The sequence below is a fragment of the Benincasa hispida genome, chromosome 5, assembly GCF_027475165.1.
Source record: "Benincasa hispida cultivar pf3 chromosome 5, pf3_genome.v1.1, whole genome shotgun sequence".
NCBI lineage: Eukaryota > Viridiplantae > Streptophyta > Magnoliopsida > Cucurbitales > Cucurbitaceae > Benincasa > Benincasa hispida.
Genome location: NC_143482.1, coordinates 36,181,346 through 36,325,524, shown reverse-complemented (window position 1 = coordinate 36,325,524; position 144,179 = coordinate 36,181,346). Strand labels below are relative to the sequence as shown.

Genomic DNA, 144,179 nt, shown 5'->3' with positions numbered 1-144,179 from the left:
TATACTAATTAATAGGTATATCAGTCAACTGATTACTAACGGATTACTATAAAATTGATCAATAACGTACCAAAATAAATGATAATGAAAATAAACCTAGATTCATTTCTTTTAACTTCAAAAAGAACTTGGGAAACCAAGGCATAAGAATCACCGACATCTCCTTTCAATATCTTCATAATGGATTCTTTGGCCCTCCAAGCTTTATAATAACTAACAACACCCCCATAATTCATTCGCATATGATGCATTATATCTTCTAGTGTTGAATGATCATAGCTATATATAAAATTTTCAACCATACAATGACTAATAAATTGTGAAGATGTCTGCCTGTGAGAAGCACGAACCAGCAAAAAGCAATTATGTTCACTAATATACTTTTGAATCATCCACAATTTACTACTTTTATAACGTGATGCTCTAACAAATCCCTGGCAACCATCTTGAGTACATTCCAACTCAATAGATTTTGAATTTGACCTCAAAGTTCTAAACTCAAAATTATTCTTTACAATTATGAAAGTGAGATGACTTCAACAAAATTTCCTTACTAGCAAACAAGTCTTTCTTCTTCAAAGACAATAATTGTTAATATGAAGATCTCTAAAAACTTCTATTTCACCATCAAAATCAACCTCAATTACAAAAGAAGGAGAAACAACTGGAACCTTTAAAAGTGTATTAACAACATGAGCAACTAAAAGATATTTTGTAAATTCATCCTTAACCACAGTAAAAAAAACTAACATACATCTTTATCTTCAAGAATCTTAACAACATGTTAAACTCCAATACTACCTAAATTCAATAAAACTGAAAGTTCAATAGATGAATGAAATTGAAGTTTCTTCCATATGAAATTAACAAAAGCCTAAAAAAGAATCGTTTTTTCAACTAAAACACCAATAGTTTTGTAACCTACATAACATTGTCGATCATCCCATTGACAACTATGGAAAACGACTATTGAAAGTTTAGCCATAACTATAAAATGCTGCAAAAATATAAAAAATAAATAAAATAAGATATATCTCAAAATGGTAATATGAGAGAAATAAGATATCATCTCATTGTATTATTTGATTGCCATCAGAAAGTAATCACATGGAAACCAAATAGAAATCAAATAACGAACATAATGATATAACTTACGTTTATATATTAGTAAATAATATAAAATATAGTCATCACATGACAACCAAATAGAAATCACTAACTACTAACTAGAAAATAGAAATAAGATAGAAATCAGATGCAAATGAGATACCAATCAGATAAATAACATAAACTATGTATCACAGATAGAAATCATATGACAATCATATGACAATCATAGAGTAAGATATAGTATTATTCTTTCTCTGTTTGTGAAAAAAAACATCACAAACAAAGAAGACAGAATAAATTTCCGATGTTTCAAGAAATCATAAAAAACTATTTAAAAAAACTAAAACGGACTTATAAAACAAAAATGACTAAGAATTAATCAAATTAAGGTTAGAGTTTATCGAACGAACTTGAGAATTCCACAAAAAAGAATAGCAACTAATAGAATAGTGATCGATATAGATAAAAATAAGAGAATAAAGAATCTACAAATTTGAGTTACTGAGAAATTCGGCAACAAACATACACAAATTTGAATATCTCACGTTTGTTTCGAAAACATATCATCCACAAATTCGAATTTCTCAAGTTTGTTTGAAAAAAAAATCTCTACAGATCGGTTGAGTAATTAGAAATCAAAACTCTGAGAGTCGAAATCAAAACGTAATATAAACCTAAGAAATTCGAAAACAAACCTCAGAAATTTGAAATCAAATTGTAAACGAAACCAATTGAGTGTAATTTTTAGGTGTAGAAATCATCCACAAATTCGAATTTCTGATTTTGGAAAAAACCTTCACAGAACGGCGGAGAAATTTGAAAACACGAGAGAAAGTTGAATGTGACATCTGAAAAAGGGAACTGCAATTTTTAATGGGTCGTTGCAGAAAGTTCAATCATGAAGAAGAAAGGAAAACGTGGGAGGAGAAAATATCATACGATTAAGATTTGTGTGAGGGTAACTTTGGAATAAAGGAAAAAAAGTCCCTTAAAAAAAGCAATCTGAATATTGCTTTATATTCTTTTATATACTTTTACCATATTTGCAATTAAAAAGAAAAAAGCATGATATGGATGCTAAGGTATAGGTAAAAAAAAGCTACCTGATGCAATTTCCCAAGATTTATTATTTTTCTGCTTTTGAGTTTAACCACAACGTGAGTGAGAAGTTCGAACGAAGGAAAAAAATGGGATATTCAACATATTAATATCAGTAAAATGTTTTAGTAAATTTAAGAAACATATAACCATCATTAAAAGAACTAAATTAAACTTCAATTTATTATGAATATTATAATAATAAATAGATGTTCATTGCTTAGTGTCCCAAAAGCCATGTGTCACCTTCATGTTGTCCATGTAAGTTCACATCGTACTTGTCATTTTGCCTATAAATAGTGTTATTTTATGGATCTTAAAATCACGCATACATCGATGAGAATTCTACTTCAAAATTCTACTATTTTCATATTATCGAATTTTATAATTTTAGTTATTTTATGTTATATTATATTTTATATATTTAATATTATTATATAAATATATTATTATATTATATTTTCTCTATATCTGTGTTCCCGTTTTGCTCCTCAAATTCACAATATGTTATCAACACGAGCTCCCGTCGTTTTTCCCGCTAAAGGTAGGTTCTAAAGGTATGTCGATTTTTCCCTTTTCGATATAATTAATAAATTTAATGTTATTTTGCATATTCAATATCTATTGAATTTCTAACATAACTACAATATTTTATGATAGTGCTTCCATAAAAAACTCACAAAATTAGAATTTGTCGCTCTTAATATTAACGAAAATAATTATTTTTCATGGGTACTTGATGCCGAAATCCACTTGGATGCTATGAATCTTGGGGAGACTAGAAGAAATACGATATCCAGTCAGGACAAAGCAAAAGCTATGATTTTCCTTTGTCATCATCTCCACGAGAAATTGAAAATGAAGTATCTTACAATAAAAGATCTTTGTATCTTGTAGAAAAATTTAAAAGAGAGGTATGATCATCAAAAAACCGTTATTCTTCCTAAAGTTCATTTTGAGTTGATGCACTTGAGTCTACAAGATTTCAAATCAGTAAGTGATAATAACTCTGCATTATTTAAAATCAGTTCGAAATTATTATTATGCGGAGAGAAAATTATTGATGTCGATATGTTAGAAAAACATTTTCTACATTTCATGTCTCGAATATGCTCCTACAACAGCAATATCGAGAGAAATATTTTAAACAGTATTCTGAATTAATTTCATGTCTTCTCATGGTTGAACAAAATAACGAGTTATTGATGAAAATTCATAAATCTTGATCAACCGGAACGACACCATTCCCTGAAGTGAATGCTGTGAATTTTAATAATAATCATGGTCAAGGTTGTGGTCAAGGTCGTGGTCACAGTCGAGGTCGCGGTCACAGTCAAGGTCGTGACTGTGGCAGAGGAAGAAACACTTAGTTAACCTCTATCAAGCCTTTCTGAAGGAAAAAGAGAAAAATGTGGAAGCAAATTTTGTATACTAGGATAATGACATATTTGACCCATTCCACAAGACAAATTTGAATTTGGCGGATTTCTTTAAATCTCCTAAAGAGAAGATTGGTGCAGTTGATGGAACATCAAGTATTTCTTTTGATTTTGATAATATTTCGACTTAATGTTATTGTTTTCTTCTATCTATCTTCATTTTTTTTTAGTAACTTTTGTAGATTTTAATTGTTGTTTTTCTTATTGTAATTATTTTATTTTAATGAAGAAACATGGATCATTTTCATATGTTGGGTATTTAAAAAATGAGCAAAGAAGATCTATGTCTGACAGACAGTGCAACTACACACACAATACTTACAAATAAAAAATGCTTTTTCAAATTGACAATACTGAAAGCAAAAGTAAATACAATATCAGGTTCTGCAAACTTGGTCAAAGGTTTTGGAGGAACAAAATTTACAATTGACAATGCATTGTTATCTAGTCAATCAGAGAGAAATTTTCTAAGTTTTAATGATATACGTTGCAATGGTTATCATGTTGAGACCGTTAGTAAGAATAATGTGGAATATCAATATATCATATCCACTGTCTCAAATAAAAAACGTATATTGGAAGAGTTGTCTACTTTATCTTCTAGATTATATTATACTCATATACGAGTAATTGAAACATATGCAACAATAAACCTGAAGTTCATGAATCTATACATATTTACAATTTGGCATGACCGATTGGGTTATCCAGGATCTATAATGATGAGGAGAATTATTGAGAATTCAAATAGTGGAATTATTGATTATATGAATTTGAATCATATTGGTGGAATTGATATTTTATTAATTTAATATTAAGATATTAAATTAATTAAATTAGTTTTATTTAAATTAATTTTGAATTAAATATTATAAAACTAAAATTTAAATAAAATAATTTTATTTAAAAAGAAAAATCAATTTCATTGAAATTGAGTTGAGTTAGTGGATTTTTCCCAAAAATTGGAAAAATCCACTAACATCTCTTATGGTGTTTTATCACCAAATTCCACATAAGTTCTTCAATCAATACCAAGTAGAAGTTGCCCTACATGCAGCCATGTTCTAATGCACGAAATGAGTCTATATAATGAAGCTTCGTGTATGAAATTTAGGGAGATCTCTAATATTTTTATCCAAGTTGCTGCAAAAACTAAAAACCCTAACACCCTCTCTCAAGTTCATCTTCAATTCAGCTTGTTTAGAGTGTTTCCACCACACATTTCTTCTTGAGCATGGTGGAGAAAATCTTGTTGGTGGTATATTTGAAGAATCCATCTCAAACTTGTGGAGATTCTATTGAAATCGTGAAAAGAACTACAAAGATATTGTCTTGTTCCAACCCTCTTATGAAAATCTCATGAGTAGCATATTTAAAACTCAAATTAAGTGTAATTTAAGTGCTTATTGATTCTGAATTATGAACAAGAAATGACTTTCAAGGTGGGAACGGGAGAAGTCATTTCGGCTCATGCAGTGGGAGATGTCAAGTTATTTTTTAGAGAATTTTTCATCTTACTTAAAAATGTATATTATGTACCTAAGATGAAAAGAAACTTAATCTCTATTTCCTGTCGGCTAGAAAATATGTACATAATATTTTTTGAATCTAATGAAGTGTTTATTTTTTCAAGAGGTGTTCGTATTTGTTCTGCAAGACTCGAAAATAACTTGTACATATTAAAACCAACTGAAGCAGAGGTCATTCTAAATATAGAGATGTTTAAAATGGCTAAGACTCAAAATAAAAGACAGAAAATTTCTCCTAACACCTATATTAGCACCTCATACTTGGTCACATTAATCTCAATAGGATTGAGAGATTGGTTAAAAATGGTCATCTAAGTAAGTTAGAAGATAGTTCTTAATCTCCATGTGAATCATGTCTTGAGGAAAAAATGACAAAAAGATCTTTTTCTGTAAAAGGTCTTCGTGCCAAAGAGCCTCTCAAACTTATACATTCAGATCTATGTGGTCCATGGGTAACTCTTGCCCACAGAAGCATCATCGGGATAGCCATTATATCCAGATGGCGAAAATGAGCCATCGGGATAAGCTACCTTATCTCGACGGTCATAATTTATAAGGACCGTAGAGAGATAAAAATTATCCCGACAGCACGAAGACACTGTCGGCTTAAACAAATATCTCGACGGTCCTTATAAATTACAACTGTCGGGTCACCATCGGGAGATATTTGTTTAGGCCGATAGTGTCTTCGCGCCGTCAGGATAATGTTTATCTCCCAACTAATCCTTATAAATTACAATCGTCAGGATAAGGCTTATCTTGACGGTTGTCTTAGGGTCGGCAAAAAAACCCCATCTTCCATCCGTCGAGATAACTTTTTTTCCCTATGACACGACTTTTATGAGTCGGGAAAGGTTCTGCCAACGAAGTTGTCTCGACGACTGAAGGACTGCGGGAAAATTTTGGCTGGTAGTTTTCTGGACTTTTGCCTACAGTTTCCATCGTCAGGAAAGGCCCAAACTATTGTAGTGAAAATAAAAACATTTGATAGATACAAATTATGATTAGATAATTTAGGTCTCGTTTGATAACCATTTTATTTTTAATTTTGAAAATTAAGCTTATTTCATCCACCTTTCTTAATATAATGATTGAATTATTAGTCAAATTCGAAAAATAAAAATAACTTTTGAGAGCGTATTTTTTCTAATTCTCAAAATTTGACTTATTTTTTAAATTAGGAGTGATTAATAGATAACAAATGAATAGATTTAAAAATAGAAATAGTATTCATATACTTAATTTTAAAAAATTTTAAAAAAATGGTTAATAAAGATAAGTGTTCTCGGACGTAGAAGAAGAATTTTCAATAATTCAGGCACAGCACACATGCAATCTGAGGTGTCGTATGGTGATAGCGATACAGCTTAATCGCATATTAGCCTTACTTTAATTTATCTGAGAAAGGACAAATCATATAATCAATCATTATCGAGTTGTATATTGGATTTAATCACGCCTCTTTATCTTTCTCCAATTCAACAAGATCGGAGAAGAGACAACAATGGAGAAGACCCCAAACACTCACGCTACAGATGGAGAGCTCAACGATGGAAAAGACGCCATTAACAATGGCTCCGTCTGTGGTTACGATTCTCTTCATCGACTCCTTGCTGCAAATCTCAAGCCTCAGATATTTCAGGTCGCTTTTTCTCTCTCTTTTTTAATCGAATTTCTCTATGAAGCGATTATCGAAAAATTGTTGATGATCTGTTTGTGGATATCGATTATTTTTGCTCATTTCTTTGAGTTCTGTTTGATTCCGTACTGTTGGGCGGTGGATTAGATTCTGTGAATCTGAGAATCTTTTCCTACTTTTTGTGAGAGATGGCCCAGTTTTTTGATTTATTAGGTTTGATCAGCCGCTTAAACGTTTCGATTCCGAAATTTAGTGGTTAATGTAATTACTTTGTTTTTGGTTGGAGATTGGTGTGTTTTTTTTCTTTCTGAGGAGCCCTTGTTTTGTTGAAACGTACTAATTGTAGTCGTATATGATCAGCAGTGCCCGAGTGTTTTTCCTTTGCAGCTACTGGACTAGCTATTCTGCACCAAATTTTGTACACGATCTATTGGTTTCGATGTTAACGGATTAAATTCAAACAGACATTTCTGTTTATTTTTTTGGTTATTTAATTTCGTACTTATTTACTGACATCTTTTATTTATCTTCTAGTTTACTTCCAAGCCAAAATTTGGAAACTACAAAAAGAAAAAGTACTTTCTGAAAATATGCTCTGTTTTTAGAATTTGACTAAGATTTCAAAAGTTGAAAAATTAAACAAACTGATCACGGGTATAAATAGTTTTCATAAGCTTCGGTTTTTAAGGAATAGAAAAACCATTAACAAAATCATTATTAAATGGGGCCATGAAGAATTATTGGTCAACGATGTGATAGAGTGCTAAGATTGTTAGACCTGCGTACGAAGTAACTGAAAAACAAATAAAAATCATGGTGTGTACTTGTTAACTATGACTTTTATTTGACCAATGTGTCATGCTATAGCTTTTTTTTTATCTTTGTTTCAATTATTATACTATTTCATAGCATAACAAGTACAATTGTTTTTTATTCATACAATTTTCTTAAGTTTATTTGTTAACTTAAATTTAGATTTTTGTTCTGTTAGCATGCTTCTAGTACTTTATTTGTTTGCTTTGACCTTTGGAAATATTTGATGAACTTCAACATTGTGTTGCTAATCCCAGGAAGTTAGCCGGTTGCTATTAGGGCTTAACTGTGGAAAGCCGCTTCAAACTATTTCTCTTGCAGAGCCTGTAAATAGTCTTTCTCTAGAGCACGATTTTGACCTCCAGGTAATCACTGGTAGGAGTCTCTTCTTAAGTTTATTTGTTAACTTTGATCACATGTTATTTACAATGCAGAAACCATATTAGTAATTGTGTCTCCTTTAGTAAGAATTTGATTGGGTTCCAGAGCTCTGTTTTACCGGAAGCAGTTAGCGATCTCTGTCTTTTATTTTTATTGTTTGGTCATGATGTAGTCAAATGTTGGTAATCCATTATTGTAAAATCTTAACTTGATGAGTTATGCTAAATTTAATATTATATCAGTACTTGAACCTTTCCCTTCATTTATGGGCAAGAAATTTTGTTGGAAACTTCAACAAGTGCATACCAATATTAATTAGAGAGAAAATGACATTATGGAAGTTTGAACGTAGGTTCTCTTACTCAAGTACCATTTTAAATGACCACTGAATTCAAAATTTAAAATCATTTAAAATTCTTTCATTTTTCTCAATAAAAGCTGGTGTTCTTATCAAAATAAAATAAATCACCATTGAATTAAATTTCAAAAATTTAAGTTGATGGGTTACGTAACCTTTAATCTTATATCACTACTTTAACATGTTGAATTACACCGAAAGTAATGAATTTATAATTTGGTTTTTGTGAAGCACATTGAAGAAGTAATGGAATGGGGATGAATAAAGGAAAATAAAGAGGTCCTTAGCTGATGTAGTTTTTACATAATTTTTATTCATATTTATCCTAGAGAAATCAGAGATCAGTGCGGGTTTAGTCTTTTATAATTCACATTCATTGCTTTCTTGCCCTCTCTTTTACGAAAACAAAAAAAGGAAAGATAAAAATAATTCAGATATATGGTAGTAAGTCAGAGCCCCTTATGGTCATTCTAACACATTAATTATCCAACAATGGGGAGATGATGCCTGTAATATTAGGATACAATTGAATTTATATGGCATTTGAAAGCCTCAACTCTGCAAATTTTACAGAAAAAAAGTCTCCTCTCTGCAAAAAATTATTGTGACCTACAAACTTCTATTCTAATCTATGTCATTGAAACATTACAACCTTACTTGAACAGGATTTGTTCTATAGGTTGTACAACTTTGGCCTTGAGTTCTAAAAATCTGTCATAGAAACATTATATTCACCATGCAACGATTATGTGATGAATGGCTCTTGCGGGATTTAATTTTCCTTTCAAATTCTTTGGCATTTTATTGATGTTTATATCTAATGTTTTTTCGAATCATTTCAGGCTTTCCGCTTTCATGCTGATAAGGAATCAGTGAGAGAACCTCGAATAGTACGAGTGGGTCTTATTCAAAATTCAATTGCTCTTCCAACAACTGCCCCCTTTTTAGACCAAAACAGGGCTATTCTTGAGAAAGTAAAGCCAATTATTGATGCAGCAGGTGCTTCTGGAGTCAACATATTATGCTTGCAAGTAGGTTACCTGGCTAGCTTTCTATCTGTGTATTTATACTTATATTTCCTTTTGGGGGGTTTTATATCCATAGACATATATGTAGGAAGCATGGATGATGCCATTTGCTTTTTGTACCCGTGAAAAGCGGTGGTGTGAATTTGCAGAGCCAATCGATGGGGAATCAACACGGTTTCTTCAGGATCTTGCATTAAAATACAACATGGTCATTGTAAGTTCCATTCTCGAGAGAGATGTTAGTCATGGGGATACTCTATGGAATACTGCTGTTGTTATTGGTAATCATGGAAACATAATTGGCAAGCATCGCAAGGTAAGTGTTATTTATGGAGTTAGTTTTCATATCACACTTTCTCGGCTGTCGAAACTATTTTGGTTAATGGCATTTTGTAGAACCATATACCAAGAGTTGGCGACTTTAACGAGAGCACATATTACATGGAAGGGAACACCGGGCATCCTGTGTTCGAGACAGCCTACGGGAAGATTGGAATAAATATATGTTACGGGAGGCACCACCCTTTAAACTGGTTAGCTTTTGGCTTAAATGGTGCCGAGATCGTTTTCAACCCTTCTGCAACTGTTGGTGAACTCAGTGAACCAATGTGGCCTATTGAGGTTAGTCCAAATCACAATGTTCGACTTTTTCACAGATTTGTTTTATAAGTTGTGCAACTATGTCCTTGAGTTCTAAGGAGATAAATGTTGGTGTTGCAAATTACAGAACTAATCCCCACCGTGATTCTTGTTTGACCAGCCTGTTACTATACACACTAGTAGTACCAACTTCTCTAGAAAACTCATATACTTTATCTGCACTGCAGCCATTTAAGATTTGGATCGACATCTTCCATGTTTGCAGGCTCGAAATGCGGCAATAGCAAATAGTTATTTTGTCGGATCGATCAATCGTGTTGGGACTGAGATTTTCCCAAACCCATTCACTTCAGGCGATGGGAAACCACAACATACAGATTTTGGTCACTTCTACGGGTCCAGCCATTTCTCTGCACCAGATGCATCTTGCACTCCCTCACTCTCCCGTTACCGGGATGGTTTATTAATCTCCGACATGGATCTTAACTTGTGTAGGCAGCTGAAAGATAAATGGGGATTCCGAATGACTGCTCGGTACGAGGTGTATGCCGAAATACTTGCTCGGTATCTAAAACCTGACTTTGAGCCTCAGGTCATTTCTGATCCTTTGTTACACAAGAAGGCTTCTTGAAGTATAGTCAATTGGAAAGTTTAGAAAAGAAGTCATTATGTAAGTTAAACTTGTTGAATAATTTATAATCCAATGTGAAAAGTAAGCTCACTTCCCTTTTGTTTGTAATCTTTGCCCATAATTTTACCTGTTTGTAGACAAACTTACTGGGAAAAAAAGAAATAAGAAAGGCATGCTGCTGATGGATGGAAAATGATATTGGTCTTGAGTTGTTTGATGGCTTTACCTCTTCAATTCATTTGTCGTTCATTTTTTTTTCCAGTGGACTTTATTAGATTTTATTTTTACTTTTCTTTAGGAGTTAGAAACAGGTTTTTGTTGGAATAATTTTTAAAACAATAAATAATAAAGAAATACTATCTGGTTGTTTTCATGTGTTTCGTTTATTTAAATGCAATGTGGTGATTAATCACTTATCTGTTTCATGTAATTTAATTTTAATTTCAAAAGAATTGTTTATTTGAATAGAGAAAGGTAACTATTCTCCATTTTGTAGAAGAGATTATAATGTTTATGGAATGTTATAAAAAATTTTCTCTCGATGTCATTCGTTATTTTGAAATTATTAAAATTATTTGTATTCAAAATTACTTTAGAAGTGTCTAGTTTATCAACGATATGCTTTTAGTTACGTTGGTTATTTAAAATTTTTAACCAACTCATCCTTCCTCTAATGTTTTTCAATTGATTCCACCCATTACCATTGCTATCATCATACTCTAATGACAAACTTTAATGATTACCTTCGCAATCACCTCAGATGATAACTACTGCCACATTTTGGTGATCAACTATGAGATCCAACAACGACAATTTCAACCAAGACTACCTTTAATGATTAACTCCGGTGACAATCACGTTTGATGACCAACATCGATGTTCATCCCATATGACCAAATCTAGCGAAGATTACCTTTGATGATTAGTTTCAACAATGATCACTTCTAGTGCCCAATTCTGACGATCATCTCAGGCGATCAACTCCAATCACTAATTCCTATGTTCATCTCCAACGAATAACTCGAATGAGTAATGACCAACTAGATCGATCATGTACTAAAAGACAAACAAAAAAAAATATAACTGGCAAAAGTATTTTTAAACAAAAATTTGTAATTATTACTTTATAGTGTTTGATAGTCATCTTTTATAGTAATTTAATATTGAGGGATTGCTTGAAGATGATGGGATCATCTTTATAAACTTACTTATTACAGACATCTAGAAGACTGAATGCTTTTTAATAGCCTCATCACAGTCTAGGAAGAGGTATTGTTTGTATATACTTGGTAGGATTGACTAGCTTAACTCTTTTAATGAACAAACTTTTTTTTTTGTATGCATAAAATCAACACATTGTTAGTCACATTTATTATTATTATTCCCTTTTGTAAACATGTAAATTGACCATTAATGACAACCCTATTTTTTTTGTGCAAGTTTAACACATACGTTCTGCGACCGTTAAAGTTTGTTGTGGAGTTATTTATGATATAAACAATAGTATTATGTCTACAATAAGTACAATATTTATATGTAGAAAATTGTAAAATATATTTTTATTTATTGAGTTCACATCTCAAATAAGTGTTAAAATTTTTGGAAAATATGTGTGTCGTTGAATGGTGGGAAGAAAAAGTTAAGCAAAATTTTTTTTTAAAAAAAAAAAACATAAAAAAGTTTGATGTTTTAGGTTGCAAAAAATTATATCAATTACTAATAACTCAATCCAACCCAATTTTGCACTCCAATCACGGACAATTATTACTAACCCAACTCAACTTTACACCCAAAATCGAGGCAAACAATTATTAGCTACATATAATTATTGCCAACTCAACTTAATTCAACTCAAACACTCTATTTGAAATTACGCCTTTAATCACTCAAGATTAATTTAATATTTAATTTTACACTTTTAAATGCAATTTTCATTTCAGCATAATTGACTTTGAATAATTATAAGCATTATTCCAAGTGATTTTGAAAAATGTCAAAAGTGATTTTAACCATTTCAAAATCACTTCCTTATATGCACTTAGTTAAATTATGCTTGACCCTAACTTTCTCATAATAAATCTGGCTCGTTTATCATTGTAGCTTTTAGAGTTTTTTTTCTTTTCTTTTTTTTGCTCTCCACCTTCTCTCCCATTTTCCACCTAAACGAGAATTCTCATTCTATTAGGACGGGTCCATACATGTCACATCAAACATTTGATATCATATGTCTCGCACAAACAAAGTCATTTTTTTAAAATATATATTTTTTTAGTTTATCAATTACGAGGTAGAAAATGAACCTTTGACCTAAACTAAAAGGTATCTATTGAATGAATTTGGTGCCCTCTTATAAGTGCAAGCACACATTTCAAATTATAATATGTTAACTGATTCGAGTTTAAGTATTATCCACAGAAGATTGGTTTCACAATTTCACTTAGTTATTGCAATGACTCGACAATTTTATCTAGGTGACACAAATTTCATGCAAGTTTCTAAGCTTAATCTAACAGTTTAAATTAAACGGATTTCAATAGATTAACAATTCCAGGGCATTGATTCCATTGTTGGACTAATAATATTAGTTACTCAAACCAAGGGACCGAATTACTATCAATTGTGTGAACCTAGAAGCCAACATTTGGGATTTCCTCTTTCAAGGTCAACCCTTTCTCCCACCAAGCATTGACTCCAATCGCTCTCTAAATAAAATATTAGCATGACGTTACTTACTCTTCATGATCGGTTTATTTCATTTTCTTATCATTATCATGCATAATCAAACGATAGGACGACAATCCAATTTTCAGATTTACCTAATTTCTTGTCTCTCAAGCAATGAAATTAGCACATAAACAAGAAGAAATAACCAACTGATTGAAGCTAATTAATATAGAAAAAAGGGAACACATTCAATAGCAATTCAATCCAAAACACATGCAATAAACACTACATCAATCCCAAAGTGAATTTTAATACCCTAGAAGTAACGAGTTTAGTTACTCATGTCTCAATACCTTTAATGTTTTTGTTTATATTAGTATTTATTTCTTCTTCCACAAACTAGATAAAAACCTGAAAAATAATCATTTTCCTACATTTTTATCTATTATTTCCTATAGTTCATACACCAGTTTTGAAGTCCAGCTTAACAATTATCGTTTATAAGTTTGAGGATTTATTTAATTTCATTGATTTCACTTTTTTAAGAACTAAACTGCAAAAGAAGAAAAAGGAAAAATAGTTTGAAAAAGAAAGAAAAAAAACTTCTTTGTTTAATTTTTATTTAGTTTCAAAATATTACACAAGTTGGTCTCAAAAGTATTTTCATAAACAAGTTTATTTAATTTGTTATATTGAACGTGCTTTTATTAATATCGAATAACTATAAAAGAAGGTTATTAAGCACTATGAACTTGTTGTCAAATGTGATAGTTGTCGTAGCTAGTCATCAGAGGTGGCCGGCGCCGAAATTGGGGTCAAAAGTGGTTTTCGTTGGTGTTAGCCATTGAAGTTGGTCGTCGAAGGTGATTGTCAAAGCTAGTCACTAAAGGTGGTATTTGTCAAAATTGAGTTATCCACTTAGTTCATCGTCAGAGTGATCATCGGAGTTAGTCACATAAATAGTCAATGAAGGTGATTGTTGGAGTTGGTCATGGTCTTCATAGGAATTGGTCATCAAAGGTGGTTATCAATGGATAAAGTTATTGAAAATATTGAAGAAAGAGAGTTTGATTATTTTAATCACTAAATACGTATAATTGATAAGTATACACATTAATAGAACATGAAAGCTAAATATGGCTTTGATGAGATGAGTCAAACAATTCTCATAGAAGGAAAAGAAATCTCCTATTTTGTCAAGAATTGCATCAGCACATACAAAAAGGAAGAATTTATATGGAATTTCATTCCCCAAAACCATCCTTATCCTCTCTCTTTCATACAAATACACAGATGAACCACAAAGTTACAAAATGGGTATTACCAGTTTCGATTTTTCCACTCACCCATCTCATAGTTTCTAGCCTTTCACTCCCTCTCATCTCAAATTCTTCTCTGTGAAAAAGCTACATACAAACCACCACAAAATACTGTCTCATCCATCCATGGCTTCCATTTCTCCACCCACCCCTCATCAGCTCTTCTTCTCCACCCCCAAATTCCATTCCCCAACTCCGTTTCTGAAACCATATTCTTCTACTGCACCTCCTCCGCCATCCCAATCCCATACCATCTGCCACTCCCACAACTCTGATTCTCCCTCTCCATCTGAACCTTCCCTTCCATGGGGTTGGGGCTCTGCACTTCAGGACCTCTTTCAAACCGCCCTCAGACAATTCGATTCTCTGGTGAACCACCGTAGCGATGGCTCTAAGGACACGCGTCCCGACGGTGGGGTTCTGCAGGGACGGGGTGTAGGTGGAGCCGACGAGAAAGATGTGGACGATGATCGGAGCTGGGATTGGGATCGGTGGCGCAAGCATTTTGATGAGGTCGACGAGCAGGAGCGACTCGTTTCTTTTCTTAAGGTATTTCTATTTCGATTTCCCTGTAATTTGTTCGAGTTTGATGTGTTCTAGTTTGTGAGTTTTCTCGGATCGTTCTAATTTAGCTTCTGAAATGATTAGAGTTAGGAAAAGAAGAAAGAGTTTAGTGCAATTTAATAGGAAGAAAAGGATGGAGCAATGAGTGAAATTGCTAGGGAGAAGGCTGAAACAGAATAAGGCAAGAAGAACAAAGAAGAATTCCTTTGAAGGGTTATCGTAGAAAAACTGATTTCATTTCGTTTTTTCTTTTCCTGCGCAGTCGCGCTTAAGTCATGCGGTATATGCAGAGGATTATCAGGATGCTGCTAGGCTCAAGGTGGCGATTGCGGCTTTGGCTACAAACGATACTGTTGGCAGAGCGATGTCTTATCTTCATGTTAGAAAATTTCTTACTTTCCTCTGGAACATAATTCCATTATTTGAAATTTTGAATATCCTTCTCGTTACCTATTTTTCATTAGTTTACCGTACCCAGAAGTATTCGTCAGCTGAAATTTGATTTGTAATTGAACTTGATTGGACCACCTAGAACTAGAAGTATACTATTTGTTGCTTCATTGATATAGTTGTCTTTTTCTTACACGTCCTCTTTCTTCTGTCATAGAGAGCTATAGCGGAGGAGCGATACCGCGATGCAGCCTTCATCCGGGACAATGCTGGTGCCGGGTTGGTGAGATATTCAAAGATTTTCAAAATAAAGTGCTTGCTGTAATATGTTCATCCCCATCCCCTCTACTCAGTCGTTTGGTCCTTGCAATTTGCATATGCCTTAAAAGATTTTTGGTCAATCGATTTTAAAAGTTCATGTATCTCAAGCTGGTTGTACTTCTTGTTTGTTCATGTCTTTTTTCTCTGGAACTGGTTGTTACTTCTTTATTTTATGGTCTTTAAAGTAACTCATGAACCCTCTTACAGGAGTCACTGAGTTCTGTAATTAAGATATAAGAGCGAGAAGTTTGATTTTTCTGGTGATCTTTTTCCAATTTTGTTTATGCGTGATGCTTTCATGATTGAGTAATTACATCTAGATGCTCTTCTTAACAAACTTAAACAAGTTTTGCATCACTGCGTACATTTTTGATTTTCTCCGTTTGGTTTCTTTCTCTCAGGTTGGCTGGTGGTCCGGCACTTCAAAAGACAATCACAATCCTCGTGGTCTAATTATTCGAATAACTGCTGAACATGGAAGATATGTTGCAAGAAGTTACAGTCCTCGGTATGATTTTGTCCTTTGATTGTATTGCAGAACACTCAGCTCCTTTTTTTGGCAATTATACATTTGTTTTTTGTTAACTTTTATCTAGAGGAGGTCATCTCCTTTATAAAACCACACCTGCTCGCCTAAATATTTTTTATTTGCTTTTATGTTTCAAACTTTTGGTCAGGGTGTGTATTAATTCTTTTGTTTGATTGTTCTTTGATTGATAGAACCCTTTAATCTTGTTATTGGGCATCGAACTTTATTTCCTGAATGCTATTTTGCAGCAAGAAAAACTAATGCTTTATGCAAAGTCTCTATGACCCTTGTTCTTAAAGACATTCTATTAATTTACTGCTGCAGCAAAGAAAATATTGATTTTTGTTTCTCAACTTCCTCAGACAGCTTGCTACGGCTGCAGATGGTGTCCCCTTGTTTGAGGTTTTTTTTAGAGTAAACAAAACGGGTGAATACAAACAGCAGGTACCTATCTTAAAGCATCTAATATTATGTACCGTAGAAATAAAAATTTTCTTTGATAAGATTACTAACACAGCATGTTTATTTAAAATGTGACTGATTTACATGGTGGACCAGCACTAGAAAGGGGCTTAGTGTGTTGGTCCAATGATTTTGAGATGATCTCAGGCCCCAGGATTAACAGACGCCAATTCCAACTTTTGGGCATTAATTTAACTCCTTCAAGCTTGAGAGTTGTGCTAATCTTATGGGTTGTGAGTTTGGGGCCTTCCCCTCTTACTATTTGGGAATTGGGACTCACTCTTCTCTGATTCAATCGGTCCTGAGTAGCATCCTGTTTACTTTTTGTCTCATTTTAGAGTCTTGTCTTCAATTGGAAAGGAAATGGAGAAGCTTATGAGAGATTTCTTATGGTAGGGGGTGGATGAGGGGAAGGGTTCGCACTTCGTGCATTGGAAGTTGTCTCTAGGCCTTTAGATTTGTGGGGTTTATGTATTGGGCATGTTAGGAAGAGAAATGTTGCCTTGTTGGCTAAACGGCCATGGTGATTCTATCATGAAGTTGGTACCCTTTGGCACATCGTTATTGTTAGCAAGTATGGGCTTCATCCCATTGAGTGGAATGATGATGGATTAAAAGGCTCTGCCAGAACCCGTAGAATCGATTGTGTCTATTTTCCCTCTCATTTACGAGTTTATTCAGGTTGACGTTAGGGGCGGGAGGGATATCTATTTTTTTTTCTTAGATTAGAAACATTTGATGAAATAAGGGAATACCCCAAACACCTAAAGGTGATTACAAAAAGATTTCCAATTGGAAACTAAATAAGAAAGACTAAAGTTCTTAAAAGGATGCCCAATTTTGCACTAATAAAAAACAGTAGATAGAACTAGATCAATAAAAGAATCAAAAGAAAAGAAAAAGTCTCTAAAGAGAAGCTTATTATGCTCGCCCCACAAAGTCCAAAAGAAAGCTCGAGGAATGGCCAACCAAGCCATTTTCTTTGTGCCAATGAAAGGGTGCCCTGCCAAAAGAGAGTCAAGGATGTCAAATATATTATTAGAATAGGCGATGGACAACCCAAAAGCATCCCAAATATTATGCCAGAAATGGGATGCAAAAGAACAATGCATAAATAGATGAGCTGGGGACTCAACATGAGCTCGACACATAATACACCACGATGGAGAGAGAGACATATATGGCATACGACGTTGTAGACGATCAATAGTATTGATGGCACCATGGCTAAGCTCCCAAAAGAAAATTTTAATTTCTTTAGGGTAGTGATTCAACCAAATGACAGAATAAAGATCCCTCGCAAGAGGCTTGATAGAACCTATTAAATCATCCATGAGAGATTTCATAGAGAACGTAGAAGAGGAATCAATAATCCAGCTCCAAGAATCAAAATGTGGCAGAGAACAACAATAGAGATAAATAAGCCCACTCATGTATTTCAGACTCATTAAGATTATGATGAAGATGCAAGTCCCAAGCCTCGGATTCTGCAAGCCACACCTCAACCACTTTAATATCGGGAAAATGAGCAAGCCGAAACAAACAAGGAAAAGCCACATAGAGAACACCACAACTAAGCCAATGATCCTTCCAAAAAAAAAAATTGTGGAACCCGTACCAAGGCAACACTAAGTACGAGAAGCAACCAGATCAATAGTATGACAGATAAGCCTCCACAGGGATTTAGCATAACTACGAATAATAGACAGCCACATACATGAAGGAGAGTAATATTTAGCCACAATAACCTTCCTCCACAAAGCATCCTGTTCATGTAAAAACCATCAAATCCATTTGGCCAATAGGGCAGAATTAGAACATCAGAAATTACCTAATCCAAGGCCACCCAATAATTTAGGATGCTGGGTAGTTTCCTAGTTCACATTATGCATTCCATCAACAACATGAGAACCCTCCCAAAAAAAGTCACGAATCAACATCAGCAGGAGCACAAAAAGAGAGATAATATGTAGGCAAGCTAGAAAGAGTGGCCTGTATGAGAGTGTGCCTCCTGCCCTTAGAGATATATGTATACTTCTAGTTATGGAGCTTCTGCTGTATCCTCAACAACAGGTTGCCAAAACCTCAACGAATGAGAATTGCCTCCCAGGGGAAGACTGAGATAAGTAGCAGGCCAGTGACCCCTTTTGCAACCAAAAGTATTCACATCTATTCCAATTTGTCTTCAGATAGATTAATCCCCAACAACTCACTCTTAGAGAAGTTAATAGAAAAGCCCTGGTTTGTTAAAATACATGAATAACCTCAAACAGATGTGTCAAAGTAGGTCGATCAGCAGTAGAGAAAAGCAATGTATCATCAGCAAATTGTAAGTGGCTTAGAGCAAAAGAGGAATCACTAATAGGGTGTGTTGCAATGAGTTCCTTTGACAAACTATGGTCTAACAGACGACTCAGACAGTCAGCCACTGTGATGGATAGGAAAGGAGAGAGGGGATCGGCTTGCCTTATTCCACGAGAAGGGATAATCTTACCTCGAGGTCTGCCATTGATAATGATAAAGAAATTGGCACTAGAGATGCAACTCTGTATCCATGATTGCCAAACTATCAGAAACCTTTGGTCTGAAGAACAACATCCAAAAAATCCCAATCCACTGTATCAAAAGCTTTTTCTAGATCAAGCTTAATAACCACACCACATCATCTTTCCTATTATGAAACCAATCATCAACCAACTCATTTGCCATAAGAGAAGCATCCAGAATTTGTGGATTTTCCATAAATGCAAGTTGATTCAAAGCAATTGTAGAAGGAAGAACCTGTTTCAAATGATTTGATGGAACACGTGCAATAATCTTGTATGCACAAGGAATAAAGCTAATAGGCCAATAATCAGAAACCAATTTGGAATCAATTTTCTTGGGGATGAGACAAAAATAAGTTTCATTTAAAGAGACATTTATAACTCCTGCATCAAAAAAATCTTGAACCATATTCATAATATCTCCCTTCATAGCAGGCCAAAAAAATTTAAAGAATTCAGCTATAAAACCATGAGGACGAAGTGATTTTTTCATCCCAAGTGAAGAGCCAGCCCTGAAGACCTCAACTTCAGAAAAAGGACATTCAAGATCTGTTGCTTGGACAGTTGAAATAGGGCTCCAGTCCACATTAATAGAAAGGAAACAGTTACCAGATTTTTTTAGTGAATAGCTTACAGTAGAAGTCACAAAATTCAGATACAATATTATCACTTGTCAAAAGACTCTGTCCGTTTCTGGAGAGGATTTCTGTAATCGAACTCTTTCTTTTGGGAAGATAAATGGTGGGGGGTAGACCCCTCTGCTTTTTATTTCCTTGTTTATATCATTTATCCTTCTTTAGGAACTACTCAGATATTATTTTGATTCTTGCTCTCTTCACAGTATCTTATGCCTTCGGTTTGCTCTCTTTATTGAGCAAATGGAGATTATCTCCGTCATATTTTCTTGTTCATATTCTCGATGGTGCTGGCTCAAATTATTTTTATCTTTGGTATTCATGGAGTTTTTACGTATGAAGTGCGTGAGATAATGTTTTGCAGCTTCTGTGTGGTCCATGTTTGAACTTAAATGCTTATTTTTGTTGGACTAATGCAGTCAAAGCTATTCTTTCAAAGTTATGAAGAATCCGTGTATTTTTCCGGGGAAAATGTTGTCTGTGTGTTGCAATTTTTGAATCAGCTTGTTTAAAGACTTCCTCTTGGTGCTCTCTTACCAAAAGACTTAAAAGGTTTTCCATTCAAGACGTTAACCGTAGTTGGGAGAGTTTTATTGTTCCTCATTAATTAATTTTATTTTTTCCTTATATATTTGTCTTACTTCTGTGTTAACAGCTACTTTTCTTACCCTTGTATCTTGGAGCATTAAGTTTCTTTTCATTCTCTTAACGAAAAGTGTGGTATCCTTTTCTCCTAAAAAGAAAAAAAAGGAAAAAAGAAAAAACAAGATCTCTCAAAAAAGGGAAAAGAAAAGGAGAGTCGGGGATAAGAAAATGACATGCTTTTTCTTAAGTGAAACACCCTAAAGAAAGTTGCACTTTCTAGAGAGAAATACTTAGAGCTACACTCATGGCCTGCCTTAATATTGCTTATTTAGTGTTCGGAAAGTATTTTCTTTTAATTCTGCTTCTACTTTGCTAGGATGATTTGATATGAACAAACAGATCCAATCACATGCATCTATGTGCGTACAAATGTAAAACATAACTCAGAAATGTTGGTTGAGTCTTATGACTTCTTTCTGATGCTATTGTGTTTGTTTTTCCATAACTGACTTAATAATAAGCTTGATGCAAGTATTTCTCAATTGTGTGTTTTTGTGGCTGGTTGAGGTTTGTGCGATTTCGTGGGGTTTTTGGATTGTGACGAACAATAGATTATTGTTAGGCTTAAGGGTTTAGAGGTCTAATGGGGATGTGTGGGTTGTTAGGTTCTATGTTTCTTTTTGGTCTTATTTTGCTTGATTGGATTTTTTTTTTTTTTTTTCAATGAAAGCTTGGAATTGCATAAAAAAGTTATTTCTTAAATGCTTCTTTGCAAATGATTGATAATTGTCTATGCCATATATTCTTTATCATCATATGATTAGGTTAGTTTTAAGTTGAATATTTAGAATCTGTTTTCAAATGTTATAGTGGCTACAATTGGCTACTCAAGGTATTTTTTTGGGGTGTTTCAGGCTGTCTACTTGAAGCGGAAAGGAGTTTTATCCGATCATTCAAATGGTTCATCTAAAGGATTAGATTCACCTAGTGTATTAAATCCCTTGGACCCCATTGAAGAAAAAGACGATCTTTTCATTATAGGCGGTGAAGAAGCTGAAGATGGTGAAATCAGGAATGAAGATTCTGATATAGCTGTTGGATTTCCAGTCTTCCAGAATATCTTGAGAGATATGATTCCTGGAGTGAAGGTCAAGGTTTTGAAGCTGTCAACTCCAGAAAAGGTTGACAAAGACGTGATATCTAAGGTGATTGAGCAAATAATCGAGGAGGAAGAAGATGAAGAAGAGGAAGATGAGGAGGATGGAGAAAGTGAGAAAGATAGTGACTTTGAAGATTTGGAAGTGGAAGATAAGATTAAGGATGACCACCAAGAGAGAGATGCTGAATTGGATGCTGATGACGGTTTCCTTGAAAATCAGGGACGAAATGAAGTTGCTGTCAAAATCATTGTTGGTGGTTTAGTGCAGAAGCTTTCTGGCGGTTTTTCTTCTAAAAATATACTAAGAGTGCCTGCAAAGTTAGAAAAGAAGGGACGTTCTTCATTTTCTTTCTCAGTTGAGAATGATGTGAACGAACAGGACTCCCTTGGAAAGGAACTAAATTCAAAGTCCAAGCCTCGAGGTCAAAGTAGTATTGACCATGTTATGCTCGATTTAGCCAAATTCGTTGGCAAAGAGAAGATACCGTTAAAGGTTGGTTTGAAATTTTTGCATGTTATAAAAAAAAGAAAAAAGGTCTTGCATGATAATGTTGTAGTTGTTGGTCAGTTTAGCAATTCTTAGGTGCCAAACTTTTTTGTCTTGCTTAGTCACGCCTTGACCCTCTTTTTTCTTGTGCGTTATGAACTTGTTTTTTCAGGTACTCAAAGATTTGAGTGAGTTAATAAAGCTATCCATCAGCCAGGCACAGAACTATCAACCTCTTTCTGGATCCACAAGTTTCAATCGCATTGAAATTCCCACTTCTTCAGATCCTCTAAATGGTAATGTACTATTATTTTTCTATGATTCTTATTCCATTCAAGTATCAAGAGAAGCTGACGTCGAGGCATTATGGAGAATTCATTCTTTTTCAGGACTGTACATAGGGGCACATGGAATATATACATCAGAAATTATTCATCTAAGACGCAGATTTGGTCGATGGCAAGAGGATGGAGGAGGGGATAAGGAGGCTTCAAAGCTTGAATTTTATGAATATGTAGAAGCCTGGAAAGTTATTGGGGATCCATATGTGCCAGCTGGAAAGGCAATTGCTCACTTCCCAGCTCTGACATTTTTGTAAACAAAAGCCATTTAGTTTGCCTCCAAATATTTGAATACCTGTTTAGAAATTTGTTTACTTTGACTTTCCATCCAAAATCCTGTGGAGTGTATTGATGGGATGGTCGTGGTTTTCCAGGTGGCATTTCGGGCAAAGGTTGGAAAAAGATACCAGCTTCCTCATAAAGGGATCATTCCTGAAGAATTTGGAGTGGTAAATTTTATTCTTTATCAACTATTACTAAAATCGCTATCCTTATCTGCTCCAATTTTATCCTCCTCTGACTCCTCTCAATACTGAATGGTTTTGTGGCATCTTTGGTTTAGGTTGCTAGATATAAAGGACAAGGGAGGCTAGCTGAGCCAGGTTTTCGCAATCCTCGATGGGTTGATGGTGAACTTGTTATTCTTGATGGGAAGGTTTGGAGTTCTCTGTTTATTTTAACTTTGTGATTGCTCAATCAACCCCTGTGATATATATTTGGGTGATGTTGTTCCATCTGTTACCGAGCTTTTATCTCTAATCTATATGCCTTTCTGCAGTACATCAAAGGGGGACCTGTCGTTGGATTTGTTTATTGGGCTCCTGAATTTCATTTCCTGGTGTTTTTTAATCGGTTGAGGCTGCAAGAGTAGATTTCACTTTACTTTAAGCTGAAATCTCGTGCTTGTCCATCATTTGTGCTTCCATCGATTCTTTAAGGGTAAGATCATCCTTCTAATTTTATAACATCTACATTTTTTTGACGGTTTTGGTTCCTTTCCTAACTAATAATGATGAGATTCCTAATTTGTGTTAGTTTCAACTTTTTGCCGGTTGGCTTAGGACAAACACGAACCAACACAATGACACATCATCTTAAAAACTTTAGGACGTGCTTATTAAAAAATGTATTCATTTAAATATATATAATGCAATGGTTTTTGCTCTTATAATTTTTTAAGGTTTTCCAAATATTAATAATTACGTCTATTTCTTATACCTTACAAGTGTTAGAGCAGATGTATCATTGTACCCGTGTCGTATTTGTGTTTTGTGTTTATGTTTGTGCTTCTTAGATGTGTGAAAAGTGTCTCTCTAGGTAGGTGCAGCTCCCAGGATAGTGATGGGTTGAAGTGAGGCACCCTCGCCAACGCACACAGAGGTGCCTTGGTGCAAGTGCACACACAAATCAATCTGCGTTGAAGCCGTCTTTTTATTTTATATTATTTTGTTTTATGAAAAAACTCTTAAATACTAGTTGGAAATTTCCTTTTTTCCTTCATTACCACAAATATTCCATATTCTTGTTGTGTTCTGTAGCGTGCCTTGAACTTAAAAAAAAAAAAAAAAAAAAAAAAAAACAAACAACTAACAGAACTAGAGTCAACAAATCAATTGAAAATAAAAAAAATCTAAATGAAATAAAAGATCAGTCCTCCTAAAAGCAACAAACGGTCAGAAAACCCGATTTCTTTCAAAATTTTTGCCCGTAAAAGCTTAGCGAGGTGTCTTATTGGATACCATTACGTTAGTTAGGAATAGTTTAAATCCACAGTGTTTACTATTTCCTAATCATCCCTTCTCTCTTTCTCTGTTATAGTGTTTAGTATTTCTTACCCTGGCTAAAATAGTCTGAACCCAAAATCTAAACTATTATAAACTAGATTAAAATAGTCTGCAACCCCATACACAAATTATTATAACCTATAAACTACAATAATCCCGGATTATGATAACCAATTAATGCTCCAAACACCCCCTAAAAGACTCTTTCCTAGAACAAAAGAAAATAGTGCCTAGGAGCTGCATTGAGTAGAATGAACGCCATTTCTTCCTATCCTATCTTGTGACACCCTTGATATCCATTAAGAACATCAATCACAACATGAAAAAGGCCATAATCTCCTTTTAGTGTGGATTTTCTCAATCTTAGTTGGCGTTCAAGTTCTTCTACTAAAGCTTTGGTTTGAAAGAGTTCAATGGTTTTTGCATGATAAGTCTTTTCCTTGGTTTGCTTGTTTTATTTCAGCTTGGTTTCAAGCCTCTTCACGTTCTATCTGCTGGATTGTTTTTAGTTCTCCTGCTTAGTCATTTTCTTCTCTTTGTATTCGTTTCTTGTACTTTGAGCATTAGTCTCTTTTCATTTTATCAACGAAAAAGTTTGCTTTCTTTTTTTAAAATAATATCTATCAAAGAAGTCATGTTATATAGCTTTATCCATGTTTATCAATGAATCGCTTCTTATATCAAAGAAGAAACAATCATTGAAAACTTGTCATTCATATAAACCTTAGTTGAATTCTTGCAGTAATCTGATACTTACCAATTTTTTTCCATTTTTTTTGTGATGTACTTATAGCAGTTTCAGAGGATTTAAAGCCCTCGTTTAAAGATGAGCAGTTTAGCAAGCAAAGCAAGCCATTTGTTGCCAACTGACAAACTTGATCACCAAAGCTTGGTCCACGCTGACACTTGGGTCTCGTAATTTCTTCCTTCTCTGGGCAATTCTTAGCATGCTTGTATATATTAATCTGTTCTTTTGCTTAATCATTCTTAACCATCAAGTTTTGTGGTTTGAGATATCATTTGCTTTAGTTATACCTTATTTATAGCTGTAGTAGATTGAGCTATCATTTGTAAAACAGGTTTTCTGGAGGTTACCTAATAAAAAAACGTATGTAGCCTTATACAATTTGGAGTCTGGAACAAGAACCGTTGGATTCATCTGTTAATATTATTACTAATGTAGTATTATTATGAATCTTGTTACCACTTATGTAATCTTCTCCCATTGTTTATATTCATCTTTGGCCTTTGCTTGCTTTTGGTTCCCTACCAGGCATGCTGGTTTCTGTACAGATATATCATATTCATGACCAATGTGGATATCAATGGATAGTTAAGAAAAATAATAAAAACAAATAAATCAAATAAATTATTTAAATTGGTAAATAATCATTTTATGCTTTTTAAATCTGTTAAAATGTGTATTATCTATGACATTAATATTAGAGGCATTTTGTTCCTTTTTTTAATGTAATACGATAGAAATGTCGATTCACCTTCATGACGATGTTTAATCCATAAAAATATAGAAATATAGATATGTCTGATGGAAATTTAATATCATGATTATCTTGCTAAAATAAGTAGGTTAAAGTTCTGGTGGTAGTTCAATTTTTCAAATTATTTCATTTTTGCTTCTGAACTCTCGAAAGGTGTATTATAGTTTTTAAATCTTAAGGTAGATTTCATTTTTGCTCAACTTTTAAAGCATATGTTTTAGTTTCTAAACTTCTTTGTTATATTGTAATCTCTAAACTTAGAAAACTATGGTAAGTCTTGGGAAAGAAAGGCTATCATTTTAGTTCTTTGTCGGTTAATTTTAACAAATCGATAAAATGACATACAAATGTGTATTGATTAAAATGTTAGGTGGTGTTTGGAGACTAGGGCATTGTGTAGAGTTATTAAGTCAGTTCTTTAGTCTGTGGAGTTAAAAATCTATATTTCACCAAAGGATAAACTTTAGAGGGTCTACTTGGGAGTGCCTAAATCCCATTTTGTTTCTCTATCTTGCTCAACAAAGTGTCTACTTGGGAGGTAGAAGTAGCTAGCTCTCTTGTTATGAAGGTGCAATTCATGTTAAATCAAGTTTGACTAGATGATATATGACATATATATCATTTTGGTAGCAATGATAACTTGCCATGTAATTAAGGAAAAATTGCACAACAATCATGCCTATAAACTTTCATGTGGTCTATTAGAAAAGGGTAATCATGTCCTTGTCAATTAGAAAAGGGTAAACTTGTCCATCCATTCAATCTTCCTCTCTTTCCTTTGCCATGACTCGTTTTTGCGACCAATCGCCTTCACCTCCATTTTTCATCTCATCCAATAATACCCAGGTCCCCAAATTTCAAACCCATTTCCTCTTTTCACTGCAGCTCCTCATCATCTTCCACTTCTTCCCCATTTATCAAGAAACACTCTGTCAAGAGATACCAAAGAGACGATTGGTTGTACAAGAAGCAATCAGACCAAACTTTTGTTACTTCATCGTGTTCGATCTATTTCGTATGATTTTGAGTCGGCAGAATGACACTGCCTTGAGGATTGTTTATGATTATCTATCTTGGTTTACTTTTTTTAGCATTCTTGTGAAAAGAGGTTTCTTCTTAAAATCGACGACAATCCTCCACAGCGACTCACCCGCAAAGGAAAAACATAAATGGGGAAGCGGAAGACTGGACAAATGAAGAATGCTAGAATTAGGCAAATGGATAATGAAATGGTTTTAGGGAAAGGGAGAGAATTATGCAAATGGGAGATGTTCATAACGTGAAAATCGACCCCTCTTCAACCAACATGGCCTATATAAAGGTATTGAGGCTTCACCTGATATGCATCTTCGAAATTCAGCCATCCTTGGATGAGATCTCACCTTCCTAGCTAGAAAACTTCAAGAACGAAAGTTCATCTGAAGAATATTAGCTCTAGATCATCCCTACCTCGTGAGAATATGAGAGAGGATTCATCCTTAACAGAGGTGAATACACATGGAGAGATTAGGAGAGAGAGAGAATTACTTCAAGGAGTTTTTCTGTTGTATTTTCCAACATTTTTTCTTGAGTTTATCTTTGCACTTTCCATTTTCATAATCTATTCTTTTGAACATTTATCTTGTAATCATAGTTTATAATCAAATGAGATCTATTCATTTGTTTTTCAACATAAACTAAATTCTGTAAGGAGTTCAGTTACGTGAATACCCTAAGGTTTTATGGTTTGAGCAATGACTTTTATATCTATATGACTTGTGCATTTTCTTTGTTGAGTTTATGGATAAAAATTATTAAGTTAAATTGACCATTTAATTTAGCAATCTAGAGGAGCCTTAACGTCGGGAAGGCTGTGATATTGAGGAATTTCACAAAAGAATACGAGTCACTAGCCTTAAAAGTAAGGTATACTATAGGAAAACCTGATAAAGATTTAAAAATTTATAATATTTTAAAATATATTTTAGTTTTTAAGATTCTATTTATCTTGTAGTGTTTGTTCAATGAAAGGATAAAATAATATTAATATTTATTTATTTATTTATTTTTATTTTTTTTTAAAAAAAGAAAGACCTTTAGGTTTTAACTAGGTTCAAACACCTATAATCTGGGATGGAGAGCGCACCCAAATTTTATTTGGCTTGGCAAAATGGTGGTAGTAATACAACTACACAAGGTACATGACAAACACCACCGGGGTTTCCTCCAGTACCTTGATAATAGCCGGAGCACAACCATCAACACCACCACCAATCCTGAATTCGAATATGGAGAGCCTCTTGAAAGAATACATGGCGAGGAACAATGTAGCCTTACGTGATCTAGGCAACTGGCCAAGGAAATAAAGAGCATGCCACCAGGAACTTTACCTAGCAATATGGAGGCGCCAAAACGGAGTGGTAAGGCGAAATACAAGGCCGTTACGCTCCAGAGTGGATTAGAGTATGAGGGATCAAAGTTGCCCAATAGTTAAGGACAAGATCAAGAAATGAAGTTGAGAGATACCAATCACAGGTCTTGACTAGAAGCACCACAAGAAGTTGCAGAGAAGAAGAAAATTGAGGAAAAATCTAAAAAAAAGACAGAGAAGATACACCACTAATCTTAAAAGAGAAAGACACAATGTACGTGTATAGGCTACCAATACCATTCCCCCAAAGATTTAAGAAGGCCAACTAGGACACATAATTCAAGAAATTTTTAGATATTTTGAAATAGTTACACATAAAAATCTTGTTGGTTGAGGCATTAAAACGTAAAGTTTTTGAAGGATATACTATCTAAGAAGAGAAAATTACTTGAATACAAAACCGTTGCACTAATTGGGTGTTATAGTGCCTTAGTCACTAGAAAGACCCCACCGAAGCTGAAAGACCTGGGAAGTTTCATAATCCCATGTTCTATCAGAGGGCAAAGCTTGGGAAGAGTACTATGCGTGGGAGCCAACATAAATCTGATGCCGTACTCAGTGTTTGCTCAATTGGGAATTGGGGAAGTTAGGCCAACCACTATAACACTACAACTAGCTGTTTATTCAACCACCAAGCCAATTGAAAAGATTGCAAATGTGCTAGTTAAAGTAGACAAATTTGTATTCCCTACAGACTTCATCATTCTGGATTGTGAAGCTGATAAGGAAGTATCTATCATTCTAGAAAGACCCTTTTTAGCAACTGATAGAACACTATCGACGTTCAGAAAGGAGAACTCACTATGAGGGTTAACGATCAAAAGATCACATTCAATGTCTTGAATGCCCTAAAATCAGTCACCTGGGAATTTTAGAGCATTCAAGACATTGAATGTGATCTTTTGATCATTAACCCTCATGGTGAGTTCTACTATTTGAACGCTGATAAGCATTCTACCGGTTGCTAAAAAGGGTCTCCCTAGAATGATTGACACTTCATTGTAAGCTTCATAATCCAGAATGATGAAGTCTGCAAGGAATACAAATTTGTCTACTTTTACTAGCACATCTTCAATCTTTCCAATTGGTTTGGTGGTTGAACAATCAACTAGTTGAGTGTCAAAATAGTTGGTATAACTTCCTCACTTCCCAGCTAAGCAAACACTGAGTACCATCATATTTATTCTGGCCCTTAGATCGCATAGTGCTGTTTCCAAGCTTTGTCCTCCAATAGAACATGAGATTGTGAAACTTTCCTGACTAAGGCACTACAACACTCAGTTAGTGCCACCGTTTCGTATTTAGGCAAATTTCTCTTCTTAGATAGTATATCTTTCAAAAACCTTACATACTTAGACCTTTCTTCTATCAACCAATAGGATGTTAATGTGCAACTGTTTTAAAATATCCACAAATTTCTTGAATTACTATTCTGATTGACCTTCTTAAATATCTGAGGGAATGGTATTGGTGGTCTATACAGTTGCACCGCGTCTTTCACTTTTAAGATTACTGTTGTATCTTCTCTATCTTTCTTTTAAAAATGTCCTCAATTTTCTTCTTCCTTGCAGCTTCTTGTGGTGCTTCTAATTTCGACTTCATTAGTATCTCCCAACTCCACTTCTTAATCTTGTCCTTAACTAATGGGCAACTTTGGTCTTCATATACTAATCAACTTCAAAGAGAAATGACCTTGCATTGCTTCTTATGGCTTCGTTGCGACACTTTCGTATTGCTAGGTAAAGTTGCTGGTTGTCTGCTATTTATTTCCTTGGCTAGTAGACCCACTTGCACCTTTAGGTTACGTAAGGCTGTATCGTTCTCACCATATATTCTTTCAAGAGGCTCTCCATATATAGATTCTGGACTAGTGGGGGTACTAGTATTATGCTCTCGGCTGTTGTCGAGGTATTGAAGGAAGCCCTAGTGGTGTTTGTTGTGTACCTTGTAGAGTTGTACTGGTGCCACCATTTGTCCGAGCCCAAGAAAATTTTGGGTGTGCTCTCCATCTTAGATTATTGATATTTGAATATGGAGCCTATTGTTCGAGCTTTTTGATATCCTACATAGCAAATAGATTGCAGATTATACATGTAGTTATTTGTTAAATGATTGTCAGTACAGAAATCACAAGTAAGAGTCGGAGGTTCTGTTTGAACAACACAACTGCTTGTGGACCAAGTATAAGATTTTGCAATATTGTCCCAATAGAAGCAAGCTACTAATTTACATGAGCGTGGACATTGATGTCTTGTACTCTAACTGTTGTTTTGTGGTGGTTGTTTTTGCCTCACCCCAGTTTTGGTTGTTGTTAGCTATTGTATCCATGATTTCATCTGCTTTGTTCAAATATTTCTTCAATAAAGATCCTCCAGCTGATGCGTTCACCAACAAATTTGAAGCTTGATTTAGTCCATTGTAGAACTACTCCATAAAAGATACATGTTGGGAGTCTATGGCGAGGACATTTCCTTACCAACTTCGTGAATCGAATCCATCAGGCTCTGTTGGAGCTTGTTTGAAAGCTATGATTTTACATCTAAATTTAGCATTTCTATCTGGTGAAAAGTTCAAGAATTTTTTTACAAGAGTCTGCCATGTGGTGATTGAGTTGGGCGAAAGTGAGTCTAGCCATGCATTTGCATCTCCCTACAAAGAGTAGGAAAACAATTTTAGCTTTAGAGCGTCGTCAGTAACTCATTTACTTTAAAACAACGACAAGCCCTTGTGAAAAGCTTAAAATCTTTATGGGGATCTTCGTGTGGCAATCTCAGAAACTGGCGAAATGAGTTTAGTATTTGAAACATGAGAGGCTTCATTTTAAACGATGAGGCCTCTATAGGTAGGTCAAGGATTCTAGTGTCCAACGACTGAAACATTAGAGCTGCATGATCACTTATTGCTCTGTCTCTATCATCTGCTCCAAAGAGAGGATTTTTGGTTGTGAACTACTTGTGGTTATGGGTTATGATCTCAATACTGCTACACTTCAATTCTGGAAGGAATAAGAGGATCCATTTTGCTGAACGAATGCAACTTCTTCAAGATTATCTTGGGCACTCAACTCTTTATGCTCCTGACACTTTCACCTCTGTTCTTGCCTTCTACGAGGAAAGATCATTTCTATCTCAAGATAAGGCTAAAAAAGTGAAGGCCTTCTTCTAATGCACCAACTTCCTCTTGCGAAACAAACAATAAACAAAAAATTAGAATTTTCCTTTAGATAGAGTCAAAACGATCACATTGATTAACACCGCCAAACACAAAATAAAATTTTCCATAAAACCTAGCAACAATGCCTAGACCAATTGCGTATGAGTGATAAGAGTAGGAATAGATATGGTCTAGGTGCAAGCATACACTATCAATGACGTAATAAAACCTGGAGTATTTCAAGTATTGAATACCATAGGACTTGTTCCTATTTAATTTTTTTGGACAACACAATCAATGTAACTAAAAGTAACCAAATGCAAATGAAAAGTGATTTTTTTAGACAACACAATCAATGTAACTAAAAGTAACCAAGACAGCTTAATGTTGATTAAAATAGTATACATAAAGTGATGAACATGGATACAATTATGTTCAACCAGAAGGGTAGTATGCCTTGGGCAATGCAGCCACATCAAACCTGGACAATGACTTAGTCATTGATAGAAAACTCCTCTTATTCAGTCTTGTGACAAGTTTCGTTAGGAGTGTAAATAGGTATGCCTATATTTCTATGGTTAGCAGGATCTTAGATTAATTTTATGCAATTCCTTTATCCTATAGTGTACCTTATTTCTTAGACTATGTGACAATCTTATTTCTAAATTTTTAGTCTCATATTCCTTTGTGAAATTAGTTTATATCCTAACATTCTCAACGTTAGGATCCCACTAGATTGCTAAATTAAATAACCAATTTAACTTAACAATTTTTAACTATAATCTCAACAAAAATACACAAGTTGAAGAGGTATGGAACATAGGCATTGCTTAAGCCATAAAACCCTTGGATATTCACATAATTGAACCTCTTAAAGAATCTAACTCATGCTTAAGAACAAATGAATGAATTTCATTAGATCATCAACCATGATTACAAGATAAATGTCCAAAAGAATGGAAAATGAAAATAAATAAAATCAAAGAGATGAATGTTGGAAAATACAGAAAATTATCTCATTGGGACAATCTTTCACTCTCTTGAGTTCCCTAGGTCAGATTCTTCTTTTGAAGGATGAACCCTTTCTCTCTACACACGCTGTCATGGTGTGGGGAGGCTCTAACTCCAAAGTTCTTTAGATGAACTTTTGTTCTTGAAATTTTTTGGGTATTTGGGTGAGATCTCTCCTTATGGGTCTGAATTTCTTAAGATGAATATCAAGTGAAGCCTTAATGCCTTTATATAGGCCATGTTGGTTGAAGTAGGGTCAATTTCGGCATTGAAGAACGACTGAGGACCGAGCAAATAGAAAATGTGGATGACCGAATATGATTATGAAAATTAGGGTTTTGATGCGGACACATCATGTTTTGGTGATGTGGGTGTATTAACAAAAATATCTATAAAACTGTCAGAAATCCTTGTAAAAACTCATAAAATCAGCCTAAACTAGTAAAAAGCATACTTTTGATAGCTAACCGACATTTACTTGAAAATTCTATCCATTGAAGACCACATATTGGGGTAAATGACATGCAATTAACTATTTTCACTAAGGAAAAGTGTCTAAATAAAGATAAAAAAATATGCATTTCATGACATGTATCAAGTCAATGCGAGTGCATCATTCAAGCCAATGTAGGTGCATGAAGATAGATTTCTACAAAACAGTAAAAAATCTCAAACCTATAAAATCAGTCCATAATATTAAATGTTAACTTTATATAGTTCAAAGACATGTGATTGTCCATTTTACTTAATTTAGGTCATTTCAGGATAAAAATATCACATAAAGTGTCTATTTAATAGAAAAAAGTAATAAAATAGATGGTAAAAACATACACTTTTTGACATCTATCACAACCTCAAATTTGAATCTTTGCTTGTTCTCAAGCAAACAAATTATAAATAGATACTGAAGGTGAATTAACATGCTTAGTCATAAGTAAATACGAAGTAGAAGTCTCAAACCTTGGTGCTTTACTTGTTCAATTCCCAAATGGCCCTCACAAAAATTTTATTTGAAAATTGGCTCAACTTTCCCAACTATCTAACCAACATGCAAAACTAACGTAACTACTAAAATTTATGCTTTTGCTAGGCCTAAAGTATCTCATTTTATAGGTCTTTATAATTTTCTTTTCTTTTCTTACTCTTGCCTGGGTAATAAAAAAATTCATGTTTGTACCATTTATTTTATTAATTTTTTTTAATAGTAAAAAGGCACTTTATGTGATATTTTGTCCCGAGGATGACCTAAATTGGACAAAATGGGTAAGCACATGCCCTTGATCTGTCGAAAATGTGCTATTTTAGGTTGATTTTATGAGCTTTTGCTGAGGTTTTTGATAGTTTTGCAGAAATCTGCCTTGATGCGTCCACATCGTCCAGGACGATATGACCACATTAAAAACCCCAATTTTTTAGATTCGTGCCCAATTATTTTGGTTGTTATTTTCTTGGTCAAATTGTTATTTAATGCCTAGAATATTGGGTAAACGTTTAGAACATGATTTTAGGCCATCCCTCAACCACTTTGGCCTAAATAAAAGGTTGGAAGGCTCTTAGATCATCGTCAACCACTCCTTTAAAGAGAACACACAAAATTATTCTTTAATCTCTTTAAGAAAGCCTCTAAAGAAATGGTTTCATTAGGTCAACCCTACCTGTGAGAATGTGTTGTAGAGCGGGTGGTTTCATTAGGTCAACCCTACCTGTGAGAATGTGTTGTAGAGTGGGATTCACCTTGAGAAAGGATCAAATCACCCTAGAGAGTGCCTTAGTTTGTTGCACCTTAGTTCGTTGGCTTCATTCAAAGGCCTCATTTATCATTTTTCCAGATTTCTTCTTCTAGTTTTTTTGTTGTCTTTCTTTTATTTTTCTTATCATTTCTTGATTTTTTAAAATGCGCAAGTGCACACGTCGATTAATAATATAGTTCAAACAACATAAGAGGTCGGGTATTGTCCTCAAGTAATTGGATTGATATTCTTTTAGCTATTCAGAGATCCTTTCAATTTTATTTAAGGGACCAACTTGGATGGAAAAGAAATTGACTAATCTAAGAAAGTAATAGAAGGGTCCGAATATGAAGACTATCAACAAAGAGACGATTTGGAAATAGATTTCACCAAAGATCATTGAACACACTTGCTTTGACTCTTGAAGTAATTAACACAACATCTAGATCTAGAAGTCTTTCTATCCAGGTTGAATCTTTTTTTAAAAAAATATTTTCTCATGCAAACATAATTGATTACTAATTTCTTGAAACCAAATTAAGAAGCATGACATTAAGACTTTTCATCAACAATCTCTACCATTATCCAACTACTTTTTATGTTTTCAAATGATAGTCTAGTATGCATGATTTAATTTAAAGCCTATTTGTCAAAGCAAGATTTAAATCATAAAATTATTTAAACATTGATCAAATATTCAAAAGCGTAAATGTAAATTAGCATTTATTAAAGAAGCAAAGTGTTCAACCATTAAACCTAGGAATTCATCTACCCCTAAAACTATGAGAATTTAGGCTACATGGTTTCCAAAGATTCAAGAAAATAAAAGGGAAAGAAGGGTTATCTAGCTTTCGGTCATTCTTTGGGATGAATTTGGCTCTCGAACGATCTTTGATCTCTCTGGCATCAAGAACACTTCATACTCTATTCTAAATCCTCTCTCTAGGCCTCAAATACTCCAAAATTTGATGTGGTGGTTAGCCAAAAACTCTGGATTAAATAGGCAAACTTTTCCAGAAATGCAATTTCCCTCTTTTTTTTTGTAGCACTGGCATTGCGGTGTGAGGATAGCGCCACAATGCTCTTGCCTTCAATCACAATGTCAATCACAATGTCGCATAGTGCTTCACACAAAAGCACGACGTTTTCGACCAACGACGTTTTCGACCAACGCTGCAATGCTTCTTGATAGTGCCACAACGCTTTTTGTTTTCAGGCAACTTGTGGTTTTTCTCCACTTTTCTTCCCTCTTTTCAATGTTTGGCTCAGGTTTGACTTCATTGGGCTCATTTAGGTCCTTTTTGGCTCATCTTGACATTGAATCTCTATCCTAAACATAACTCTAAAAATCACCAGCAAACAACATCAACTCCACTAAAATCATATCAAAACTACCCTAAATCAAGGACAAATAACACATATTTTAGGTGTATTTCATCACCCCAAACTTAGAACTTTTCTAGTCTCGAGCAAAAATAGAATAAGACTGGAGGGAAGTTTTTTAATATACATGCAATTAATTCATGCCTCAATAGTAAGAATAACATGCTAGATCCATAAGTACAAATATTCAAGCACATCTTTTGTTATGAAGTTTTAAGGCTAGATCTTTTCATCCCCATATGTGTGTGTGTGTACAGATCACATTTAATTCAAAACTTAAAAACTTACTTTAGATTTAATTTAGCTTTTCTAGTTTTTCTCCCTATTCTAGCTCATGCATCAATCATCAAGCATCTAGAAAACTCGAGAAGGTAATATAACAACCAAGTTGCCTGAAATTCACACTCAAGGATGTCCTAAATTTGCATTCTTTTACCTAGGGGCACTAGCTTTCACACATTCACCACAGGGGCTCATACCTAGTCAATTCCCACTTTTTTTACCCCTATCCATACACATTACAAGTTTATATTTTTTCTCAATTCTTTCTTTTAATGATATTCTATTATTCCACTCAATCTTTTGTGTACAATTTTTCCAGGAGGCAGATAGAACTAGTTTTCTTCCCTTTAATATAACATTACCAACTACCATAAAAGACACTCTCTAACCGGTGGGGTCTTTCGAGGTGACAACCAAATTGAATCAAATTAACTCTTTATTCAGTTAAAGGTTCTAAACTAAAGTGACTACGTGCTCAAAATATGGGAGACTTCAAGAGAGACTTAAACAAATCATAACTTAAGAGTATGCTATTATATTTCCACAACAGATCATCTAACATTCATGTTCAAAGTACATTATAGACAATCATCATCAAAAGCATGCATATAAACTTTCTCAACATCATATCCACTCAAAAAATTGAAAAAATTACTCTAACTTTTACTCATTAAGTTAACATGCATAACATCAATAATTTCCTAATTAACATGCATTGTATGATAAAAGCAACTCAAACATAAAAGTATGCAGTAGTCCTTCCACCCTAAAATTAGAATGATTCATTGTCCCCAATACATGATAAAGAATTGAACAGTAACTCAAAGTAAATGATACAAGTCTGGGAGTATGCAGTAGTCCACTAAACAGGTTGGCAGAATGAGTACTTTGTGTTGCTAATGGGTTCTGTAAGAGAGAATAGAAAAATATTAGGAATGTCATGGAAGCTAACCTAAAAAAATAAAAGAAAGGAAATAATGGAAATAAAAATAAGTAAATAAAACTTGGGTTGCCTCTTAAGAAGTGCTAGAGATGGAAAGTCAATCTTTTTGGGCTTAACTTCCATTACATGAATGTCTTCCTCAATATTAGACAATTCCTCCTCAACCTCACAAAATTCTTCCTTGGTTAACTCTAATTGACAAGATTCATAATGAAAAAAAGGATCAACAATAGAAAGACTCACTAGGGATGACATATTAGGCTTCTCAACCTCAACCCTAATCTCCTGGGCTTCTTTACATAATTTAGGCACAATTTCCCTTTAAATCTCACAAACCACATCTTGATTGACTCAAAATCTTCCAAGTCATCCTCACCATCAAAGTATACAAATTTAGATCTCCTTACCTCAGTGGCATCAGAAGTATTCTCCTCAGTGAAGGCACTAAATATTGAGGTTGATGCCCTAAATCTTGTAGGGTCTTATAGTTTGTAAACACTTATATGAACAAACATTCTGTGATTTATAATATATGATATTTTATTCACTTTTGTCTATGAAATATTCGATATTTTAGTTGCATTAACCACAAACCAATAAACTAAGATCCATGGTTATCGTTGTAACTTAAACATATATGTGGAGACATACAAGTGGATCGTGTTTTAAGCGATAATCTAAATGGTCTGTAGTATATGGATAAGACTGGATAACTTATCTTGGTGACACTACGAGCATGGCCCACTTTGTAGGTGTTACAAATGTTATCAAGTGCTACAAATGATCTGATCCTAATCATTCATGTATTAGACATGCGAGCGGGGATATTCTATACAAAGGAGTTTGTATAATATTGGACACGAAATGTTTAGTCTCGTTATATAACACCATTCATAATTGAAACTTTCATTTCACTAGGATGACCATGGGTAACATGACCTTAATCCTGAGTGAGTTATAAACTCCTGCCTATGAGGGCGGTTCTTTGATTTGCATGGGTGAGAGTGGCCAGATCGCCGGCTTAACAAACCTACCATTTTAGGGATTCGTTTGATTGGGGAGCTAGGAACTCAGCTACACAAGATGGAATTCACTCCTTCCCCAAAGCAGGAGTAAGTAGATAAATTGCTCTCTTAAGGGTTGATTCCGGGACTTGAACAATGTGGCGTCACACCCTCTCTTGGCTAAAGAGGGGTTTAATCTTAGTGAAACCATGATCTATTGTTCATTAGAGCTTCAAGTTACAGGTTGATAAGGTCCCCTTGGTAGCTCAATGGATTTATGTTGAGAATCAGTTTTTGATTTAAGTTGAAATGTTCAAATTAATAAGAGGGATTTTGATTATATATGATATAATTAAATTAATTCAATTATATATGATATAATTTATATAATATATTCAATACATTATTGTTTGATATGAGGAACTAATATTTGAAAATGATTCAAATATATTTTCTATGAATTAGATTCATAGTTATTAAATTTAATATAAATATGATTTATATTAAATGTCATAAAATAGAGAAAAAGAACTATGGTTTATATATTGTATATGATGCAATATTAAAACTATAGGTTATAAATATAATATGATAAGTTAGTTATCATATTTATTTATATTTATCAATTATTAGATAATTAACTTTTTTTTTCCATAACCACCCTTAGTGGGTAGTTATTTGGTTTTATGGATAAAATGAAAATTGTTTTCTAATTATTCCATGAGATATCAGATAGACCATTGGGTACACAATCGAATATCTACATGATAGCTTGAGAGACTATACGATAGCCTTGTTATCTAAACGATCGAGTAACTTGTCTATGCGATAAACTTTCTCATCTACACAATAGTAGTGTTCGTTTACTCGATTGTCTTCCTCCTCCACACCAAACCTTCCCTCTAACCAAAATTAGCCAGAGTCTACCACTCCTTGATTCTCACACTGAGAATACCAAGGTCACTAAGTGGTAGTGTCTAGTTAGTTCGAGGATCAAGTTGCTGCTTGCTATTTGTTCGAGGAGTGTTCAAGTTATTCGCTGTGTTCGCGAACAATTTTAATCAATAGATTACTTGAAGAAAGGTTCTTCAAAGATATAGTCTCTTGATCCTTTGTTTTTTTTTTTTAAATTTTATTTCAAAGCATGTTGTATTTTATGTTTTAATGCATAATCTGTTTTTTTATGACTGTAAACGTATGTGTTCATTCACAATGGGATTTGGACGATCCACTTCCGCTCAAAGTTTCTCTGTAAACGGAGATCCTTCACTAAAGGCATCAATTATCAGACTAAGTTGATTAATAATATGATTGAGGATAATCTCATTCTCTACCACTTGGGCTCCTATCCTATTCACATGATCTTGTAATTTATCCAACCTCTCTCTTTCTCCCCTCTCTAATAAACGTCTTCACCTTTAGCTCCAAGGTATACTCTCTTAGCACATATTCTAGGGAAAGTTTCTTCTCTAATGGGGTTGGATTGTAAGTCTCATATTCATAGGGAGGATAACTTAACGGGTAAGGGTTAGGATTGAAGGGTGGTGGTGGCACTGCTAGACCTAAGTTGAGTAGAAACCCCCATAAGACCATTCAAAATTATAATAAGACATGATATGTAAACACCACAATCAATCGACCAAGGAAAAACTCAAAAACAGAAAATCAAACAAAAATAAAAGTAAAAAAAAAAAAAATATATTGTACACCCTAAACTAAGTTTATTCAAATCTCATAAATATTAGAAGAAACTCAAAAGCCAATTTCTCGACAATGATGCCAAAAACTTGATAACGCACAAGCATACTCGTCGAGTAATAATATAACTAAAACGGTATAAGAGGTCGAGTATCGTCCTTAGGGAATCAGATTGATATTCTTTTAGCTATCCAGAGATTGTTCCAATTTTATTTAAGGAATCGACTTGGATGGAGAACCATTTAAACTAATCTAAGAAAGCAATAAAAGTGATCAAATATGAAGATTATCAACAAAGAGATGTTTTAGGGAATAGATTTCATCATAGACATCATTGAACACACTTGCTTTGACTCTTAAAGTAATTAACATAACACCTAGATCTAGAAGTATTTTATTCAGATTGAATCTTTCAAAAACATTCTTTTCTCATGCAAACATAATTGATTACTAATTTCTTGGAACCAAATTAAGAAGCAAGACATTAAGACTCTTCATTAACAATATCTACCGTTATCCGATACTTTTTGTGTTTTTAAACGATAGTTTAGCATGCATGATCTAATCTAAAGCCTACTCATTAAAGCAAGATTTAAATCATAAAATCATTCAAATATTGATCAACCATTCAAAAGCATTAAGAACAGTCATACTATAAAGTGTAAATGCAAATTAACATGCAAGAAGTAAAGTGTTCAACAATTAAACCTAGGAATTCATCTACCCCTAAAACTATGAGAAGTTTAGCCTAATATGGTTTCCATAGACAGAACCATATCAAGAATACCAAAATACAGAAATAAATTTAAGAAAATAAAAATGAAAGAAGAGTTATCCAGCTTCTGATCACGTCTTTGAGATAGATTTAGCTCTCAAACGATCTTTGATCTCTCCAACATCAAGAACACTTCATTCTCTACTCTAAACCCTCTCCTTAGGGCTTAAAAACTCCCAAATTTGATGTGGTGGTTGCACAAAATGTTGGGTTGTATGTCCTAGAACTCGCAGTTTGTAAGATTAAATATATTCTATTTTCAATAAATATGTTATTGAGGTTTTGTTCAATAAAATTGTTATTGAATATGTAAATTGCACGAAATTCAATAAACTAAGATCCATGACTATTACATGAGTACTTAAACTTTATGTGGAGACCTAAAAGTGGATCAAGTTCGAGTACATAGCCAAAATGGTCTATAATATATGGATAAGGCTAAGTAACTTATTCTAGTAACACTATTGGATGCGACCCACTTTGTACTTTGTACAAATGATGTGATCCTGAATCGTTAATGTGGAGACATGCGAGTAGGGGCATCCTATGAAAAGAGTTTGTATAAGACCAGACCAAGAAATAAGTCACTCTTACTTTATAACGTTGTTTATTGTTTAAAACTTACTATTTCAAAGCGATGACCTATGTAACTCGGTCTTAATCCTGAGCTAACCATGAACTCCTGTTTATTCGGGACTATTCTTAGATTTACATGGGTAAGGGTTGACTCAATAACGTCAACTCAATAAGCCTCCCATTTCAGAGATAAGACCGGGTAGATAGTTGGGGACATAGGGTGCAAGATGGAATTCACTTCTACCTACTTTTAGGGATAGTAGATAAGTTGTTCCCTTAAGTATTGACTCTAGGTCTTGAACAAGGGGCACCATCCTCTCGTTGACCCGAGAGAGACTCGATTTGGTGACTGGATTACAAACTAATTGTTCATTAGAGGATTAGTGGGACTTAAAGAGAAAGATGTAATCTTAGGGGTAAGACAACTTTTGACCCAGCTATTATTACGAACAACCTGTGAAGGGTTGACTTACTGATTATGGGTAAATCAAGTGGACAAAAACATATATACAGTGAGGAGAGTGCAACTACTAGGCTTTAGTGGAGTGATCTGTAGTTAACGAATGTTGATTAATTCAGTTTAAAGAGTTTAGCCAATTATTCTCAAATCGTTGGAGCCTATGATTTTTAGGTCCATCAGGTCCCCCTACTAGCTCGGATTAAATCTTAGAATAGCGTGATGAGTAAATTTGAAATGTTCAAATACAAATTAAGGGAATTAGTAATTACACGTTTAATTATTAAATTTTATGAAATTGGGGAATTTGATAGTATTTAAATTTAATTAAATATTACTTACATGAATCGAGATTCATGTATGAAGAATCGGTGTTTAATTAATTTAATATTTGATATTATATTAATTTAACTTAATTAAATAGTTTAATTAATCATTTGGAATTAATTTTATAAAAATTAATTGTTGGAATTAATTTTGATTAAAATTAATTTTTTTTCCAAATTTTGAAATTTGATTTCAAATTATTTTTTTGGTTTAAAATCAATTAAATTGAAAATTAGATCTCAATTTTAAAAATTGATTTTAAATTTAATAAAATGAAAAAGTGGATAAATGGGTTTATCCTACTTTAAACACTCAAATTTCCACTAATTGATTGATCTTACTTGGTGTCAATCTATCATATGCAATCAAGTTGCATGAGAATGGAAAAGAAAATCTCACTCCAATTTGCTGAGAGAAGGACATGCAAAATGAACTTTTTTTTGGAATTTTGGTTGAAGAAGTGTTCTTCAACCTTAAAGCCAAGAACCAGTCTTTCTTTTAAAAAATTCTCTCAATTCAAACTCATTTGGATCCCAATATCCAATCTAATGTCCTAGAGAATAGTACAGAAGATCAAATGGTGGTCTACAAGGGATTGTTGAGGAAATTCAAGCTGAAATTTGAAGATTTGAAGAGTTCAACAAAGGTATATCTTCAAAACCCTATTTTAGTTTATGTACTTGCATGTTTCTATGCTAAAATTGATGAAATTAGAGTGCTTAAGATCCTAATTGCTTCTGCTAATTTCATGCTAAATCCAACAGTTGGTATCAGAGCATGATTTAAGCATTCAATTCGTGTTAATTTTGGTTTGATGGGTGATTTTTGTAGGTTGTATGAAAATGGGAGCTGATATGGATGATTTCAGTTTTGACATTTAATTTTTCTTCAATTAAGTGTTAATTATTATAATTGGCTCTTCGTTTATGGGCCTTAATGTGTGATTAAGTCTCTGTAAATTTGATAGAGTCAATAGAGTTGCAATTAGGTTGTAATTGAAGAAATAAGCAACAAAGGTTAGCTGTAGAAGACTTGGTTTGAAGCTACTGTCATGCAGCATTGCAACACTGCTCTTAGAGCGTTGCAACACTACTCTTCAATTAGCCCAGATCGAAAAAGATATCCCGCGGCATTGCAATGCTGGGATGAGTGTTACAATGTTGTTCATCCCAACCCAGAACGTGCGTGCGTGACTAGACCGATGGTTCAAGTGGACTGGTTCAGCCAGTTCGGGTTAAGAAGGGTTGGTTCAGCCCGGTTTTTGTTGGTTCAACCCTTTCTAGAGCCTTGGAGGTATGATTCGAGTGGTACGGGTTCGGTCCAGGTTGGTTCGTGAAGTTCAGAGACAGTTTGAAGAAGTTTTTAATTATTATTGTAATAATTTAGGTTGATTGCTTGCTTAGGATGCCAAAATTGGTCCATATCAGTGTGTTTAATTATTTATGTGTTATGAATGTATGTTATAATTAAATAAATCTTATATGTGCATATAGTATATCATGTAGATTTAAAATCCCACCACAGGAAGCATGTAGCATGCATTAAAAGTATGTTATAAAGAGTTATAATATATATTATGCATGTTTAGGGTTTCAAGTGTTTAATATAAAAAGTTATATTAAATGTTGAAATGCTTAGTGTATGTTATGGATGAAAAGTCTGTCTACAGCTTTATAAGTTGTTATAAAAATAGATTAGACATTTAAAATCCATAACAAAGATAAGATGCATGCTCACCTAGGGTAAACAAATAACAACCTGTTTTCATAGTTAAAATAGGTTGTTATCTTGTAAAATCCTAGTTACAAACTCAACCAGTCGGTAATTCTGTCTAAGGCTGGAGATATTTAAGTTGATGGTATACAGAACACCTCCTACCTGGGGATTATAGCCGAATAATTGAGCGTTGTTAACTCGATTTTATGAGCATGTGTGAGCGATGTGAGATTTTAAAACTAGTTTATCACCTAGACATCGTAGGTTAAATCAAATATAAAAGTTATACTTGGAAAAATTATCTAGTCTTAGGTTATTTATTAGCCGAAATATATCTAAGTAAATATTTACCCAAAACAAATAGAACACTTCAGTGGGAGATTAATAACATATATGATATGTTGTTCTTAGCTCTCACGTCCCTAAGAATTTACATCGTGAGATTCATGCTCGACTTCGTGTCACCCTGAGAGTGACCTCCAATCGAAAAATGTTTGCATGGATCAATAACAAGGTGAATAAGGAAGTAGTTCATAGTACGCGGGTGAAGGATATGTGTCAACATGTCCTGTAGTCTCTTCCATTAGTTTGGATCTTGAGATTTCTATGTTGCGTATGCTTGTCATTTTTAGGCGACATAAGCTAGTCGTTTTTCGGTGGCTATCCCCTCAAAGGGTTGTAACATGGGATTCAGAACAACTCAAACTCCAGAAATGGATAGAATTTCTTAGGTCTATTCCTAACCTTGACTTTCCAATTCGGTATCATCGTTGGGGCCGACCTTTAAGGTCTGAAAATGGAGGGTTACACTTACAAGAGTTACTAAGTGTTAGTAAGTTCTTGACCAAAAACGATAACTAAATGACTATAGGAATAAGGGTTATTCTAGAGTTAGTATTTAGTCAAGAATATCTTGCTTCAGTGAAGGAGTATTTAACTGCCTCTTGGTAGTATCTATCCTAACTCAATAAAGTATCATTGCAAATAAAATAATGAAATTGGGATACATTATTACTTTACTAAAACTTGATTGGATATGAAAGCAATTTATTAATTAGAATTTGTTTATAATTTTCGCATGTCAAATTCTTCTAAATCACTCGCTTTTGATAAATATGATGGTCTTAATCTTTCAATATTAAATATAAATGCAATACTAGCAGATGATGATTTAAAATTTGTTTTAACAAAGGAATGTCCTCTATGTTTTAGCTCATCTGCAAACTAAAAAGTTTTGGATGTTATAGATGAGGGAACAAAAGAAGCACAACAAAGTAAATATGATTTACTTGTCATTAAAACATGTTTAGTAGAAATGATAAATTAACTTGGATATTAGATTCAGATACCGCTAATCATATTTGTACTTTCGCTCAGGAAACTAGTTCTTGGAGACAACTTACAGAAGACGAAACAACCTTTAAGGTATGGACCAAGGATGTTGTCTCAGCTAAAGTATTGGGAGATGTAAAGTTATTTATTGAAGATAGATTCATCTTACTTGAAAATATTTATTACATTCCTGTCATGAGGAGGAATTTAATATCTATCTCATGTTTCCTAGAACAAAAATACAAAGTCTCTTTTGAAGATAATGAAGTGTTTATTTCAAAAGTTATTTTCTTTCCATGTTGAGTCACTGTCCAGGTTGTTGGAATGTATGCCCTAAAGCCTCGCCGTTAATATGTTATTTAAAATAATGGTTGATTATTTTATATAATAATCCATTAAAGAAAGATCCAAGGTTATTTATGTAACTTAAACATGTATGTGGTTGACATACATGTAGATCATGTTTAAGTAATAACCTAAATGGTCTGTAGTATATGGATAAGTTTGAGTGCCTTATCCAGTGACACTACGGATACGAATCACTTTGTAATTATTACAATAGTTGTGAAATGTTACAAATGATTTGATCCTAACCGTTCATGTGAAGACATGTGAGTGGGGATATCCTATACAAAAAGTTTGTATAAGACTAGACTGCGAAATGATTAGTTTCTCTTTATAATATCGTTAATTGAAAAGATTAACATTTCATAGGATGACCATAGGTGACTCGACCTTCATCCTGAGTGAGTTGTGAACTCATGTTTATGAGGGCGATCCTTTTATCTATACGAGTGATAGTGGCCAGATTCACCGTCTCAATAAACCTACCATTTTGGGAATTTATCCAAGTAGGGAGCTAAGAACACAACTACACAAGATGGAATCCACTCCTTTCCGTCTTTAGGGTAAGTAGATGAATTGCACCCTTAATAGCTGATTCCAGGTCTATAGCAATGAGGCCTCAGCCTTTCACTAGCTCAAGAGGGATTAGTTTATAGTTTGACTATAAACTGTTTGTTCATTAGAGGGATCAATGGTACTTAAGGAGTAGATGTAACTACAGGGATAAAATGGTAATTTGACCCAACTATAGTTACGAATAATTTGTGAAGGGTCAACTTACAGTCGATAGGTTATATCCATGGACATAGAAATATATCTAAGTGCAAAAAGTGCAGCTATGGGTTTTTAATGGAGTGACCTGCAGTTAATGAATGCTGACCAATTTAATTAAAGAGTTAATAATTAATCTTCTATCATTAGAGTTTTTAATCTGTAGGTCTACTAAGTCCCCTTACTGCTCACTAAGGGTAAAAATAAGAATAAATTAATTTTGTATTAATTTGAATTGTTCAAATTAAATAAAAAATTATTAAAATTAATATAATGTCATAGATACATTATTCAAAAATATACTTTATTATATAAGAGAGAGAAATATTTGAATAAGATTCAAATATTATTTATATGAATGAGATTCATATAAAACTATAGGTTAATATTAATGTGGATGAGATTCATATTAATTCTATAAGTATGAGAGAACAATGTATTTGAATAAGATTTAAATATTAAATAATATGAACGAGATTCATATTATAACTGTAGGTTAAGTTTTCTTTAGAATAGTGTGAGAAGATGAAGAATAAGTGTTGTTCTTGAGTGAAAACTCTCTCTACAAAATTCTCTCTTCTAATCCCTCTCTCAATTACTCTTTCCCTTACCAAAATTATGAAACCCACACATCCTTGATTCTTATCCAGGAGAATAGCAAGGAAGGCTCGGTGATAGCATTCTTGTACATTGAGTTCGAGGGAGAAGTTAGTATAGAGGAGTTTGTGGCTATTCATGAGTTACAAAGAAGAATTGCTTGAGGACGGTCTTCAAGGGTTAGTTCTTTTAATATCTTCTCTTTGTAAAAGCATGCTTATAGATAAATGTATGTTTATCCTATACTATTGTGTATTTTTTCTCTGTTTTTCTTAATATTCAAAACGAATTTCGAAAGCATAAGCATTCACGCGCTTCCGCTGAGGAACTCAATTCATTCAATTCCCTTTTGGTTGTTTCTTGATTGTAAATCCTTGCTTCCATCTTCTATTTATTTTTATAGTCTGCACATTGCCTAAAATCACTAATTGATTACCAATTGGTTTGTGTTGAAAAATAGTCTTGTGGGATTCAACTCTTGGAATATGTCAAGATTTATTGCGTCATCGATAGTGTATGCACTTAAACCATATTTATTCTCATTTTTATCACTCATACACATTTGGTTAATCACTAGGAAAGATCCTTAGTGTCACCCCCACCTTCTTTCCAACTTGCCCACACGAGGTCATACAAGACATCTGACTACGAGCAAGGTTCATACTTAAGGCAAACACTCATGATTGACCAAATATGTATGAGTGATAAAAATAAAAATAAATGAGGTTTAAGCGCAAGCATACACTATCGATAAAGTAATAAATTATTCAGTATTCCAAGATCAATCCCACGAGACTAGGATCAACTTTAATTCTACTAAGACTATGAAGCAATGTATACGAGGGTAACCAAGTTTGTGATAAGATAGTGGATAGGCAGAGATAGGGTTAAGAACTGTGAATAAGAGTGTATGAACAAAGGTGCAACAATGTTTCCATTGGTCAGGCAGTGTGTGTAAACCCCTAAACTTGTTTTATTAGTTAATTAAGTTTAGGTCCTCTTAATTGTGAGTTAAAGATGTGTATTAACATCAATGGAAAGAGTAAGTTAAGTGTGTATAATGAATAATGCGTCTGAAATGTAAGAGAAGGACAGTTTTCTAAGTGTTCTGACTATATGTGTTCAGGTTGTGAACATAGTTGACACATAGAGAGTTGGAGGTGTCTATTAATGGTAAACCGAAAAAAAGGGCAAGAAAATATGTTAAGTATGGAACGCTGAGTTCTCAGGTGAAATAGAAACAAGTTAACACTTAGAGAAGGTAGAAAGGGTTCCATGCATTAGAACTATGAGGCACCATGCTGCCAGTCCGATTGAACTATGCAGCCAGAGGTCCAAGAAAGAGGGTGTTATGGATAAGTACAATAAAGGGGTAGAGAGAAGGCTTGGGGGGTCGCAAGACCATGTGATAAAGTTAAGCTAAGGAATTAAGCTTAATTAACGAGTAAGTAAGCCAGATGGCAACCTTGTAAACGTCAATGAACGGATAAGCATGCCAGGTGGCAATAATTAAGCAAAGTCTTCATGCATGCTCAAGTATAAATAGGCTTAACACCGAAGGAGACTGTTTTGCTAAATGTTTTCTAACGTCTAATTGAGGAGTGTTGCTACCATCTGAAGATTTTGAAAGTTGAAGAATTTTTGGCAAGCTAAAGGAAAACTTGAGGAATTTCTAATTGATTTTGGAAGAAATAATGCTCAAATTCTAAGGTAAGTAAAAGTTAGGATGTTTTTGAGAAATTTCCTAAAAGGGAGTTTAGTTTTTATGATGATGGAATTAAGTTAAGAAATCTGGAAGATTGAATCTGAAAATGATGTTGTGGATGAATAAGCAGGCAGCTACATGTGAAGAATAAGCAAGCAGCTGACCCAGTGATATGCATTGACACATACAACATAGTCAATCCACAACGAAGGCGCTTTGAGTACGTCGCATAGACTGAGAAGGCATTTCAATGCTTACTCGAGCACCTTGAGGAAGGATTTTGAATTATCAGCCAAGTTGTAAGGTAAAATGGCTAAGGATAGCCGATGCAGTGAAGATAGTTTGATGCGTCGAACTTAGTTGTGATACGATGACTATTAATATGCGGTGAAGTTAAGTTATACGTTAAGCTCAAAAGGGATCTAAGTACATTGACCAATGAACCTTTCCTTTTCAGGAAAAACGCAAATAGGAGAGGCGTACAACCCCCTGGATAAGGAGCTTAAGACAGTGAATGACAAGTTTTAGTAAATGTTTTTTCGATGTTAGTTTTATGAATGGTTTTAATGCATAGGCATTTTATATGAGGTTTTTATACCATGATTTTCTTCAACACATGCCTTAAAATGAATGTTGGCCGCATGATCCATGCTTTTAAATGATAAAGTTATTTATGAGTTCAACATGCGTTTTGCAGAAAGCCTATGCCATGTTTTACCGCATGATGAAATTTATCAAAGAAATAACGTAAGTATACTCCGTGTTTTATAAGGCACTATGCGTTGATATGAAACCATGAAGTATGATTGTTTCAAATATGTATTCTTATATGTTTTCATATTTTTAAATGTTGGTGCATAGTACAAACCCTACTCCAATGTTGGTATCGAAGGTATGGTAAGGTATCCAGATTTCAGTGATGTTAGGGATCCTTGACACCGAAGATATGGTAAGGTGATCAGGACCCAATTCAGCTTTGTGTGCACGTATTGTTGGGTTGTTTGTCCTAAAACTCGTAGTTTGTAGTGTTAAACATTTTCTATTATCAATAAGATGTTATTGACATTTATTCAATAGAACTGTTGTTGAATATGTAAATTGCACTTACAAAGACTAAATTCAGTATACTATAAACTGTTTTGGTTATTAACTTGAACTTGATCCATCTTTATGTCTCCACATAAAATCCAAGTATTCATGTAGTCATGGATTTTATTGGATTTAGTCTTTATAAGTATAATTTACATATTCAACAATAGTTTTATTGAATAAACATCAATAACATCTTTATTGATAATAGAAAATGTTTAACATTACAAACTACGAGTTTTAGGACAAACAACCTAACAAACTCCCACTTGGACTAAAATGCTAGTGAATATATACAAATATATATACAATATTGAGTAATGAGAGAATAAATACAATAAACTAGGGCTTCAGATACCCATATTTCTCCCACTTTCCCTAGATCTATCTATGTTAAATTCTTAGTCCCACTAGGTGACCCTCGAACACTTTAGCTGAGAGGGCCTTTGTAAATGGATCAGCCAAGTTGTCTCTAAAGGCAATTTGCATGACAATCGTGTCTCCTCGGTATATGATCTCCCTGATGAAATGGTACTTACACTCGATGTGTTTTTCGTGCTTATGGCTTCTAGGTTCCTTTGAGTTAGCAACTACTTCATTTTTATCACAATACAGGGTGATCGAAAGATGCATATTTGGAACTACTTCCAAATCAGTCAGGAACTTTCTGAGCCACACTGCTTCTTTGGCTGGTTCACATGCAGCTACATACTCAGCTTCCATGGTGGAGTCAGCAATATAAATTTGCTTTATACTCCTCTACACTATAGCTTCTTTGTTCAGAGTGAATACTGACCCCAAAGTAGATTTCCTAGAATCTGTATCGGTTTGAAAGTCAGAATCAATGTATCTCGTAAGGATCAGATCCTTAGCACCATACATGAGCATAAAATCCCTCATTCTTTGAAGATACTTGAGGATTTTTTTAACTACAGTTCAATGATCATATCCAGGATTGAATTGATATTTGCTGACGATTCCAACTGCATAGCATATATCGGGACGAGTACACAACATGGCATACATTAAACTCTCTACGACTGATACATATGGAATTCGTTTCATTGCCTTAACCTCTTGAGGTGTCTTAGGACACTATTCCTTAGACAAATGAATTCCGTGCCTAAAAGGTAACAGAAATTTTGCATTTTATATCTAGATAACATCTTGTCTATATAAGATACTTGAGATAATGCTAAAGTTATGTTTTTGTGATTCTGAACGATTTGGATCCCAATAACATATTGTGCTTCTCCCAAATCCTTCATTTGGAATTGCGTAGCAAGCCATCTCTTAACGTTAGCAAGAAAATCTACTTCATTTCCTATGAGCAGAATATCATGGACATACAGAACCAAAAAAGCTACAGTTTTGTTGACAATCTTCTTGTAAACACAAGGTTCATCAACATTCTGTTCAAAGCCATAATATTTGATCACAGTATCAAATCTCATGTTTCAGGATCGAGATGCTTGTTTTAGCCCATAAATGGATCTATTAAGCTTGCAAACCTTTTGCTCTTGACCATGTTCAATAAACCTCTTTAGTTGAGACATATAAATGTTGGGGTTGATGCCCTAAAATCTCGTGTCCTACAGTTTGTAAATAGTTTGTACGAACACTTGTGATGTATAATATATGATATTTTACTTCACTTCTTGATTTTGCTCAGTTGAATGTTTTATTTTCTTTACCACAAACCAATAAACCTAAAATCCCTGGTTATCTGGATATAACTTAAGCATGTATGTGGTGACATACAAGTGGATCATGTCTTAAGTGATAACCAAAATGGTCTGTAGTATATGGATATAGGAGGGAAACCTTATCCTGGTAACACTATGGAAGCGGTCACAAGTGTTGTGACTTGTCACAGATGGTCTGATCTTGATCATTCTTGTAGGGGACATGCGAGCAAGCGGGTGTGTGGAGGGGAGGGGGGTCCTATACAAAGAGTTTATATAAGACCTTACCACGAAGTGTTAACGTCTCGTTATATAACACTATTCATGATTAAGACTTCACTTCATTAGGATGACCATAGGTAACATGACCTCAATCCTGAGTGAGTTGGGAACTCTTGCTATTGAGGGCGATCCTTTGATTTGCATGGGTACGAGTGGTCAGGCCACCGATTCAAACTTACCACTTTGGGGATTCGTGTGATTTGGGAGCTGGGAACTCAGCTACACAAGATAGAATTCACTCTTTCCCCGAAGCAAGGGCAAGTAGATAGATAGCTCCCTTAAGGGTTGATTCCAGGGCTTGAACGATGTGGCGCCACACATCTTCTCTTGGTCCGAGAGGTGTTCACACATAGTTGGACTATGTTGTATTGTTCATTAGAGGGATCAATGGTACTTAAGAAGTGAGATGTAACTATAGGGGCAAAACGGTAAATTGGCCCAACTGTACTTACGAGCATCTATGAAGGGTCATCGTACTCATGATTGGTTATATCCGATGGACACAAAAATATATCTATGGTAAGGAGAGTTCAACTGTTAGTCTTTAGTGGAATGCCTAACAGTTAACGGATGATGGATCTCGTGGCTAAAGAGTTTAGTCAGCTATTCACGTACCGTTGAAGCTTCGAGCCACAAGTCCATAAGGTTCCCTTGGTAGCTTGCATAAAGTTGAGTATCAGTTTTTGGGTTAGTTTGAAATATTCAAATTGACAAGCGGGAGTTCGATTATATATGATATAATTGACTAAATGTATGATATACGTTATTTTGGAAGAAATTGGATATAAATATAATTTATATGAAGTAGAGGAGTAATTACTATAGTAGATATATGATATCAAACTATAGGTTAAGAATATAATATAATTATATCCATTATTTAATTAATTAGACGGTTATGAGATAATTGGCCGAGAATTTCTCCGGAATCCTGCGAAAGTAGGAAGATTGAATTCGGTTCTTGTAATTGAAGAATAAAATGAAATTTGGCTTCATTTTGTAAGACACGCAGAAATTCGCTCACTGTGTGAATCCATACGATTGCTTAATGTTGAGAGCCTATATGATAGTGCTGATCGTCTTAAACGATCTCACATCCATGCACCAAACGATCGCACGCGATTTCTAAACGATCGCTAAGTAAAACCTACACAATCGTGTACCTTTCTCTAAACGACAAGCACCCGACTATACGATAGTCTTCTACTATCTCCCACCTGCTTGTTCGTACTACACGATCTTGTACCTTTCGTGCGCTGTCGTTCGTATAGACGATTGTGGTGTTGTTAGGTGACTGTTTGCTGGGCGATAAGAAGTGTAGAGGAGTTTGCTTCCGCTAGACTGAGTTCGATTGAAGATTGTCTTCAACTGGTACGTTTACTGAGTCTTTTGTATTTTAATTGTTAAAGCATGCCTATAATTAGTGTTACAATGCATATCTGTTTGTTAGAATGTTTGTGTGGTAATTTTGTCACAATGAAATTGGAAAGATCCACATCCGCTCATGGATACTCTTGTTTAAGAATTCCTTCAATAGATACTCTCTTCAAGATAGCCATTCAAAAAAGTTATCTTGACATCCATTTGCCAGATTTCATAATCATAAAAAGCGGTAATGGAAAAAAGTATCCTAATAGACTTGATCATGGCAACTGGAGAGAAGGATTCTTCATAGTCTACCTTCTCTTTTTCGGTAAACTCTTTTGCCACAAGTCTACCAACTTGGTCTCATTTTCTCTTGTAGATCCACTTGCAACTAATGGATTTTACCCCTTCTGGTTGATTTACAAGATCCTAAACTGAATTGAAGTACATTGACTCCATTTCGAGGTCCATGGCTTTTATCCACTAGTTCTAATCCACATCACCCATTGCTTGTTTAAAAGTCAATGGATCCTTTAATCCATCAACAAGTATGATGATCTGAGTTTCTATTAAACCCATGTACCGGTTAGGCTGTTGCACAACCCTCCTACTACATTGAGGCATTCTCAACTCTTGAGAATGATGTGAAGTACTAGTTTCATCAACAACTTTTGTTGAAGGACCTGATCGATCAATAACTCTTGTTGATCTATTTGTAATTTCTCTAGACATCTCACTTAATACTAGCTTACTGCAAGGTTGATGATTTTTAATGTGGTCTTCCTCTAGGAATGTCGCATTTGTCGATACAAATACTTTATCTTCCTGAGGATCATAAAAGTAACCACCTCTTATCCTTTAGGATAGCCTATAAATAGGCATACATTTGAACGAAGTTCTAGCTTCTTAGGATTTTGCACTAACACATGTGTTGGGCATCCCCAGATCTTGAAGTGACGTAAACGACATTTACATCCCCTCCATAACCCGTAAGGTATTTCTGAAACACTTTTCGAGGGAATCATGTTTAATACATACACCGCAGTCTCTATTGCATAACCCCAAAAAGAACTTGGCAACTGAGCATAACTCATCATAGAACGAACCATGTCCAACAAGGTTTTATTTCTCCTTTCTACTACACAATTCTGTTGAGGTGTGCCAGATGCTATGAGTTATGATTGAATTCTGTATTCTATCAAATAGTCCTGAAATTTTAAGTCCATATACTCACCACCTCGATCTGATCAAAGCGTTTTAATATTTTTACCTAATTGGTTCTCAACCTCTGCCTTATATTCCTTGAACTTTTCAAGTGTTTTGGACTTATGATGCATTAGGTAAATGAAGCCATATCTTAAATAGTCATCGATGAAGCTAATAAAATATTCATACCTTCCTCTCGCTTTAACATTCATCGGACGATAAAGGTCTGAATGTACTAGCTTTAAGGGTTCTTTGGCTGTAAGACCTTTTCCAATAAAAGATCTTTTGGTCATCTTACCCTCAAGACAAGATTCACATGGCGGTAGAGAGCTATTTTCTAACTGGTTTATAAGTCCACTCTTAACCAATCTTCCAATCCTATTGAGATTAATGTGACCTAGTCTTAAATGCAAAGATAGGCATTTGGAGAAATTTTTCTTTACTTATTATAAGTTTCAGTTGTTTTAAATATCTCTATATTCAAAACAGATTTTACCTCAGTCAGTTTTAACACGTATAAGTTATTTTCCAAATTTGTTGAACATATCTTCAGACCTTTCGAAATAATGAACAATTCATTATTTTCAAAAGAAATTTTATAATTACGTTCTAGCAAACATGAGACAGAAATTAAATTCCTTTTCATAGAAGGAATATAATAAACATTTTCAAGTAAAATGTATCTATATCTAATAAACAATTTCATATCTCTACTGCTTTAGCTGAAACAACCTCCCTAATCCTTACCTTAAAGGTTGCTTCGCCTTTTGTTAGTTGTTTCCAAGAACTAGTTTCCTGAGTGAAAGCACAAATATGATTAGCGACACCTGAATGTATTATCCAGGTCTTTTTGTCATTTTCCACTGAGCACTTCTCAATGACAAGCAAATCATATTTACTTTGTCGTGTTATTTTCGTATCCTCATCTATGAAGTTCAAAATGTTTTTATTTGAAGATGAGTTGGGAGATAGAGGACATTCCTCTGTTAAAACAAAATTCAAATCATTGTTTGCTAGTATATTTGATTTCCATGTTGAATTACTGTTAATTAAACCAGAAGCATGTAATTTTGAAGAATTCAACATGCTAAAAATTTAAACCAATTCTAATTAGTAAATTAATTTTAAACCCAATTCAATTTTAACAAAAGTAATAATGTACCCAAAATTTCATTATTTGTTTGCAACGATACTATAGTGAGTCAGATTAAGTGCTATCAAGAGACAGTCAAATACTCGTTCACTAAAGCAAGACATTCTTGAGTAAACACTATCTCTAGAATAAATCTTATTCCTATAGTTTTTTAGTTACCATTTTTGGTCAAGAACTTACTAACACTTAGTAATTCTGTAAGTGTAACCCTCTATTTTTAGACTTCAAAGGCCAGGCCCAATGATGCTACCGAATTGGAGAGTTAAGGTTGGGAATGGACCTAAGAAATCTTACCCAATTTTGGAGTTTCGAATCCTATGTTACAACCCTCCGAGGGGATAGCCATGGTTAGCGACTAACTAATGCCGCCTAAAAACGATAGCAGGCGCAACATAGAAATCTCATGGGCCAAAATAATGGAAAAGACCGTAGGATACATTGGCACATATCCTTCACCCACTTACTATGAACAACTTCCCCCATTCACCTTGTTATAGACTCGTACAAACACTTAACGAATGGAGGTCACTCCCAGGGTGACATGAAACCAAGCATGAATCTCACGGTGTGAACTCTTAGGGACGTGAGAGCTAAGATTAATATATCGTGTATATTCGATCGTTCCAAGAACTACTTCCCCTATCCACCTTGCTATTGACTCATGCAAACACTTTCCGAATGGAGGTCACTACCAAGGTGACATGAAACCAAACATAAATCTCACGGTATGAACTCTTAGGGACGTAAGAGCTAAGATCAATATATCATATATATCTAACTGTTCCATGAACTACTTCCCCTATTCACCTTACTATTGACCCATGCAAACACTTTCCGAATGGAGGTCACTCCTAGGGTGATACGAAGCCAAGCATGAATCTCACGGTGTGAACTCTTAGGGGCGTGAAAACTAAGAACAACATATCGTATATATTATTTAATCTCCCACTGAAGTGTTCTAACATATCATATATGTTATTTATCTCCCACGAAAGTGTTCTAACAACATATCATATATGTTCATAATCTTCCACTATTTGGGTATACTTTTACTTAGGTTTATTCCAGCTAATTAAACAACCTAAGTCTATGTTGTTTATCCAAGTATAACGTTTATAATTGGAAATTAACCTACGATGTCTAGGTGATAAACCAATTTTAACACCTCACACCGCTCATGCATGCTCATAAAACCAATTAACAATACTCAATTATTCTACTATAATCCTGAGGTAGGAGGTGTTTCGTAGGCCGTCAACTTAAGTACCCATAGCCTTAGATAGGATTATATACCGGCTGAGTTTGTAACCATAGTTTTATAAGATAACGACCTATTTTAACTATTAAAACAAGTGGTTAACCTACATGAGCATGCAACTCATCTTTGTTATGGATTTTAATGTATAATCCACTTTTATAACAACTTATAAAATAATAGATATGCTTTGCATCCATGACATACATCAAAGGTATTCATATTTTAATATAACACTTATATTAAACTATAGAAACCCTTAATATGCATACTATTTATTATAACACTTTTGTAATATATTTTCAATGCATGTAACATGCTTCTTATGATAGGATTTTAAATCTATATGGCATACATTATGCATATACATGTTTCAATTTAAATATAACATACATCACATGCATAAATATTTGAATAACACTAATATAGTTCAAATTTGGCATCCTAAGCAAGCAAATTTAACTAATTACTACAAAATAAAAAATAAAAAATAGCTTCAAAACAATTCTAGACTGCCCGTCCCGACTCAAACCAGACCCGAACTGCTCGAATCGGCTCTCCAAGGCTCCAAATAAGGCTGAATAGGACCAAAGGGGCTGAACCGGACCAGAAACCAAAAAAACCGGTCGAACCGACTTCACCTATGCAAATTGGCTCATGAACACACGCCTTTCTAAGCTGGGATGAATAGCTTCACGATGCTACATTCCAACGTTGCAACGCTTGGGCCTTTCTGTAGATCAGCGTCGTGACGTTCTATGAATAGCACTTAGGCTCCTAAAAAAACTTGATACAAGATCGAATAGGAGGAGTTTTCTGTCAATGATAAGTCACGGTCAACGTGATGCAGTTGCATAGCTCAAAGCATAAAGCCTATTGGTTGAAACTTGACTTGAATTTTTTGCTCTCTATTATAACAACCCCAAAATCACTTTATTTATTGGTTACCCTTGGTTTGCATAGAAAAGCTCTTTCTTAGAAAGATTGAATGGAATAAATAATCTCTTGGAATACGATACTTAGAATAGTCCAAAGTGACCATTCTTATCCATATTTTTATCATATATATACATTTGATTGATCAATGTCACTATTAGGGGTTTATACGAATTAGGTTGAGCTAGGTTAGGGTGGTTTTTTGGACCAACCCAAAAAAATCTTCAACCCTGTCGGTTCCTTGCAAAGGGCCAACCCAACCCAAATATTTTCGGGTTGGGTCATCGAAATCTGTAAAAATAGGGTTCCGAAAATTGAAATTTCTGTGGCGATATTCAAACCAAACTAGAAATCTTGGACATATTGTAAGATGAATGGTAGAAACCCAAACACAAGTAACAAGAGAAAACGATAAGCTAGGATTAATAATGGCGAGAACCTTACCAACACCAGTGTCGAATTTGGAACCCAGATTTACGATTCTGATATCGACATTGCCATCCAAATTAAAGTCATTCTTTTTGTTCTTATTCTAGTTCTTGTTGTTCTTCCCATTTTTTTAACTCACCTTTTTGTAAAACCAGAGCAAATCAGAGAGAATTATGATTGAGAGCCGAGAGGGAGACCGTGCGACATGGGAAGTGAGATGAAATCGTGAGCCTGAGAGATTGAGAAGAGAGATAATGGGAGTGGGCGTGGGTGACACAATAGACCTATAGAGAAAAGAAGTCGAATTAGGCTAGTGTGTATATATATATATATATTAAAAAAAAACAGGGTCGGGTCGAGTCAACCTGGGAAGAAAAATTTTGAACTCGAGACCCGACCCAAAAATGATTTTTAAAAATTTTTCAACCCAACCCAAACCAAACCGTATGGTTTAGGTTGGATTTTCGGGTTGGTTGGATTCTAGATTTTTTTTTTTTAATACACCTAGCCATTATTAAGAAAATGGATAACAAAAAAATTTTAGGGAAAGAGAAAGAAAAAGAAAGCAAAAAAAAAAAAAAAAAACACATACACACACAAGAACAAGAAATATTTGGATTTGGGAGATTTTGGATTCATTACCATTTATGAGTCGATGGAGGATTGTTGTCGAACATCGACATGGCAATGAAAAACTAAGATATGTAATCTAGAATTCGTTGTTATGCAATGGGAGAGGAGGTTTAATTATATGGATATGGGTAATTTTTGTATAAACTCCTTTTCTTCCATGGAAATTAGGGGTGTTCAAAAAACCCGATGATCAGAAAAAATCGATCAACTCAACGCAACCCATGTGGTTTGGTTGGATTATCAACTCATTTGGGTTGGATTGAGTTCAAATAAATGAAAACTTTATGGGTTGGGTTGGTTCATGGGTTCACCTAATATAACCCAAACCAACCTAAACAACTCGAATTTATTATTAACTTTAAAATATATTCTTTTATTATTTATAATACAATTATTTATACATATATTGATTTTAATTTTATTTAATTTCGATATTTTTTGAATAATTTATTCTTCAACAACTCTTAAAAGTAGTTTCTCTACACTTTAGAAAGAAAATTTTCACTATATAAATTGAAATTGAGTTGTTAATCTTAATTCAATATATGAAAACAATTAAATTAGATTTTTACATATTTACGTTTTACTTCTTTTTATAACAAAATTTTAAATAAATAACTCGATTAACTCGAACCAACCCAACCCAAATATTTCATGGTTGGGTTGGGTTGAGTTCATTTTTTAATAAGGGTTATTTAGGTTGAAAAATTTATAACCCAAACAATTAGGTTGGGTCTAAAAAGTCTTTCAATCCAACCTAACCCAACCCATGAACACCCTTAATAGAAATAAGAGAGAAGAGTTATTAGAAGAAAGAAGGAATGAGTGGATGGACAGGTTTGTCAGATCAATTAACACAAGGGCATATTTGTAACATTAAATAAATCACAAGGAGTTAATCGATCAATTTAAAAGTTTATAAGGGGGTGTTTGGTGCGTGATAAAAGCAGAGAGTTGAGTTGAGTTAAGTTGGTAATTATTATCTGGAGAGTTAAATTATCTGCGAAGTTAAATTTTCTGTATTTGTTGTGCAGATTTGAGTTGAATTGGTAATTATTGTCTATTTTTGGTGTGTAGAGTTGAGTTGAGTTGAGTTTGGAAGTCTGTGTTTGAGTGCATAGTTGAGTTGAGTTGAGTTGGGGTATTTGATGCAGTTTTTGTAAATGAGATTGGTTCTATTTTTTTTTCTGTTTGTTTTTTATTTTTTATTTTATTTTTTAGTTTTATGCTTTACTATTGTTGATTAATTTTCAACTATACACCTATTTTCTCAAATCTTTTATGACATAAATTGGAAAATCTCAATTTGTAAAACATAATAGATTATTTTCCATGTATTCCTTTTAAAAACTGTAGCAATTCTAATTCTCTTCAATCTGTAAAACATACCACCAAAATAAATTTTATATTGTTGCTTAATTACTAATGAATTGGTATATTGTATGTATATATTGAATCTTGCTAACTTAACATTATTATTTCACATATGGTACACATGAATGTTGAATAACTAGATAACTTAACAATTTATGTTTATACGATATGGATCGTATATTTAGAACTGAAATTGTACATAGGATAATTACCTTCCATTTGATAATGATGGTGAGAATGTGATAGTGTAGTATAGTAACATTGTTATGAAGATCACAAAAATAATATCAACAGATCGGACATGTGGCCATTTAAAAAAAAATACAAAATATATGTTTTTTGGGGTTGAAATATTAGGTGGTCAGTCTAGTGGGTTCGAGCAAGTAGGCGTGTATAGTACTGTAGCCGTTTCTCTTCTGGTACAGCTAGGAAGAGGTCCATTTTTTGTATGTCCGTGCCAATTATATCAATTAGGTCACATCTATCATCCTCAGTGAGCCCTTCAATACCAAATATGGCCTGAACTACCTCCTTTCGATGTCCATCATATTTCTCGACTTGCCACGCAACGAGTATGTTCATGTGCGTTGACTGCATATCAGCAGTTGATCGCATGATGTCAATAATTTCATTCTGGAATGTGAGTCGTTTCCTCTTACTCCCTCTAGATGGCTCTACTGATACGCTCACTCTACCAGTGAAAATATCTAGTACATTTGCTCTCCCCGTGGACATATCTCCTTGATCTTCTTCCATTGCATCCTCAGGTAGTTAGGTTTGTTCATTATCAAGGGTAGGATATTCTTGTGACCCTAGCTGAATCTCATCTTCCATTTCCCGGAACAAATTTGACGCCATCACTACTGGTGGCTCGCAATAGTGCCTGGTTGCCCTATCTTTCCCAACCACACTTGATTGTTTATCGTCATAGGGGAATGACTTGTTCCACAATCCTTTCACGTTAGAATGACTCTCATTCATATATGGAAGCAATATTAGAAATTATACAAAAACAGGTTCAGTGTACATTGTTTAATATTTTAAAAAAGTTACTCGAACCCAGACATCGAAGATCTCCCTGTCCACCTGAATGCTCTTGAACTCCTCGTTCCATCTGAATCCTAATTGATTTAACATCTCCGTTACTGCCAAATATTGTTTCTTCCGAATTTAATCTTGTATTCGATAGTATTCTAGTTTAGGCCACACCCATGAAACTTCTTCTCCATTATTCGCTTCAAGTGTTGTAAATATCCCAACCGAAAGGTCCCATTGTCAGACTTCCAACTAGACTCCACCAAAGAGGTTAGGTAGCATTCACCAACCCAACGTCCTCAGCTTTTATCCACGTGTGTTTCGATTTTTTTCCATCGCCTGCCATTCTAATTCATCCATGCATACATCGTAGACATTATTGAAAATTAAACAGTTTCCTCTGATATGTTATAAAATAAAAAACTAAAAAAATGAATTGAAATAGTCGAATTAAAAATGTTCACGACATAAATGAAGCACGGGAATATTGTTTAACAAATAGATAAGATGTTCAAATATGTCTTTCTTCAAAAAAATTAATCATGATCTTTGCCATTGAGAAAACATTTCGATAGCCAAATCATCTCTAAATTTTATCCATTCGTCTAAAGTCTTAATAAATTCAATATCCTTTCCCTCCATAACAGCGGAAGCAGAATTCTCGTCTAGCAAACCATCAAGTGAAGCACCGATCTCCATCTCCTTTGTGATTGAGTTGTGAGTCAGCAAACATGCAGTTATCGTTTGACATTGGTCCTGTACCGGGTAGAAGGTTTTGCCCTAAGAAGTGCCCATCGGCCCTTCAAAAGTCCGAATGCTCCCTCGATAACATTTCTTGCCAACGAATGCTTCATGTTGAAAAATTCTCTCGGTGTTGTTGGTGCATTGCCTGCGCCATGCTAGTCTGAGAGATGGTAGTATTCTCTTCTATACGGAGCCAAAAATCCTTCAGCATTAGGGTAGCCAACATCGCATGGTAGTAGTACCCTGTACTATTTTTGGGATTGTAATACATGTCTATTAATGGAGTAACTGAAGATTGCTTATGTACATGAGTGATTTTTATACCCTTTGGAACCCTCAATCCGTGCGGTCGCCCAACTGCATCCCTTAGGACCCTAGAGTTGACGGTCGAGCCCTCCCAGCCTAGCATAACGAATATAAATTCTCCGTTTTGGTTACATATTGCAAGAACATTTGTGGCAATTTCCCCCCTCCTTGTCCTATATCGTGGTCAATCTACAACACTGACATTCACTTTCACGTACGTGTTGTCCAATGCACCCATGCAATTCTATTGAAATTGTTTAATCATGATAATTCGAGAAGATGTCAATACAATTTATTTCGGATGCATTAATAGAATGGTATTGGAACTTTTTTCAACCTTAAACCATTTCCATCATCCATCAATACATGCACTTGTAACTGGTTCAGGGATTTTCAACAACACTGTGTGTAGCTGTATTACTGCTCTAAGAACAACATTGAGATATCTCAAAACCGTCTTGTCAGATCTCGAAAAATGTGTGCGTACTACTCTATTCTTCACATCATGAACAAGAATGTGTAGGAACATTGCCACCATCTCTTCAATACCAACACATACCTAGCTCCAAACATCCCGTCGTTCTAATCATGTTGCATAAAATCATAAATGTCCTTCTATCCATCCAAGTACTCTCACGATACACCAAGTCACTCTCGTAAATGAGGCAGAAGAACATCAATTGAATGCAGTGTCTAATGTTCGCTGGTTGTTGTTCTATCCTTCTATTATTGTTAAGCAGCGTTGCCAAAGTGAAGAATAATTGTCTCTGAGACTTAGTAATACTTTTATGATTTTAAACAGCTCCTGAATGTCTCCATCTTACTAGGGTAATGGAGGAAGTATGTAGATCCTGAAAGGATGAATTATGCTTAGAATCAGTGAACTTGGGTTTAGTTACAAAATGACAAGTCGTGACAACCTAGTACATCACTCATATCTGACTATCCTAAGCCAAGTATGCATTATGATCATCCCAAAAATGAAGCTTATTACAGTTGTAATAATTATACTACATTGTCCTACACCCTGGTTACTAACTAGTCCAACGTGCGTTGTACTGTAAAACCTATATGCGTTCTTCGCTTCATCAAATGTTTCATATGACTTGTATAATGCCCTCTTATATCCACTGGCTTGTCCATAACATTCGTGTCAAGATAGGTAGATCCCTAGGATATGACTAATGAAAACAACATAGAATTGTATTTTTCCATCTACCTATATTTTTAGAATAGGGGTAGTCAATACCAGTAATGAACATTGAAGTGAATGGTTTTTTTGGGGAACTAGGATGCAGAGGTTATGGTATAAAGGTCCCCTCATACAACCCTTTACTACCTATAAAAAATAAAGTGTGGAACTAGATATTCCAGTTGACACATTATAAATGTCTCTACATAATAGAGATAGAAGTTGACATAAGTATTATAATACTTGACATATTGGATTTGCATAAAATTTGATATTATAGTCTACAATTTTTTGGGATTGTCTAAAATTTATTATAGTAGTCTACAATTTAAGCATAATTTAGAGTTGATTTGTAACGATAGTTTCAGAACTTACTTAACCTAACCTACAATAACTCTGTGTAACTAATATAATAAATATCAACTTAAAATGTAATATATGTACATTCAAACAAAACACTGCTTTCATATTATAAAAAAAATTTGGACAATTAGGTTTTAGTCAATATTTGATGGTTAAAATTTTCGAAGAAGTTATATAGTGGACAAAAAATGTATCAAAAAATACCAAAGTACCTAAGCTTATTTCTAGGAAGGTTCTTATCATCTCACACCCAAAATATTAGAAATTTGGTTGAATACTTTCATGTGCCTAGTTAATTTTCAAATTTTATTTTAAGACCTTTTTCATTTTATTGTTATGTCTTCTTTATTTTCAAAGTTTCAATATATGTTGTTTGAATTATTTCATGCATGCAGTTTTAAAATGTTAGTTAAAACTTAAAAAGGATATAAATAAAAACATCTATAGTAACCTATTAACTTTGAATATCGTATCAATAAAAACATCAAAATAAAAATCAATTTATCCTAAATTTAGTTATTCTTCTTCTTTTGATAGCATGTTTTCAAAGTAAATACAATATGTTAATAATAAGTAACTTGGAAAAATTTAGTTATTATTCTTCTTCTATTAGCATGTTTTTAAGGTAAATACAGTGAGTTTTAGCATATAATACTTCTTCTGTTATTATTATTCTCTTGTTAGCATGTTTTACTTGGAAAAATTTTCAGTTTGTACATTTTTATATTTGTATTGTATAATTCTAAACCATAAAATAATAATGGTATCAATTGAAACGTTGAACTTCATATAAGTGTATTTATTAATACTCCTTAGACATATTTTAAAAATATCATGCAAAACATATAATTATTTTTGAATTAATAAAATGAACAATTAGAATTGATGTAGGATTAATATTTGAAACATCAATAGAATTAATTAACAAAGTTATAAATTCAAAACTCATCCGTTTGTGAAAATGTAGGGATTTAATTAGCAAAATTATAAGTTTAGTACTATGTTGATCCAAACCGAACGTAATGGAAGATGTAAATTTATATACTTTTGAGAAAACTTATGATTTAAATTAATTCATTTGATTAATGAAGGTTTAAATTGATACAACCCATAATTTAAAATTAATTCATTTGATTAATGAAGGTTTAAATTGATACAACCCATAATTTAACAATACAAAATAATTTTTTTCCAAATAATTTTTTTTTATAATAGTCTTTTTGAAGAAATAGAGGAGAAAAGAAATCTAATATTCTCACAAGGAAGAAAATGTGGGAAAATGTCCAATATACAAGTAAAAAATACATAACCATAATACATTTCAACTAAACAGTCCCCAACAAGTACAAGAAAGAATAGACAGTAACGAAGATCATTTCGAACTTAAAGCTTACGAACCTCAAACTAGTTACGAAGGGTATGTTCGATTAGTTTGGGACCTACACGGAAGAAAAAGAAGTATAGTTAGACCATAGTGTATATTAATACTATTGAAGTAGTAATAAAATATATGAGATCACATCTTTGTTTATGTTCGGAATGAGCAAGGGTCGAGACAGTCCACAACTAGGGGGTAGAATAATTGGTTCAGGGCCTAACAAAAAGAAGAAAATGTTACCGAAAGATCTTATTCGATTATAAGGAAAGAAGAAAACATACCTTATATGAATGGAATAAGTTGAAGTTAGAGATGGAAGAAGAAAACAAAGTATATTGCAATAGTCAGACAACACATACTAGAATGTAAAACGAATTTAAGAGAAAGTTAAAATAAAATGGAAGGACCAGAGACTTACCAACACACTTTACCAAAAGAGTATGTGGTGAAGTCTCAAAAAATATGAGGAAGGATTGGGATATAAGTAGAGAATACAATAAGGATGGTTGGTGAGGAAAGTTAGATAAATCTAAGTGCACCTAACCTCAATACATTCAAACAGTACAGTAAACCCATATTAAATACCATCAAGTTAAAAATAAATAAATTAAGTAATGGTCAGATTAATATTAATTTGGTGGTTGAGCTAAAAATTGACATAAATACAACATAATATCTCACACATGAAAGGACATGACAACATGTGTAGAAAGAGTTCATCCAAAATATCGTTAGGTCTACAAGAAAACCGTTTGTGTCTACCCGATCTAAAAAGAAACCAAAGAAGTCTTAGAGGAATAGACATACAAAGAAACATAAGAAAAAAATAGACATATAGAGAAACCAAAGTAGAAAAACGAAGAGATGAAGAGAAATACAACCCATTCCAGCCAGAGGGAGAATAAAGAGACCAGACGAAGAAGACAAACTAAATGGCGAAACAAGGGAGAAGATGAGAGAAGAGAGAGAAGTGATTAATTAAACGCGCGATGGGAAGAGAGAGAGAGAGGGGGCAGATTAATTAAGAACCTGCAAATGGGGTGTGAAACTAGGAGAGAAATTGAGGAGGTAAAATGGTGGATTTAAAATCCACCGTTTTAATTTCATCGTGCATCAAACACCCAATGGGCTTTTTAAGTCCACTCAACCTAACTCCAACCCACCCATCAAACATTCCCTAAGTGTGATTGTAACAAACTTTATAGTTTAAGGGTAGTTTATGCAATTTTTCCTAAAATTAATAATGTCAGTTTTTAAGTATCATGGGATTCTTGTTTTCCTGTAGTAATTATCCGAGAGTGACGGATGTCTTAAAAGGTAAAAATAATATTTTTATTCTTTGATTTGTACGATGATACAATATAAACGACATAGATATCATTTATAGATATCATTCACGAAGAAGACTATCTATCATCTTCTTTTGATGGGAGTTCAATTAATTCTAAGTACTCATCACGAGTTCAAACAACGTACTAGATCATATGTTTCCATTTATTTATTTGATTACATTTCTTTAATGTTTGCCATTAAAGAGGGTACACTACTGTTTAAGCATAGTGGGTTTATATGTTGGCTTCTTTGGTGGTTCCTAGTGATATTTTGTTGGCTATGATGGCTCCCCTTTCCTTTGCCATGTACAAGCCTACATGATGCATGAACTCCTGCCATACAAAAACAACTTAAATTGTTAAATCCTATACTGAAAAAAAAAAAAAAAAAAAAAAAAAAACTTTATTGAAAAGTGCATTTAAATAGTTAAAAGCCATCTATTCTGGAACTTTATCTATTTTAGTTTGTATACTTTCAAAACATTCATTTAAGTCCCTTCATATGTTATTTTTTATTCAGTTTTTCTAATTACAATTTCAGGTATGGATCCTTGATTATCGAAACCAGAAGCAATTGTGACATGAATAATAAATTAAAAAGGAATTTAAGAATTGAAGGATGTTTATCTGTTTCTTGCTTGGTAAAAGTGGTGATCTTTCTACTTTGGAAGGATCTGCTTTCAGTCGAGATTCTATCATATTCTAAGGGGCATATTGATGCCAGAGGTTCATAGGGTTCTATGGAAATCCTGTTACCAGTTTGAGAGAAAGTGGACCAATGTATCAGCAGACTAAAGATTTAATATGGGAGTGTAAATACTCTTATAAGATATGAGACCTTTCTATGTTGATTTGTGTAGTGCTAGTAGGGTCTAGATGACTTCACTTGACTACTGGGATTTATGGAGTTCTTCGTGTTCTAGGGAGGAGTTGGATTGCGTGTTGGTTATCCTATGTTGTTTGTGAAACTATCAAAACTCGATCTTCTTCAAAAAAGAAGATCATGATGTTGAAATTCTCAGAATCTCGATCGAGAAGCACTTGCCTGAGTCGATTGGTTCTAATGGTGTGCTTAGGTGGCTCCCTATATAGCATTTTTCTTCTCTTCCTTCTACTTCTATTTGTGCCCATCTTTGTTAGATTCCCCCGAATGTCAGTTTTTGGAAGCTTAACGTCGACACGACTAGGTCTCATATGGAGGGCAGAGGTGGGCTCGGTTGGATTGTTCATCATCACAATGGTTCTGCATTGTTGTGCAGTTGTAAATTCTCTCAAAGGAAGGGGGTATAGATCTTTTGGAAGTTGGGACCGTCTTGGAGGGATTGTTTTCTATTTTTGAAGAATGGAATGAGTTCAATCCACCATTAATTATCGACTCTAATGTGCTTAAGGTCATTAACCTTATTAACATAATGGAGTCTTCTATTTCTAATATTTGTAACTTTATCGAGGACATAATTTTTGTGGGCGGATTCTGTTAACACCTCACGTTTTTGTTATGTCCCTCGTGAGAAGAACAAAGCGGCTCATACTTTAGCCACTTTGGCATCCTCCAAAGACTATTTTCTGATTTGGAAAGATGTTTTTCTAGACAGCGTTTGTCCATCATTCGTGATGGGGAGGTTTAGTTGTAGTTGAAATAATAATAATAATATCATATACATTTAAATATCCAATTATATTAGTAGATTTGTCAAGTCTAGAAACATTTGTCCAATAAATGTTGAAGAGAGAGAAAAGTGTGAATAATAATTAAAAAAAAAAAAAAAAAAAAAAATTATACCTGAGGATGAGGGAGAGCCCCTTTGGTGTTTCTAGCAACATGGAGAGGGACATCAAAGGTAGCACAGGCGTGAGAGTATAAAACGACGTCGTTTAAAGGATGAAGAAACCCTAAATTCTTTGCAGACATAGTTGAGCACACAAAATCCAACACGCAGATGTCCGTACATATTCCAACCACCAAAAGCTTCATCCATAAAATTAAAACAAAGAAGGATTTCAATTTTAGTTACCCATAAACCATCAGACAAGGTCCAAATATAACCACATCTACCTTATTAAAATTTTGAATTTAGAACATTTTATTTGCATCCTCATGTAATGAAATTACCAAAAAGCCCTATTGTGCATGCTTGTTGATACTCAGCTCTCGCTCTTGCTACTCCTTGAATTTTCTTTCCTCTTCTTGTTTTGACATTAAGTAGCTAGAATCAAATAGCAAGTATTTAAAGAAAAATATAGTGAGTAGCGAGAATCAAGAGTAGGAGCACGCATACACAATAGAATTGATGTCATAATTTCACTTCATGATGATGCAAGAAAAAAATTATAAAACATACGAGTACATCTTAGGGACAAAACGGTAAAATCACATGTTTACTTTCTCTCCTCCGAAATGAGGCCATCCATACGCATTGTGAAAAATAGTTGAGTTTGAAAAAGCATCGAAAACAAATAAAGAGTGGTTGAGGAATTTGTACAGATTTGATGTGATTATGTCTGATCCAATCGACGAAAAGGTTGGAGCCGTCAGGGAGGAAGGAACCCATATACCCATCGAAGCAATCCTTTCGCCTCATTGTCACGTTCGCCTCATTCTCCAGCCATTGCAGACCTGCAATTTTCGTTCATTATGCACAACATTAATATTTTGGAAAAGGAAAAATAAATTAAATTACAAGCTAAGTTATTAACTTTAGATTTCTGTCCAACTTTTTGAAATTGTCTTAAATTCAAATTTTTTGTCTAATATAATTCAGGATTATTTTCAAATATAGAAAAATAAGTAAACTTACTCATAAAAATGTTATTATCTATCAATGATAGACACTCATAGACATTGAATGTCTATCACTGAATATAGTGACATTTTGCTATATTGGAAAATATTTTTAGTAATTTTGTAATTTAAAACAATTACCTTATAATCAAATTTTTTAAAATAATTAATATAAAGTTTATTTTATTTTTTACCAAATCAATAAAATAGATATTTTTTTAAAAAAGTTAGGAAGTTATTAGATACAAATTAAAATTTAAATGATACTACATACGAGCCTCAAAATTATAGAGCTAACTTGTAATTTAACCCAAAAAAAAAAAAAAGATTTTTTGTTATATTATTTTAGGCACCTGGTGTTGTATTAAAAAAAAATGGTTGTTTCGGGGTCAAATAAGTGTATAGAACGAGTATAGATCTTACGGTGTAAACTTTTAGGGAGATTTTTTTTTTTTTTTTTTTTTACATTTTTAAATAAAATACGATGACAGATATTTCTTAACTCAAAATGAGACGTCTAATGTTGTTTTTAACTCTTTGACCGACATTAAAAATGGATTGGACATTTTAAAAAATGAGGCATTAAAAAAATATCAAGCAATTATTGAAAAAAAATTGGTAAAAATCAACATAGAAAATGGTGTACAATGTCGATTTTCAACTGACATTGAAGATAGTGTACAATGTCGTTTTTCAACCAACATTGAAGATAATTGGTACTGAAATTTTGGTTAGCTATAATGTCGGTTTAAAACTGACATTAAAGACAAATGACATTAAAGACCTTTTATAACACGATATTCAATGTCGGTTTTCAAATTGATGTCAGTTTTAAAGCGACGTTAAAGTCCCAATTTTGTAGTAGTGAATCCTTATTGAGTATATTTTTTGTATTGGAAACTCTGTTAATATTAAGCGTTTTTGTCATTGTCCCCGAGAGGAGAACAAAGTGACCTATACTATTGTGGCTTTAGCTTTCTTTTGGGGTGTTCTTTTATCTGGAAAGATATTTTTTCGGATAGCGTTTGTTCTCCCTCATCGTTAATGAGGTTGGTAGGGAGTAGTTGGTCTTTAGGTTTGTGCTTCAAAAAAATGCTATATTGATATATTTTTCTTACATGACCATAAGTTGTGTTAGTTGATATACTAAGCTCTAGAGTTGAGTATAAATAAATAAAAAAAAAAATAGAACAAAATATCTGATTGATGTTTATGAGGTTTAAACAAACTATTGATGACCCAATTGAAACTATGCTTAACCTATAAAACTAAATTTGTAACTCTAACCATAAACTTTTTCATCTGAACTACAAGAAATTTTGTGCCAATCCAACTTTGAAAGGATATACTTACTACTCTTCGTGTGGATTATTTGATGATCCTAAACGAGGTTCATAATATCATAAATTATACAATCTCAAGTTTAAGAACAAGTTCATCTAAATTTTCCTGGTGAATTACTTAAGAAATTTGTTTGGTATCATTTAGAGAGAGAGAGAGAGATGAGAGAGAGACATGCCTGGAACCAAGTTAGATTCATCAGAACCAAGAATACAGTGAGGAGGATATGGTTGTTCAGGTTTGTTTGGTTGGTGAGAATCAAGAAATGCCATCACAGGCCATTTCTTCTCACAGAAAAGCCGTGCAATTCTTGTTGATTCTTCTATCATTTGAGATATCTGTTTGTTTGGCTCTCTTGGTGCCTGCCAAACACAATCCCAAAATACAAACCTTATTTCAGTATATATACATATGGTTTGTATATGGCCTTTAATTTTTCACAGAAAGAATCAAATTGTGTGGGATTATCCTAACAAGTAATTGTGTTTGATAATTGTGTTTTTGTTTTTCAATTTTAAAAATCAAAATAAGTTTTGTTTGATAACACTACTTACGCTCATCAGTTTTTATGTTTCTATCAACTTTTTGTGTTTGTGTCTTATAGGTCCTTAAATTTTAAAAATATCAATTAATTCTTTGAACTTTCGATTTTGTATTTAACAATTCCAAAAAACTTTCAATTTTTAGTTATTAATTCAACCTTGACTTATTTGATTTTTCTTAGTTCATAGTCTTATTGGATATAAAATTAAAAGTTTAATATTTGATTATTTACAAAATTTAATTATGTGGCTAATATAGATTTGTTAATTTAAAAATTGTTGACTATGTTAAAACATTGACCTATTAGATGCATTTAACGTTTAGAAATCATTTGATATAAAATTGAAAATTCAAACATGAATTAGATATTTTTAAAAGTTTAAAGACCAAATAGTCACGAACCTAGTTAAACAACCACAAAATTGGGCACTTTTCATGCAAGACCCATAATCAGAAGCACCATAGCATCAAACAAATTGGGAATTTTGTACGGATGGGTCAAATTTTGAGGCCCAATCGAAATTTGGCCCATCTTTAAAAAAATGCTTGAATTTTGGCCTTCTGACAACATCAGTCGCGTGTGAAATGTCTGTTTAGTCCTCAAAACGTTCGAAGACGCGTGCGATCCCAGTTTTTTGCTCGTTCATCTCGTTTCTCACTCATTTCTCTTGTTCTTCATCGAAATGAAATCGAACATCTTAAATTTAAAATTTCAGACTTCCTCATTCCTCTTGCAGATCTTCTTTCCTCTCCCTCAATACGATATTTTTATCTCTTTCAATACTGTTGAAATTGAAAGCCCTAACTTGCATGCGATGTGATTTTTGTACCGTCGAACGCCAAGAAATTGTCAATGGTCTTCTTCCACTGGTGAACTGTCTCGTTTGCTACTTTCTACACCTCCAAAAGTTAAGATAACACTGGTACAAATTGTGGTTTACGTTTTCCATTTCTTGCATGCGGTTCCATTTCTGTATAAATTTTTGTGATGATTTCTGTATAAATTTTTATGATGAGAGAAAGAATGAGAGAAAGAACGAGAAGAACGAGAAGAACGAGAGGAAGAAACAAGAAGAACAAGAGGAAGGAGCGAGATCTTGAAATGAGATTTTTCCAGAATGCTCAATAATGTGATTTTGTTCCCTTTTTTCTCTAGTTCTTTTTTTTTTTCTTTTACCTGTAGTTGTAATGACTAATCTGAATATTGCTATAAAGGATTGTTTCCTTGGATAGGCTACAAGCCTTTCATCTCATATTGGGATCACAAATAAGATAATCTAAGGGAAACTTACAAAGAGGTAGCTTCAAATGTTTAGGAGGACTGTGTTTGGAAAATTCGTGGATATGGACATAGTCTTCAATAGCCCGCTAGTCCATATATTATTGAGAGAAGTGAAAAGTAGCAAGCTTGATTCCATGACCTTTGACTTGGATGGGACGATTGTTGAATTTTCGAAGGAGGATTTCCTATTGGTGACGGGATTGTGGTGTTCATCTACTAAATTGGTTCGTAATGTTGAAATGACGGAATCTCTACGACTAAAGTATTTCAAGAATTTAATGGTGATGGAAGTGTATCCCACCAAGTTTGAAGAATGTTATAAGCTGTTAAAGTTTGAAAATGACTTGGATGCAATGAAAGTTACACTTGTATATTATTATGAGTTGGGGTTGATGGGAAAAGACAAGACAAAAAGTAGTATTGATAAATCGTTACTAGATGATGTGGAGGACCTTGAATACTTCAACAACTTAAATTGGGGCCATATTTTATGGGAGTGAACCTTCAATGGTCTAAAGAAAGCGTTAAAGGACAAGGTCACCTCGTACAAGGAGAAGGTGAAAACAAATAAAAGTTACGTACTGAAGTATAATCTACCCGGATTTTCTCACGCATTCTAGGTATCAATTCTTACATTTTCTTTACCATAAATATGTAACGAATTGTCATTACTTTCTTATAAACTAAAATGGTCTTATAGGTTTGAGCATATGAGATTATATCTAGGGATGGCAAAATTTATATCTAGATTATATCTAGGTTTGAGAATCCCCGGTTTGACTGGGGATGAGTGTCAAACCAGGGATTTAAATTGGGTCCCCAGTCGGAGACAAGGAGAGGATCCTCGCCCCGTCCCCTACCCCGAACCCGATCCTCGCCCTTACCCCGATTTTTTTAATTGTTAATAATAATAATAATATATTACTGAAATAGTATGTTTCAGTTTTTTTTCTTGTTTAATTTTAAAAATCTAATATAATAGATTTAATTTTTATTAATTTATAATAAAAAAATGTAATGTTTAATTTAAACAACTATATGTAACAATAATACTAATTTCTTATATAAAATTTACAATTTCAATATAAATATTAAATTTAGTTAATTTTAAATAATAAAAACAATAAAATAACAAGCGAGGATTTTTCCCCGTGGGAACCCAAATCTCCGAACGGGGATTCTCCGACGCCGACTCCGACTCCTCAGAATGGGAAATGAGGCGGGGATGGGGAATAAAAATCCCCACAGGGACAGGGGATGGGGAGTGTTTCCTCGCCCCGCCCTGACCCTATTGCCATCCCTAATTATATCCACTATTGCTAGGAAAGCTGCAGTTCGACTTAACGATAATGTCGTGCCTCGATTTCTAAGATGGTCATGCTCTCACTCATTGTCCAACAAGCTATTGCAGAAAGATGTGTTCAACTCCCTTTCAGTAAGTAATAAGCACCATCTCACATTGCTTTAGTATTTAACATTATTTGGCATTGTTTACAACATGTTTGTCATGTAATTGATCAGGTTGTTAACGATGTCGGATGTGGAAAGGCAATTTAGGGACATTCGAGTTGACGAACGCCCAGTGTATTTGGAGCTTCAGGGGGAGGATCTAATGTTGTTAGTGTCAAGGAGCTCAGAAGAAGAACCTGCAAACATTGGCGAGGAGGAGGTATCTGGCAGACATGAACCTCATGAAGAGGACCATATGCCTTTCCAATTTGAGGATGAGTCTTGCCACAAAGAGGAATTTGAGATCTGTGAGTCAGATCGATGTGTTCCTAATCCCACTCTTTCGAGCACCACTCCTATCGACCCTATCTCCGATCTCAGCCTCTTGAGCACCACTCCTATCGACCCTAACACCTATCCCACCCTCTCCAGCACCACTACCATTGTGCCTGTAACCACCATGATGCTGACACTCGTTGAATCGATTACTACTGACGCCACACTCACCACCACCACTGCCATCGAGCCACCTATGCCAGATCCACCCTCTACGGATAATGATATACATCTACACCCAATCTCGCCTCCAAAAACAGAATTTGAAGATCAAGGTGGAGAAAAAATTCGAGAAGGTCATTGAGGCTCCAAGACGTACGAGTAGGAAGAGGAAAGAGGTTAAGCCTTATACCCCTTCGGTTAAAGTGAAACGACCGAAGTTGCAAAGGAAGTGCTATGATCCAGGTGTTTTTCCTCCTAATATGGTTGATAGGGTTAGATATGATTTGGCCTATCCAGTCCCAGAGGAAATGTTCAGTGCCTTCCAGCTGATGAGTGATGATGTGGAGCCTTATGTACCCGTCACAGGGGCTTTGTTTAGGACAGACAGAAGCACAAAAGAACTGTTTCGTGAGTTACGAAGGATAATGAATGGATCGAGTGTGATGTACGGACTAATTTTGTTATACAAGTTTTATATCATTACATGTACTATGTTTTGGTTAGTAATGTGTTGGAGTTTCATTTGTAGGTGCTTGAGAGCATATTCATGTTTTTTAGGAGAAAATTGCTTGCTTAATGTCACAATCGCTCTTTCGGAAGCTTCTCTTAGCGATTGTGCGGCACTTGTTCCCGCTCACAAACAAGTCAGCCAACTCGAATACGGACTGCCGATGGCACACCAAGTGCCTCTCGCAACCTCCACCCCCGTTTTAGGGAAAACGGTTTTAGAAAACGGGTTTGGAGAAAAGGTTTTCGTAAGAAGTTTTTGTGAGTGTGAATAAAGAAAGAAAGATTGTAGTAGGCTAGAAAGTAATAAGCAACAAAAATAGCTTTATAGAGTACTACTCCGGGTATGGGGAAGTGATGATTAGTCTTATCCCCATATAGTGCATTCTTAACAAAAAACCAACTGGCGCCCTTGCATATGCAAGAGGGCGAGTGGTCACTTACAATGAAAATGTAAAGAAAGCAAGCTAACTGAGCTAATACAATACAAGATATGAAAGTATGCTAGAAGGGGGTTGGATCGGGCATGCGGCCATGTGCAACAGGCCCTGGACAAGCATGACCGTGACATTCTCCCCCACTTAATTGGTTGACGTCCCCGTCAACTGACCTTGTTCAAAATCTGCGATGGCTGGAGCTGCATTCTTCAAATCTTCGGCCCGCTCCCAACTGATCTCTTCGTCGGGGAGATCCTTCCATTTCACTAAGAACTTTGTCAGTTCTCGTCTGAGTCTTCCAATACGGCGCGTACATTTATTCAGGATTTGTGCAACTTCTTTCTCAGCGGAACTCTTCATTGTGACCGGTAGGCGCCTTAGCATGTTTCGTTGTTCATCCTCGGGATCGGGATGATAGGGTTTCTGGATACTCACATGGATGACAGGATGAATCTTCATCCATGAGGGTAACTGAACCTTATATGAGGTTCTCCCAACCTTCTCAATTACCTCCACTGGACCTTCATATTTCCTTACTAGCCGTTGGTCTCTCTGGCCTCGGAAACGAAACTGTTCCGGTCGTAGCTTGATCAGGACCTTGTCCCCGGCTTGAAACTCGAGGGCCCTCCGCTTCTTATCAGCCCACTTCTTCATCCTTCTTGATGTTCTTTCTAGGTAGGCGCGAGCTATCTCAGAGGTTTTGCTCCACTCTTTAGTGAAGTTATGTGCCTGAGGACTTTTGCCTGCATAAGAGTGGTCCACCAAGTGTGGCATGAGTGGCTGTCTACTGCACACCACTTCGAAGGGCGTTTTTCCGGTCGCAAAACTCTGCTGGCTATTGAAGCTAAACTGAGCCACATCTAACAACTGGACCCAGTTCTTCTGCCTAACGTCGATAAATTGACGCAGATATTCCTCGAGCATACTGTTGAAGCGTTCTGTCTGGCCGTCAGTTTGGGGATGATAGCTAGAAAAGATATTCAGTGTTGACCCCAATATTTTGAACAATTCTATCCAGAATGTCCCAGTGAATCTTCCGTCCCGATCGCTAATAATGCTCGCGGGGACGCCTCATAATTTCACGATGTGTTTGAAGAACAGTTGGGCAGTCATCAAGGTTGTGCACATTTTCGGCATTGGGATGAAAGTGGCATATTTTGAGAACCGGTCGATGATCACAAGGATAGATTTGAACTCCCCCACCTTGGGCAAATGGGTGATGAAGTCAAGAGACACGCTCTCCCATGGTCTAGAGGGCACAGGTAGGGGTTCTAGCAGACCCGCTAATTTCGCCCTTTCGACCTTGTCTTGTTGGCAGACAAGGCAAGTCTTGGTAAATTGCATGACATCGTCTCGAAGGCTTGGCCAATAGTAGCCTTGTTTCAGAAGGGCATAAGTCCTCTCCCAACCATTATGTCTTGCCCACGGTGTGTCGTGACACTCCTTCATCAGCGACCTTCGTAACTCCCCGGATCTGGGGATGTAGAGGTGATTACCCTTGGTGTATAGTAGATCGTCTTCCACCCAAAACTGGCGTGTCTTCCCCTCTTTGGCCAACTGTATGATGGCCTGCGCCGCTGTGTCGTTTGTCAAGTGAGTTTTGACAGTTTCTCGTACTGTTGCACTCAACGTACTTGCTTGTAGGCGGGCGAACAAGCACAGGGCCGCATGTTCGCTCTTTCGGCTAAGAGCATCGGCCGCTTGGTTACTTTTCCTCGGTCTATGTTCGAATTGGAAGTCGAACTCCGTTAGACACTCCTGCCACCGTGCCTGTTTCGACGACAACTTCGGTTGGTTGAAGAAGTGGCAAATGGAGTTGTTGTCAGTCTTGACCACGAACTTGGCCCCCAAGAGATACTGTCTCCAGGCCCTCAAGCAGTGAACTACTGCTAACATCTCTTTCTCGGAGGCGGCATACCTCCGTTCGGTATCATTTAGTTTCCTACTCTCATACACGATGGGGTGTCCGTCTTGGAGGAGGACACCGCCCAACGCGAAGTCAGAAGCATCAGTCTTTACTTCAAATGGCTTGGTCACGTCAGCAATTCCGAGGACCGGCCCCTCAATCATCACTTTCTTCAAGCCCTCAAAGGCGGCTTGACATTCAGGAGTCCAGCTCCATTGGCTATCTTTCTTCAACAGTTCGGTTAATGGCCTTGTTCTTCTCAAGAATCCTTCTACGAACCGCCTATAGTAGTTGGCTAGTCCGAGGAAGGATCATAGTTCAGTCACGGATGATGGTACCCTCCAGTCTCTGATCGCGGCCACCTTGCCCTCTTCCATACCAATCCGACCACACTCAATCACGTGGCCGAGGAAATTTATGCGATCTTGGGCAAATGAGCACTTCTCTCTCTTTACATACAACTGATTTTTCCTCAACTTTTCGAAGACTAGTTGGAGGTGATGTCGATGGTCCTCCAAAGAGGCACTATAGACCACAATGTCATTGAGATACACTACGACTAATTTATCGAGGTATTCGTGAAACACTTAGTTCATTAAGGTACAGAAAGTTGTTGGAGCATTGGTGAGGCCAAAGGGCATCATGAGGAATTCGAAGGCTCCATATCTCGTGACACAGATCGTCTTAGGTTTGTCTCCTTCAGCAATTCGGACCTGATAATATCCCGATCGTAGGTCCAACTTTGAGAAATACTTAGTGTCGTGAAGCCGATCAAATAAGTCAGTAATGATAGGAAGGGGATATTTGTTGCGGACTGTGAGCTTATTCAAGGCCCGATAGTCGATGCACAGCCGGATGCTCCCATCCTCCTTCTTCTGGAACAGTACTGGGGCTCCGTAAGGGGCCTTCGCTGGTCTGATAAATCCGCATCTAACAATTCGTCTAACTGTTTTCGGAGTTCGGCCAATTCTGGCGGGGCCATCCGATATGCATTCTTGGCAGGCGGCTTTGCCCCTGGTAACAACTCAATCTCATGTTCAATCCCCCTTCATGGGGGTAAGGACTTGGGCAAGCTTTTAGGCATGACATCTCGATACTCTTCCAAGACAAATAGAACGTCTTGAGGGATCTCCTCTTTAATGGATTCAACTGATTCTATCGGGATGGCCATGAACGTGGGTTCGTCGTGGGCCAGGCCTCTCTTCAATTGGAGGGCTGAGATCATTCTCACCCCATTTGGCTGCTTGATACTGGCTTGAACTATGGTGGGTGTAGATCCGGTAATGACTAGACATTTGGCGAGGGGCATTGGTATGACTTTATGTTCAAGTAGGAACTCCATCCCCAATACCATGTCGAAATCATCCATCTTGACAATCACGAAGTCAACGAGGCCCTTCTAGTCTCCTAACTTCACCGGAGTTCTCTTCGCTATCCACGTAATCGGTAGGGTTGCAGAATTCACAGCTTTCATCTTCCGTGCATCTCTTTCCCAAGTCAAGTTCAGGCGGCGGGCTTCCGTTTCAGCCATGAAGTTATGGGTGGCCCCGGAGTCAACCATAGTGTTCTTGGCCGATCTTTGATTGACCCAAGCGTCCACATACATGAGTCCTTTCTCTAGTGGCTCCGTTGCCTTTCCCATTTTCTTCTAGAGCGCAGATAAGAATTTCAATGCCCCCATCCTGGGATTCTCAATTTCTGCAGCTGGCTCAATTATCGTCTCCTCCAGTTCAGCTTTGTCTTTGGAGGTAGAGGCTAATGTGGCTTGAAAAGCATTGAACGCGGTTCGATTTGGACATTCGCCCGCCTTGTGTGGCCCTCTACATATGAAACAAGACAGGGGCGATTGTAATTGTTATGCTGTTGCGGCGGCCCCCGCCAGTTGTTTCCTGATCTCAGTTGGGATGATTTACGGTCCCCCCCTGTGTTCTTATCTCCACCCCCAGGTCTGGGAGGACTGGAACGGTTGTTTCTGTTTCCCCCATTTGAGGAAGTTGACTACTTCCTCACATCTTGCGAGTTAGTGCTAAGGTCGTGTTCAGCTGCCGCATAGGCAGAGGGGAGATCCTGTACTCTCTGTTCATATAGTTTTGATTTCGCCCACGGTTTCAGCCCTTCAACAAAGCAAAAGACCTTATCTTTTTTAGACATATCTCGTATGTCCAACATGAGTCCTGCAAACTGTTTTATGTAGTCCCTGATGTTACCTGCTTGCTTCAGCTCTCGGAGTTTTCGTCGAGCCAAGATCTCGACATTTTTAGGGAAGAACTGCGAGCGAAGTTCTTGTTTCAATCTATCCCAAGTATCAATAATGCATCGTCCTTCCTGTATGTCTGTAAATCGTGATCTCCACCACAGTTTTGCATCTTCAGCTAGATGCATCGTTGCTAGTGTGACTTTCGACGCTTCAGTCACTGTGTTCGTTGCCTTGAAGTATTGCTCAAGGTCAAAGATAAAATTTTCCAGGGCTTTCCTTCTCGCACCCCACAAAAGGGTTTTGGTTTTGGGATTTTTATTCTGCTTACCGCCATTGCTCCCCCAGATGGGGCTTGGTTCCCTACTGCTCGGATGGTGAGATTCACCCTAGCATTCACATCCGCTATCTCAGCTCTGACGACGTCAAGGGCCGACCGAAAGTCTTCAGACAAATCGGTTACCATCTGAAGTATTGCTTTTTGGGAGCCGTCCAGCTCTTCGACGCACTCCTCTATGTGGGCAACAGAGCCCGATGAGCTATCGCCACGTTCAAAGATGTCGAATCGTGTTGTTTTGGTCTTGAGGGTTTCTACCCTCATCATCAATTCTCTGACGGGTAATCCGTCTAGGTGGCCCACTACCGCATCAATTCCATCGGCTTTCTCAGTAACTTCTTGTAGCCGAGTCTCTAGGAAACAGACATTATTCGGGACCTCTCTCAGGTAGAGCATTTGCTCTTCCATCTCTACCAACCTATCCACATGGGACTTGTTCAGGTTCTTCGTTGTCGACATGATCACTGATCTTCCCTCTGTGAGCCGACTTGGCTCTGATACCAACTGTCACAATTGCTCTTTCGGAAGCTTCTCTTAGCGATTGTGTGGCACTTGTTCCCACTCACGAACAAGTCAGGCAACTCGAATACGGACTGTCAGTGGCACACCGAGTGCCTCTCGCAATCTCCACCCCAGTTTTAGGGAAAACGGTTTTAGAAAACGGGTTTGGAGAAAAGGTTTTCGTAAGAAGTTTTTGTGAGTGTGAATAAAGAAAGAAAGATTTTAGTAGGTTAGAAAGCAATAAGCAACAACAACAGTTTATAGAGTACTACTCCGGGTATGGGGAAGTGATGATTAGTCTTATCCCCATATAGTGCATTTTGAACAAAAAGCCAACTGGCGCCCTTGCATATGCAAAAGGGCGAGTGGTCACTTACAATGAAAATATAAAGAAAGCAAGCTAACTAAGCTAATATAATACAAGATATGAAAGTATGCTAGAAGGGGTTGGATCGGGCATGTGGCCATGGGCAACAGGCCTTGGACAAGTATGACTGTGACACTCAGCCTGCGATATGCGTCCATAAGTTCACGACGTTCCCATCGGGAATATTGGTATGTATAAGCTTTTTCAATTAATTCATTCACTAATTTATTTTGTATACTTAGTTCATTAACAATTCATTCATTCTTTACCAACAACGTCGTTTAAACTTTTTCACACCTGAAAGCTTGTTCAAATCCATATATGATAGGATCGAGGAAGAAGCCGAGACTGTATGGGCGAAAGAAGTTAGTGTAACTAACCTTGTGCTTGGTTTGGAGTCGAATCACCAACTAGGATGGGTTGACGTAGACTACGTGATAGTGCAATCAACTTACGTGAACATTAGCTCCTGATTGTGATTAACGTGAACAGATGACGTATATTGTTATATGATTCCATGCCATTGTACATCTCGGTGAATGATATTGCACTAATGTCGATGCCTTTGACACATACATTGTCGTCATTGGCTGACTTTTGCATGCTCTATCAAAAGAAACCATACTTAGATCATGACTCGTGGCAAGTTTATCGTGCAGAAATAGGAGATATACAAGGTCGCAATACATTAGATTGTGGTATCAGCTGTTTAAAATTTTTTTAGCATATGGTTATCAGATCTCTAACAAAAGGGGTGTTGGTTCAAGAGAAGATGACATACTTTAGATTCTAGTATGCTTGTGAGCTATGGGCTGATATATTCATTTACTAGATTGTATTTTTCAAGTTGTATACTTATTTGTGCAAATTGTGAATGTAAAAAACAGTACAAATTGTGAATGTAAAAAACAGTACAACTTATGAATGTAAAAATTAGTACAACTTGTGAATGCTAACAAACTTGGCCATCTATATTCACAAGTGGCTCATTACAAGTCTGTCTATTGTGGCCAACACCACCACATCATTTGCATTTTCTGGGGCCTGATGTTCTCCAGCAAATAGGATCCTCTGTACTCGCCTTCGTCCTACTTGAACAACCCTGTTCGGTTGAAGGATCTTAATGTCAGCATACTCTGGCGGTTTCTTCCGTTCAGTCACATGCCCAAGTGGAGATATTGATTCTGTGTATGCAAGGACAAGTGACTCCACAGAATAAAACCTGCTACATAGGGTGAATGGGTTGATATTCCACTCTCTACGAATGTGGAATCTCCAAACATTGAAACTGTCTGCAACTACACTCACGTGTGTGATGGCTGACAATACCGTCTAACCCACCATCTTTCACATGGAACTTATAACAATCGATTGGGTTGACTCAGTATCGCCTGGCTTTCTCACACTCCAATGATATAATTTTCTCCGCATATTTTGAATGTATCAATGCACTAACTGACCAAATATTCCATCGCTCATAGAACCATTGCTGTATCAAACACCTTATGTATTCCAGTAGTGTTGTTATTGGCAGTTTCCTCGCTTCTTTCGTCACCGAATTGAAACACTTGGTACTATTGTTCGTCATGTTATAATATCGATTTGTATATTGATAACATCATACCCACCGCTCGACACCCACATCCTCTAAATACCTTCCAAGACTACCATTCTTAAACTCCAATATTTGGTCCCAATATCTTTTGAAAGTGAACTCCTGATACGCTCTTGCTGCACTATCAAACAATTTGCCCACTGCCTCATCCTTGAAGTTTTTATTGATATTCCTCTTTAAGTGGAATGTACAAAGTCCATGAAATGTTGTTGGGAATACAGCATCAACTGCATTGGTGATAATCTGGTGTTGAACTGAAACAAACACAAGATTAGGGCATTCTCCAATTGCAGCTTTCAAATTCGTCATAAACCACTTCCATGATCGATCAATCTCATTGTCGATGATAGCATATGCCAGAGGGTACACCTGGTTATACCATTCATTGCAACACCAACCAACATTGTTGATTTAGTGATTAGAATGTTACAAATTCATATTTTTGGGAAACTTTACAGCTAAATGTTATGAGTTTTTTTTAGGGAGAACATTTTATGAGAACGGATGATACACGATTTGGTCAAAATGTTTTGTTACCTTAGCAGGACTTAGCGTGCACAACACTTCTTACTAAAAAAGAATTGTGGGTTTTTCAAAGTATTTGGAAATTCGTACAAAAGCTATTAATTACATGCAAATTGACAGGAAATTGATAAAGAACGAAACGCAAAAATGAGAGAAAAGAAGATGAAGCGATTGGAATAAGGGGGTCGGATTGAAAATTGAGATTTAAAACGTTTGATTTCTATTCGAAGATGAACGAGAGAAAGGCACGAGAAGAAGAGGTAAAAACGAGAGGAATGCGCGAGAATCTGGGTCGAGTGCTTCCTATGAGCAATCCAACGAGAGGAATGAACAAGAAGAATGAGTGAGAAAGAGATGAACGAGCGAGAATCTGGGATGCGTCTTCGAACATTTTGAGGACTAAACAGACATTTCACACACGGTTGACATCATCAAAAGTCCAAAATTCCAGTGTTTTTTAAAGATGGGCCAAATTTCAAGTGGGCCTCAAAATTTGACCTATTACGAAATTCCCAAACAAATTATGTTCCAAAGAAGCAAGAAAGTCCAAAAATTCCAAATTCTTTGATAAATTCACAGAAGCATAACATCAAACAGCTTGTGTGCTACAAAAAATTCAAGTAAAACCGCATAGGCATATTATCAAACAGATAGAGTGCAATACATCAACAAAAATAACTCTACCAGATTTCCAGCGCCCACAGTACAGAAGCCATTGATAAGATCAACGAGAACAAGACCGTTCACAGCATCTTCAGACAAAACCACAGATTCCTGCTCCAGCGGAATCTCGTTCTTCAAAAGATCAATGGCGCTCGATACCATTTCTTTTTTTCTTTTAAGAAATCGGAGAGAAGATGTAGAGGCAACCGAAGAGATGAGAAAGAGAGTTCACCGTTCAATTATTGTTCAGATGCTGTTAAAATAAATGAGATTTGATTTCAAAAAGTCAAAAGAAAAACGTCATTATCTTTGAATTTTTGGATCTCTTTGTCGCGTAAGAGAGGAGATTTCTTCACTCACTGTGCTGAGGATGCAATCACACAAAAATATCTTCAATCTTGCTTTCTTCTATGCAAATTAAAATATTTTTTTAATTTTCAATGTACATATATGTATATATAGGACGTTTGGCACACAACTTTGGAATCTTAAATCTGACAATGTTAAGCTTGAAATTGGGTTGAGAGATTTAGGTTGTTTGAGTTTAAAAAAATTATGTTTGGACTACAGGTTTTGGAAGTCTGAATTCAAGAAGTTTGTGTTTGAAGTGCAGACTTAACTAGTAAATGGAGGGTAATTTATAAATCTTTAGTTTGTGAAATATTTTATGATGTTTAATCACTATTCGATTTTAGATTAGTTTAAATTTGTCATCTTAATTATTTTACTATAGTTAAATCTAAAATAAACTAAAAATTTTAGAAAAATATTTTATAAAAAAAAATTTGAAATAGAGATTTTGACTAGAATTATAATTTTATTTAATTTATTGTTTTAATAGTTTGATATTTTAATTTTATTAGATTTTGAAATAAAATTTCATAGGCTTTTGTCACTAACTAATTTGAAAATGATCAAACTTTTTTTTTTACCATAATACGCTAACTTAAAATTGAAATAAACTAGTATTTTAATATTAAATTAAATTATTGAAAAATTATAATTTTTTTTGACAAATTACATTTGAGGAATAAAATATCATAAATTTTTTAGTTTTAATTTTTCTTTAGTTGCTAAGTTGTTTTAAACATTTTAAACCTCTACGTTTAGAAAGTGATTTTAAGTCTTCGAACTAGTTAAATTGACCAATGAAAAAAATGAAAATGTTATTAAATTAAATTAGGACTTTCAACATATACAAACTAAATAAATACACCTAATTATACAATTGCAGTTTAATAATGTGTTTGCAATGACTTAGAAAAAAAATATCTTTCAAAAATTAGTTTTTATTTAAACACTTTCGATAAAAACTCCTCGGTAATCGTCAAAGGTGGAGGCCAGAGGTTGACCGATGACAGTCACCGAAATGACGATCGAAGTTAGCGGGTGGCGGTTGCCGAATGTGGCGGCCGAAGTTAGCTGGCAGGAATCGCCGAAGGGTGGCAGCTAGAATTGGCCGACGGTGGTCACCAAAGGTGGTGTCCAGAGCTTGCCTGACATACTTCCTAGATTAAATTAGATAAAAAAAAAAAAAAAAAAAAAAAAGATAACACCATGGATTTGAATAGTGTTTACTATTTAAACCCCATGGGAAAAGATATAAGAAGTCAAGGCTTCCTAGATCTTTGCCTCAAACGAGGGTTGGGCTTAGGATAACTAACCCATCCAATTCCAACCCCTGAAACAAACACCCCCTAAGAATTTTCAAGTTTAAAAACGAAAAAAGTTGGGATATATATGAAAATCGATTTGACTAATTGAAATCCATTGATTCAACTTTGGACGATTAGTTTATGAATCCCTTCCTGATTCAATGTTTTTGTGTCTAGCAAGTTAGTTCTTCACGAGTGTTCATAACACCAGCTGGATCAAATTATCGTTTTACCCCTAGGTTACCTTTACATCCTTAAGTACCAATGCTCCTCTAATGAACAACCTGTTTATGGTCCAACCATTAAATAGAAACCCCTCTTGGGCCAGGGAGAGGGTAGGGCCTTTTATTCAAGTCCTGGATACACCACTTAAAGAAAGACTCATCTACTTACCCTTAAGTCGGGAAGGAATGAAATCCATATTGTATGATTATGTTCCCAACTACCCATTTGGTCTTATCCCCAAAATGGTAGGCATATTAAGTAGGTGAACTGGTCACTCTCACCCATACAAATCAAAGGACAATCCCTCGTGACAGAAGTTCATAATATACTCAAGAGTACGACTAAGTTGCCTAGGTCATCCTATTGAAATAGAAACCGAACTAGTCAACGAAATTACATCTAGTGGTTACTATTTCACGATCCGGTCTTGTGCAAACTCATTGCCTAGGATACCCCCACTCGTGTGTCTCCTACAAGAATGCATTGGATCCCTGTATTTGTATCAAATACAAAGTGGGTCGTATCCATAGTGTTACCAGGATAAGGTACCCAATCTTACCTCTATACTATAAACCCGGCTGTATCATGTACATTGATCTCTATATGTCTCTATATACAGTTCAAGACTCATAAGACAACCTAGGATGTTAGTTTATTGGATTTTAGGGTTAATAAGACAAAATTAAATAAAATATCAATAACATTGTATGAACAAACTCTTTATAAACATTGTATGAACAAACTCTTTATGTGATACCCTAAATCTCATAGGGTTCTATAGTTTGTAAACATTGTATGAATAAACTTTTTATATGATTAATAAAATTTATGATATTTTATTCACTTTGTCTACAAAATAAGTGATATTTTAGTTGCATTTATATGGTGCAGTCTGAGGGATTCATAACCTAAGGTCAAGAGCAAAAGGTTTGTAAGCTTAATCAGTCCATTTATGGACTGAAACAAGCATCTCGATATTAGAACATAAGGTTTGATACTGCGATCAAATCTTATTACTTTGATTAAAATGTTGATGAGCCTTGTGTATACAAGAAGATCATCAACAATTCAGTAGTTTTTCTAGTGTTGTATGTAGATGATATCCTACTCATTGGGAATGATGTAGGTTTACTGACTACAGTTAAGAACTGGCTAGCGACCCAATTCCAAATGAAAGATTTGGGAGAAGCTCGGTTTGTTCTGGGTATTCAGATCTTTCGAGATCGAAAGAAAAAAATGCTAGCACTGTCTCAGGCATCGTATATTGACAAGATGCTTTTCAAATATTCAATGTAGAATTCTAAGAGGGCTTATTACCTTCCAGGCATGGAGTTACATTGTCTAAGGAACAGTGTTCTAAGACACCTCAAGAGGTTGAGGAGATGAGACGGATCCCATATGCATCTATCGTCGGCAGTTTGATGTATGCGATGTTATGTACTAGACTTGAAATTTGCTACGCAGTGGGGATAGTCAGTAGATATCAATCTAATTCAAGATTAGATCACTGGACAACCGTTAAGAATATCCTCAAGTATTTACGAAGAACGAGGGACTATATGCTCACGTATGGTTCTAAGGATTTGATTCTTACAGAATACACAAACTCTGATGCTCAAACTGATAGGAATTCTAAGAAATCCACATCCGGATTAGTATTCACTCTTAATGGAGGGGCAGTAGTATGGCAAAGCACCAAGCAGGGGAGCATCGCGGACTCCACCATGGAGGCTGAGTATATAGCGGCTTGTGAAGCTGCTAAAGAAGCTGTTTGGCTCAGAAAATTCTTGACTGGTCTGGAAATTGTTCCAGACATGTCAAAGCCCATCATATAATATGCATATCTAAAATCAAAGGAGGATGTATTAAAGGAGATAGAACAAAATATATTTCACCAAAGCTTTTTTACACTCATGATCTTGAAGAAAATGATGACATTATTGTACAACAAATTTGTTAAAAGGATGATCTAGCAGACTTATTTACAAAATCATTACCAACAGCAACCTTTGAGAAATTGGTACCCAATATTAGAATGTGACGACTTAGAGATTTGTCATCGGCAGTTTGATTTATGCAATGTTATTCTTTTTAAGAGTATTAGATTATATGAAATATTTACTTTTTTTTCCTTCACTAAGATTTTTTTCCCGATGAGTTTTTTCCTAGTAAGGTTTTAACGAGACATATTTTATATATATAATGAGCATCTAAGGAGGAGTATTATAAATATTATGATAATATATGCATATTAGATGCTTATGCTTAGTGTCAATTGACTATGTGTCATGTCCTCATTTTTCAAAGTGTTGTCCATGTGTATCAATATTACACGTTATTAGTGTCCATGTAATCTACCTTCTACTTGCTAAATTGCTTATAAATAGTAGCATTTGGTGGCCTTAGGAATACATACACACATTGAGTAAAATCCAAAAAGATTGGAGAAAGGGGAGAAATTTATTTATTTTTATTTTATTTACTTTTATTATTTATTTATTTCATATATTTAATTTATTATTATATTATATTATATTTATTTTAATATTATATTTTATTGGTATTCATATTCTCTTTATATTCTCAAGTTCACGACGCGTCTATGATATATAATTAGAATTTTGTCCTATATTTTGATAAATAATTTATAGTCATTACGGTCGGGATTATTACCCACCAATGCCACGGTCACCAAAGTTCATCTTACCCAACTTATTCTGAAGTGGCGAATCGCAGTTCCATCGCCCATTATGATCCCATCAGCTTCCGCCAAATCCCAGAAGCCAAAACCAATCCACACGATAATACAATGCAAACCACCGCCATTCCCCCTTTCAATCCCCCCGTTGCTTTTCCCTCAAATCTCCCTCGTTTCCCTCCAATAATCCGCCATTTCCCCTCTCCATCTAAGCTTCGCGTCCCCATAGCTATGGCTTCTTCGCCTTCTGGGCTCGCCGTCGGGTCTCGAACAGGGGCAGATTCGAGCGGGGCAGCCATTGATGGCCTCTGTACTTTGACTGATTTTGTGGGTAAGGGAGGGATTGGTTTGGGAGATGATTTAGTGCTGCTGTTGACTCATATTCAGTATGCTTGCAAGAAAATTGCCGCTCTCGTTGCTTCTCCCTTCAGTTCCGATCTTCAATATCTGGCGGGTTTGGCTGCCGGCGGAGGTGTGGTTGTTGGGTCGGAGAGGGATGCACCCAAGCCGCTCGACATTGTGTCTGTAAGCAAATTTCAATTGATTATGGATATTGATTGAATTGGCTATCTGTTTTACTCTGTCTTTAGTCGTTGAAGTTTGAATGCGTAGTTTTCTTAATCTTATTGTTATCGAGGTTGTCTTTTAGTTTTCTGCATCAACTTGTCTGGTTAATTAGTTCTATCAACTGAAGCACCATGGATCTTTCAGTTTCCACTATATAAGCTCAAGCCCAGCTTTAGCAGTCTTGTTGCCTCTTTCAATAGTTCTTGAATTTCGTAAGCATTGTACTAAATCTTATAAACTTTAAGGTTGACTTTGTTTCAGTGTCCAAATTGTCTGTGGTTAATATTCCCTAAATTGACTTTGTTTCAAAACTACTCATATTTTTTCAAATATTGAAATCATACCCTTGACTTTTCAAAACTATCCTTGGAGTAGAAATCTTGAACTTAAGTTGGAACATGTGATGTGAGGTGAAAAGATGTAATGGTGTGTGAAGTCCCAATTCGTTCCAGGCCACCACCACACCATTCTTGGTCCCAATTTCCATTCAACATTGTAGCCAATGTTTTTTAGTGAATTAAAAACATTTTACAAATCCTAAATTGGTATGACAAAGTATTGCTAAACATAATAGTCATATAAAGTGTAAAAAGAATTTACCTCTGCAATTTTACTTAATCAAAAACTCTAAAAGGATATCTTTATCATCACTATTGTTATCATTAATATGATAGAGTTATACCATAAATTTGTCTTCAATGTTTTTAAAGTCACAATAGTAAAAGTAGTCCTAGTTCAAATTGTCACAACTCAAACCTTAACTTTTTTTAAGAATTAGGCAAATCACTATTATTTTTCTAATCATTCAATGAGGCATAGAGATTTTAAGCCTCGGTGTGTTTTCACAAGGGTGTAAGTCTCTTTTATCAGAGGCGTAAACATCTTATGGTTCAACGAAGGCATAAGTCTCAAGGCTAAAAGCTAGAGCGTTGGTCATGGATAGTATTGCAACTTTTGAAAGAATAAGGATGTTTTTAAGACAAAGGGTAAACGGACAGTTCAAATGTATTTTTTTGTAATTTTCCTTACTTGTAGTATAGCAACTAAAAAACAATGAATGTAGCAGTTCCAACTAAACGAGAGCAATTTCAGATTTAACAGTCTCTTTCTATTATCTTTATTAGGTCACTGAAATATAAATTCCTTTCCCTTTTGGTGGTTCAAGTTTTAAAAGTTCTAAGGTTCAAATATAACTGTGTTACTTTGTTACTAAAGTTTACCCTTATTTTTAATTTAGTAATTTCCTTCTATTTTAGTTCCCGGAGTATTAGAATATTTGTAGGTCCTAAATAAATTTAGTGTTTACCATCAAAATCTTTAATAACAAAGTGCCTGACTCATTTTCTTGTTGTCTGGAATGTAGGATCGTGAATGCTACGAGATCTATTTTAATCTTCTTGACTTCTTTCCACTTTTCTGACTATAGATCACAATCTAACCTTATTTTTGAAACTTTTAAATAGGTAATGTTAAATATGTCTATCGTGTCATCTCAATGTCATCAACTACTTTATACAAGAGGTTATGGGGCAAAAAACTAGTTTCTATTCCATTTTTTTTCATTAATTCATAACCTACATTTAACGGTAAGGATGAAATTGGGGCTTCTTGAAGACTTGATTGACTAATGTAAACATATTAAAAATTAGATAAATTATAGGAATCAAAGCTATATTTTAACCCTGTTGAGACACTTGGATTTTGAAGGCCTAAATTGCAAAACATATAACTTGCTAAAATATTCCGGATATTATGATTCAGTTACTGTTCAGGTTTTCTAGTCTAGCAACCTAGGTGTTCAGTTTTCTTTGCAAATACGTCCTGAAGAAAAAAAAAAAAAAAACTAAATTCTGGAAACAATCTCTCTTCTTTTTTACAGAATGAAATCATCTTATCATCCCTTAGAAATTCCGGAAAAGTTGCTGTGATGGCTTCAGAAGAAGATGATGAACCAGTTTGGATTAGAGATGATGGCCCATTTGTGGTGGTAACAGATCCTCTTGATGGTTCTCGAAATATTGATGCATCGATACCTACGGGCACAATTTTTGGGGTTTATAAACGTCTTGTTGAACTCGATAATTTACCAAGAGAAGAGAAGGCCGTGCTTAATTCTCTACAGAGTGGGTCTAAACTTTTGGCAGCTGGATATGTTCTCTACTCATCAGCCACAATACTTTGTGCCAGCTTTGGTTCCGGGACACATGCATTTACACTGGACCATTCAACAGGAGACTTCATTCTGACTCATCCTCATATCAAAATCCCTCCTCGAGGTAACATGTCAGATTCCATGGTTCAAAATATAACACAATATTTTTTTTAACAAGAGGCAAAACTTTTCCTTAATGAAATGAAAAGAAACTAATGTTTAAGGGAAACAAAATCCGAAAGGGAGTGAAATACTAGTGACAAGAAAAGTTAAATAAATACAAAATTGAATAAAAGAACAAGGTTGAAAATGAATAAAAAGAAATAGCAAGACCCTATTGAGCATCAATAAAAACAACCCAATTTAAGATGATATCTGGAAGAGAGTATCCCTCAAAAGGTTTGGATAAAGAGCACCAAAGTGAGGCATTGCAGCGAGTTGAATAATAAATGTCCATCCAAGAGCGATATTTATCTGAACAAATTCGTTGGTTCCTTTCCATCCATAAGCTAGAGAGGAAAGCTTTTACTGCATTTACCCAAAGTAAATGAGCCTTTAGAGAGTAAAGAGAAACCATAAGTAACTGAAGAACATTGATGGCCAATATAATGCAGCAGTTTCGGGTTTCATCTTTTGGTGGAGAGGAACAATAGATTATTTAGAGATGTGGATAGGGGCCTTAGTGAAATTTGGTCCTTGGTGAGGTTCCATGTTTCTCTTTGGACTTCGGGCTTAAAGAATTTTTGGGTAATATCTTACTTAGTTAGATTCTCTAGGTAACATATTACTTAGTTGGAAACCCTTTAGCCTTTCTTAAGTGAGGTTTTTGTGGACTTAGCTTTTGTATGTCTTATTCTTTCATTTTTTTTCCTGAGAGCAGTTGTTTCTATCTTAAATGAAATAATAGGGAGAATTAGAATAATTTTTTGTAGTGGGATTTCCTTATATTGCAACCTTTTCCCATATGACTCGTTTTCTTATAGTCCAAAAAAAAAAAAAAGAAAAATGGCTCTAGCTATAGCCCTTCTTTGCTTCAACTTGCTTTCCTGTTAGAATTCACTGAATTGGTGATCCATTTTCAGCTACTTGTTGGGGAATGACGCTGTAGATCTATACACTACACGTACTTAAATGTTGTGAATATTTGGACATATTAGTCATTAGATAAGGAGTTTTTTAGTGTTAATAGAACGATTATGTTTAGTAGCTTGGAGCGCTTTTAGACGAGCAGATTTTGGGAGTATTCAAAACTTATATTTCTTTCCCACTATTGAATTATCAACGTTTCAACAGACAATATGGGGATCTTTTGGACCTTATTCCAACTACTTATTCTTCAGGGCAAATATATTCCGTAAATGATGCAAGATATTTCGATTGGCCAGAAGGATTGCGGCAATATATCGACACAATCAGACAGGGGAAAGGCAAAAATCCAAAGAAGTACTCTGCCCGTTACATATGTTCTCTGGTTGCTGATCTCCATCGAACTTTATTGTACGGGGGAGTGGCAATGAATCCAAGAGACCATCTTCGTTTAGTATATGAAGCAAACCCTCTTAGCCTCCTCGTCGAGCAAGCTGGAGGCCGAGGTTCAGATGGTAAAAACCGAATTCTCTCAATGCAGCCAGGTAAGCTGCATCAAAGGTTGCCTTTGTTCTTAGGGAGTTTGGAGGACATGGAGGAGCTTGAAAGCTATGGAGATGTACAGCAGAAAGTGAATCCTGGTTATGAAGTTTGAAGTTGTGATTGACAATGAAGTTTAAAATGTAAAAATCAATCTTCAAAACAAAAAGGTCAGTCTCTAGATTTTGAAATTTTCAGTGGCTTCGCATGCTTTATTGGGAGGTGTATATAAAATGTAGAATATTAACAGTAAATTCTGACAGCATGTGAATTATAGACATTTGCAATCTGAATAATGATCTTTTACTGGTAGGACAACATTTTGAGCTTCTATGAAGATCCAAACAATCCATATTTGAACTAATTCATAGACTTCTCTTTGTTTTTCGTTTATAACCCCCATATATATATGTATATAAATGGTTATAAGCATGTATTAAAGTTCCATCGACATATCAATATTTTTGTCCATGAGAGATGAATCAATGTTATCCATTAGATATTGTCGAAAAACAGCTTGTAATCCTAGGGATATTTTAGTAATTGTGTATACCCTAGAGCTTCCCACTAGTCTATTTATTTGGCCTATTTCTTATACTTTGTGTATTAGAATTAATAATAAAAATCAGTGTCTCGTGGTTTTTCTCCCTGTACTAGGGTTTCCACGTAACTGTGTTATTATTCTCTTCCCTACTCTTTTATTTTTAACATGGTATCAGAGCTAGGCGACGAAACCCTAGCCGTCATCGATGAGAACCAACCACAGACTTCTTCAACAAACCCCATGGGAACCGACGGAGCTCTGAGTGTTAACATGAAGACAGCCATTCAAGCGGCTGTGAAGGAGTATCTCCAAGCCGCCCTACCATAGCTGATCCCAGCCGCTGCTAGTAGAGGAGAGATTTAACCTTGTCGAGATGTTCCAGCTGCTGCATGAGGGAGGGTCGTCTGTGTCGTTCCAGATTGAAGCTGCCTTTGACAATCAGAGATGCTCGATCGCACCGTCCGCGTCGTCCCAAACCGAAGTAGCCTTCGTCGATTAGATACGCTCGATCAGGCCGAGCCGCGTCGGTGGGTTGCTGTCGAGCTCTTCGTCCGCGCCGGTCGCGCCGTTCATGCCGATCGTTCAAGTTCCTACCCAGTCGATGCCTTCCTGTGTGTCGAGTTGAGCAGCAGAGCAGCCTCCGTTTGTGAGTTATCCAACCGGCAGATTGAGTCCAGCTTTTACGGCTGCTTCTGCCTCTGTCCAGCTGTCCGTAGGAGCTTCTTTTCCAGTCGCGTCCAATCATGGTGGCTCGACCCAATACCCAGATGAAAACCCGGTAAATTCTTTCCCTATTTTACCCAGTACAAATATCCTGCCTGGGCTCTCCTCAGTTGACAGTACGACCAACCTGAGTACGGTTGGAATCAGTACTATTGCCCAGTGATAACTTGTAGAAATACAAGTTATTGTGGCTCAAAAGTTGGAAAAATTAGGGCATTTAATGATAAAATTTCATCATTTTTAAAAGAAACGCATTGAATTACTCGAACACTATCAAACTCATGCAAAAAAATGTTTATTGCTAAAATACTGCGGCACTAACGCATGATATTGTAGGATCTCAACAAAGTCTAATGCATGATTAAGAAAAGTACTGCAGGCAAATTCTAATGCATGGGGCATGCATCGGAGGGATTCAACGCAAGGAAGATTCATTGATTCAGGCTGTTTGTGTCAAATCACCACTTGCAAGCATGGGCATCTGTAGCGGGCGGCGTTTGAAAAGCATCTGAGTGTCAGGCGATCGACCAGGGTATAGAATTTAATGCTGCCTATCATTAAGTTGACAAAGACAGACGCTTATAAATAGAAGAAATCCCACCAGATGAAAGGGCTGGAGCTTTAGAATCTTAAATCTTTTAACTCATTACATAATTCTGAAACCGTAGAGCTGTGCTGTGGTGACGAGAAGAACAAGAGGGAAGAGAACCACCACCATCGTCGATCAAGGAGCGGAGGAAACTGAGCTTGAGAGAGGCATTTCTTCCAATTCTTCCACAAGTGGTTGTACACGAACCAGAATTGAGCCAAAGAGGACAAGAGATTGTACTCCGCAACTTGACTTCTTTTATTTCATCTTACTTATCGCTTTCATCTTCTCATTTGATTAAGTATTGGTTTTGTAAAGATAATCAGTTTCTTTATAAATTCACATATTTGATCTATCATACTTTGTCACTGATTATTTCTTGTTTATGTTGGATGTATTTATAACTTCATGCAAAATTCCATTTTGAACGCTTAAGCCAACTAAATCAATTGGTAAAAGCAGCTTTAGCTTAAATTATTCGAGAGAATAAGTAAGCCAGCATCAAGTTAGAAACGCTTAGTACATCTAGAGATCGACGCACTGGTGTTTTATTGCATCCTGTGTTTGGCGCATACATCCTAGAGCTAGGTATTGTATGATATTTGCATTGAGAAGTGCCGGATAGAGTCTAACGCATAAACGGAGATAAACAAGTCATCTCATTCGCATCATATTCTTGATCGTGTACATCTAACTTAGATTGACGCATATCACTTGCATTAAACTCCATTTTCACACGACTCATCATTCTCTACTCGACCCTTTTGTATCTTCTTGCACACATACACAACAACTTAGTGTAAATACCTCATTTCTACATACACTTAGGATATTTCTACAACAGTTACAACGCAAGGCCTTGTGTTAGTTTTAATTTGAATCCTTGAGTTCGACCCTGGACTTACCAGGAACTTGTGTTGGATTTATACTTGGATTTGAGTTGGGAAAACTTGAACGTCTATAGAGGAGTGTCATGCGTCCTGTTGCACATCACTAACGCATCAATGCGTCACTAACACATCATAAACGCATCGACGCATCATTCACATTTGCACTTATTTTTCCAATTATTTTATACAATACACTCCTAAGCTCGAATCACGAAATCAACGAACAAAATTTTGAAATCCTCGTTGCTAAAAGGGAAACAAAATTTCAAAAAGACTTTGAGAGTTTCGAAAGGAGTTTTGATTTAAAGCTTGCATGCGTTAGAAAGAAAACATATAGACTTTTTAGAAAAGTTCAGGCTTTGTTTATTTTCCTAACGTCTACTCTATACTTATAAATTTCATATTGCTAATATTATTGAGGTAAAACAATGCACAAGACTAATAAAAAAAGCATAGTATGCTAAGGACAAACGCAAAGATAAAAAATGATAGAAATTTCATTCATTTTCATTGGATAACTAATGGAATAAACAAACATAGCAAACAAATACAAAAGATTAATAGAAACAAAGAACAAAGTGACCAACACCCCCAAACTTATTGTGCTGGCACGTCATCCCTGCATTCTTCTGCAGGGTCTTCATCCATGAAGCGCAGAGGGTTCCTTAGGTGAGCAGGGAACGGTGGCAAGACAAACATTCCGACCAGGACCTGATTAATATACTGCGTTGTGTAGACAAACTGGTCTTGCATTCTTCTTGTTTGCTGCCGCAAGTAATCCCTTAGAACCCTATTTTGTTGTTGAAGAGTTTCAATGGACGCGGCCAGTGGTCTGAGTTGATCACTAATGAAAATTTTCAACTCGTCAATATCCATGCGTGGTTGTGGCGGTGTTGGCTCTTCAGTTATTTCAATTGGGTCTTCAATAATTCGTGCGTTACTTGACCCTAACCCGGTTGGCTCAAAAATAATTAGAGGCGGCACAAAAGTTAGAATTGGCGCTGGTAAGGGCGAAGGAGGGGGACTAGGGATTTCTTGATCTAAATTGGTAGTCTCGTGCTGCGTTGGATCAAGTATCCCTTCTTGTGGGGCCAAAGTGAGTTTGGGAGAGGGATGTTTAGGTTTGGTCGCACTTCTTCATCAGTAAACGTATGCTTCGCTTCGTAATATTCATTCTCCGAAGCTTCATCGCTACGTTCAATCACCCGGACGCGTCTTCTTTTAGGGGCGCGTTTGGAGGGTCGAGGTCTGGCTGCCACGTCCTTATGAGGCAGGGCAGGCTGGTGCGGCGAACCACGAAGCAGACGCCTGATCAACTTGATATCTATCAGACCATCGATTTCCTCATAATCATCCCCTAGAGGGATGCCCTCGTGTTCACACAGCGCACAGATCAGCCAAGGGAAATAGAGTTGTCCTCGTGGTTTGGCTTTAATGGCTTTGATCTGGTCCCTTATTATCCTCCCTACGTCTAGAGGAATGCGCTGCATGATGCAGTTAGTGGCTAGGACGCGTTCTCTTGATAATGTTTCAACATTATAATGTTTCATCTTGATAATGTTTCATCATGCTTTGATCTGGTCCCTTATTATCCTCCCTACATCTGGTTTTAGATTCTTGGACGCTAAGATCTTTACTCCACTTCTTGGTGTTTGCCATTTGCTTCTAGGTTTGGCCACTACTCTTAACGCATCTTCTACTTGGCTTGGAGTCGGATGTTCCAACATGTGATTTCCCTTTGCATCTGGGTTACTTGTAATATTGAACACTTCATTAATTTTTTCATTTGAGAAGCACACCAAAACACCATCAACGAACGCCGTACTTCTCTCCATATCAAACTCACTGCTATAAAATTGGCGGACAAGGTTGGGCCAAATCCTCGTATGCCCAACGAATAGTTGACCCCATCCCATTGCGTCCACAGTTTCGGTTATATATGGCGGAAATGGGTTGCATTCGGGGAAGAAGCTCTTCTCGGCAAGAATGTCACTAAACTGGCGCTTTCTCCCTTTGGTCTTTTTAGGTAACACATCAGTTACCTTGCGTTTGCCCGCCTCGTGTGCTTTGGCTTCCCGCGCTAGCTCCCTTAATTCATTTTCCAACTCTTTTTGGAGGGCTGACTTCCTTTGCCCCTGGCTTGCGGGCTTGTATTGCTCTAATTCCTTTTCTAACACTATAGACCTTGAGCAGCTCTCATGCGTTGCATCCTCAGGACCAGTTGCAAACTGCTCTTCTTCATCCTCCAAAATTAATTTCCTTTTTCTCATCACTCTTTTTTCTTTCGATGGCCCTTCATCCGCGTCAGATTGGCGAGGTTGCGACACGTTCGAGCCAACTTCCCCTTCTCTCTTTTCTTCTTCTTGCAACTCTACTTCAAGCATCATCGCATAACGTTCCACTTCATCGATTTCAAGTGATGCGTCGGTTGGGTCAGGACGCATCACTTGTTCCTCTTCTACTTGGCTCTGATTCAAACTTGCCAAAATCGCTCCGAAAACTTCTTGCTCTTCGCTCCGAGCCAATTCCGCAAGTTCCGTGATGTTTCGCTCTGATGTAGGACTATCAGAGCTAGGCCTGAGGGGAGTGATTGGTGGAGTGCCGGATGGAGTATGCGGCAACCCGGGAGATGAAATGATAATGGGTGAACGCGACGAAAGGGGTTGGCTAGCTCCTTCTGCTTTAATAGGGTAAATGGTGGCTAAAGGTTGGATGGATAATGGGTGAAGTGGACGCCCTGCGGGCAATGGTGCATTGTGGAGATGAGCAGGAATAGGGTCATGCGTCGCACCCACCGGCGTAATATTTGGAATGAATGGTGGTGGGGCGGGCTTTGTGTAGGGTTTCTCGGCAGTTGCGGAGGAAGAAAGGCGCTGCTGCCTTGGTTTGGTGGGAGTTTTGGGTTTAGGTTTTGCGGCGGTTTTGGTTTTTTAGTGGGTTTTAGAGGATTTCGGATTTGTGGTGGTTTCGATGGGTTTCGACCGAGATGGCCGCTAGGATGTGGTGGAATGCCCATCGGGCGAAGGCTTGGTCGGAAAGGGGGTTTTTGAGGTTCGGCGTGGGTTTGGAGGGGTCGACATTGAAGCAGAGAAAGCTGAGAAGGAACTTACCGGCGACATGCCTCCGTAGCTCATTGATTGGTTTTGGCTGTCGGATGCTGAAGACATTGTGGCTGAAGGCTGACCGACGTAACGGACTTGATCGAAGGGCGGTGAAGTTCGAGAGCTAGGGTTTTTTTTTTCGAAGTCGGGTTAGAGGAGGTGGAAGAAGAAGAGGCTGTCGAAGGGTTGCATTTTATAGCTCTAGGGAGAGAGGATGGTGACGTCAGGCGGCACCTGACATCATCATTTATTAAGAAGACGAAAGGACGCACCTAGGATTTCTAGGCAATCGAGTGTTTTGTGTTTTTGAGATGATTCCTTTCGGTTTGGGCCATGCATTGGCTTATATCCAACGCGTCAGTTTTATTCCCATCCTAAGCTTCTTCCGGTTGTACACAATTTTTTTATTTTTTAATTTAAAACAAATAAATCTCTTAATTAAGAAAGCAATAAAAATCATCAATCAACTTAAAATGTAATGCAAAAACAAGCAAACAATGAATAAAACACAAACGCAGTGATAAAATACATAATGCAAAAGAGATTAAGGTAGAAGAAGCGTCCCTAGAATATGTGTCAATGTGAAAGCAGAGATGCTTCGACGCAAGCCTCAGTTGGCATCGCGTAGTACAAGGGATGACTTCTCTCATTCTACACCATTTTCAAAGTAAGGCTTCACTCCTTACCCATTTACTTTGAACGTATTTGTGCCATCCTCCCGTGTTAACTCTACTGCTTCGTTGGTATTCCCTGGGGTTTCCGTGTTGCTGGGCAAAACTCCAGGCTGCTGATTCTTCAACTCACTCGCAATCTGCCCCACTTGTATCTCCAGAGTTCTGATGGAAGACACCTGACTTTTTAGCAATGCGTCGTTCTGGGCGATAGACTCCAAAAGAGGTTTTCAAGCAGAGATGTTGAACTCGACGCATGACCTCTTCTATTAAAGCGTTGTTGGTGAAGCTGCTGCGTTGGCTGGAATCCAGGCGGCGGTCCTTACCTCTGCTGTTGGTTTACCCCTGAGTGGGGTTGCTCCCGTTGGTTACCTGCCCAAGAAAAATTTGGATGGTTCCTCCATCTGGGATTATATGTGTTTGAGGATGGGTTATTTTTAATAAAGCATACCGATTGCGGATTTTGTGAGCAATCAGAGTAGGAATGGGGATCTCCACAGCCCACACAGCTAACCATGGGCTATACGAATGTTTCTACCTGATTTACCTTTTCTAGGTTTGATGCGTTCCCCAGTGACATTTTGCAAAAGGTTTGTCATAGTAGCCACTTGTGCAGAGAGCATGGCTATTGCGTTAAAGTCAATAGAATTTACATTTTGAGATCGCCTCTTCCTTTCTGCTCTTGCGTCGTAAGTGTCATCCACCCATTCCATATTATGCTTGGCTATGTGGTCCAGTATTTCCTTAGCTTCAGTATAAGATTTGTCCATGATACTGCCAGCTGCAGCTGCGTCGGTTGCCATTTGAGACGCTCTGTTTAATCTGCCATAGAAAGTCTCCATCTGGATGGTTAACGGTAATCCATGATTAGGGCAATTCTTGACTAATCCTTTAAAGCGCTCCCATGCGGCACTAAGGTTTCAGCTTCTTCCTGCTCGAAGTTCATGATCTCTCTCCATCTCCTTGCGTTTGTGATGGGTAGGAAGTATTTCTACATGAATTTCTCCACATACTTTTCCCAGGTCGTGATCTCTCTAGGCTCCAAAGAACTTACCCATTGCTCTGCGTCGTCATGCAGAGAATATGGGAATAAAGATAGCTTGATAGCTTCTGGAGTGATTCCAGGAATCACAAATGAGTTGCACGTCTTCAGAAAACGTTTCATGTGGGCGTGAGGGTTTTCTCCCTGAGCACCCCCAAATTGTCCAGCTGTTTGGAGCATTTGTAACATCACATATTTCATCTCAAATCTTGTCCCATCTGGCGTTGGATCTATGATCCCTGGTTAGAAATCATACAACCCAGGAGACGCATACTTCCGCATGGGACGCGTACTACTATTTGCCATTATGATAGAATTTTGCGCAGTGTGGGCTAGCTGTTGAGCTAAGTTTTGATTCACTTGTTCGTCCACTATTTGTTGTTGCCTAGTTTGTTATCTGAGCAGTTGTTGCCTTAACCTACAGCGACGATTAGATTGATTTCTTCGTCGGAAGGTCCTTTCAACTTCGGGGTCGTATACAAGTTTAGGGGTGCTTTCCCTACTCATAAACGTTTACAAGCTTCTGCTTAGCTTGTAATACTCCCTCAGCTGAAATTTTCCTACAAAAGATACATGCAAAATTTCTTATTAGTTTTGTTGCTGAATCTCCGGCAACGGCGCTAAAAACTTGTTCGTTGATTTCGTGATTCGAGTTTAGGAGTGTATTGTATAAAATAATTGGAAAATAAGTGCAAATGTGAATGATGCGTTAGTAATGCATTGATGCGTTAGTGATGTGCAGCAGGACGCATGACACTCCTCTATAAACGTTCAAGTTTTCCTGACTCAAATCCAAGTATGAATCCAACTCAGGTTCCTGGTAAGTCTAGGGTCGAACTCAGGGATTCAGATTAAAGCTAACGCATGCCTTGCATTGTAAGTGTATGTAGAAATGAGTTATTTACTCTAAGCTGCTGTGTGTGTGTGCAAGAAGATACAAAAGGGTCGAGTAGAGAATGATGGGTCATGTGAAAATGGAGTTTAATGCAAGTGATATGCATCAATCTAAGTTAGATGTACACGATCAAGGATATGATGCGAATGAGATGACTTGTTTATCTCATTTATGCGTTAGACTCTATTCGACACTTCTCAATGCGAATATCATATAATACCTATCAAACACACACTAGAAGAAATTCAGGCTTTAATGTTGGTTTAAAACCGACATTAAAGATAGTGTTATTAAAGCCCTTTAATGTCGGTTGCCTTTAATGTCGGTTTTAAGCCGACATTAAAGGGCTTCAATAACACCAATAACACAGCCTTCAATGTCGGTTGCAACCGACATTAAAGACCTTTAGTGATTAAAGCTTGTCAGTTGCAACCAACATTAAAGGTCTTTAATGTCGATTGCAACCGACATCAAAGGTTCGGTTGCAACCGACATTAAAGCCTATTTTTTTTGAATTCTTAACCTACATTAAAGCCCGAATCTATCCGTTTTTTAAAGTTCCCTTGCCAAATCCATTTTTTCGGTAAAAAAGTATAACATGACACATCATCATCGAACACTATGGCTATGACATTATTCATGTATGGATTGTAAATCTATTACATTTAATCCACAAATTCTTCTATAGAATTATAATTTAAAAGGTGTACAATATTCAAGCCTTGAAAACAAAAATTACAAGTATTACAAAGATTATGATTTTACAAGGGCAACAGAATCTTACGTGTAAGGGCAACACAATTTTATTTGTCTATAAATTTGGGAGGGTTTGAGAGATTAAGAGATGTAATATACGTTGTTGAGATGGACTTCATTATCAGGATTCTTCTTCTTCAACTCATCCAGCAACTACAGAAGAATTGGAAAGATTTAGAATTTAACTTCAACTTAACAAGTAATGTGCCTGAGATTAAGAATTTAACTTCAGGTAGACTCTGATCAAAGGAGAAAAATTAATATTATAACCATAACCACATTTATAAAATCATATGAAAGGCCAAATGTTAATGAAACTTCAATCTGTCACGCACATTGAAACGCGTTATAATTTGATCAGAATACAGAAAACAGAAGTGCCAACTCATATGTAACAGTAACACAATCAAGATAACCAGCTTCTGTCAGATTGCAAAAGTAATCTCCATTCAACAGAATGAATGCATAATCTGATTATATGAAATAGGTTTAGCCAAGTAAATATGCCTTATCCGGTGTCATGCCAAGCTCTCTCTTGAACACTTTACACACTTGATTGTACGGGGATACTAGGCATAAAACTAACCTACAAGAACATAAGGACTAGTTTTCAGTATGAAATCCAAAGCAATAGAAGTTTCTAGATCAATATTAAACTGCATACCTTGAAACAGGAGGACAATAATGGTGTCGAAGACTATCAATTTCCCAAAGTGAACTTCCTGTACCAATAATTCTTGTTAACAAGGATCAATCACCAAATATTAAACCACCACACAATAAACATAAAGCGGCCACCAGTAGGATTAACTCAAAAAAGCATGATTCAAATTGAGCACATGGACTATTGTGGAACAAACAACCACGACACGTAGCTAATTGTATTTTCAGCCATGAAATTTGACAAGACTTATGAATTAAAACATCTTGTGTAAACCATTGGAAAGTAAGTCAAGAAAGCAATTTTGACAAGGATGGTGATATTAACAGTTCACCACAAGAATACTAATTAATCCACATGTCCTTGTCCCCTTCCCTCCAACAGAGAGAAAATCCAATTAGAAGGCACGAAATAAATTATCAAATGCATGATGATAAGAATATAATCCAAGAAACTAAAGGGAACCAACCACCAATTTACAAAGTCAAAAGGAAAAAAGAAAGAAAAGAAAAAGACAACACTTGCTCAAGGCGCTAGATTTAATAGGATCAGTTTCCTCTAGGGTTGGCAACGGGGCTGGGGCAGGGCAAGCAAGAGGGGACTTTATGTGCAAGAGCGAGAGTGGAGGTATGAGCAAGAGCGAGAGCGAGAGTAGCGAGAATGGAAGGACGAGCGAGAGTGAGAGCGGATGGACTTTATGAGCGAGAGGGGAGGGATTTGGCCTTTATGAGCGAGAGAGAGAGGGATTTGGGCAGAGATATTTATCTAAATATATAAATAATATTTATGAAAACAAGAGAAGTTGATGCACAAGTTATAGAATCTATCTATAACAATTAGATTAAAAAACAGTGCTACCTTCAATCATAACCAATATATTATGATTTCTTTCTTCCGAGGGAGCATTAGCTCGACATCAGATTTCATTCTCTGAAGTAGAAATGGTCTCAGTATTCCATGCAGTTTTGCTACAATCTACAGGATTGGAATATCTGAATATGGCACACTTATGTAACAAATGGTGCTGGAAAAAAATGTCAAAGGAATTACCAACCTAGACCTTTCTGTTCTCTTGTGTTTATTCTTTTTCTTCAGCTTGACACTTTCCAGAGAGACATGAACTCGAATCAAACATCAATAAATTCTTTCTCCAAATCTCTAATGCTCTAGTATTCTTCTCTCCCCTAAGAAGTACAGATGAATGACGAAACAAAAAATGTATCGCATTACCAAAACTCTTAGAACTTTGTGGTTTTTTTAGCTGGTTTATATTCAGAAACACTAAAATGTAGCCAAATAGCATTACCTCAGAAACAGATTCAAATCCTTCATTATTACCTCAGAAACAGATTCAAATCCTTCATATTACCTCAGAAACAGATTCAAATCCTTAATATTACCTCAGAAATAGATTCAAATCCTTCATTACGGCTAGTGACAATCTGCAAGGAAAAAGCTCAAACCTAGATTAAAATTGATGCGAAAAAGATTTAGAAAAGGGGGAATGAAATTGCAGATTGAATTACCTCAGAAACAGATTCAAATCCTTCATATCTCTAGCGATCTCTCTGTTCTTTCTTCAATTTATTTTTTCAATCATTGTTGGAATCTTCTCAAAGCATCGACTATGACTCGCGCTACTTGTTTATCAATGGCATCGGGAGTACGAAAAGATGAAAAATTGATTTCAAATCGGTACTACATGGACCGGCATTGCCGACCTATCTACGGGTTTTGCCATTTCTCGTTGGTTCCACATATCTCTTACTTCTCTACCTCAGAAACAGATTCATCGAGTAGGTGTTTGAGGGAGTGATGATCCAAGAGATTGGCTTTTTTGGCATTTTTGGTCACCATTTTTTATAGATTTTGGTTTCAGTTCTCTTCGCCGTCTATGAAGGTTTGTTTGAAATCTGAGAGAAAAAGGAGAGAAACAAAATGTAACCTAATATCATTTTCGTAAGAAAAAAATGGGGGGGGGGGGGGGGGGGACTGGGGAAGAGGTGGCTGATGGGGAAAATAGGGTTTAGAAAAGGGATAGATAGGGATAGAAGCAGGAAATGAAAAAAAAAAAGGGGGGGGGGGAATGGATTTCATTTTTTTTTTAAGGAAAAAAAAAAGAAAATCGAATCTTTAATGTCGGTTTTAAACCGACATTAAAGATCCGCTTTTTTAAAAAAAAACAAAATTGACATTATACATCCGGTTTCACTTTTTCCAACCGACATAAAAGCCCAAAATTCTTGTAGTGACATGATGCAATAAAACACCAGTGCGTCTATCTCTAGATGTACTAAGGTTTCTAACTTGATACTGGCTTACTTATTCTCTCGAATAATTTAAGCTAAAGTTGCTTTTACCAATTGATTTAGTTGGCTTAAGCGTTCGAAATGAAATTTTGCATGAAGTTATAGATGCATCCAATATAAACAAGAAATAAACAGTGGCAAAGTATGATAGATCAAATATGTGAATTTATAAAGAAACTAATTGTCTTTACAAAACCAATACTTAATCAAATGAGAAGATGAAAGCGATAAGTAAGATGAAATGAACGGAGTCAAGCCGTAGAGTACAATCTCTTGTCTTCTTTGGCTCAATTCTGGTTCGTATACAACCATTTATGGAAGAATTGGAAGAAATGTCTCTCTCGAGCTCAGTTTCCTCCGCTCCTTGATCAGCGATGGTGGTGGTTCTCTTCCCTCTTGTTCTTCTCGCCACCACAGCATAGCTCTACGGTTTCATAATTATGTAATGAGCTAAAAGATCTAAGATTCTAAAACTCCAGCCCTTTCATCTGGTGGGATTTTTTTTATTTATAGGCGTCGGTCTTCGTCAACTTGATGATGGGCAGCATTAAATTCCATACCCTGGTCGGCCGCCTGACACTCAGATGCTTTTTAGATGCTGCCTGCTGCAAATGCCCATGCTTGCAAGTGGTGATTTGACACAAATAGCCTGAATCAATGAATCTTCCTTGCGTTGAATTCCTTCGATGCATGCCCCATGTGTTAGACTTTGCCTGTGACACTTTTCTTAATCATGCGTTAGACTTTGTTGAGATCTTGCAATATCATGCGTTAGTGCCGCAATATTTTAGCAATAAACATTCTTTTACATGAGTTTGATAGTGTTCGAGTAACCATGTGTTTCTTCTAAAAATGATGAGATTTTATCATTAAAGACCCTAATTGTTCCAACTTTTGAACCACAATAACTTGTATTTCTACAAGTTATCACCCAGTCAGGCAATATACAGTCTTTTGGTCTTATTAGTGTGAATGGTAAAAAACCTTGGATTGTTGACTCTAGGGCGACGGATCATCTTAATGGTACCTCTGATCAGTTTCTCTCATATTATCCAAGTGCTGGTAACGAACGAATTAGGATTGTAGATGGGTCATTCGCACCTGTTGCAGGAAAAGGGGATTTTTCTCCATTTTAGGGTTTGGTTTTGCGGGACGTTTTGCATGTTCCTAAAATTTCATATAATTTGTTATCCATCAGTAGGATTACAAGAGATCTGAATTGTCAGACAGTATTGTCACCTGACTCTTTTTTATTTCAGGATCTATGTTCGGAGACGACGATTGGCACTACCTGGCACGATGGGGGACTTTACTTCCTAACTGATGATGCTTCCTCTAGGAATGATTATAGGACTAGCCTTGTCTCCTTAAATTTTTCTAATTCTGAGAATGATTTTCTATTATGGCATTACTGCTTAGGGCATTTGAACTTTCAGTACATGAAATACTTATTTCCGCATTTATTTCGCAATATTAATGTGTCTTCTTTAAAGTGTGAAGTGTGTATTCGTGCCAAACAGAGTCGTGTCTCCTTCCACTCCAACCCTATAAACTATCCAAACCCTTCACCTTAGTCCATAGTGATGTTTGGGTCCCTCACCAACCACAACCTCCAAAGGGAAACGCTGGTTATTCACTTTTATAGACAACCACACTCGACTTACTTGTGTTTTTCTTCTCGCTGATAAGTCCGAGGTGTTATCTGTATTCCAGAAATTTTATGTCATTATGGAAACCCAGTTTAATACCAGGATTGGTATTTTGAGAAGTGACAATGGGTGGGAATTCTTTAACACTTTCTTCTAGGAGTTTCTTGCATCCAAAGGGATTATCCACCAGAGTTCGTGTGCCTACACTCCCCAGCAAAATGGTGTAGCTGAAAGGAAAAATCGTCATTTAGTGGAAGTTTCCAGGTCCTTAATGCTATCCACATCACTCCTGTCTTACCTATGGGGTGATGCCATCCTTACTGCTGCTCACTTAATCAATCGAATGCCTTCCAAGGTCCTCAATTTTCAAAATCCTAAGATTGTTTGAAAGAGTCCTACCCTACGACTCGTTTAGTCTCCAATGTACCACTTTGATCTTGGCTGTGTTGCCTTTGTTCACTCCCATGGTCCAAACCGCACGAAATTTACCCCTCATGCTAAAAAATGTGTCTTTGTTGGGTACCCACTCCATCAGCGTGGGTATAAATGTTACCACCCATCCTCTCGCAAATATTTTGTTTCCATGGATATCACTTTCCTTGAGGATTAGCCCTTCTTCCCTGTTAGCCATCTTCAGGGGGAGACCTCTAGTGAAGAGACTAACTGGTCCACATATATAGTTCCCTTAGAGTCATCTCCTATTCCTGAACATGTCGATCCTATCCTCCTTAACAATCAAGTCCCATGGATAACATACTATAGGAAGAATCTCAAGAAGGAAGCAACGTCACCTGTTGCATCTCCGGCTCCGGTCCATGAGTCAAACCCTACATCAGGTACATGTATTCCTAAAATTAATGAGATTGATACTTGTACTAACGAGTGTAGAGAGGAAAAAGGAGGAAAAGGTGCTGACATCACCACTATAGCAAATGGGAAGACGACAGTGAATGACGATTCAGACATAGCTCTAGAAAATGTGAGTGATACTAGAGATAATGGAGAAAAGGTGGTGATTTCTGAAGATGAGAAACAGAAAGAGGAGACTAGTGATCACAGTAAAAATTCTGACAGTTTGAAGGAGTATGATGCTTCTCTTGATCTTCCAATAGCCCTGAGGAAAGGTATTCAGTCATGTACAAGGTACCCTATGCATAGTTACATGACATACAGTAATCTGTCATCTGAATTTAGGGCCTTTACCATTAGTTTAGATGCAAGGGTGATACCAAATAACATACAAGAAGCAATAGGAACTGAAGTTTGGAAGGCTGCTGTTATAGAGGAGATGAGAGCTCTGGAGAAAAATGGAACGTGGGACCAGGTGATCCTACCTAAAGGGCACAAGAGAGTTGGGTGCAAATGGGTTTTCACTATAAAGTACAAGTCAGAAGGGACTGTTGATCGGTACAAGGCTAGGTTAGTTGCCAAAGGGTTTACTCAAACCTTTGGGGTAGATTACTCCAAGACATTCTCTCCCGTAGCTAAATTCAATACTATCCGAGTATTATTATCAGTTGCAGTTAACAGAGATTGGCCTCTGCATTAACTGGATGTAAAGAATGCCTTTCTCAATGGAGAACTTGAGGAGGAAGTCTACATGAATCCTCCTTTCAGATTTGAAGATCAGTTCAAACAGCGAGTCTGCCGGCTGAGAAAGTCGCTATATGGGCTAAAACAGTCTTCGAGATCCTGGTTTGATAGATTTGCCACCTTTGTCAAAGGGCAAGGGTATACCCAAGGGCACTCAAATCACACACTTTTTACAAAGAAGTCAACTTCAAGGAAGGTAGCAGTTCTCATTGTGTACGTTGACGATATTGTGCTCTTCGGTGATGATGATGATGAAATTGTGAAACTCAAAGCAAAGATGGCCAAAGAGTTTGAAATTAAAGACCTTGGGAAGAAGATACTTTCTCGGAATGGAAGTAGCTCGGTCTAGGGACAGAATCTCAATGTCTCAATGGAAATACACGATTGATCTTCTAACGGAAACATGAATGACTGGGTGCAAATCTGCTGACACCCCAGTTGAATATAATTCAAAGCTCAACAATACTAGTAATAGTGTTCCGGTCAATAAAGAGAGGTATTAGTGGTTAATTGGAAAGTTGATATACTTATCTCATACGAGACCTGATATTTCATATGCAGTAAGTGTTGTCAGTCAATTTATGTAGGCTCCTTGTGAAGAACACATGACAGCAGTTGAACGCATCGTATGATATCTGAAAGGTACACCAGGTAAGGGGTTAATGTTCAAGAAGTTTGATAAACGTTGCATTGAAGCCTACACTGATTCTGATTGGGCAGGGTCAGTTATTGATAGAAAATCAACATCAAGGTATTGCACATTTGTTTGGGGTAATCTTGTAACCTGGAGGAGCAAGGAATAGGGAGTTGTGGCCAGAAGTAGTGCAGAAGCTGAGTATCGGGCCATGAGTTTAGGGATATGTGAAGAAATCTGGTTGATGAAAGTGTTGTTAGATCTTCATGAGGACAATGAGTTCCCAATGAAACTGTTTTGTGACAATAAGGCAACAATAAGTATTGCAAATAATCCTGTTCAGCATGACAGAGCAAAACACGTTGAGATCGACCGACACTTCATCAAGGAAAGACTTAACAACAGAAGTATATGCATTCCTTATGTTCCCTCAAATCAACAAATTACAGATGTGCTCACAAAAGGGTTACTAAGACAAAGCTTTGATTACTGTGTCAGCAAGTTGGACCTTATTGATATTTATGCCCCAACTTAAGGGGGAGTGTCAAAAAATAGCTTGTAACTCTAGGGGTATTTCAGTAATTGTGTGTACCCTAGGGCTTCCCACTAATCTATTTATTTGGCCTATTCTCTTGTACTTTGTGTATCATAATTAATAATAAAAGTCAGTGTGTATCATGGTTTTTCTCCCTCTACTATGGTTTCCATGTAACTGTGTTATTCTCTTCCTTACTCTTTTATTTTTAACAGAGGTGAATCAATGTTTCTATTATACTGTATAAAAAACCGTGAAACATAAAAGAAAACCTAACAAAATATAACTAATGTAAATAAATATATATAATGCTAATGTATTATGTTTATTTATTAATTCAAATAATTTTGGTTCAATTATAAGTTTGACTGATGCATTTTTAAGGTTGTGTCTAATGAGTTTCTAAATCTTAAAAAATTTACACTTTTTCTCCTACGATTTGGGATTTGTGTGCACTTAATACTTAAGTTTCAAAATTGAACAATCAAATTTCCAAAATATTCACTTTGGAAAATGCTTGATTTTGATCCATAAATAAGAGATAATTGATTAAAAGCAAGGTCAAAAATATCGTTGTCGTTGTAAATATCGGTAAGTCACATTTATGAATATATCGATGAATATTTAAATATTTATGGATATTCTAAAAAGAATCATAGATATCACGAAAATTCATAAAAATATCGTAAATTTTTTAGTGAAATTTTGGAACCAACTTGTTTAAGTGATATAGTATTACTTTAAGCATATAATTCAACAATTAGAAGCCAAATATGATTGTTAATGGAATAATAGATAATAGTGAAGATCTAAAAAGTAATTATGGACTGAATATTTTATTAATAAAGTCTAGATCATACAAAATGAAGGTCAAATACAAGATTCAATAAAAAAAAGATGATCTAGGAGGTACTAGCTCGACATTAGCATAATTCATTTGATAATGATAATATTGTGCCCAAGTTATTGTATGTTACAAATTTATAACATAATTGGAAGTATGTCATTCATGAGTCTTAACACCAACCCTAATGCTACTAATAGGAAGATATTTTGGATCAAACTATGTTTCACTCAAATTAGAATGATTTGAAGAATGATAATATAAAAGTGTAAGTCTAAGTTTTCATCACTTTCAAAGAAAGTTGCCCTAATGTATAAATCAATGTCTTAAACCCATCACTATACCCATAGGAACCATAATCATTTGAATGACTATAGTTGTTATGAGAATAGCCATAGTTACTATCATTATAGATATATTGACTATGTCCATATAGACTGTCCAAATTCATCCCCCCGGTCCCCATTACTCATTTCATTTACCATCCTTGTGAAATTTTCCATGGAGATCGGGGCGAGGATTTCTCACGAAAAATTTGCGAGTATCGGATTCCCCGCAAGGAAGTTTTTTCCGTTTGAATTTCTATAAAAAAAACTTAATTAACTTAAATCACTATATCAAGATTATAACTCACTGTGCATAGTGGGTTTACAAATATAAAAGAGTTGTATATATATATATATATATATATATATATATATATATATAATATGTAACTCACTGTCTATATGTATATATTTATATATACATTAAAATCTTAACAATAAAAATTAGATATATATAATCGGGACGGGGCGAGGTCGGGACAAATTTTTTTTTTCTTTCTGCTCCCTTCCTCATTCCCCGTCTAATCAGGGATTCCCCACCCCATTCAGGGTCCTAACTCCACGGATTAAATGAATATCTCTACTTGAAACAAGTGACCCAACATTAATGTGAGTATCATCATGTGTAGATCTTCTACAAGTGAAAGGTTTTCCTATTGCTTCAATAGCCCACCAACTCTATAGTCATGGTTGGAGTCTTGCGTGACATGCATGAATTGAAATTCTCCAGTGGAGGAGCTAATTCCTGCTCCACCAGCTTTGTGGTCATGATCGTCTTTTTTTTCTGTTTTTTAAAATTAAATTTCTTTGAAATGAAAGTTTTGGATTGAAAATTGGAAAAGGTAACACATTGAAAAAGAAAAAAAAAGAAGTGATTTATAAGGATAATCAGACGACATGTAGACAAAATATCCATGATATGTCTACAAAATATCTGTGATATATCCACAAAATATCTGTGATATATCCACAAAATATCTATGATTTTTTTTGAGCTGCAGAAGATATTAGCCCAAAAAGGTATATTGAAGATATATCGCTAATATCGGCGATATAATGTGAAATTTGGAGAAAGAAATATCTTACCCGCCAATATCTCTATCAAATATGTGATTTTATGAATATATCATGGATATATCCTCAATATATCGAGATATTTTCATCTTTGACTAAAAGACTCATTTCTCAAGGCCAAAATGATTTTGTCCCACTTTTTAAAACTTCTCTCCCTTTGCACTTTTTCTTTTCTTCTATGGCGAGCAGCAACCAGATCTGGCATATGTGACCAGCTTCCTCCACCAGTCTGACGAGTCTTCTTCTTCTCTCCCTCGTTTTAATTTGTGTTGCAGAATGAGACTGAGCGCCAGAAACCAAATAACCAGATCAAACGAGGAAGGAGAGAGGAGAACGAGAATGAAGAACCAGATCAACAAGAAAAGGGAGAGAGGAGAGCAAGACCAGAGAGCGAGGTCAACGAGAAATGAGAGAGAAGAGCGAGATCATAAGAAAAATTGAGAAAGGAGAGTGAAAGAACCAATCTGCATGTGCAAAGGTCTCATTTTGGTAATTTCATCCGAATTTGATGTCAAAAAAGCATAAAAAACTATGAAATTGTTAAATAATTAATGGAATTTGACTGCCATTATCAGAGTCGTCGGAGTAAAAAACATAAGGGTCTTTTCAGTACCTCAAAATCATCAAGTAAATACTAAAAATTAATCTCAGGATGGTGATGTTCATCACGTTTCTTACTCCAGTAGACTCCAAATTCAACCATGTGGTCTTGAAGGTCAGAATAGCCATCGAGTTCTTTAAATTTTTCCTCCAAATAAGCAGCATTAGAAAGAAGGGCTTCAACTTCCTCAAGTTTGGCCAAGATAAGAGTACAGTTAGCCCGAATTGAGTTTAATTCACCACGTTTTTCATCTAGAGGCGATTAGCACAAGCAATTTGGTTTTGAGCTTGAATAAACTCTTCGTGAGGAACATAATAAGCCATGAGATGTTAACACGGTTAGTGAAGCTCATGGTGGAGACAGACATCTGCATGAAAATCTGAGATAGAGAAAAATCAAGAGAGTTAGGTAAGTGGTCGAGGTTGACCCCCTGGGCCAACCTTCATAATGGACGAACAGTGGTTACCTGGTGAAGATCGTAGATTGCGAGACATGGCAGCGATCAGGTTGTCATAACTAGACTTAGTTTGAACAGGCTCACCCTTAACGCCTTTTCATAGTTCCAAACTTTTAGTAAGGAGCTCAACCTCACCACCGATTCCGGAGTAACCTTCAGGAAGAACAAATGCTTCAATTTGGGAGGAAGAGCCTACCGCATAAGTGTTGCTTGCACTTTGAAAATGGGGAGATTAACGGCTAAAAGGTGGTACTAGACAGTCAGAACCCAGGAAAAAATCAACCAGAGAAGAAAGAAAGAAGATGACAAAGGCTTTTTTGGAATTAATTTCCCTTGCTGTTTTCGTGTATATGAATTTTTCTACATATTCACTATACAGTGGGATGCCCTTTTTATATACATAAGAGCTCTAATATGGACAAAAGAATAATAATTGAATCTTTCTTTTTGCAGGGTAAAGGACGATCGTTGCAACTAAAATTTGTTAAAGAGAGAGAGCGGCCACAGTGGCAATGAGCTCAGCATCCTTGTGGCGCCTCGTCACCTGCTGAGTAAGTTTTTCATCTTTGTCATCCCCCCTCAAGCGAGAGGGTAATTCAGTTAGACCGAGCTTGCCTCAAAGATAAGAAAACCGTTCGTGGGGAAGAGCCTTGGTAGGCAGTCGATCAATTGCTCAATGGAAGGAACATATCGGACATGTAGCTGACCCTGAAGAACTAGATCCCAAACAAAGTGCACATCGATTTCGATGTGCTTTGTTCGCACGTGAAAAACTGGATTGGCAGCTAAAGCTCCGGCGCCCATGTTGTCACACCTAAGTACAGGAACACCGGTCGAGGAGAAGCCAATTTCAGAGAGCAAATTGCGCACCCAGGTGATTTCTACAGCGGCATGAGCAAGAGCCTTGTACTCTGACTGGGTGCTCGATCTGGCCATAGTTAGTTGCTTTTTGAAAGACCAGGAAATTAGAGTATAGCCAAGATATATATAGTAAGCAACAGTCGATTTCCTGTCATCAAGACCAGAAGCCCAGTCGGCATCTGAGTAGGCAGTGATGTTGAAATTGAAGTCGGGTTTGATGGTGAGCCCATGATCAAGAGTGCTAGCTAGATATCGAAGTACACATTTAACTGTTGACCAGTGTACATCGGTAGGAGCTTTAAGGAATTGGCTGAGTTTGTTGACAATGAAGGCTATGTCTGGTCTAATGTTGGTTAGATACTGAACGGCACCAACCGTGCTACGGTAGGGAAAATGATCAAATAAGGGAGTACCAGTGCTTAAAAAGAGCAAAGCACCGAGGACGGCTGAAGTTGGACATGATTTCATATTCTAAAGATTGAGTTTGAATAGGAGCTCGGTGATGTTATCACATTGCATAGTGGAAAGACTGTGGAGAGAGAAAAGAAGGAGCAGAGTAGAACAACCTCCATCGCAACTGAGCCTGAGATTGCAGTAACACAAGAAGAAGAAAGAGAAAATGAAGCAGTAGAACCTGAGGTTGCGTCGACCTCGAAGTCAAATGAAACGGGAACCGTGAAAGTTCAGTTATCACTCTTCCCTCAGAGGCTAAGGATGAAGAAAAACGAAGAGGTACAGTACCAACGCTTCTTATCTATGTTAAAGCAATTACATGTTAACATTCCTTTCAGTGAAGCGATTGAGGAAATGCCTACCTATGCCAAGTTTCTGAAGGACATGGTAACTAAGAAGAGGGGCACTGGGAAATTTTCCACGGTGGCATTAACGCAAAGTTCTAAATCTATAATCCCACAGAAGATGAGCGATCCTAGGAGCTTTACTATTCCTTGCTCCATAGGAGGACTCTATATTGGGCAAGCCCTGTGTGACTTGGGGGCCAGCATAAATTTGATGCCGCTGTCAATTTTCAGACAATTAAATTTGGGGCAACTTGTGCCTACATCAGTGACTCTCCAATTGGCTGACAGATCTCTAGTTCATCTAGAAGGTAAGGTGAAGGATGTGCTGATCATTATTAATAAGGCTCAACGAGGGGCCATACCTACAAAAGACACAAGTGAAAGGATCATGCCAAACCTAAAAAACTGAAGTTAAGAAAAAGCCGAGGTTAAGGTCGAAGCTCAAGAATTGAGTTTCAAAGTTCACGAAAATGACCAAAAACAAGCATGCACAGATCCACTGACCCTGGTTTGAGGAGGGGGAGGTTAAACTGATGGAGATCAGATTATCCTGGCAAACTAAGTGGACCATAAAGGGTCCCCGACAACTGCTGCGGAGATTTCCAATTGATTGAAGAAAGGTAATGACACATCCATGGGAATAGCATATTTGTACCGTAAAATCTCAAGTTGAGTCTCGGTTACCAAAGATGATAAGGCCAAGTTTTGTTTTTCAGCTTGAAAAGAACTGATGCTGGAAAATGGAGTAAATAAATATGCATTCATTGTTCGTTCTCCATGCGTCGCTGGTCATGCATTGGACTAAGGGATATGCAATATGCATCTGATGACCATGCATTCCTGCCACAAGTTTTCTTGCTCTCTTGCCAAGTATAACGAGATCGCAAGTTTCTCGGGGTGATCCAAGGTCGAACTCAGGGACTTGTAGCTAAATGTTATGAGGTAATGTGTTTGCGGCGAAGAATAAAAGAATATTGAAGTTTAAGGGCTATGTGCTACTCTGACTCCTAACTAAACAGATTAAGCAATGGAAGTATGACTATGAGAGTTAGAGACACGATAACTGTTAATGAGTAATAAGATGTATGGAAAAATAGATAAAATGGTAGAGGGGATGACTTCACCGTATCAATAAGCTTGATCGCAAGGGTAATCCCAGCCAACGCAAGTTATGCGATTATGCTATACACAATTGACTAAGATGCATGCAATGCATATGCGATAGTGTTGATAGGACTTATGTCTAAGTCTCTATTCTTGCTCATGCGCTCCCACACATAAACAAAGTGACCGCATACCACTGTATCCTACTTCTGGATGCATGTGACCATATACTTTCATATCCTATCTATAGGGTGTAAGCACTGTGTAATAGCAAACATAACTTATTCTTAAGCCTCTATTCTTGCTTATGCGATTCAATCTGACTCTTCCAAGCCTAGATTTGGTTTTTAGACTACTCTCCCAAGTATGCCCAAATGATGAATTATGCACTCATAAGACAAGGTAATCACATAAAGCATGGTTGACATAAGATTATTTCTATCCCTAGTTCAACTACTTACCCTCTCGGGTAGTTAGTCGCTGCTGATTCTGCTCATAGACAAGCATTGCAACCACTCATAGACAAGCATTGCTACAACTTCACACTAAGTAAAGAGGATTTTCTCACAATACTCGCGCAACACACACCTCTCAGTGGTTTGCTACATGCTTCATATGTCTATGTCGCATGATTAAGTATGCGATACTCTAGCAATCTTACTCAGTTGTTGCAATGAAAGTAAAGGATAATAAACCAGAGGTAAATGAGGATGGAATCGAAGGAGATAAAGAAATGCATTGATCACAAAATGTATTAATGTCTTAAGCCAAAATGTAATACAATACAGAGATAGAAGAAAGATGGAGGGCCAGATGGGCAATATCTTGCTTCCATCAAATGTGTGTCAAGGCTGCCGGTGGTGCCATGGATGGGTGGTGGAGTAGTCTCTCTCGAGATGGAGGGCCAGATGGGCAATATCTTGCTTTCAATAGATGTGTGTCAAGGCTGTCGGTGGTGCCATGGGTGGGTGGTGGAGTAGTCTCTCTCGAGATCTATCTCTAGCGAAGCTCCAGTCATCACTCGGAATTGTTGAAGGAATGAAGAACTCTCAGACAATGTCTTCTCATGCTTTTGTCTGGATCACAAGGATCTGCCCTAAGGCAGAAGCTTGGATGATTTGAATTTGGGCTCTAAGGCTTCTATTTATAGAGCTCGATTGCCGATAGCATTAATGGTCCTTCTCTGACATTCTGCTGCTAATGGCGTGATGGACCTGCTTTGAATCTCTGCTACTAACGGCGTGGTAGGTGAAATGTCAACATCACCTTTTGATACTCCCAAGGTATGCGTTCATGCTTGGTTTCCGAAGTATCATCGCATTCCACCACCCTTACGTTCATCCCTTTATTATGGTTATTATTCTGTAGCCGCAACCTTTATGCGATGGACGCATGTGGTTAATGGCCGTAACATCCATGTGTCGAATGTATGCGATCGCCTCTGTGATGGTGAGATTCACCGCATGCGATCGGTTCCTGCGATAGCTACAAAAATGGACATTTGGACGCAAAATAATGCATAATAGTGGGTTAGCCAAGATTTTCATCGCTGATCGACGCAAGCTCACTTTCTCATGAATTCTTAGAATAATCTCTGCATATTCTTCTTATCAGCCCTCATAATTCTAAATAAAAGGCCTATAATAACGTACATTTATGCCCGTCATCAAGAACCTGAAAAGTGCTTTTCTTACCTTCGGGTTTTAAACTAATAATGCTAGTTTTTGTGATTTGACGTGGTTAAATCGGTCAATTTCAAGAAATCGAGTCACAAGAGCAACTCTAGCTTATTTTGATGAAAAATTTGTGCAAATTTCTAAATATATGGTCTTTAGGACCAACTATAAAAAGAGAAGTGAAGAAACAAGGCCAAAAATTATGAGTTGAAGATTGAGCGCATCTGCGGTGAGGTCAGCACTAAGGTCGACGCTCTAGACCTAAGAGCTTACTTTTGGTGAGTGCCACGGTGCTACCCTAGAGCGTCACGGCGCTCCAAAACTTTTGCACATGATAACTGCGCTCCTCACGAGTGCAGCGCCGCTTTGACACAAATTTCTTTTAAAACCCTCACTATTTACACAATGAGGCATGAGTTTTCATTGAGAATTTTGACCAAAAGGAGAAGAGAGACGTCCAAGCAAGATAGCCACTATTAGAGATCGATCTGGATCTTAATGACAACAGTCAAGAGATCAAAATCGTAACACGATGATGGTGAAGGGAGATCAATTACTTCTCTACTTTTCTTCTTTGTTTCCCATGATGAATTTCTGTATTAGATTTACTTTATTGACAATCATGAGTGGCTAATTCTTTGAATTCTAGGGTGTTGTACTTATTATGAATTTATATTGAACTGTTTGTTAGCATTTGGATCAAATAATTAATGATTGGATTTTAATCTCTCTATGTAAATTCTTTTATTTGATTGGCCGTTAAATAATTGTATTTTAGGTTGAAATTTCTGCTTGTGAAAGAGAATTTTTGTTGGATCTGAGTGATTAAACTATTATTTACTAATGCATGAGAATGATTAAATAATAATAGGAATTGAAATTGAAGAGTCTTAATGCGACATTGGTTTAACCATTAGAAAGAAATTTGAATTGGTACATTCATGCTAGAATGGATTGAGCTTGACAAAGAATATCCTAAATTTACTCTTCTAGGCTCATTCGATCTAATTAACTGATTTATTTGTTAATGAGGTTTAGAATTTTATAGCGAAACGGCACCCTGGAATCATTTTTCACATTAAACTGTTAGATTAATTTACTTGTTTTGCATGGCTTCAATAACAAACCTTCTTTATCGATTATCTAAATAAAATTATCAAGCGCATCACAATAGCTAACAAAAAATTCTTCAACACTAATCTCTAAGTATGATACCCCATTCGGGATTTATTACTTTGATAAGTACGCTTGCGTGCCCTATCAAGTTTTTGATACCACTGCCAGGAATTGGTAATAAGATTTTTGTTTAATATTGTGAAAATGAAGCGAGTTTTAATTTGGGTTGTATTTTGTTTTATTTTTATTTGTCTGAAGTCTTTAGTGTATGCAACGAAATCATCGATCTGACATTGTGTTTTTGGATCCAGAAATTTAATGAAGATTGAGAAGAATAAGGAGAAATTTAAGAGTTGAATTTGCAACTATGGGAGAGCAACTAAACGCAAAGACCATTAGAGATTATTTCCAATCAATTGTTCCTGTATTACAGTTGATAACTTGTGGAAACACAAGTTATTGTAGCCTTTTATTTAGAATAATTAAGGAAAATGAGAAGAAAATGCATTAACTTTGAGATGAATTCATGAAAATAATCTAAGCTACGTGATCTCATGTTTACAAAAGCCAGTATCCTGAAATTTATAAATTTTGACATCTTTGAACGGGGGGTTTGGTTGAAAAAAGTAAATATTCTTAAGGAATGAAAGTTACAGCCTTGATCACAGAAGAGGAAGAAAGGCAAAACAAACTTGCATGCGTAGAAACACCACGTGATGAAGTTAAAGCACGCGATGAGAACCATAAAACGACACCCGTGGCTGGCAAACTGTCAAATCATAGAGCAAGTTGGTAGCCGACTTCGTCTCAAGTATGCCATATCTATTGAATTTGTGACATGTTTAGCAGGCACAACAGGGCATAGAATTAAATGCAAATGTATCATATCATCATTAGAGAGATTCTCATAACATTATTTTTGATACCTATAAATAGCCCGCAATAGCTCAAGAACAAAGGAGAGACTTTTTACAAGAGATTTGCAAAAGCTCTGTCAAAATTCCTTCATCTTCAACCTCTCGACTTTACTCTGAAGATTTCAAGTGAGAGCTTAGTCTCTTCTCTAGAAAGTGAGAGAGTTCATCATCCATCCTGATAGCAATTACCTAGAGCAAATAACATTAGAGCCAAAGGAAGCAAGAGATTGCAACAAGCCGCTTGACACTTCTTCCTTCCACTATTACTTTGTCTTTCGTTTCATATTTGTATTAAGAATCATATATTTGAGAATTTTTTCATTTTTAATATGAATATGAATATCATTCATTTCTTCTCATCCATGTTCTTTATCTTTTTCATCATGTATAACTAAATTTTCAATGGGTTGAGAAGATAAACCAACATTTCTAAAAGCATGCATACATAGAAGTACATCGTGTTTAATCTATTTTTAATTCAGTGCCTAATTCAATGAGAACTTGGTTTAGGTAAAACGTGGTCAACTGCTCAAGAGAGTAAGTAACTTAGACATCATTAAACAAGGAAAGAATTAGCTTTAGAGATAAAGTTAGATCTTTTGTGTGAAATCAACTCAGCATGCATTCTAGAGATAGAGTAAATGTGACGTTCAACACCGAGAGGTGGATTTATTGTAAGAAGTTGAAACATGAATGTCTACGTATACATTGTTCAAGGAAATTTTAATGAATCTTTTTAACCCTACTTCATCAATTAATTTTCCTTCCTTTTCGTTGCTTGCTGCTTTTAGTGATTGTCTAAACCACTGCATCCATACACTTCACTACGTACCACATCACGTTCACGCTTCACCATCACTATCTTTCTAGTTATTAGATTATACTTAATTAAATCACATGCACAAATATTGCATATAATTCACACTTCACTGCAAAAGATCATTAAAGAATTCAAGACACTCACTTTGTTAAGTCCCTATGTTCGACCCTAAACTTACTAGGAAACCTTATTGGGATTTATACTTGGATTCAAACAAGGAAAACTTGTGTTGCATTGTTATATTCACTACATACATCATCTAGGCACGCCTTCACATTCTCTCATTCCCTTAACTACAATATAGCTCATCACCCCAGATACACAAGAGAATACACAAACACAATCAAAATCAATTTACATCGAGAAGTAAAACAAACATGAAAACAGACTAACAACAGTCTGAATTGAAAACAATTTCGAATGAAAGTCTGGTTTACTTTAAATGGTGCGAGATGGTGCATTTAGAGGAACAATGAATGAGGATCTGCATAAACACATTCGTGATTTCTTGGAAATTTTCAGAATAGTAAAATTAATGAGGTCTCTAATGATGCTATTCATTCAATATTGTTTCCATTTTCTTTGCAGGACAAGGTCAAAGATTGGTTGGACTCCCTTGCACTAGGTAGCCACTAGAGATGAATTGGCTCAAGCCTTCCTCAACAAATTCTTTCCGCCATCAAAGACGAGTAGGTTAGGAACTAAAATTGGAACATTCAGGTAGAAAAAAGATGAACAATTCTTCGAGGCTTGGGAGAGATACAAGGAGTTACTGTGAAAGTGTCTTCAGCATGGATATCCTGACTGGCTTCAAATCTTGTTGTTTTACAATAGACTGACCAACATGACGAAATCTATATTGGACGCTGCAGCAGGTGGCTCCATCTTCTCTAAGATTCCCAAAGCAGCTCGAACATTGCTTGAGGATATGGCTGCAACCAACTATAATTGGCTAGCAAAAAAGTCCACATCCAGAGTGTTGGGGATTTATGAGCTTGACTAGGTAAATTCTTTAAAAGTACAATTGGTTTCCTTAACTAATATGATTAATCATTTCTCTACAGGAATCCAACCATCAATTGTGTTGATGGCAGCTCGCAATGTAAACCCATCGTGGGAGATACCTAGTCCTGAACAAGCCAACTATATACTCAAACTAATCAATTCCAAGGATCACACCAATCTTCTCAATTCCCTTCATATCAGACGTATCAACCTACCCACTATCATCCAGATTTGTGTAATCATGAGAACTTTTCATATACTAATAACAAAAATGTTTTGTAGGTCCCTCTAGGTTTTTCTACTTCTCAACCACATGCTGAGAAAAAACCATATGTGGATCAATTACTTGGGGAATTCAGTAAGAAATCAAGGAGTCGGACAAACTTCTTGGAGAGTGTTATAATGAGCCATGGGAAAGCCATCAAGAACATAGAAGTTCAACTTAGCCAGATGGCTACTACAATAAATGCCATGCAAAAGGGCAGTTTCCTTAGTTGTACCGAGAAAAGCCCAAAGGAAGAATGCAAAGCAATAACTTTGAGAATTGGGAGGAATGTAGTGAATCTAGTGGTGAATGAGGAAGAAGAAAAGGTTACAGTTGAACCTGAGACTGATGAAAGGAAAGAAAATGTTGGGAAAAGCATTGATAGGAAAGAGGACGATGTTTCCATACCACCTAATTCAGGGAGTAATTTTGATTCCTTACCTACTATTCTTAATAGCATCCCTTTTCCCCAACGTTTTAGAAAAAAGAAATTGAATGAATAGTTTTTAAAGTTTTTAGAGATTTTCAACAAAAAAACTCACATTAGTATTTCGTTTGCTGATGCTTTGGAACAGATGCCAAAATATGTGAAGTTCATGAAGGACATGTTATCAAGAAAGAAGAAATTTGAAAAATATGAGATAGTGAGTCTTACTGAAGAGTACAGTGCCATTTTGCAAAAGAAGTTACCTCAAAAACTGAAGGACCCTGGGAACTTCACAATCCCCTATACCATACGAAATGTTACTAAGTAAAGCCCTTTCTTTTAGGTTCTTTTTAGTAAAGCATGCATTTACTTAAATTAATCAGGTTGTCACCTCGAAAGGTCCTTAAATGAATTAGGAATTCTCTATAGGCTGTGTAGATCTTCTACTAGATTGGTGAAAAAATAATAAAATAGAAAAGGAAAGCAAATAGTCTAAGAGATTACTCATCCTTCCTGTTATAGCTTAGGAACTGAGTAATCTTTGGCGCTTCGATTGAGATATTGCTCATAGTTGGATGTCATTCATGAAACCCATGTGGACAAGGCAAAACGAAGGTAGTGTATCATAAGAAGTTCTCCTTTTGACTAAAAAAAAAGGAATAAATTACCAATTGACTTCTTTTTGCTACATAAGCGAATAAAGAAAATTGTAATGAGTTTCACTAAGCCAGAGTAGGGGGAAAACAAGAGAGGTTCATCTAATTCATGACAAGCTATTAGTGTTTAGATGTATGCCCTAAAGCTAGTAGTTATATATGTTGGGTTTTATGCCTTAAAACTCATAGATAGTAAATGTTATTAATTGATCGTTATCAATCAAGATTTATGAATGTTAATTAACAAATGTTATTGCTTGTATTGTTGTCTATTTTGACTTAATAACCCTAAATCCAATAAACTAACATCCAAGGCTGTCTTTTGAGTTTTGAACTGTATGTGGAGACATATAGGGATCAATGTTCAAGATACAGCCTAAAGGGTTTATAGTATAAAGATAAGGTTCGGTACCTTATCCTGGTAATGCTATAGATACGACCCACTTCGTACTTGATACAAACGTAACGATCCAACGCATTCGTGTAGGTGACCCACGAGTGGGGGTATCCTATGCATTGAGTTTGCATAAGACTGGACCGTGAAATAGTAACCACTAGATGTAACACCGTTGACTAGTCAGATTTTTATTTTAATAGGATAACCTAGGCGACTTAGTCTTAATACTGAGTATATTATGAACTCCTGTTCACGAGGGATTGTCCTTTGATTTACATGGGTGAGGGTGGCTAATTTGCTGATCTAATATGTTTTGAGATTGGTGTGCTAAATCCTTACTAATCTCGTAGTTTGTAAACTTTGTATAAACATATTGTTAATGATAAAACAAGTGTTATTTTATAAGCATATACTCAATCTAATAAACTAAGATATGAGGTTATTTCATGTAATTTAAAATTTAAACAAGTATGTAGACACATACAAGTGGATCTTGTTTAAATAATAACCTAAACGGTCTATAGTAGATGGATAAGGTTGGGTACTTATCCTAGTGATACTATGGATACAACCCACTTTGTAGCTGTTAAAGTGTTGTAAAGTGCTATAAATGATCTGATCTTGATCATTCATATGGAGACATATGAGCGAGGGTATCCTATATAAAGAGTTTGTATAAGACCAGACCATTAAATGATTAGTCTCTTTATATAACGTCATTAATAATAGAGACTTACATTTCACTAGGATGACCATAGGTGACATGACCTGAATCCTGAGTGAGTTGTGAACTCCTGCTTATAAAGGCGGTCCTTTGATTTGTATGGGTGAGAGTGGCCAGACTGCCAACTCAACAAGCCTACCATCTTGGGGATTCGTTTGACTGGGGAGCTAGGAACACAGCTACACGAGACGAAATTCACTCCTTCCCCGATGTAGGGGCAAGTAGATAAATTGCTCCCTTAAGGGCTGATTCCGGGGCTTGAACATAGTGGCCATACCTTCTCCTAGCCCGAGAGGGCCTTGGTCATAGTTGGACTATGATTTATTATTCATTAAAGAGATCAGTGGTACTTAAGGAGTTAGATGTAACTATAGGGGTAAAACGGTAATTTGGGCCCAACTGTACTTACAAGCAATTTGTGAAGGGTCATCGCACTATTGATTGATTATATCCAATGGACATAGAAATTTATCTGTAGAGTAAAAAATGCAATTGTTGGTCTTTAGTGGAATGACTGACAGTTAATGGATGTTGGGTAATTTAATTAAAGAGTTTAATTAATTATTCGAGTACAGTTGGAGCTTCAATCTACAGGTCCATAAGGTCCCCTTTGTAGCTGAACTGGGATTTAATTGAGAATTATTTTTGGATTAATTTGACGTGTTCAAATTAATTGAGGGAATTAATCATATATGATATAATTAAATTAATTAATTATATATGAGATATAATTAATATAATGTATTTGATACATTATAATATAAGGTAATATGAGAGGAATTTGAATATGATTCAAATACTAATTATATGAATTAGATTCATATAATTAAATTTAATATAAATATGATTTATATTTAATACCATAAATAAGTTGAGAGGAATTAAATATTGAATATGATTCAAATATTAATTATATGAATGAGATTCATATAAGTGAATTTAATATAAATATGATTTATATTGAATGTCATGTATTATTGAGAGAAAATACATCTATAGGCTATATTTTGTATTTGATACAATTTGTAACTATAGATTGTGAATTATGGGATATAACATATAGTTTATATACATATAATTAGGTTGTTATTATATGTATAATTATTATTAATTTAATTTTATTAAACTAATATTAATCAATTAAAGGGAGGGAGTTACAACTCCCCCCCCCCCCCCCCCCCCCCCCCCCCCCCCCATTTTCTCTCAGTCAATTACATGGGTTGTGTGAGAGAAAAAGATGAATTTGATTTATCTTATTCCTAAAAAAACGTTGAGAAAAAATAGAGTTCTCTCTGAGAAAAACTTACAGGGAAGAAAAGTTCTTCTCCTCCCTCTCTTCCTCTCCATCTCCTTCCCTCTTCCAAAGCCCTAAGACAGAGCCAACAACTCATGTCATTCTCAATCCCTAAGGAGAATACAGGAGGCTCCCGTTGGTGGTGTCCCATTTGGAGAAGAAGATCCGTTCGTGACTTGTTCGAGGGATTCTTGAAGAAAGTATTCTTGAAAGGTAAGGGTTTTTGAAACCCTAAGTTTTCCTTTAGTATTGCATGTTATAATTTATGTAAATGCATATCTTGTTCTTGTTTAACTGTAAAACTTATATTCAATGAAAAATGGAAATTGAGACGATCTTACTTCTGCTCATGGATCTCTCCTCATAGAGTTTGTTCAATTGGCATCAGAGCCAGTTACTATTTATTTGATCCCAAATTCCATTCTTTTATTAAATCGCTTTTATAGTGTTAGTGGGTTTTACTGTATTCTGTTTAAAGTTCATGCGATGAATTTTTATGAATGTAGTTTTGTTGATGGATGTTTCGGGATAGGATACTCAGTTTTAAAGTTTTATTCATTTACAAATTTGGTTTGTAAAGGCCCTTATTTTGGGCATAATTTTGCTATAGAATCTGTAATTCATTGTTTTGAGTCGCTCATGCTGTTCTTGGGGAGCTTCAAAGAAGTTTTTCAGAGCACTGCTTTGATGAAAAAGACAAAGCAGTTCCACAAGATCGTGTAGTTACAATTACACGATCGTGCAGCTTTTGCAAAATGATCATGTAGCTTTTTCTACACGATCGTGTAGCATTTTCTAAACGATCGTGTAGCTAATGCTACAATATCGTGTAGATTTTGCTACACGATCCTGTAGCATTTGCTACAAGATCGCACATCTAGTTTGTTACACAATAACTACAGAGGGTTCGTTGAAGGGCAGTTCAGTTCGAGCGGTTCAAGGCCCGGTTCACCTATTTCGAATCAAAGGACTCTTGCTTACGTAATAGATAGCCTTTTAAATTATCTTTTTGTCCTATCCCGGTCTATTAACTGTTTATTTTAAATATACAAATGATGAATGTTCTATATTGTATGTCATATTGTATGTCATATAGAATCAAAACCTACCATAGGTTATGCATTTAATTTCATGCATCAATTATATTATAAGTGTTATAATATATGTATATGCATGATTTAATTTTATAGCATGCTCATGCATCATATAAGTGTTATACTATATGCTTGCATGCATAAATAACATAGCCATGCATCATTTATATTATAATCATTATAATATATAGTTTGAATGTATGCATGTAGTGTATGTTATTTCATTTCATTACTTTGATATATATAAGTGTTATGTATATGTAGTAATGAAATGAATATTGCATGATGCATGGCATTGCTTTAGTTAATCTTATAAACATTATAATTTTGTAAAGTATGTCAATAAATGCAATGTAGAGTTTAATTTGTTTCATTTACTTTATAAGAGTTATAAATAAATGAAATTAGAAATTAAAATCAATAACTAAGAGTTGCATGCGACTTAGGTAAAATCATTTTTTAAAATAGTGTTAAAATATGGTTCACATAGACCTAAGTTCACAAATTTCTAATGAGATTAAAAATTAGTTTAATCTAGGATTAAACTGATGTCAATAAAAGATTAAATTTATAGCAAACATATCTATAAAGGATCTTTTGTTTAAGGCAGGTTCTGCCTAGGTTGGGATAGTTAAGATGACGGAAACGTCGCTTACCTGGGAACCTACTTGGAAAGGTGAATTAGATAGATTTGCTACTAGCATCCAATTGTTGATTAAAGTTTGTTAAAGTGTATTAATAAAAAATTGTTAACTTTCCAAAGTAAGTGTTACTTTTGAGCAAACTTAAACAATCACTTAGTAAAAGTAACTAGCCGTATTTTTCCTAAGTAAATAAAACCCTAGATTGTTAAAATACTCAATGGGAGGAAAAGATGTATATGATATGTAAATTTTTCCACTCACGTTTCTCTCTTAATATTCACACCATGAGACTCATGCTTGGCCTTGAGGCGCCCTGGGAGCATCTCCCTTCATATGGTGTTTGCATGGGTCAATATCAAGGTGAATGAAGAGAGTATTTATAGAAAGTAGGAGAGAGATGTGTGTCAACATGTCCTACGATCTCTTCATTGGTTTGCACCATGAGACCTTCTTGCACGGCCTCAAGGCGCCATGGGAGTGTCCCCCTTCGAATGGCTTGTGTAGTAGGTCAATATCAAGGCAAACTCCAGAAATAGATAGGATCGCTTTAATTTTTGCCCCAATTTGGTTTTTTCCTTCGATTGGCTCATCGAGGCAGAACTATAAGATCTAAAATGGTGGGTCACACTTATGGGAAATTATTAAGCAAGTTAATGATTTCTTGACCGAATAAATGAGGACTAGTTGTTATAGGAATAAGAGTTATTCTGGTGTAATGATTGGTTCAGAGTGTCTCAATTCAGTGAAGGGAAAACTGACTACCCTTCAGTGGCTTTTGTCCTAAATTGCTAAAGCATCATTGCAAAATTAGATGTTAAATGCAGTTCATTTAGATTTTGCTAAAACTGATTGGATTTTTTAAGAGCTATGCTAAAATCTAATGTAGATAAATGTGTTTATCTTTCATCAAATATGTCAAATAGCGTTTTTTTCGTTAGTTGTCTTTTCTAATTTGACCGATTTCAATTACACAATGTGGAAAGAATCCATTAAAATGTTTTTCGTGGTAAACGACCTCGAAATTATCATGATTGAGGATTGTCCTCAAGCCCCAACCTCTGATGGACCACAAAATGTTCTTAATGCATATTAGGTATGGATGAAGGCTAATTCATGGGCTCAAGTTCACATTTTGGCAAGCATACCTGATGCGTTGGCCAAAAGGTTTGAGAACATGGTCATTGCACATGAGATCATGGAATCAATGCAAGAATTGTTTGAACGAAAGTTCTCACAATTCAAGAAAAACGAGATTCATGACAATGAAACCAGTAGTGTCAGTTCTCAAGATAATCTCCAATTCATATTGAATTTAAAGGGACTAATAGATAAAGCAATCGTTGCCAACTCTGGTAAAGTTCATTGACGAGGATTGTCCTTTGAGATGAAACTTGGAGTTTATGACTTGGTTTCTAGAGCTAATCCCACTACTCTCCAGAAAGGAAGAACTCAAAAGTAAATAAATTTGATTTATTTGTATTGGAGACGTGCTTAATAGAGAATGATGATTCTACCTGGATAGTTGATTCATGAGCTACTAACCACATGTGTTCTACCCATCAAGGATTTAATTCCTGGAAACAGTTGGAAGCTAGAAAGATGACTCTTAGAGTCGGTACTAGTGAGGTTGTTTCAGCTATTGTTGTAGGCAAGCTTAAGTTATTTTTGGACAATAAACGATATATGTTATTAGATGACGTATATGTAGTTCTTCATATCAAGAGGAACCTAATTTTTGTTTCTTGTCAAATTGAACAAAAATATTCCATAACTTTCTCCAAGAATAAAGTGTTTATTTTTAAGAAAGGAATAGAGTTAGATTTTGGTTCAATGGAAAATAACTTATATGTACTAAGGTCGTTAGCCATAAAAGTTGTGCTCAGTACAAAAATGTTCAAAACAACAACAACTATAAAAAGACCAAGAATTTCTCCTAAAGAAAATGCCCATCTTTGGATCTAAGGTTAGGTCACATCAATCTCAATAGGATTGAGAGGTTGGTGAAAAGTGGATTCTAAATGGTTTAGAAGAAAACTCTTTACCAGTATGTGAGTCATGCCTTGAAGGCAAAATGACCAAACGACCTTTTACTGGAAAAGGTTATATAGCCAAAGAAACCTTGATGCTTATACATTCAGACCTCTGTGGTCCAATGAATGTAAGAGCAAGAGGTCGGTATGAATACTTCATCTCTTCCATAGATGATTATTCCAGATTTAGGTATCTATACCTAATGCAACATAAGTCTGAAGTTCTTGAAAAGTTCAAGGAGTACAAGACTGAAGTTGAAACCTTGTTAGGTAAAAAGATAAAAACACTACGATCTGATCGTGGTGGAGAGTATATGGACTTAAGATTCCAAAACTATATGATAGAACTGAAGGAAATCAAACATGAGGATTTCCATGAGCAGCGGAATGATCGTTCTAAATTTCATTCGTATATGAACATACACAATTACAATCCAGAAACGGAAACATATAGGATATGCATAAAACAAAATTATAGCATAACAAGATCAAGGGAAAGAATAAACATACATTTGAAGACTCATCTTTTACCTCCCTTGATCACGAACGCTCGAACAATCTTCAAGACTGCAACTCATGAACGGTCGAACTCAACGATCTCCAAGATCATGATCAATCAGCAACCACCACACGAACATCGTGAACTCAACGAACGGCCTCTAAAAACCTCAAACTATGTCGAGTTGAATATGACACCACCACATGTGAGAATTCAAAAGTGTGGGCTCTTTGTGGACTTGGTTAGAGGAAGAGACTGGAGGAAGAATAGTCATGTAGACGATTGAGCAAGTGGGAGATGACAAGGTCTATAGTATAGACGATGCCCAATCGTTTAGAAGGAGCTCACCGATCATTTAGCTATCAGCCAGCTGAATGAACTGTCATGTAGTGTCACTCCACGATTGTATAGTCTCTTTTCAGCTATCGTTTAGTGAATCTCATTCATTTGATAGCCTTTGCGTGAGATGTTTCCGAGAATAGCAACTCTCACAAAAATCATTCTAAATTTAGGAAAACATTTTTTCTTTTATCTCATGGTTACTATGAAACCACCAATAACCTCCCACTTAATTGGTTATTAGAGAAAAAGAGATAATTATCCAATAATTAATATTATTATAAATATATATGATAATCAACTTACCATACTATATTTATAACCTATAGTTTTAATATTTCATCTCATGAAACATATAAACCATAACTCTTTTTCTATTTCATGGTACTTAATGTAAATCTCATTTACATTAATCCTCCACTTGATGTATCTCATATATCATATCGATCATATCATATATAATCTAATTACCTATTGTCAATTTGAACATTTCAAATCAACACCAAGAACTGATCCTTAACTTGAATCCATTGAGCTACCAAGGGGACCTTATGAACCTATAGCTCGAAGCTCCAACGGTACGTGAATAACTGACTAGACTCTTTAGTCACATGATCCACCATCTGTTAACTACCAGGCACTCTACTAAAGACCAACAGCTGAACTCTCTTTACCATAGATATATTATGTGTCCATATCAACCAATCAACAATGTGATAACCCTTCACAAATCACTCGTAAGTACAGTTGGGCCAATAACCGTTATGCCCCTATAGTTACATCTAACCCTTAAGTACCATTGATCCCTCTAATGAACATAAGTCATAGTCTTACTATGACTGAGTTCGCTCTTCCAAAGAGAAGTTGTGGCCATTATGTTCAAGACCCGAAATCAGCCCTTAATGGAGCAATCTATCTACTTACCCCTATTTCGGGGAAGGAGTGAATTCCATCTTGTGAAACTGAATTCCCAACTCCCAAATCAGATAAGTCCCAAAAAGGTAGGCATGTTGAGTTGACAATCTGGCCACTCTCACCCATACTATCAAAGGATCGCCCTCAAAGGCAGAAGTTCCTAAAACACTCAGGATTGAGGTCATGTCACCTATGGTCATTTAGGTGAGATGTAAGTCTCCAATATCAACGACGTTATATACAGAGACAAATCATCTCGTGGTCCAATCTCATACAAACTCTTTCTAAAGGACTGCCCCGCTCACATGTCTCCACATGAATGGTCAGGATCTACCATTATAGTAGTTCACAACACTTCCAAACCTCTACAAAGTGGGTCGTATCCGTAATGTCACCAGGATTAGGTATCCCTCCTTAATCCTTATACTACAGACCTATTTAAGTTATCATTTAAGGCATGATCCACTTGTATATCTCATATACATGCTTAAGTTTACATACAATAACCACGGAGCTTTGTTTATTGAATATGAGTAAATGCCAGACAAAATAACTCTTATTTTATTCATAAAAATTGTATATATTACAAACTACGAGACTCCAGGAGAATTAGAACACCAATCCCAACAAGAACATGGAATCACGTCCCATCTCTTAGTCTTAGGTACACCTCAACAGAATGGTGTATTAGAAAGGAGAAACAGAACTCTGTCAGACATGGTTCGGTCTATGATGAGTTGTGCTCATCTTTCTGACTTGTTATGGGGATATGTAGTAAAGACTGCAGTTTATATTTTGAACAATGTTCCCTTAAAGAGTGTTTCTAAAACACCTTTTAAGTTATGGAGAGGTCTAAAGGTAGTTTACGCCACTTTAGAATTTAGGGATGTCCAGCCCATGTGCTATTGACAAACCCCAAAAAGTTAGAATCTCGTTCAAAAGTATGCCTATTTGTAGGCTATCTCAATGAAACGAGAGGTGGATACTTCTATGATTCAAGTGAGAATAAAGTGTTTGTATCGACAAACGTTACCTTCTTGGAAGAAGACCACATGAGGGATCATAAGCCACGAAGAAAATTTGTTTTAAGTGAAATTTCTAATGAATCTACTAAGACTTTGGCAAGAGTTGTTGAAGGGGTTGATACATCAACAAGAGTTGTTGATGTCAGTTCATCTAGTCATCCATCTCAAGAGTTGAGATTGCCTCAACATAGTGGGAGGGTTATGAACCCACTTGTACGCGGTTTAACAGAAGCCCAAAACATCATAACCGATGATGGAGTTAAGGATTCATCGTCTTATAAACAAGCAATGGAAGATGTTGACAAGGATGAATGGATTAAAACCATGAATCAAGAAATGGAGTTCATGTACTTTAATTCTCTCTGGGAGTTTGTAGATCAACCTGATGGGATAAAACCTATAGGTAGTAAATGGATCTACAAGAGGAAAAGAGGTGTAGATGTAAAGGTACAAACCTTTAAAGCTAGAATTGTGGCAAAGAGTTATACCCAGGTTGAGGGAGTGAACTATGAAGAAACTTTCTTACCTATTGTCATGTTAAAGTCTATCAGGATTCTCTTGTCCATAGCCACATATTATGACTATGAGATATGGCAAATGGACGTCAAGACTGCCTTTTTGAATGGTATTCTTGAAGAGACCATCTACATGAATCAACCAGAAGGATTCATTGAACAAGATCAAGAGTAAAAGGTTTGCAAGCTTAATCGATCCATTTATGGGCTGAAACAAGCATCTCAATCTTGAAATATAAGATTTGATACTACGATCAAACCTTATGGCTTTGATGAGAATGTTGATAAGCCTAGTGTTTACAAGAAAATCATCAACAACTCAGTAGCTTTCCTCGTGTTATATGTGGATGATATCCTACTCATTAGAAATAATGTAGGTTTTCTGACTGATGTAAAGAAACGGCTAGTCGCCCAATCCAAATGAAATATTTGGGAGAGGCGCAGTTTGTTCTAGGGATCTAGATTATAAGGGATCGTAAGAACAAAAGGTTGGCCTTGTCTCCGGAATTGTATATTGACAAGATGTTTGTCAGATATTCAATGCACAATTCCAAGAAGAGTGTATTACCTTTCAAGCATGGAATTGTATTATCTAAGGAATAGTGTCCTAAGACTCCTCAAGAGGTTGAGAAAATGAGATGAATTCCCTATTCATCGGTTGTTGGTAGCCTTATGTATGCAATGTTATGTACTAGACCTGACATTTGCTATGCAATAGGGATTGTCAGTCGATATCAGTCCAATCCAAGATTAGATCATTGGACGACGATCAAAACGATTCTTAAGTATCTTCGGAGAATGAGGGACTATATGCTCGTGTATAGAGATAAGGATTTGATCCTTACAGGATACACAGGCTCTGACTTTCAAACTAATCGGGATTCTTGAAAATCCACATTAGGGTCAATGTTTACTTTGAATGGAGAAGCTATAATATGGTGAAGCATCGAGCAAGGATGCATCGTAGACTCCACTATGGAAGCCGAATACGTAGTTGCTTGTAAAGTTGCTAAAGAGGTTGTATGGCTTAAGAAGTTCCTTACTGGTTTGGAAGTTGTTCCAAATATGTCTTTGTCCATCACATTTAGTTATGATAACTGTGGTGCTGTGGCAAATTCTAAGGAACCTAGGAGTCACCGAAAAGGCAAGCATATAGAGTGGAAATATCATTTGATTCGAAAGATTGTGCATCGAGGTGATGTGACTATCATGAAGATTGCTTCGGAGCACAATGTTGTTGAACCCTTTACAAAGGTTCTCACGACTAAAGTGTTCGAGAGTCATCTAGAAAGTCTGGGTCTACGAGATATATGGCATATTGTCTAGGGCAAGTGGGAGATGTTACTGGGGTATAGTGTATGCCCTAGTGTATTGTGATTTTTTACTTTATTTGTATAGTACATTAGGCTCCCTAAGCTTTAGGACACGTGGGAGATTGTTAGGATTGGTTTCCTAAATCTCTTGTAATATTGTAGTCTGTAAACTTTGTGTAAACATATTATTGTTAATAAAATAAGTTGGAGATTGTTGGGATTGGTATCCTAAATCTCTTCTAATAACTGAGTTAATTAATTAAATAAATATTATTTAATTAATTAGAGAAAAGAAAATATAATTGGGAAAGATGTTTGACCCTTCTCTATATAAATACCTCCTCATGGCCCTTTGGGAATGTATTGAATACACTCTCATTGCAAAGAAACTCTGACAATACACAACTCCATAGTGGGAGATTATGCAGAGTTTTCTCTAAGCTTCTCTACTCTCCAAAACCTTATTCTCCTCTCCCTCTTCCAATAGTTGAATACCATCTATCCCTCTATTGAAATCCTAGAGAGTAATAAGATAACTCTTATGGTAGTGTTCGAGATCACTTAAGGAGTTGTTCATGATCAAGATCTTTTGGAGATCCGTTCGTTAGAATCATGGAGAGGATTGTTCGTGGTACTTGGGGAATCTACAAAGGTAAGAATTGCTTTAACCTTTTCCCCAATAGCATGTTAGTTTATGTGTTTATCTATGCTGTTTAGTATAATGGTTTTGTTTATTGTAATCGAATTGTAGGATACAAGGCGTTTTAACAAGATGCTTCTGCTGTGGGATTCGATCCCTTCAATACATTATTTGAATCAATGGTTGATAAGTTATATATGCAATAATCTATCATACAAAGATCCAAGATTATCTTATGTGACTTAAACATGTATGTGGAGACATATAGGTGGATCATAAGTGATAACCTAAATGGTCTGTAGTATATGGATAAGCCTAGATATCTTATCCTGGTGACACTACTGAAACGACTGCTTTATAATTGTTAAAATTGTTGTAAAATACTACAAATGATCTAGTTCTAATCATTCATGTGAAGTCATATGAATGGGAGTATCCTATACAAAGAGTTTCTATAAACTTACATCATTGTTATATGAATGGGAGTATCCTATACCAGACCACGAAATGCATAGTCTCTCTTTATAACGTCATTGTTAGAAGAGACTTACATTTCACTAGGATAATCATAAGTGACTTGACTTGAGTCTTGAGTGAGTCATGAACTCCTGCCTATGAAAACGGTCCTTTGATTTATATGGGTGAGAGTGGCTAGATTCGCTGACTCAATAAACCTACCATTTTGAGGGTTCATCTGATTGGGGAGTTGGGAACACAACTACACAAGAAGAAATTCTCCTTCCCTATTGTTAGAGTAAGTAGATAAATTACTTCCTTAAGTGTTGATTCTGAGGCTTGAACAATGAGTCATCTCACCCTCTCCTAGCCCGAGAAGGTTTAAGTTATAATTGGACTATGACTAATTGTTCATTAGAGGTATCAATGGTACTTAAGAAGCTAGATGTAACTACATGGGTAAAACGTAATTTGATCCAACTATATTTACGAGCAATTTGTGAGGGTTAACGCATTGTTGATTGATTATATTCAATGGACACAATAATATATCTATAGGGTGAAGAGTGCAACTGTCGGTCTTTAGTGGAGTGACCGACAGTTAATGAAGATTGATTAATTTAATTAAAAAGTATAAGTAATTAATCAAGTATCATTGAAGCTTCAATTTATAAGTCTATAAGGTGCCCTTGTTACCTCAATAAGAACTAATGAGAATCGAATTAATGTTGTTTTAATTTGAATTGTTCGAATTAATTAAAGGAAATTAATTGTATAAAATACAATTAAATAATGTATGTTGATACGTTATACAGTATAATGTATGTTGATACATTATATAGTTTGAATATGTCAAATATTATTTATATAAATATGATTCATATAAAAACTATATGTTAAAATTAATGTGAATATGATTCATATTAAAACTATATAGTTTGATGAAAGAGATTGTTATTTGAATATGATTCAAATATTGATTTATTTGATTTATATATAAAAACCATAGGTTATAATATATGTGATATAATATAAACTATTGGTTATATGTTATATATGATATAACATAAGTTTAATAATTATATCTATTAAGTTAGTTTATATATGTGTGTGTGTGTAAAAAATTCAAATTCAAATTATTTAAATTTTATAATTTTAAATAAAAAGGGGAGGGAGTTATTTTGATAACTCCCACAATCCCCTCGACCTCTCAATTCGTGAAATGTCAGTGCTTAGAACTTCATCTTCTCCATGATGAATCTCTCTGTGTTTTCTCTCAAGCTCTTAACCTCTCTCTTTACACAAAATTAAGAATTAGAAGCCCATAACTCTCTAATGATTCTCATCCTTGAGAATAACAAGGAAGGTCTCGTGGTGGTGTCCCCTTCCTTGTTGCTGTGTTCATGTTATCGGGTTCATAAGATCGGGAGACAAAGACGTGTTGTGGAGAGGAAGCGAGAAGACGGTACTTCAAGTGTATGTGATATCCTATCCCTTCTTCTCTCTGTATTTTCACATTAGCAGCATGCTTAGGTCTTTGTTTATCCATGAGTTTCCATCACTCTGTATTTTGTATGTGTTGTAAAACGAATTTAGAGACACGTGGCATCCAATTGCTTCCACTACAGGAAATTTCAATCCCTTTAATTAAGACTTAATTGAAAAGGCTTACACACACACGTGAGGGACAATGAGATTTGGCCTTGAAATCTCTTAATGTTAGGATGTGCTTGAAATGTTTGTGCTAATAGATCTAATGTATTTATTTGGAATGATGAGGCTTTGGGTTGTTTGCATACTTATTTAAATTCTCAATTAGTCTTGTTCTTTTTTTGCTTGGTACTAGCAAAACTCCAAGTTTGGGGTGGTGAAAAGCACCTGAAAAGTGTTTTTCTTACCTTCGGATTTTAAGCTAATAATGCTAGTTTGTTTGATTGAACGTGGTGTTAGTCAATTTTAGAAAATAGAGCCACAGAAGCAATTTGAGCTTATTTGGATGAAAAATTGATGCAAATTTCTAAATACAGGGCCTTTAGGACCAACCATGCAAAAAGAAGTGAAGAAACAAAGTAAAAAATCATGAGTTGGAGATCGGGCAGAGGGTGACTATGCTGAGGTCGGCATTAGGGTCAGTGCTCTAGACCCAAAAGCTCACTTTTGGTGAGCGTTATGGCTCTACCCTGGAGTTTTGCGGTGCTTCGAACTTTTGCACGCGATACATCAGCGTAGGGAAGTTGCGCTCTTCACGAGCACAGTGTCGCTCCGACACAAATTTCTTTTAAAACTCTCGTTGTGTACATAATGAGGCATGAGTTTTCAATAGGGATTTTGACCAAAAGAAGAAGAGAGATGTCCAAACAAGGTAGCCATTGTTGGAGATCAATCCTAATCTCAACAACGAGAATTAAGAGATCAAGATTGCAAAACGGTGACACTGAAGGGAGATCAATTACTTATCTACTTTTCTGCCTTGTTTCCCATGATGAATTTTTGTACTAGATTTACTTTATTGACAATCATGAGTGGCTAAATCTCTCAATTCTAGGGTGTTGTTATTATGGATTTATATTGAATTCTTTGTTAGCATTTGGCTCAAATAATTGATAATTGGATTTTAATCTCTCTATGCAAATTCCTTTGTTTGATTGGCCATTAAACAATTGTGTTTTAGGTTGAAGTGTCTGCTTTCGAAAGAGAATTTTTGTTAGATCTATGCATAGGAATGATTAAATAATAATGGCAGTTGAAATTGAAGAGTCTTAATGCGACATTGGTGTAACCATTAGGAAGAAATTCGAATTGGAACATTCATGCTAGAACGGATTGAGCTTGACAAAGAATATCCTAAATTTAGACTTCTAAACTCATTCAATCTAATTAATTAATTCGTTTGTCAATGGTGGTTTAGAAATTCATAGCGAACGACACCCTAGAATCATTTTTCCCATTGAACTGTTAGATTAATTTACTTATTTTACATAGCTTCAACGACAAACTAGATTAATTTACTTATTTTACATAGCTTCAACAACAAACCTTCTTTGTCGATTATCCAAATAAAATTAACAAATACATCACAATAGCTAACCAAAAATTCTTCAACACCAATCTCTGAGGATGATAGCCTATTCAAGATTTATTATTGCTATACGTATGCTTGCATGCCCTATCACAGCTCCTATCTCAACTTCTCCAAAAGCGAAATTATCCCCACTATAGGCAGAGTCGGAGGAATCATGGTCTAAGAAAGAATCATCATCATCTAAAGACGATCGATATGAGCTACATTCACTTGCCATGCAAGAAAAAGGATTAAGAAAAATGATAATGCAAGAAGGTTACCTTGAAGGGAGAAGAGAAGTGGAAGAAATCAGATGACAAGATGAGGAAATACATGGGAGTGACGTCGAATGGCTTTAAAAGAATTCAAAAAGGAAATGGCTCGGAGGCTCAGCTCGACATAACTCAGTTTGGCTCATGAAATGACAAAGAAAGAGAAAAAAAAATGTGACAAAAGCCTATAGAGTAAAACGATTAGGTTAAAGGTGGCATGTGGCAGAAACTTGAAAAAAGATGATGGAAAGTAAGATTCTTGATCAAATCGAGGATAAGGCCAATAAACTAGACATGGGCACATGGAAGGTACGGAATTTGCATGAAGTGAGAGTGAAAGAAAGAGGGTTGAGATTGAAAAGAATGATAGAAGAAAGAAAATACCATAAGAAGATAATATTATGGGTCTGGCCAGGGATGAGGCCAACCAGTACATTTGCAACATGTGGCACTCGTAATGGCTTGGATAAGACCAAATAGATAAGAAGGACTTGATTAATAACTGCAAAATGACAACAAAGATAACAATAAAAATAAAAAAAATAATAGAGGTTGTGGTCGATGCTTTGGGCAATAACACGTGGAAGAAAGGGGAAGCTTAGAAAAGGCGAGTGGAGAAAGAAGATACATGTGAGAAAGAGGAAGCCAGAAGTGGAACATGATCAACCAAGCATGGGACAAGACAACAAGATTGCTAAAGTCTCATTGTAGAAAGGTAGGCAGGCTAACTCTGCCTAAGGGTAGGAGGATGAAAACTAGGGAACTGATTAGATACCAAGACGATATGATCAACGCTCCTAAGTAGGGCTTATCAAACTGGGAAGGTCCAGTCTAGACAAGAATAGCCAAGTTCGAGTATCTATGCCTTTTAGGATAAGACAGGCATAGTACCAATGTCTGTGCTCGATGCTGCTTAGTTACGGTGGATGAGTGCTAAAAACCTAACCTAATTTTCAAATAAAATAAAGTTTGGTTAGATGTTCCAGGCATGGCCGAGGATCCGATATTGATCTTAAAGGAGTCAAGTCTAACATGGTCATATCGAGATTATAAAAAAGGTATCAATATGCCATGTAATAAGAAAAGCGAAGCAGGCGAGGAAAAATATCACAAGCAATAATTATACTCTTAAGTTTATATGAACATCCATATTGAAATAAACTTAAGAGTGGGGGCTAATGTTATGAATGGTGCTATAATTAAGGGTAAAATCATACAAAGGCAAATTCGAAGGCACGTGATCGGCCCAACAACCACAGGATAGGGTTAAAGCAAACAAAGATGGAGCTCAACCTCGGCTTGACCGAGGAATAGCTCAAAAACGGAGTGCAATATGGAAAGTGGTCCAAAGGAAAAGCTGGAGGAACGAGGAGTTAACCCGAAAACCTAAAAGGAAAAGGGAAATAAGCTCTATAAATAAGAGAGAGAAGTCCTAATCAAGGTAACCTTATTCTCATACAACACATTTGGCTCGTTACACCGAATTCCTAAAAGCTGACTTAAGCATCAGAGCCTATGTGGCTAGCACCACATCAGTGTGCAGTTTCTTTTTGGTTTTGCAGGATAATCTCTTCCCTTAGAAATACAAGTTTACCACTGTTGCCAAGTGGGGGTGAGGTACGCTTTCTCTAGACCAAGACTTGGCATCAACAAAAGAGAAGAAGAAACTTTTATATACATTACCTTTTAAAACAATGAAGGTAAATTCTTAATTTCACATCACCTAGAAATCAAATGAGTCCCAAAATGTAGTTTTTTCACATGACCCTTTCATCCAAATTCAAAACAAAAAGGAGTCATTTTTTTACCATAACTCCCAAAATACTAGCTTTTTCTTTTTATGGTTTAATTATAAATTTGGTCCTCATTGTTTAAAGAAAGTTAAAATTTAATCTTTATAGTTTGAGAAAAACATATAAATAGTCCCTACAAAGTTTAATGAGGATTGTTTAGGGTTATTTTCAAATATAGAAAAATGAACCAAAATATTTACAAATATAACAAAATGTCATTATCTATTAGTGATAGACACTTATAGACTATTATCATCTATCACTGATAGACATTAATAGATGTTTATCGGTGTCTATTACTGTCTATCACTGATAGACTGTGATATAATGAATATGAAATTTCAAATCCATTTACATTATTAATATGATGGAACACGAGACATACGTAGTGGAATTAGGATCTAATTACACTCTAATTACTTTTAATTAAAAGGAAACAAACATGCAAATCAAGGGGAAAACAGTAAATTAATAGGATAGGATACAACTTTTGTAGCTCCCGAAAACCACTTTTCCTCGCTGAATCTCGACTCGAACTCTTTCAGACCACCACTAGAGTTGACCTACTATCCTTTGGACTCAGAATCGGATTGTGGGATCTGGTGGATGAAGAAAACGAGAGAGAGAAAGAGATGGAAAAAGAAATAGATTTTCCTTTTTGGTTTTTGGGTTTTCCTTTTTCCAGCCCAAATTTTAGAAAACAATTTTGCAAAATGAAAAGTTTTTTCATTCAAAATGAAAGCCCAATTTATAGAAAAAAACCATGCAACAATTGCATGAAACAGATCCATAAAAACCCAACTCTTATAATCCACTATCTTAGTGGGCTTAATGTCTCCACTATAAGCCAACGTCTAGCCTACTATTTTGTTAGTGGAATTATCCAACAAAAGTTTGGATTTTCCCATTAACTATAGTCAAAGGGCAAAATAGTCATTTGATCAAAGTCAAACTTTGACCAAAAAGTCAACATTTTGACTTTTTATGATTTTTCCATGTTGACTAATTTTGACCTCCCGAGCATGAATCCGCATTCATTTTCTCGAAATTTAAATCACATTTAAAAATAAGGTCGGTCAAAGTTTGACTTTTCAAAGTCAAAAGTCAACTCTTTGACTTTTTACATCTTTGACCATTTCCATTATTTCCGAGCTTCTGAATATGAACGTATTCATATTCTTGATATTTAAATCATATTTAAACATTAAAGCTATATTTCTAAACAATAAAACCGACCACTGTATCACATATACTTGTCGGCTTCTCTCTCTTCACCTAATTTGAACAATTTGAATTATTCTATAATACTATTCTACGTTTATTCCATATGAGCTAGTAGGGGAGCCTAATGGACTTATAGATCATGGGCTCCAACGATCCGAGATTAGCTAGCTAAACTCTTTAGACAGAGCTAATCAACATTCTTTAACTAACGGGTCATTCCACTATAGTCCCGTAGTTACACTCCCCTCACTATAGATATATTTGTGTCCATTTGATATAACCATGATTAGTAAGCTAATCCTTCATAGGTTTTTCATAATCTCGATTGGGTCATAAAAACCATTTTACCCCCGAGACTGCATCTTATTTCTTAAGTTCCACTGATCCTTTAATGAATAATTGGTTTAAGGTCCAACCTTTAAACCGAATCATTCTCGGGCCAAGGAGAGGGTGGGGCCCCTTGTTCAAGACCTGGATTCAGTACTAAAGGGAACAACCTATCTACTATCTCTATAACGGATAGGAGTGAATTCCATCTTGCACCTTATGTTCCCAGCTATCCACCCGATCTTACCCCTAAAATGGGAGGCTTATTAGGCCAGCAATGATGAGATGCCCTCACCTATGCAGATCTAAGGACAATTCTGAGTGAACAGGAGTTCATAGTTAGCTCAGAATTAAGATTAAGTTACCTAGGTCATCAATTAACGAAATAGTCAATCAAAGTGGGCCACATCCATAGTATCCCCAGAACAAGGCTCCCAACCTTATTCATATACTATAAACCATTTTGGTTATGTATTTGAACTTGATCCACCTTTATGCCACTACATAAAGTTCAAACTACATTAAATAGCCTCAGGATCTTAGTTTATTGGATTCAAGATTACAATTTCAATAACAACTTTATCGAAAAACAAAACAGAATATGTTTATTAATTTACAAACTACGAGTTTTAGGACATAAAATCCAACAAACTCCCACTTGGACTAAAACTCCTAGTGGAGTATCACAATGTTGAATTTAAGTGAGAAACATATGAGTACAATAAACATATGAATACAATAAACTAGGGTATATACCCAAAAGTTTTCCCACTTGTCCTAGTTTACAAACTTCGTAGACCTAGACTCTGTAGGTGACCTTTAAACACTTTAGCCGTGAGGGCCTTTGTAAAAGGATCAGTAATGTTTTGCTCAAAAGATATCTGGGTTACTACAACGTCTCCACGATGTACAATATCTCGGAGCAGATGGTATTTGTGCTCAATATGCTTGTCGCGCTTGTGGCTTCTTGTTCTCTTGAATTTGCAACTGCACCACTATTATCACAATATAGGTTGATAGGCAGATGCATATTTGGAACGACTTCCAAATCTGTCAAGAATTTCCTCAGCCATACTGCTTCCTTTGCTGCTTCACATGCAGCTACAAATTCAGCTTCCATTGTAGAGTCCGCAATACAGTATTGCTTCACACTTCTCCACATTACTGCTCCTCCATTCAGAATGAACATTGATCCCGATGTAGATTTTCTTACATCTTTATCGGTTTGAAAATTAGAGTCATTGTATCCAGTAAGGATCAAATCCTTAGTACCATACACGAGCATGTAGTTCCTCGTTCTCCTAAGATACTTGAGGATATTTTTAACGGTAGTCCAATGATCATATCCAGGATTGGACTGATACCTACTGACTATCCCTACTGCATAGCATATGTCAGGTCTAGTACATAACATTGCATACATCAAGCTCCCTACTACGGAAGCATAGGGAATGCGTCTCATATCCTTAACCTCTTGAGGTGTCTTAGGACATTGATCCTTTGACAAATGAATTCCATATCTATAAGGTAACAGACCTCTTTTGGAATTCTGCATCTTATACCTAGACAACATTTTATCTATATAAGTTGTTTAAGACATGGCTAGTGTTCTGTTCTTGCAGTTCCGGATAATCTAAATCCCAAAAACATACTATGCATTTCCCAAATTTTTCATTTGGAACTGTGTTGCTAGCCATTTCTTGATGTCAGTTAGGTAACCTACTTCATTCCCAATGAGTAGAATATCGTCAACATATAAAACTAAGAACGCTATAGTAGAATTGACGATCTTCTTGTAAACACATGGTCCGTCAACATTCTATTCAAAGCCATAAGATTTGATTGCCGTATCAAATCTTATATTTCAAGATCTAGAAGCCTGTTTCAACCCATAAATGGATTTCTGAAGCTTACAAACCTTTTGTTCTTGCCCTTGTGTAATAAACCCCTCTGTTTGAGCCATATAGATACTCTCCTCAAGATCGCCATTTAGAAAGGTTGTCTTGACATCCATCTGCCAAATTTCATAGTCATAAAAGGTGGCAATGGATAAGAGTATTCTAATCGACTTAAGCATGGCAACGGGAGAGAAAGTTTCTTCATAGTCCACTCCCTTACTCTGGGTATAACCCTTTTGTCACAAGTCGAGCCTTAAAAGTCTGTACTTTACTAACTTGGTCTCATTTTCTCTTATAGATTTACTTACAACCAATTGGTTTTACATCATTTGGTTGATCTACAAGTTTCCAGATAAAATTGAAGTACATAGACTCCATTTCAAGGTCCATGGCTTCGACCCACTAATCACGGTCTACATCTTTCATCGCCTGTTTATAGGTCGATGAATCCTCTATGCCATCATCAGGTATAACGACTTGTGTTTCTGTTAAATCCAAGTAACGGTCAGGCTGATGAACAACCCTCCCACTACGTCGAGGCATTCTCAACTCTTGAGAAAGATTTGACTAACCAGATGTACTAGTTTTATTTGCTACTTTAGTATATGAACTAGTTCTATCTGTAGCGTCTTTGGAAATTTCATTCAATACTAGTCTACTACGAGGTTGATGACTTCTTATGTGGTCTTCCTCTAAGAATGTGGCATTTGTCGATATAAATACCTTATCTCTTGAGGATCATAAAATAGACCACCTTTTGTTTCTTTTGGATAACCTACAAATAGGCATAGTTTTGAATGACGTTCCAATTTTTTAGGATTTTGTACTAACACGTGTGTAGGGCATCCCCAAATCCTAAAGTGACGTAAACTGCCTTTACGCCCTTTCCATAACTCATAAGGTGTTTCTGAAACACTTTTAAAAGGAACATTATTCAAAATATAGACAGTAGTCTCTAATGTATGTCCCCAAAAGAAATCAGGTAACTCAGCAAAGCTCATCATTGAGCGAACCATGTCCAACAAGGTTCTGTTTCTTCTTTCAGATACACCGTTCTGCTGAGGCATATTAGGTGTAGAGAGTTGTGACTTGATTTCGTGTTCTATCATATAGTCCTGGAATCTTAAGTCCATGTACTCCCTATCTCGATCTGATCGTAATGTCTTAGTTATTTTACCTAACTGGTTCTCAACCTTAGCCTTATATTTTTTGAACTTTTTAAAAGAATCAGACTTGTGATGCATTAGATAAATATGACCATAACTTGAATAATCATCAATAAAACTGATGAAATATTCATACCCACCTCGAGCTTTGACATTGCTTTGACATTCATCGGTCCACAGAGGTCTGAATGTACGAGCTCTAAAGGTATTGTGGCTCTGAGACCTTTTCCAGTAAAAGATCTCTTAGTCATTTTTCCCTCAAGACAAGACTCACATGGAGGTAAAGAATTGTCTTCTAATTGATTTAAGAGTCCATTCTTAACCAATCTCTCAATCCTTTTGAAATTTATATGGCCAAGCCTTAGGTGCCATAGATAGGTATTAGAAGAAACTTTTTGTCTTTTATTCTGAGTTTCGGCTGTTCTAAACATCTCAGTATTTAAGACAAATTTTGCTTTAGTTGGTCTTAACTTATATAAGTTGTTTTCAAGTATAGCAGAACAAATTTGAATACCTTTTCTGAAAATGAACGCTTCATTAACTTTAAAAGATATTCTGTACATTTTTTCCAATATACATTTGATAGATATTAAATTCCGTCTCATTTAAAGAGCATACAAAACATCTTTAAGTATGATATATCTATCGTTGAAAAACAACTTCAAGTCTTCCACTGCTTCGGCCGAGACAACCTCCCCTGTTCTAATCTTGAGGGTGATCTCGCCTTCTTCAAGCTTTTTTCAGGAACTAGTTTCCTGAAAAGAGAAGCAAATATGATTAGTGGCTCCTGAATTTAATATCCAGGTTGAGGTATCATCCTCCACTAAACATGTCTCAATAACTAGTTAATCATATTTACCTTGTGCTTCTTTCGAGGCAGGGGCCTGAGGACATTCCTCAGTTAAGACAAATCTCAGGCCATCTATTACTAGTGTTAAATTCAGATTGTTTTTCCATGTTGAGTAATTATTGTCGTTTAGTTTCTCAGAAGCTAAGAGTTGATCTAAAGAGCTAGTCATGCTAAAAAGAAAAACATATCCTTTTTAGTAAAACATTAATCTTTTAAATCCAATAAAGTTTAGCAAAAATAATAATAATAATGTACCCTTCATTATTATATTTTGCAACGATATTTCAATGGTTTAGAATAACCTTCACCGAGGGGTGATCGACTATTCCTCCGTTGAACCAAGACTATCTTGACTAGATACTATCACCAGAATAACTCTTATCCCTATAGTAACTCAGTTATCGCTACTT

General features: G+C 35.9%; 4 protein-coding genes, 1 long non-coding RNA gene and 2 pseudogenes across 11 annotated transcripts; 4 read left to right on the top strand and 3 right to left on the bottom strand.

Annotated features, from left to right (window-relative positions):
• Nucleotides 1-6,476: 6,476 nt before the first annotated feature.
• Nucleotides 6,477-10,819, top strand: BETA-UP (beta-ureidopropionase). The gene is made up of 6 exons (XM_039033138.2): nucleotides 6,477-6,818; nucleotides 7,886-7,993; nucleotides 9,210-9,398; nucleotides 9,484-9,711; nucleotides 9,792-10,016; nucleotides 10,261-10,819. The coding sequence occupies exons 1-6, from the start codon at nucleotides 6,681-6,683 to the stop codon at nucleotides 10,624-10,626; spliced, it is 1,254 nt and encodes a 417-aa protein (XP_038889066.1). The 5' UTR covers nucleotides 6,477-6,680; the 3' UTR covers nucleotides 10,627-10,819.
• Nucleotides 10,820-14,451: 3,632 nt separating this feature from the next.
• EX1 (UvrB/UvrC domain protein (DUF3506)) lies at nucleotides 14,452-25,622 on the top strand. 2 transcript variants are annotated; one of them, XM_039031980.2, is made up of 12 exons: nucleotides 14,452-15,158; nucleotides 15,436-15,552; nucleotides 15,781-15,846; nucleotides 16,286-16,392; nucleotides 16,776-16,857; nucleotides 21,556-22,293; nucleotides 22,460-22,583; nucleotides 22,677-22,849; nucleotides 23,003-23,077; nucleotides 23,191-23,283; nucleotides 23,407-23,567; nucleotides 25,209-25,622. In XM_039031980.2, the coding sequence occupies exons 1-11, from the start codon at nucleotides 14,736-14,738 to the stop codon at nucleotides 23,497-23,499; spliced, it is 2,091 nt and encodes a 696-aa protein (XP_038887908.1). In that variant the 5' UTR covers nucleotides 14,452-14,735; the 3' UTR covers nucleotides 23,500-23,567; nucleotides 25,209-25,622. The 2 variants fall into 2 exon arrangements, with proteins under 2 accessions (XP_038887908.1, XP_038887909.1); XM_039031981.2 differs by having other exon boundaries at nucleotides 25,206-25,622.
• A 40,239-nt stretch (nucleotides 25,623-65,861) lies between these two features.
• On the bottom strand, nucleotides 65,862-83,253 carry LOC120077140 (nicotinamidase 1-like). Of its 2 annotated transcripts, XR_005481737.2 has the most exons (6): nucleotides 82,851-83,253; nucleotides 70,184-70,367; nucleotides 68,366-68,499; nucleotides 67,996-68,089; nucleotides 67,666-67,851; nucleotides 65,862-66,215 (listed from the first exon to the last, which is right to left on the bottom strand). XR_005481737.2 is itself a non-coding variant. In XM_039031042.2 (5 exons), the coding sequence occupies exons 1-5, from the start codon at nucleotides 82,989-82,991 to the stop codon at nucleotides 66,117-66,119; spliced, it is 744 nt and encodes a 247-aa protein (XP_038886970.1). In that variant the 5' UTR covers nucleotides 82,992-83,253; the 3' UTR covers nucleotides 65,862-66,116. The 2 variants fall into 2 exon arrangements, 1 of the variants encoding a protein (XP_038886970.1); XM_039031042.2 differs by lacking the exon at nucleotides 67,996-68,089.
• Nucleotides 83,254-87,334: 4,081 nt separating this feature from the next.
• Nucleotides 87,335-105,470, top strand: LOC120077892 (Inositol monophosphatase family protein). Of its 5 annotated transcripts, XR_005481852.2 has the most exons (5): nucleotides 87,335-87,932; nucleotides 89,854-90,250; nucleotides 91,467-91,922; nucleotides 92,472-93,074; nucleotides 93,399-93,963. XR_005481852.2 is itself a non-coding variant. In XM_039031988.2 (3 exons), exons 1-3 carry the CDS (start codon nucleotides 87,519-87,521, stop codon nucleotides 91,865-91,867), a joined length of 1,212 nt encoding a protein of 403 aa, XP_038887916.1. In that variant the 5' UTR covers nucleotides 87,335-87,518; the 3' UTR covers nucleotides 91,868-92,116. The 5 variants fall into 5 exon arrangements, 1 of the variants encoding a protein (XP_038887916.1); XR_005481853.2 differs by lacking the exons at nucleotides 92,472-93,074; nucleotides 93,399-93,963 and adding an exon at nucleotides 105,193-105,470; XR_005481854.2 differs by lacking the exon at nucleotides 92,472-93,074.
• Nucleotides 99,129-99,241, top strand: LOC120078894 (small nucleolar RNA R71; annotated as a pseudogene).
• A 5,655-nt stretch (nucleotides 105,471-111,125) lies between the features above and the next one.
• LOC120078353 (uncharacterized) lies at nucleotides 111,126-112,077 on the bottom strand. Its single transcript, XR_005481990.2, has 2 exons — nucleotides 111,656-112,077; nucleotides 111,126-111,568 (listed from the first exon to the last, which is right to left on the bottom strand). It is a non-coding gene; the product is annotated as an uncharacterized LOC120078353 (long non-coding RNA).
• A 169-nt stretch (nucleotides 112,078-112,246) lies between these two features.
• Nucleotides 112,247-112,975, bottom strand: LOC120077300 (secreted RxLR effector protein 161 pseudogene; annotated as a pseudogene).
• Nucleotides 112,976-144,179: the final 31,204 nt, after the last annotated feature.

Bases quoted from the DNA above. Each gene is read 5' to 3' on its own strand.
- BETA-UP (XM_039033138.2), top strand. From the start codon at position 6,681: ATGGAGAAGACCCCAAACACTCACGCTACAGATGGAGAGCTCAACGAT. The intron at 7,994-9,209 runs GTAATCACTGGT...GAATCATTTCAG, and splicing joins AGCACGATTTTGACCTCCAG to GCTTTCCGCTTTCATGCTGA. The intron at 9,399-9,483 runs GTAGGTTACCTG...ACATATATGTAG, and splicing joins TCAACATATTATGCTTGCAA to GAAGCATGGATGATGCCATT.
- EX1 (XM_039031980.2), top strand. From the start codon at position 14,736: ATGGCTTCCATTTCTCCACCCACCCCTCATCAGCTCTTCTTCTCCACC. The intron at 16,393-16,775 runs GTATGATTTTGT...CAACTTCCTCAG, and splicing joins GCAAGAAGTTACAGTCCTCG to ACAGCTTGCTACGGCTGCAG. The intron at 22,294-22,459 runs GTTGGTTTGAAA...TTGTTTTTTCAG, and splicing joins AAGAGAAGATACCGTTAAAG to GTACTCAAAGATTTGAGTGA.
- LOC120077140 (XM_039031042.2), bottom strand. From the start codon at position 82,991: ATGGTATCGAGCGCCATTGATCTTTTGAAGAACGAGATTCCGCTGGAG. The intron at 68,500-70,183 runs GCATGTCTCTCT...CGAAAATTGCAG, and splicing joins TGAATCTAACTTGGTTCCAG to GTCTGCAATGGCTGGAGAAT. The intron at 66,216-67,665 runs GTATAATTTTTT...TTTGTATGGCAG, and splicing joins GGGCTCTCCCTCATCCTCAG to GAGTTCATGCATCATGTAGG.
- LOC120077892 (XM_039031988.2), top strand. From the start codon at position 87,519: ATGCAAACCACCGCCATTCCCCCTTTCAATCCCCCCGTTGCTTTTCCC. The intron at 87,933-89,853 runs GTAAGCAAATTT...TCTTTTTTACAG, and splicing joins AGCCGCTCGACATTGTGTCT to AATGAAATCATCTTATCATC. The intron at 90,251-91,466 runs GTAACATGTCAG...CTTATTCTTCAG, and splicing joins TATCAAAATCCCTCCTCGAG to GGCAAATATATTCCGTAAAT.